Consider the following 144,179-nt stretch of genomic DNA (forward strand, 5'->3'; position numbering starts at 1 on the left):
TGTCTCACAGGGTAAAAACCATTTGTGAGCACATCCCCTAAAGCATATAGCTCATGTAAAATAATGTTGATTACTTTGTGTTTATCTGTTTTCCTGTTCTGCATACATAAAAGTAAATTGCCACCCTTAGAAATATTTCATCGATATTGGTGTGTTGTGAAAGGTTCCAGTGTGAAAGGTTACAATGATAATTTATTACCTATATCCAGGGTGGTGTATGTGTGGATGCATATTATGAAGTCATCCCTGGAGATTTTCTGATGTGACAATCCATCTATCATGTGCAACTGTAATCCTTTGAAATCACATTGGATTTACAGCATAATAAACCTTTGTTAAGGATTAGCTCTATGCTGTTCTTATTGTAAAATCCTTATTCTACTAAAACATGTCAAAAGAATGTAACAGATTTTGTAGGGTTAATAACAGTGCCATCACAATGGCCCTGTAATGAAGTAAAAGGTCATTTTCTTTATAAAATATACATTTTTGTGTCCAGTTTACCCCATTGTTGAGGCAGTCAGATATCATATATATTCTATTGTTCCAGTGCTCATAAACATTCTAGTAATTGAACTGAGTAGAAGCAATTGTTTATCCAGTGATTCCTTGAGATCTTCTGTGATCTTTTTTATCTAAGCCATCTAACCTCTATTCCTGTGCTATGACCTTCCCCAGTTCCTTCTAAACCAAATGCCCTATTACAAGGAACGACATTCGGATGATTTCGGCTGTTACGGCCGATAATCGTCCCGTGTAATAGAAGGCAATGATCAGCCGACATGAACGGTGTTGGCTGATCGTTGCAGTCATTTGTCTTTCAACATGTTGAAAGACAAACTACTCATACAGCAACGATTAGGAGTGGCGGCAGCAGCAGACTGCTGCTATATGCTATGGCCTGCCCGGAAGATCTAGCGATCACCCGGGCAGGACCCCTGCAGCTCCCTGCGCCTCCCTCCTGTACTCACAGACCTGCCAGGAGGAGTTATCTATTTGGTAGTCCTGGGTAACCCATTTGAGCAAATTCACTATACATTTAGCTTTTGTTTGGCTTGAAATTATTTTTTTCTTTAAAAGAGTAGTAAATACTGTACATAATGGGCCCTTTACTGTACATAAAATTACTGTGTACAGCAATTTCCCAGATATATACACACAATGGTCCCAAAACCAGCCTGTTAAAGTGTAGATAGTGATATATTTGGTCATTTTCATATGTAAAATGAAATGTCTTTAATGGGGATGTTGTCACTAGATTCATTTAGTAGTAAAGCCTCAGGCTTTTGGCCTCCCAAGGGTTTTTCCAGATATAAACATTTTTTATATGGTGCTGGGGTCGCTATACTCATCTACCTAGATCTCCCACAGCTACTCCCTGTAACATGCAGTTTCTTTATATCTTATACGTTTGAATAGAGACTACTGTAGGCTACTCTCTATTCAACTCAGAAATTTGTCTGTGGCAACTTAAATGTTTGTTGTGGGTCAGATCACTAGGACCCCCTACCTGTCCCATTGTCATTGCATATGAAGAAGATATGACATTTATTCTGCAATAGAAAATACATATATGCTTTATGGCCATTTATATTGAGATAGATAGATAGTCTAACTAATGTTAGTGTTTATCCTCTTTCCCATTTAAAGCTTTCTTCAAAATCTCTGGATTTTTTTTTTTTTTTTTTGTACCTACATTATTAGTTTGGAATTTTAGAATTAAGCTGCTATTTGTGTGTTAATGACTATCTGGTTAGTTTTGCTGATGTGAACCTCTGCAGAGCTGAAAGCTTATCCACCAGGGCACTGTGGAATATTATTTTCCAAAGAACAGTCATTGCACTACTTTGTGAAATGACAGCTGGAACACCTTAAAAGGAAGGTTCTTGAATCCATAGTGAAGCCGGGGAAAGTGGCAGCCTGTACGGACCTGACCTTTATTTGCAATCATAGCTGAGATTTACAGTTTATTACTGATAGCTTTTATAAAGAGCCATTCAGTTCAGAGGTGAGAGGTTTGTCATCTGGAAATGCAATTAACTTTCGTTTATCCCAATCCTTGCAATCTTAGTGTGAGAGAAGCTCTTCACAGAGCTGGGTCTCCAGTTGCGTTAGCTACATTTGATATCCCCTCAATTAATAAGTAATTCATGCATGGAGTTGCTGATGTTTGGCGTGGGTAGTGAATAACGAAAATATAATATGAAACTAATGTATAAATCACATACCATGACCAATACTACCTTGCAGTAAAACACAGCTGTTGCAGTTATATTTTTTAACCAGAAGGTAGAGCTGGTGTTCAGTTACTAGTCATTGAACTTTGTAGGCTTTTCTAAGGTAGAATGGAGACAGGTAATGTATACAGACAGCGGCAGCCGATTAAGTGATTAAGGGAAAGGGGACGTGTCCCCAGTGGTAGACATCTCCCCTAGTATTCCCCATTGTACCCCCATGGTAGACATCCACCATGGTAGACATCTTGCCTAGTGTCCTGCATGGTAGACATCTCCCCTAGTGTCCCCCATGGTAGACATCTCTAGTGTCCCTCACGGTAGGCATCTCCCCTAGTGCTCCCCATCGTAGACATCTCCCATAGTGCCCCCCCCCCCATGGTAGGCATCTCACCTCCTATTCCCTCATACATAGTGTCCCCCAAAATGACATTTGCTTCCGTGGAACTGAGCTGCAATACCACAGACAGACTGAGGACAAGCACAGTGCTGTTTTTGAGAGAAAATGCTAGTTTATTAAATCCTGGAAATCCCTTCAAATAGAATCTGTCAGTCGCATGCCATATACAGAACAGCAGTGAGGTGTTAGGGTAATATATCTAAGGGTCCTATTACACGGGGCAATTATACATCCAATCAGGCTGATTTGGGCAGATATCGCCCTGTGCAATCAAGACAATGATCAGCCGAGAACCCGATCATCAGTTGATTTTTGTCTTTCAGCAGGTTTAAAAAACATTGGCTGCCGACCACGCATCACTCTGTGTAATAGGTATGCACGGTCAGCGGCCGATGAAAGTGCAAAGACAATAATAAAGCAATACTTAATCTCTCCAAGCTCTCTAATGTCCTTTCATCCTCTCCTGGCTCCCCACAGCCACCGCTGAAGCTTCTGAAGCTGTCTCTTCAGTGACAGGCTGCTCAGCCGATCACTGGCTGCAGCACTGTCCCATCTCGGCCAGTGATTGGCTAAACAGCTTGTCACTTCAGAGACGCCTCTTGTCACTTCAGAGATGGGAGAAGCGGGCAGGATGGAAGGAAGCTGGGGAGCGTAGAGAGGTAAAGTATTGCTTTATTATTTTCTAGATATGCAGCAAGGGCTGCCCAGACACTTGCTGTGTGCTCGTGGAGCCATGTAAAAGGGCTTAGTAATCTAGCGCCAATCGAGCAGATTGGCGCTCATTTACAGAGGATATCGAGACGTGTAAGAGGACCTTCACTGTAAACTTTTAAAATCATACTTTTTGCAGCTTGCTGAAGTGTCTCAGTGACAGCAGCAGAACCGGCCACTATGTCAATTAAATAAGGCAAATAAAGGTTGGGGATGGTGGAAAAAGCCACCACTTTTATGCCACTTTAGATGGTAATGAAAGAACTATTTAAATAAAAAAAATTTAAATTAAAAATTATCAGCCGCGCTACAGGCCACTTATATCTCCCAAGCACCTATCTGCCTGGATTTGCATCTCCATATGGAGCTGACATATTTTCTTTAAAGCGTTACTCTTCTCTTTAAGGCTGGGTTCACACTACGTATATTTCAGTCAGTATTGTGGTCCTCATTAAAAACACAGAAAGGATCTGTTCACACAATGGTGAAATTGAGTGGATGGCCGCCATTTAATGGCAAATATTTGCTGTTATTTCAAAACAACGGCTGTTATATTGAAATAATGGCAGTTATTTACTGTTATATGGCGGCCATCCACTCAATTTCAACATTGTGTGAACAGATCCTTTCTGTGTTTTTAATCCACTCCCGATTTTGGTTGCAATATGAGGACCACAATACTGACTGAAATATACGTAGTGTGAACCCAGCCTAAGGGTGCGTTCACACGTACAGGATCTGCAGCAGATTTGATGGCGCAGATTTGAATCTGCAGCAGAACTGCAGCAGATTTGATGGCCTTAAGGGTGTGCTCACACCTAGAGGATCCGCAGCGGATTTTCATGCTGCGAGTTTGCAGCAAAATCAGCTGCGGATCCTGTACTGTGAATGGGTCCCATATACGCAGCGGATCCGCTGCGTGCATGGGACCCCGCCCCTTTAAACCCTGTGCTGCCACAGCTTACAGCCCGGCCCCCTTACACCCCCACACCGCCCGCATGCCCGATCGCCGGCCCCCCGCTTGCCCGATTACAGCCCCGAGCATACATCACCTGATGCTCCCACAGCCACGGCCCGAGCAGGTGATGTATGCTCGGGGCCGGGGCTGCGATTGGGCGTGCAGGACGGCCGGGGCGATGATCAGGCGTGTAGGGGGGGGGGGGGGCGGGGCGGCGATCGGGCGTGCGGGGGTTTAAGGGGGCCGGGGCTGTAAGCTGTGGGTGGCCGGTGGCAGCGCAGGGATTAAAGGGGCCGGGTCCCATGCAGGCAGCGGATCCGCTGCGTATATGGGACCCATTGAGCTTTACAGTACAGGATCCGCAGCTGATTTCGCTGCAAACTCTCAGTATCAAAATCCGCTGCAGATCCGGTAGGTGGGAAGGCGCCCTAAGGGAGAACTCTTTCCGTCTCACTTTATTACAGTCTAGAGCGAAAGAGACAGATGTTCAGCTGGCCGTTGAGTGGAGCATACTGCTGTGTACTCCCCCTTTAGAGGCTTTCCCTCTAAATCAGAGCAGGTCTCAGGAGTGAGACCAGATGCAATCAGTATCTTTTGTGATGTCAAAAGTTACTACAAATGACATTAATGCTTTAAGGGTAAGTTCACACATACTTAATCCATTGCAGATTTCACAATGTGGATTTGATGCTGCTAGTTTAATCAGTATAAATAAATGCTGCAACCTGGGGTTACTAGGTGGTGGTAGCAGTGGGCTAGGTGTTGGTGTGTACCGAGTAAGCACTCGTCACAGTGACCAGGAGTGGTATGCCCACCCTGAGTGTGCTAACACTGGCTTTGTAAAGGTAGAACAAAGTGTGTAGGTGCAGGGGCAGGTGCAAAATGACCTCAGAGCCCAGGACTTAAACAGCAACGGTTTACTTAGAAAAATCTTCACTGCAATACAATAGATACACTCTTGAACATAAGGTGCAATAGCTAGGCACAACAGTAGAATAGTCCTTTAACCTGATGGACAAGACAGAGTAAGTAACTTGGGTGCTTGAGGGGTCTGTAGTAAGTGTTACTTTTTTAAGGAGCTGTCTTGGGGCCTTGTCTCATAGTGCAAATCTCTCCCAGGGCAATTTGTACTGTAAATTAAATCCTTTTGGGATGGATTGTCGTGACTAGGTGTAGGAATGGTTTCCCCAGGCGTAGACAAGGTATCCCAGGTGACAGTTACCCCACCTGTCGATGTAGCACTTTATACGCTATTTCTCAGACAACCCAAAAAAAACAAATCTTCTCCCTCAAAACTTCTAATACTAGAAGAACACACCCACCAGGATCTAACAAGCTTACATAGAGGGGACCGGGACTAACCTCCTATTGGTGGGGAAAGTAAGGGAAGGATTAGGTGTCAGTGTCTGATAGGTGGTGTAGTGTGAGTCACCCAAACTACTGATCAGGAAACACAGAACTACTGGTCAGGAAACACAGAACATATAACACAGTTAACCCCATTTATACACTTCAGTTGTGGAGGAGAGAAGGGGTTTAATGAGGCACTAAGTGGTGAAAGTGCAAACAGCAGCCTAGAGTGTGACACTTAAGTACCTTGTGACAGGTGGCATAGAAATGTAGTGGCACTAGAGGCCATGGACTAAAGGAGGGCTACACAGGGGACAAGGACTAAACAAAGGACTACACAGGGGACCATGGACTAAAGAGGTACCTACACAGGGGTACATTACTATATGAGGGATGCCCAGAGGGCACCATCTTCTAAAGAGGGACACACAGAGGGCTATCTACTATATGGGGGGTGTACAGAGGGCCTAATGCTAAAGGGGCTTACACAGGGGAGCATCTATAATAAGGGCTGCAGTGAAGGCCATCTGCTATAGGGGAACTGACAAAGAGGGCCATCTACTATATAGGAAATGCACACAGGGCGCACTAGTGCAAGCAAGCTCATCGGTTTAGAGTCCTGCGCTAATGTGCATTGTTGGGGGTGGTGGCAGGTTGGGTGGACAGCTTGGGGCCAGGGTACATTTAACCTGTGACTACTATTTATGAACCAGTGCTGTGTATTCACCACCCAGTCAAAAATTATTGATGACGATTATATTCGTAAGTGTACAATAGGGACCCCTTAAGTTACAATATTTATTGGTTCCAGGATGATGATGATTGCATGTAAAAAATATAGTATCTTGAGACTAAAACTCTATGTAAATCTGGCAATTGGTTCTGAAGCCCCCATAATGTCTGTATATTACTTTCTATGTAGAGAACAGGAGAGTTTTCAGGATCCTGTACAGATGACACAGGGTCCCAGAAAAATAAAATGGAGACACCGTCACCTGGTGCCCAAGAGAGCAACTCATCCTGGCTAAGGTAAAGAGCAGCACTGGACATGTAGCATCCCACTGTACTATAGAGAGATGCCAATGGACTGTCAATAGGAACATGCACTTAACTAATACTGAGGTTTTACCAGTGAAGTTACCACTTACCACATGTCCCCCCCGATCCTGACTCTGTAGCATTGCATGTTGAGTCTGGTCTCAGTTTACGATGGTCCCCGGGCCGCATTAACAGCTGCTGCTGCCCTAGGCACTAAGCCTGGAGCCTATCTTGGGGAGCATGGTTTCTGCCACATGCATTTCTCTACATGTAGAAACCTTGTCTGAATCAAGTTTTTCATGGCTTTTTAACTGCTTAAAACATAAACAAATTTCCACATTGAATCAGTAATTAGAGCAGACTGCATATTTCTCACCACAGCATTGGTCGGTAATAGTTTCAGGCGTCACATTTACCACCGCCACGGGAGGTGGGATACTAGAAAAAAAAAGTTTCCCTACCCCTGCTCCCTGGAGCTGTCCCAGGCACCAGACCACGGGTGCCTAGTGGTAAATACGGCCTTGGATGATCCAAAAAGAACCATTGTATATTAAAAATATTGTAACCTTAGTCCATTGTAAGTTAAAGGACCACTGGGCTTTGTTTAGATGTAAATGGAAGAAATTGAGTCACTGGCAATATTCAGACTATACATCCAATTACAAACCAGAAAGTGGAAACCCTAATTTAAGAAAATTCTCCACCTACATTTTGCTTAGTAAAATGTACAGTAATAAAGGTTTAGATGGGAAGTTCATTGCTTTTGCTACCAAATTACATTCACTCTTGCCTTATGTTACCAGTTAATCTAGCTTTTGTCTGGGTCATTTTATAGCAGAATGGATGCTAGGGATCCACCGACCTACCACCGTAGCCTTTTTATATGGTCTTGTAAAGATGAGCAACCTTAGCAACCACTTTATTTCAGATTACATAGGTCTTCAACTCTAGGCAAAATTGGCACTGAACTAAGGGCAGAGAATGATGCCTGGCAATACTCAAATTACTGCTGTATTAATCATATATTTGTAAATTAATGCTAGGTGGAGAACTTTCTGAAGAACTAAACAGGCTCTGCTGTAAGTGTTACATAAGCCTTTCCATTAAAATAAGCTCTATTTTTCTTCCTGGGTTGTTCAGTAAAATTTATATACAGGACTGCAGAGGGACTAGGTTTATTGGTGTTAGTTTGGGAGCCTGGAAGACACAGAGCGGTGTTGCTGATTAGATAGAACAGTAAGGATAAGGTCAAAGTCTTGGGAATATGTAATGACTAATTATCCCTGGAGATGTAATACGGGGCTTTAAATGTTACAAAAGTACACGAAAAAAATGTTTTCTTTAGCACAGTCCTCACAGTACTCAGTATGATTCTTTTGTCTCTACTTGCAGACGGGATGGTTAAACATGCGTTTTGTACAAATTACACTTTATTATAGCTTACAGAATCAAAAGGCTACATTCTCTTTCCCAGCTTTATCCTCTGCTGCATGAAACTCCGAGAGGGGAAAAAAAGAAAGAAAAAGAAGTTTTTTGTCTCCCCATTCAACAATGGAACAATAAATTAATGAAGTAATTCACAAACTGAAAGAAATAAAGCTCAGGACTGATTTAGTTAACCACTTGGATTAAACACTGTTTTCTATTGTAATATAAGAAGTGAGCTGTACAGTCAATGGAGGACTAATATGTAATAAGCTAATACAAAGGGAAAGCGCAGATAGTGAACAATGTAATGAGATATAGCAATGACCTGGCATGCTGTATACCAGGTGTTTCTGCCTACTTTTATTATACGAAATATTTAATTCAAGATCAGTTTTTTTTCTCCCTAGAATAATTCAAAACACTATGGATTTTCAAGGTTATGTCTGCCAAGAGAGAGAATCCATTTTGTCAGCTCAAAATCTAACAGTAAGTGATTGACTGCACAAACCTACAAAAGCAGTGGTGTGGCAGAGTGTAGAGCAATTTCAATCATACCTCTAACCTCAGGGGGGCCCACTGGACCCATGACTATTTAGGAAAACAGCAGTATTACAAGTGGGCAGCTGTCATATTATTAGTATTGCGCTATATCGTAATTAAGCCAGACAATTGTGTCGCTATACAAATGAGACATAATAGCGGTATATGGTAATTTTAATAGATAGTCAGGGTATAACTGTAGCAGGGTATAACTATAACAAGTGCACATTTTGTTAAAGGGATATCCCTTGAATGATTTTCCTTCCAATAATAATTAAATGCTGTAAGTAGCTATTTTTTTCAGGTACCTTTTTCCCTCATTTTTTTGCAGCCATGTCTCCCTTAAATCCAAAGGGGTAATAATTCTCCTTGAAGACTGCGTCATTAAGACATATGAAGACATAGAGGCCATTTATGCCCCAGCAGAAATTCTGGGAATATATGTAAATTGGCACCTTTGTAAGGTAGCGTTCCCCTCAGTCTTTTACTCTATAACATGACTGGAGATATACATTATGCCAAGTCGGAAATCTCTCCAGAGGGTGTTGCCCCTCCTTGGTGCAGAGCAGGGTCATGGTTGGCTGTTGAGAGAAAGCTACTTTGAAAAGGTGGTGTGAGAAAGCTACTTTATATGTCCTTCTTGTAATCTGTGCTGCTGGTGGACGGCTATGGACTGAAGAAGTCTTGTTCTATCTTTGGCAGCCAACTATATAATCCCTTCTTACTTCCCCTGCAGAAACAGTCCTCTTAGCTATACTGCCATTCTACTGCAGAGCCTCTGATCCTTCCTTGGTGGACAGGACTGAGAACCATTTCTACTGCCTGATCTTTGACTGGCTGCAGTGATAATGACTGAGCAGATGTAACCACCAGCATTCAGTACACTAGGTGGAAAATACATGTCCTACTTCTTCTGGCTGTCTTCTTTAATAATATGCAAATGGGAAACTTTGTTATTTTCATGAACTATACCAAGTTCTTTTTACTCCAAAACAAAACAGCGCCTGTTGTTCATAGAGGGGAGGGCATCCATGTGGCTTAGCCAGGCCACCTAGGACAGATGAAGTATGCTACCATAGCCCTTTATCTAAAAACATCAAAGCTGAGGTTGAATACACCCTACCCTAGCATCTAAATCTCCCCGGGTGCCCTTATGCTAGGGCTGTCTCATACAATCACACCTTTTATACCGAAGTTGAGGGGACCTTCTTTTTGTTATTTGCACTTTGTCCAATAGAGCCTTGAACGCGTTGCTTGCATTGCTTTACCAGGTGTGTGTGTGTGTGTGTGTGTGTGTGTGTGTATGTATATATATATATATATATATATAAGCATTAGTGATTATTGCTACATTAACCATTTTAACAGCTTTTGTAGTGAATGTGTTCTGATGTATATCCAATTAAATTTGACCTGTTCTTGGCTTTTTCATATTTTTTTCCATCTCCAGCCATCTTTCTATGGGACCGTAATATGAATCCAGAGTCATGGTTTTGGGAATGCAAAGTAACCATACCTTACATGCGTGTGCTTCTTGGTAGAGTTTGTGGATGAAAAATTTCTAACACTATTTCACTTGAGGGGCTAAATCGATTGATGGAACTTCATTAATAGAGGAAGAGTTATCCTGGGGAAAACCAATTCTGGACCAAAAAGGAGTCTAATATATATATAACTGTGGATATATTATCTTTTATTCTTGTTATGCCTGGATGCCCCTGTGGTCTTCTGTACAATAAGGCCCCAACCACATAAGCAGTTATTGTCTAAGTTACCATTCCTTGGCCATGGCCTTTACCTTCCTAAACCTGGACTCAATTATAAGTTTTAACAGTATTCAAGGACACAACACTACCATTCTTTAACTTATTCCACATTTATGATTTAGCTACTTCTATATACCCTACTATCCAATGTTAGTTCATATGGAAGCAAAGCTTTACATGACAGAAGATTTTGCATAACTTAGTAGCAATGTACGCCAACTAGGTTATTATGTAAAAGAAAAGAGGAAGTTTGACAATTTTTTTTTTGTTCCAACCACAATAACATTTTGCAGGTTATTATTACGGTAGAAAATCCCTTTGTTTTCTGTTTTTTTTTTTCATGCCAGCAGCTATTATGAGTAGTATTTTTATTCCCGTTTTACAAAAGAACTTTCTGTCCTACTACCACTCCCCTGCAATAAAGACGGCTTTGACACCGTCTGACAGGACCCTCAAATTTTTTTTCTCTTTCATTCTTTGCATGCATGGTTCTTTTGACTTTTCTTTAAGAAATCTGTTGACTTCATTGAAAAGTGACAGGGCAATATTTAACCTGAATAGAGGCATGTTGACTCCTCTTATTAAAAGTGACAGTTAAGGACATCTCTCTCGTCATTCCTTCTGATACAAGCAGACAACTCTTTCAGTACTTTCTGGTATACAAAATCAAAAACAAAAAGTATTTGAAGGGGAGATGAGTACCTTATAAACAATGTATGAATGGCATTCATAAGTTTAATCTAGCAAAGAAACCTTTTTTACCCATTAAAATAAAATTAAAGCCCTTCCAAATGAGTTTGATAGTAAAAGACAGGTTGCCAATGTTCCGACAGACTTGACACGCCTTTCTCGCTCTTTACATCCTACGTAATTTTCCAAGCAGTTGCCTGGCTTCCTCTCTAATGTGGCATCTATAAGTGCATGGCTACATCTTTTACAGAGATATAAACAAAGAACCTACAGTTTGTTCTGCATTTTACTTAACCCTTTTGCAAATTTTTCACTTTTTGACTGTGAAAATTGTCATTTGAAATTCCGAAGTTCTGCGTACTAACATACGCTGTACAATCACTTTTTAAACATGGTGACACATCCTTTTAGCTGTCTGGTTGCTTATTTGGTTGAGAAGAAACTCTCTTATATACTTATATTCATACCAAGTGCCTTTTTGATTCAATACACAAAAATGAGTGTAAGCTATAAAGATCAGGCAGATACATGTTGTGTTTAATAAAGAAAAGAAAAATCTAAAAGGTTTATTGAACAAGGAATTTAATGTGCCGTATTTAGGATTAGGAATGAGTTTATCAACCCTAACTTGAGGGCAGTTGGCATTGGCCTTCCAGGTTTTATTACTGCCACCTTCTGGATTGATACTGTTAATTAATAGGTTGAGGAATTTATCGATAATTGTATTGGAACCATACATTCCCTTGTCTAATAGATTACTTAAAAACTATTATGATGATAAAATGTCATCAAATTTGTCATAAAGTCACTCCCTTGTAAATATGTTTATTGAACATAACAAAATAACCACATTTGTTAGCCCTTTTGAATTTTACTCAAAGGGATTAATTGTAAGGAGTTAGATATAGGAAAACAGTACCCTGCCACTGATTATGACTATAGATGAGCAAACCTTGAGGCATAGGCTGTATGCATGTTTACCAGGGCTCCCTTGGGATGCATCGAACTTCTTCAGCCACTGGTAATCAAGGTGGCTTGAGTTTCACTTATCTCTAATTATGAAATAAACATACACTAAACGTCCATAATATTGAAACCACCTGCCTAATATTGTGTAAGGCTATAGAAAAAAAAACGGTTGAAAAAACAAATGCAAAAATGGATGCAATTGTGTGCAATTAGTTTAGATCCATTTTTCCATTGACTTCCATAAAAAAAGGGATCAAAAAACATGGTTGACCATGCTTTTGGGTACGTTAAAAGTAACCATTTATAAATGTATGTGTTAAATGAAAAAAACACAACACAGGGACGGAATCGTGCTTCCTTGTGAAAATGTGAATGAATTTGATCTTGTTGAGACCCACAAATGGTCTCATTTGGGACCAGAAATCCTGCATGGATATCTGGGGACTTTTGGGTTGCACAACCACTTGTGAGTAACAACACAACCCTGTTCACTTTCATTCGTGACCTATGTTGCTGTAAAAATTGCTGCGTAGCCCTAGCCTAATTCTATTACTTTTCATAACTATGGGCACCTCCATGGGAACCTGTGTACAAGAGATGTCAGACAGTTTCAGACAGACTGCTAAATCTGACCCATTGGCTTTAAAGAATTGTATCCCTTAGTAATTTTCCTGGATTTCCATTCTTTCACAAAGGCACCATCACAATCCATGATCATGGTAGATAAAGAGAGTAATATTTGGTATATTGTTATATTTAGCCAACATCACTGGTAACCATATGTTTCTTTTCTGTTTTATTGTTTTGTTATTAAGTAATTAACATTAATGCCTGTAATGGTATATAAAGTATATTCCAAAAGACCCTCTTCAATAAAGAATCTTATTCAAGGTGAAACAATATTGTTTTCCCCGCTCTGGTTAGTGGCTACAGATAACACTTCAATCTCTGTCTGTCTCCTATTTGTAGAGGAATCAGGAATGCAGCATTATTTAGCTAACAACACTCTTGAATTCTTGTGACCTTGGTGAGAAATAAAATAACCTTGTTTAGTTAAAAATACTCTTCAAATTTGAGGAGATACTGAAGAAAACTAAACAAACCATTGATTGTTGGGGATCCAGCACAGAGTTTTCCCAAAGCTGCAAATGACACTTCACTCGTCTGCCTTCACTCTTTTCCCACACATAATAACCTCTTCTCTACAGTTATCACTACATAAAGATCATCTGAGTACTCTCAGCAAGTTTTTTTTTTTACTTGCTTGTGAGAATTTTCAACAGCAGCAATTTGTTCCATATCAGTATCCTTTAGCAGAACATAAGTCTTTGGTTGCAGAAATTCAGAGTTACTGCTTCATATTAAGGCCGTGGAAGTGTATTTGTTAAATCATAAAACAAATGGACAGGGTTTGGGGCATTTTCTTAAGGGTAGGTGACTCTACAAGAGTGGATTATATATTTTATTATATATTTTATTTTATTGAGAGTGGTTTTAACCCAAAATATGTTATACAATTTATTAATTCTATAGCTTAATATACAGATCAATTAAACAAGTATCATTAATATTATTATATCATTAATAAGTCAATTATATTCTGTTTTACTGCATGTGTGCCCAGTCTGATGCCCAGTTGGCATGTTATTTATATATTTCTAGTGGTGAAAATGGAGGACTAGCACGACATAGATTTTCAAGAAAAGATTAATGTAATAGGGCCTTTAAACAGGCATGTCTGGAGTTGTAACAGGTCGTGATTAACACTGATCTACTAATGCAATCATTAATTAAAAAGAACAACTTGTGCAACACTGTTGACTTTAAACATCCACAATTTACATCCTTGTAGAGTTTAAAACTCTGTTGAGATCTTCCTTGTACCCAGTGATATTACCTAATATTCCCAACGCATTTTTCCATAATTTCTATACTGTTAGCAGATGAGGAATACTGAATATTCTTCATGTTCTTCCATTTCTTATCTCAAATGTATTCTTCATTGATCATGGTATTGGCCCAAATACACAATTCAACAAGTGTTGAATGTTGGAACAACTTTGCGTTTCTTACCACCAACCACAGATGCAATTGTGGATGTGTCATTCAGATCCCTTGGGCTTTGAATGATAGGTTATTATTGCTTTAAGCCCCATGTTTCATGAGAATTGGCAAGGACATAATGACTTCCATTAAGGCAAGGAAGAACTACAATTCTGGCCTTGTTTGTTTTCATCGCTGTTATTAATAATAAATGCATTTTGCACATAGCTGAAATAGTGCAAATAAATGTAAATGTGCAAATGCATAACTTCAATAGACCTTTGTTTAATTAAATGTAATGTAATAAACTCTAATGGTCCAGGAAATATGATAATTTGGCATCACATTGGCTATAAGAATGCTGGATTATCAGAATATTAGTGCATAAATGCCACCTGTAATGCATGTATAATTCATCTGGTTAAAACAAGGAAAAAAATCATATTTTCTATTGCTTAGTCTGAACTAATGAAAAAGAATATGATAACATTTTTAAGCGCTCATATTATACAATGTTATCTGTATAGGACAATCACTTTTCACAGGCTGCTAAGACCCTAAGTAATCAGCGATTATTAGAAGGTAAAATAAAGCAAAAGACATAGGAAAAAGTCTCTGGAATAGTGTTGGCTCACCTGTTTAATTCTGGAACCATATTCATGTAGAGGGGGGTGCACAAATCCTGGGTAGCCAGCTTGCATGTAATAGTAGTCCAAAAGCATTAGAGAGTTCCCTTTAGAAACCATGGACTATACTTGCATGGGAAAGTCAGGTCCCCCAGGGAGTGAGAAGCCAGGTCCCCCAGGGAGAGAGAAGCCCTTTGCTCATCTCTTCACTCTGGGTAATAGATCAGGCTGATTAAGTTTCTAAATAGAAGATTTCAATAGATGATCTCTAAATCAGACAATCCCTGTAATTTTATTGATTCTCCATTTTAATGCAGTATTTTTTTGCACTAAAGCAGGCAAACATTTATTAGTATGGGTATACTGTAAATTTGATCAGCCATATGTTTTTTCAGGTTTAATATTTGTTACAGAAGTCATTGCCGCCTACGCCTTAACTGAACTAGCCTTGACCAACAAGAAAACAGAACAGAGACAATTTAATCAGTTTTTGCTTCACACCTTGCCAGATGCTGGAATTCCATTACCTCTGTGTAACACTTCACATATACCATGTCTTTCGACAACCCCTACCCCCCCCCCCCCCCACTAAGATTTGATATTTCTGTAATTTAACCCAGATTGCATTTAAATTCTATACTTTAATCTCCTTTAGAGTATAATTGAAAGTAGATTTATTTGAAGAGGGAAGATTATTTTGACTGTATTATAAAATATGTACTTTTCTGTTTTTATATAATTACAGACTAGATATCATACACAATTTGGTTTGTACAATGTGTTCCTTTGTAGTTTTGCTTTCCAAAATTACTTATGCATTTGTGTCCATCTAACCCTAAGAGAGAAGGAAATGGGGAAATGAGAAGGAATATGGTAATGGAGAAGCGGTCAAGCTAGAATCGGACAACGTGTTTGCCTGAGATTAGATAGTAAGCCCCTCAGTGGGCAGTGACATGTACTGTCCATGAACATGATGATCTTTATAAAGAAACAATGAATTTGGTGGTAATGTACAAAGATTGGTGATGAATTAGTATGTTTACCAACAACAGACTGTTACTGAGAAACAAATTTTGCTCAAAATAAATGCTAAGATTTTTGTAAACCTCACTTTGTAATTAACTGATTTATATTCCTGAAGTTTTAAATATATAATATACAGGACCATTTATCCTTATGATCGTTATTTGTTTCTTTTTATACAGTCTTTTTTTTTTTTTTTTTTTACTCTGTAGTTACCTGGGGGCAGATCAGGAGCAAAATGAAAAATTATTGTTTTATTGAAAGAGTAGTAGATACTTAGAAGAAACATCCAGCAGATGTAGTTGGTAAATCCACTGTAAAAGAATTTAAACCTGCCTCTGAATCTCTGATTCAAAAGCACTTCCCAGTGCTAAGAAATAGATGATATAACAGCAGCATCAGCATCAGCAAGTGTATTCATTCCAGTACCCTGTGTGTACAAGTGACTTATAGTGTCCCTGTTTAACACCACTAAGGGCATGTTGTACATATTGTTCCAGTAGCCCACTAAGAGCACCCGATATATACTGTTTCAGTAGCCCAGTAAAAGGCATGTGATACATTTTGTTCCAGTAGCCCAGAAAAAGGCACGTCATACTTACTGTTCCAGTAAGGTTCGTACAGCATTACGTGTGATACGCACGAATAACATGACGCTCTGCGGATGCACATTGGAATCATGTATGTAACACTGCGCAAGAAATACGAACAAAATGTGTGAACATTGCCATAAATGTTCGTAAAGCGTTTACAAATATTTTTCCTTCGCAACTGCCATGTCCCCCTTCTCTGTGGTGATTGTGTCCATAAGATGGCCGACATGGAGGAACATGGGACCATTGCCTGCCCCCAGTGTTCTCACATGGTTTATACAAGGCTCAGTGATGGACACAGAGGGAGGGGCATGGTCACATGCTCCCCCATGTCAGACATCTTATGGACAGAATCACCATAAAGCAGGGCAGTTGGCAGCACAGCCTGAAGTAGGGGAGCCACAGTTGAGCTCTATGAGGTGCACAGGGGGCTGCTGTCAGTAAGTGCAGTGAGCACACTGCGGAGGTCAACCCAAAAATGCTATATTTCCGATACAGGATTTTATCAGGAAAAGACAGCTGTTTATTGATAATGGCGGCCGTAAATCATAGGCATTATTTGCGTTTGTCATTATCAATAGACAAATGTTTTTTTCCAATAAAATCCCCCAGTGGGAACATAACCTAAATATGATGTCACAAGAGGGAAAGCATTAAGTGTTTTTTCCATTACCCAAAAATGTCCTTGTGTATTTGGTGTTGCTTGAAATTCATTATTATCATGATGATGATCTTTCAAATTAACACAACAAGGTAATAGGTCAACTAAGATCCAAACTCCAAGATCCTAGGGAAATAGAAAAGAGCCAATGGCTCCACCAGAGAATCCACCAAAGGACCCATGAGATTCATTGGAGTGCATCCCCACATGCTGCTAGGGTATTTTATTAGGTGACCTAGCAAACGACTATAAGTCACTACTATCCATAAGCATCAAACACAATATATACAACCTATAGAAGTATAAAAATGCTGGACAACAAAATCTCCATTTAACAATGAATACTTTATTATTACATATCAAAAATTATATTTAAAAACCATTAAAAAAGGGAAGCAAAGAAATATACATAACATATATCAAATGGTATACAAGGCATGAATAAGTAGATGTTAAATAAACTATATACTGAGTAAACAGTGGTATGTCAATTGACTCCCAGAGGAAAGTGTACTAGTGCAAGTAAACAAGAGACTAAAAAAGTGCTAAAGTAACCTCTATATATTGCTGCAAGTGCAGTTACAAGTGCAAAGTCACATGTGCTAAAGTAAGCTGTAAGTTAAACTGATAAAGTAACAATAATCAATAATACTTAAACCTCGGGGTCCACACTGTATGCTGCCACGTATTGCCACTCACCCGACACAGCGTTTCGCTGTATGAGCTTTATCAAGGGTCTGAGCTTTATCAAGACCCTTGATAAAGCTCATACAGCGAAACGCTGCGTCGGGTGAGTGGCAATACTTGGCAGCATACAGTGTGGACCCCGAGGTTTAAGTATTATTGATTATTGTTACTTTATCAGTTTAACTTACAGCTTACTTTAGCACATGTGACTTTGCACTTGTAACTGCACTTGCAGCAATATATAGAGGTTACTTTAGCACTTTTTTAGTCTCTTGTTTACTTGCACTAGTACACTTTCCTCTGGGAGTCAATTGACATACCACTGTTTACTCAGTATATAGTGTATTTAACATCTACTTATTCCTGCCTTGTATACCATTTGATATATGTTATGTATATTTCTTTGCTTCCCTTTTTTAATGTTTTTAAATATAATTTTTGATATGTAATAATAAAGTATTCATTGTTAAATGGAGATTTTGTTGTCCAGCATTTTTATACTTCTATAGGTTGTATATAGGGTATTTTATTTTTAACTTTTTAGTGGCCTCTGTAACATTAATAATGGGGTTTGTAAGTTGGCAATACCCTCCTTCCACCATTAAAGTTGAGGTGCCTCCCTCAAGCCCCTACAGTCCAGTGAGATAAATAATAGTATATAATGGACTGAACAGTTTAAAAATTATACAGTATTTATAGTTTATTTTCATCAAAAGACCATAATTGCATCTTCGACACTAACCATTCCTCCTAAATAATGATCATTTTAGGCAGTCTAAGGTGTTGAGCTTTGTTGTTGCAATCTAAAGAAGCAGCAACGATACCTTGATAACAAATTTAGCTGGATAACATACAGAAAAAGCTACATTCCTTATTACTAATGGAAGATGAAACTGATTCTTTAAAGTGAAGTGACAGCAAGAAAAGTGGAAATGTAAGATTTAGATTTATCAGAAGGCCATTATTTTGAGCACTTACGTTTACATGAACTGAAGATAAGTGCTAAGCCTTTGTACCTTTGATAAATCAAGACCTATACAGCACTGGCTGGTGCTCAGAAATCGCAGCTAAATGATAAAGACGTCAAGTCATCATTTGTTTTGGTTTTCTGAGGCCTACAGACAGCAAACACATGTTACTTGTTCTACACCAAGATCCTGTACGCCTATATCCTGAAATCTGCTTCGTGACTATCATGGGAAAGAGAGGAATTAGATGAAAGCAGCAGCATTTGAAATGGCTGCCCTAGCTTGTCACTTGAAGAGGTCTGCACAGGTCATTGTCTGTAATCAAGTCTTGTAACATATTAGCCGTATATTTCGGCCGCAGTGTTCACCATGCTTTTCTTCTCAGTCTAGCTTTAGCTATGCTGCTGTACAGAAAGGAAAAAAAAGAACCTAAATCTGTTTCCTGAGAGTATCTGGAGTCTATGCAACATGGTTAATAAATTAATTCTCCACATGTGCACGGCACTTCCCACCAGAATGTTCTTTCTATTTCGCTATATTATTTTACAAATTGTGTTTGATATATTTTAAATATTTTCTTTGATGTTTTATAAATTTCCTTTTGATTCTGCCATAAAACAGCAGCATTTCAATTTCACTCCTTTTTTTTTCCATACAGTAAAGGTTTGTATTTTGCAAAATCTGGTTACCAGCTGTAGACATGGGGACATTTGCAGAGAAACTGGAAAGAGTGGTTTTGTAAAAAAAAAAAAAAAACTTACAATGTTTAGTGGAAATAAAATCTTGAGTCTTTCTTTCTGAGAACGGCAAGGCATCACTTTGGTCATAATTGTACAGCCGTGTAAGACACATGTTGTGTCATGTTTTCTAAGGGCCAATAGGCTGTGGTGAATAAAGTTTTAGATGTACAGTACAGTACAATGTACTGCAAGAAGCTGCTTCCTTACCTTTAATGCCCTACTGTAGGGAGAATAGTTTGCTAACCCCTTACTGACTGCTGTCATTGATGTACGGTCATTGATGCTTTCCTCCTCACCTTCTTAGAGTCATGACACTTTTATTTTTCCACCTACAGGGCTGGTTGGGGTGTTGTTTTTTGCCCCATCATCTTTAGTTTTGATCGCTTTTTAATTGTTTTCTGAATATAATCTGCAATCCTAGTGTTTTCAATTACATTGTTCATCATGCGGGAAAAGACTTGTTATATTTTAATAGATCAGACAATTCTGCACGCTACAAAATATAATATGAAATTTATGAAAATTAAAATGTTAAACTTTTATTGGGGGTTCATTTTAAAGGGTTTGTTTAATATTTTTTTAAAAACTTTTTTTCTACAGTTACATGCAGTTATTGGATTGCATATACTAATTAATGCTTTGCCATAGCATAGTATTGATCACTACTATTGTCCATCTTCTCATCGAGCCTGCCTGAGGGCAGGGGAAAGTGATCCGGACCCCTGCAGCATAGCTGTCAGTGACAGGTGCTTTTCTTGTCACTGACTTCCTTAAACGCCTTGATCGCAATGCATCGCAGCGTTTAAGGGTTTAATGACCGGCAGCAGCTTGACTGCGGCTGCCTGTTATTACCTCCGGAGCAGGCGACACTGATGTGTGCAGGACAGCTCACATACAGTAGATGCGGTCCCGCACACATTAAAAGCCCCTTCACTGCAGGAACGTATAACAATTGTGGATGTGAAGGGGTTAATAGACCTTTTTAAGATTACATTTATAAATATATATATAATTAAAAAATGTCATTCTATTAATTTGTTAATTGTAATTGCTATTAAATCAGCTTAATAGGAAAACATTATATGATATAATAAATTAAATTAAAACCAATATTATTTTCTGGGCTGAGATCAGATTTTCTGATCCTTCCCACCACTTGGCTATTGTTTTCATGTTTCCTTCATTTTTGGTCAAATCTTGCAGCTTGTGGCTATGTTCACACTGTGTATGAGTCCGGCCGAATTTCGTACGCCGCCGTACATGTGCGACAAACTACGGGCGTGGGAAAAAAAGACATGCGGCCAGATGCGTACGAACCGCGAACATACGCCCGTAGTACACTTATGCTTCCCTAGCTTGTTTCGAAGCGATCTGAGGCAGGTCATTTACTTGGAAATCTTCGCCCAGCCCTGTAAACCACACAGAACCTTTTGGATCGAAAAATCAAGTTCAATTTTGCTGAAATAAGTACTCTGTACGGGACCGCATAGAAATCCACAGCCGTGAGTTTCAACATTTCCGTCCTCAAACAATGGTCTTGTTCATTTTTCACGGCACCGCATACAATCCGGCCGTAAGCCATACGTAGTACGTAGTGTGCACTGTGCAGCCGTATATCGTATGCTTTCCAGCGTACGCATTAACCTCAACACTACGGCCGGAAACATACGTAGTGTGAACATAGCCTGAATGTTTATACTCTCCATTTAAATTTGTGACTTTTGATTATTTTTATCTTTTGGTCTCTTTTCCATATTACCAGACCATCAGGATTACATCTTGTGCACTAAGGCCTGTTCAGTGTAGCTGCTAGGGCAGTAGATAACTGAAAGGGATTTGGGCAACACCCTTCCATAAAAGAAGAAAATTAGAATTTTGTTGAAGTGATAATTAAAATGATGCTTTTGTTATCTGTTATACATCATTTAACTCTGGGCTATGAACTGAAGGGGTCCCTCCTTATAGACCACTTAGGGTGTGTGCAAATACAGTATGGTGCATTAGCTGCTAATTTGTGGTGTGGAATCCCGCCTGTCTCAGTGCCACACAGTGTCTCTATTGAATGCCCTGCGCGCCTCTGCTTCCGCTGCTCTCTGATCAAAGAATTGACATGTCAGTTCTTTGAGCGGAGAACGGCGGAGAAGTGCGAGCCCTCCCATTGACACACTGAGGAAGGCGGGATTTTGCCGCTTTTACTTTATGTGAACTGGACATTACTCTAACTTTACCTGTAGACATTGTCTAGGAAGGGATTTACAGCAGTTGGGCCACATCTCCCTGCTGGGGATGGGGCCCAACTGCCATGAAGCCCCGCCTAGGTGACGCTGTCCACTGATGAAATAAAGCAACCTTAGAGCAGAAAGACAACACAGAAAAGTTTTACATGGTATATATGCAATGCAGCATCTAAGCTTGTGGGTGGAAAGGAGGACTGCACATAGAGTAAGGGGGGGGGGGGGGATGACAGTATCACTTTAAGGTTTTTGAAGCCCTATACCCTAATGTAGTTTAGAAATTAGCTATAATGGGTCAAACCTGCAGGTAATCTGTAATTCAGTGTAAAATCTGTGTATTTGCTTTTGGATTTACAGCTGCATCTGAACTTGCCCTAAAAATCTCCGCATTACATGGCCCAAGCCATGCTGTAAATCAGCATTATCTCCTAGATCCGGGCTCGTGAACAGAGTCTATTACATGGCTTGACTATTATCACTAGATTGCAAACCTTTGCTTTAATCAGCCATAAGCCGCATATCCCCTATCTTACAAACCTTTGTTCGTTGGCTGATCGAAGGCCCCTTTACATGGGGCAATATCTGCCTTTATCAGTCCATGTAATAGGGCCTTAAATGAGGTGTCTGGGCTATGTTCCCATTACAGGATTTTAACACAAATTGATGGCTCCCTATTGCTAATGACTGATGCAAATCATGTTCATGAGCATTATTTGGGCCGTCATTATGAAAAGACTGCTGCCTTTTGCTTTTAAATGATGTCCTGTTTCTGTAGTGGGAACATAACCCTAAGAATATCTAAGAGTGGAAATACTGTTCATTGTAAAATAAGATAAATATATTTTATACTAATCTACTAGAAAATTTAAAGCACTTTCAATGCTTTCACCCAACTAATATTACAACATCGTCTTTGTTCCTGTTAGGTCAGATAAGTCTAGTCAGCTGTCATTTTTATTTTTTTTAAGCCCATATACCTAAAACTTACAAGTAAGTAGTAGGGAGGAAATAAATAAAGACTGGAATTAGAGTTATCACCCCCAGTGAAGACACCTGGATCTGCAACCACAGGCAAAGGATCAAAAGAACTCTGCAAGCTTAGCAAGATATTCCGACCGAGAACGATAAATTGAAAAAGGGACCTTTCAGGCATACGGACCTCATGAAATCTTAACCAGAATTCTATAAAATCACCTCAATTAAAACATCCTCTCCTTTGCAGCGCTGCACATAAATTTTGTAGCAGCCGGGGATTTATACACAGCTGCTATTCTCTTTTAATCATATTTCACCTAGTGAAATGGCTACAGAATCCCAGTTGCTGTCATAAAACTCTAGTGTTCCACTGAAGCATATTCTACACTCCAACAGATGGAATCGTTACTAGGTACAGCACACGTTCAGCAAGCGTGCACCTTTATGGAGGAGTTTTCATGCATGTCAGTCTCTTTCCAATCCACATAGAGAAAGTCAAGGATGAGGCAGAGAAGATTAAAAATATTTTTACCACATAGTCCTTTTAATTTTTTTTACCTTAAGAACATGTTACTGACAGCCAACATCACAGCCATCTTGTGAGGTAGAACAATATTAATGAGAATGCAGCCAGTTAAGTTAAAGCAGAACATAAGATCATTGAGTAAGACTTTCAGCCGAAACAATGTGTACCCAAATTTCTTGGGAACATATGTTGACATTACAAAAAGGATACCCTCATAATGTTATACAGCTAGTATAGAGTTTAAACTCAAAATGAATGCCATGTCTCCACACTATAGGGGACATTTATCATGACTGGCATAAGAGTACGGTAGTCTTAAATAAAGCCCTGTCCCCTTTCCCCAGCTGGTTTTAGAGGATTTCACCTCTTCGTAAAGCCAGTCGGCCCTGTGCCAGGCGCCGACATTGCGCAAAGATCTACACCTGCTCTGGAGCAGGTGTAGATTTTTGCCTGGTTTACATCTGTAAACCTTTATAAATTAGATGTAGGATCAGGCCAGAGGCTAGATGTATATAGAGAAAGTGTAAATATACTGTATAATAGATAGATACTATATCTATATATAGCCCAGTCAGACCACTATTTTTAGAGCAGAGTGGTGGTCTGTAACCTAGACAATGAGCTGTCAACAATCAGAGGTAAAGAGCAGCATCTCAGAAGATGGAGGCAAGCTTACTAAATGAAAATATGTGCAAAAATACTTGACTTGACAAGCCACACAATGTTCACACAAGTTCACACAATGTTAATTTTCAATTTTCACACAAGTTCACACAATGTTAATTTTCAATAAATAACGCTGCAACACCGTTATTTATTGAAAATTAAAATAACATTGTGTCCTATAGAATCCCTGACTCAATGTATACACTCTGTATATACTCTGGCCGAGATTCCTTGTGGCCGCAGGAAAAACTGACTGCAGACAATGTAAAATGCGGCTCCGACTGCACTTTACATTGTCTGCTATGGTTATTTGAAATGCAGCACACCCGAAGTGAAGTTTGTCCGACTGGTACTGCCTGTCGGTGTGAAACGCCCGTGTCACAGAATGGCACCTGTCATACAGGGTACAGGTGAAGTTTTTTGACCCACAACCATGTTGTTCTCATCTCTATTTTGTGCAAGATACAATTTCTAGTCTGTTCAAGATATAGGCTGATTTCCCAATATGGAAAACATAACAGTGTCCACATCTTAAAAAACAATTCATCAATACATAGATATGTACTCATACATATTATAAGAAGGTCAGTGAAACAAAATGTTATGTCAGTTTTATTCTAGCAATACCATTCCATTAAGAAAACAGCATCTCTTTACAGTAACTCTCTGGGCTGCTGTACCATAATTGTCCTTCTTGTAAGTGAATGCTAATGACACACTCCAATTAGTAATAGATAATTCAATGCTATTGATAGCTAAATCAGCATTACTATGCTGCTGTCCATTAATGGAAGGTAATGGGTTAATTACCGGCGGTACACTATTTTATTCTTTGTGTGATATGACAGCTTATTAAAGGACAATCTCCTTTGCCAGTCTTCAGAGGTAGTGACGGTATATTACATACTCTGTTCCTTGGTCATAAATAAGATAATCACTAATCACACAAAATTCCAAAGACCAATACTTTTAAAATGAATGCCCACCTTTGAACAGCATTTTGAGGATGTATTCTTGAATTCAGTATTGTGCCATTCCTCAGTTATTCCTCCTGTAAATATACGAATAAGGCCTATTCTACATGGAGACATGTTGTGACACAATACTTAATCAGTAGCTACAAAATTTCCTGTGTAGCCCAGGCCTGAGTGACATCTTGGTGTTACCAATCCTCTCATCAGTAAGATGTGTCCCCATGCAGTCTTTACATGTAGAAAAAAGGGAAAACGTGCAGGGCACTCACCAAAAAACTTGACTTTTATTTAATCCATGTTAAAAAAAAACCTTTCCAAAGGATAAGGACGGCAGGGACACCAGCAACATGTGGCAGTGTGACAGCTGTTTCGCGTATGTCGGGAGAAGCGCACTGATGTACGCAAAACAGTTGTCATGCTGCAGCGTGGTGCTGGCGTCCCTTCCCTCCTTATGCTTTGGAAAGATTTTTTTAACATGGATTAAATAAAAGTCAAGTTTTACAGTGAGTGCCCTGCACGTTTTCTCTTTTTTCTACATATACAATATTTTGTACTTTTTGTAGATTTTTTTTTTACAATTATTGGACTGATCTCTATAGGCAGTAGTGGCAATAACTGTCTCTATCACATTGTCCCCATGCAGTCTGGTACTGGCTGCAGAACTGAACACTGTCAGCTTGTAAGAGGAATGATAACACCCAATTTTTCACAGATTTCCGGGAGGAATACCAGGGAAACAGTACAATAAAGAGTTCTAGTGTAAATTAAGAAAATTATCATAGCTGACAGTTTATTTCTGATCATGAATAATCATGCTACTATAAAAATCACCAGTAAATGTCAATGTCGCTCATAGTGACATTTACAACTACACAGCCTGGTTAGAACAGAGTGTGGGCTATATAATACAGTTGGCACCCATAAGTGGCGATGCAGGCAGTTTGTGGGAACTGCCCACTATTACAACACTCCTCTGGGAAATTTTTTCGGCCCTTTGCACACAGTCATAGAAAACAGTCCGTATGCTATCTGAAATTGTGGATAATTCTACAATATCGTTGGTGCCTGTGCGAGTGTATGTTTTTTTTAATATCTTTTTAAACAATTAAGAACATTCATATTTTGTATATATGTATTTTGTATGTGTACAGTACAGTATGCCGTTTCTAGGACCATGCGGGACAGGGCCTGGCCCCTGCATGCCTGGGGCATTATTATATGGGGGACAATGCAGGGGGACATTATTACTATATGGGGACAATGAAGGGGAAATATTAATATATGGGGACATTATTACTATATGGGGGACAATGCAGGGCCAGTGGGACATTATTAGTATATGGGGGACAATGCAGGGGGACATTATTATAAGTATATGGGCGAAAATGCAGGGGGCATTATTACTATATGGGGGACAATGCACAGGGAATTATTACTATATGGGGGACAATGCAGAGCCAGGGGGACATTATTAGTATACGGGGGATAATGAAGGGGGACATTATGAGTATATGGGGGACAATGCAGGGGGTATTATTATTATATAGAAGACAATGCAGGGGGAAATTATTACTATATGGAGGACAATGCAAGGGTCATTATTACTATATGGGGGACAATGAAGGGGAAATTATTACTATATGGGAGACAATGCAGGGTCAGTGGGACATTATTAGTATATGGTGGACAATGCAGGGGGACATTATTACTATATGTGGGGCAATGCAGGGGGACATTATTAGTACATGTGGGGCAATGCAGGGGGACATTATTATAAGTGTATGGGGGACAATGCAGGGGGCATTTTTACTATACGGGAGACAATGCAAGGGACATTATTACTATATGGGGGACAATGCAGGGGACATTACTATATGGGGGACAGCAGGGGGCATTATTACTATATGGGGGCACAGCAGGGGATCCTTCATACAGGGGGCAACCCAGATACCTACTCACTTTACTGCACCAAACAGCAGAATTGCTACAGTTTGGGACCCTATGGGGGGGAAAAGGGAAGGAAGTTGCTGGAAGTGCGGAAGCCTAAGATGTTTGTCTGGCAGGTTCTGAAGACACGAATTGTAGCTGCAAGAAATCATCATGGAGGTCTGGGCCAAATTGAGAGGAAAAGGAAAGTGACCCCTCAGATCAAAGAAGACGTCACTGAACAATGTTTTTGTATTCAGTAGAACAATATTTGGTAGGGGTGCAACACAGCTCTATGCCAGAATACACACACAGTTTCTTCCTAGTAACCCGAATCCTGATAAAAGTTGGCGCTTTTATTGAGATTCGCCCTGTTGCCAAAATGCCCTAGAAACCGCCCTGCATGTCATTATATGGTCCAGGCTCTTACACATCTTTGTGCAATGTTCATACCAATTAATCTGTAGTTTTGTGGTCAACAGAAGGCTGTAGAAATTCATTAATTAGTAAGTATTATTCATATTTATATAGTCACAATGGTTATTCCTATGTGGAAACTGAATGGGACTAAATTGGACTTTTGCATAGTGGATTTTATTAAGTATTTACCTATTGTATACTGTTAGAGGTCATAGTGTGGCAGTATTATATGGGACTTGCATATTGATATCACTAGTAAAATTTGCCTTAGTATAGTGCAGTTGGTTCATATCAGTTTGGAGGTAATATTTAAAGGGGTTGGCCACTTTATAGTAAAATTTTTCAGTATACAGTATTAGTGTCTACACTGTATATACTGACAACAGCCTACTGTCTAACCCATAGAGCTAAAATCAGTCTCTCCTCCTTCAGGCTGTGCTGCCCTGCTGTGTGGTGAGTCTGTCCATGGGATGGTCAACATGGAGGAGCATGTGACCATACCACGCCCCCCAGTGTCCACCACTGAGCCTTTGTATGCCTATGGAGGACACTGGGGGCGCGGCATTGTCACATGATCCTCCATGATGGCCATCTTAAGGACAGACTCACCACAGAGCAGGGCAGCACAGCCTAGAGGAGGAGAGTCTGATTTTAGCTCTATAAGGTATACAGGGAGCTGCTGTCAGTAAGTAATGTGAATACATTTATATATACTACACACAAAACAATTTTACTATAAAGTAACAAGCCCCTTTAATCACTGCACTGGCATAATGTGCTGGTCTGGTAAGGAGGTATTGTTTAATAACTGCGCATAGAAATATTTACTATGGTTGTAGTACATTATTTATGCACTTGGGGCCTCATTTTTAATTTTGCTTAGGGCCACACTTTAACACTGTCCCTGCACTGTACACAGTTGTATAGTCATCACCATTTAGTTGTATAGTCATCACCATTTAGTCCTTGTCAAAGTCTCTTCCTCACCAATTATTGTTGCTGCAAAACATCAGCTTCAACGACTGATTGTACACATATTGCCAGTCAGTGGATTTAATGTTATGGGTGAATGCTATATAAGAAGCATTGTATGTTTATATATATATATATAAATGTGTGTGTGTGTGTATATGTATATTTGACAAGCTATCAAATAGACATGAGATAAATATGGAGACGAGCAGCCTGTAATGACCTATGTGCAGTTGGATTGCATATGTCTGTTATATGAGTCAAGATGCAATGTGCCAATTGTGAATAGTCTGTAGGACATCTCAGGCCTTATTATAGTGAAAATCGATAATGCTTTCTGTAAATTGCTCCTCCCAGAGGAGCTGAACAAATGCTGAAGAGAAAGATGACTGGCCCTGAAAAATCTGGACCATTGCAATTAGGAAACAGCTTGATTTTAGCACAACACTGCAGAATGAAATGCCATGTACTGTAGCCATTTTTTTTTAAATGAGCCAAAGTCTGAGGATAAAATCCTCACTTTTCTAAGAATGGAAGACTGAACAAAAGTTTCTAGGGTATTTGAGAATGGTTGAAAAGAGATGATTGCTTAATGAAAGGAGAAGTGATTTCTATGTAATTGTTTATGACAACTGTCAGCTCCCTCCATTAAGGCAGCATTAAGACCGAAAGGCAGTGTGCGTCGCGGCCACCAAAAATCTCACAATTATCTGCAAAAAAAAAAGCATTGTACCCAAGGTTTAATTAACTGGAAGAATTCTGATTAAAAGAAAAAGAACAATTTGTTAGACCCACTAATCGCTTTTTTTTTTGTCTGAAAATATATTTTAATTGCACCTAAAAATCCCATCTAGAAATTCTTGAGCTTGATGTAAAAACTAATTGATATGAGATGCATGTGCCGAGTGTTCTGCCAGTAATTAAAAGAGAAACAGTTAAAAAATACTGTGCAAAAAAAAGTGTATTATTCAGTGAGAGGCTGACCGTGCACAACGTGTCCGATCAGTCATGGCAAGGAAGTGATTGACCATCAAGCATTTGCCTTCGGCTCAGTAGGGAAGTTGTACGGTTTTAAGTAATGCTTACTCTTCAGCAACTAGAAAGCCTTCTTAACAGGGCTGTGAATTGGTTTTCATGCTTGCATTGACAGATTGGGAAAGCAGTTTGTTCTACCAAATTTAACAATGATATATCATTATCACAACTTTGGGGGAAATCTATAAAATCAATACGTTTTGCAGGCTGAACAGGATTTGTATGGCTGGCTTGCTGAGCCGGTGTCAAAGCATAAGCATATGGATTGAGTCACAGCCTGAGATCAATGGAATTTGTGGACAGTGAGCTCAATAACAAACCCCTCTGAAAAGAAATAGATGTAAAAAGCAAATTTACTAGAGGATAAAAAGCTCCTCTTTTCCATGAGGCTGTAAAGTGCTGCTTGGCTGCCGCTGGCCGCCTCTCTGAACGCTCCTGCCTGGATAGACTATGTGCTCGCAATGCAGAAAGCCTTAGTGGCAGCTATTTACCAGGACCATGCTTGTGCATTTGGGCACTCCAATTTGTGATGCTTGTACTAGGAAACTAGCCAAAATGGTAAAGAGGAAGGGGGGGGGGGGGGGGGGGGAGAGATAGAACCCTTTATATTGTAAACTGAATAAAGAATAAAACCAGTCAATGTGTCTGCTGGGGAAAGACCATGGTGGCTTTATTTACTTTGTACTGGCAGAACCTGCTAATGGAGAAAAATAAAGAGGCATAATTAAATAGTTTGATGAATTTGCAGCCCTTTTGTTTGGCTGAAGCAGGGAATGCGTGTTCCTTGGGGCCTCACAAAAAGCTTGGCTGGTAGTGAGTTAAATCTAAGAAATCAGTTCTTTGAAGGCATTTTTATACTTCATTATCCCAGCATGTAAAATGACTTGTACTAAATGACTGAGGATTTTTTTCCCTTCTTTTTTTTTTCTGCACCCTCCTTCTTTTCTTTTCCATATCCTAAACAAAGAAGAGCACCAGGCAGCTGGTAGCTAATTCTTTTTGGCATCCTGGAGCTTGTATTACTAAGCCAGGTGGCTTCTTGTCAGCGCATGCACAGGGACAGCCAATGGTAGACGCTTGGAAAGCATCACTTCCAGAAATGGGATTTGTATAGGTGCGGTTATTCTTCTTGTAGAAATAGCTGATGATCTGTGAAATCATTTTACTCAACATATAAATGCACCTATAGTAAGAAATCCCAATCAATTGTACTGTTTCTTTTATTTTATGGATGATAGACAGTAGGTATTTGTGGGAGGATCCTACTGTAGTCTGTTTCATTCAATAATAAATATGTCTAGAAGGCTGTGAGCCATCTAAAATTAAGAACAGGTTCTTAAACATGTATATTTTCAGATAGTATTATCTCATTTAGTTTATCATTTCTATCCAAAAAATCCTGGAATCCCTCAGTTGGGTCATGTGATCTTATGGTGAGCCATAAAAAATTTGTGACAACTGGTGTAGTGGATCCACTGACCTGCCACTAGTGGTGGAGTAAGCCACACTAGGGAGTGAAGTCCTATGGGGCCGCTGGTCCTCACCAGAGGCCACCGAAAGGTAGGTTGAATTTGTTGCGACAGACGACCCCCAGGTCTCTACCCCTGGCTTAGCTTGCTAGCGGTGGTGGATGAGCTGCAGCTGGAGACACGTAAGCAAGACAGCAGGCAGGAATCTCAGGCAGAAGTCAAGGGCAGGAAAGCTGGAACCACAAGCTCAGGGTTAGCATGGAGGCTCCAAAAGGTGAAGTCAGGGCAGGAACAGGCATTTATAGGCAAGTGCAGTAGTGCAACAACCAATCAAGGTTGTACTGCCCATTTAAATTTCACTGAGCTGGCTTGAGTAGGAGCGTGGAGCGATGATCCACCCTGCGGGGTCAAAGAGGGGGCAGTGCTGGGCCCCAGCGTGTTGGCTCCGGCATCTGCATTATCAGAGGAGACAAGGGAGCGGGAGACACAGCCATAACAAAATGCATGTCTTTCTGTAGTTTTATGGATCTGCAATCCATTACACAAAAAACAGGAAATATACTACTGTGAATTGCACTTGTGGTACTGTGGTACTGTTAACCAATAGAAGTCTATGGAATCCGGATGTTACATCTGTAACATCTGCAAAAAATATGGATCACCTTAATTTAACTATTGCCCTCCCAATTTCTGGGGATCGAGAAAAAACACGGATTGTGGGTGCACTTCGGATTCTATATATATTTTTTTTTTTGGATTGTGGACGATCTAAGAGACATAGCATGCAGACATAGTATATGATCCTAATAAATTACTGAACATGTGAATCAGGCCTTACTGATTATTAGTGATGAGCGAATACTGTTAGATCGAATAGATATTCGATCAGATAGTGAGATATTCGAATATTCGATATTCATACGAATATCCTGCGAATATTCGATAAATATTCGATAAGCGTTCAAATCCCCCAGCTTCCGGTTTCACCCTCCAAATCCTCAAATAGATGTTTTTCACTAATCGAATACTTGTTCCCATAGACTTTAATGGGATCGAAATCTCACTATTCGCTCATCACTACTGATTATGATTATGCAGCTTCTGTCACACAGTTATCTCTTACTGTATATGTATGTATAGAGATGTACTGGCTCTAGCTACCCATGTGATGCTGTGCAAGTGCATCATGGAATTGCTTGCAGATTTAAAAGGAAGAGTATGTTTGCAATCTAAAAGTCAAGATGTTGGCTAATCAGAGGTCAAATTAACTTAGATGAAGTAATACATTTGTATTGATACAGCAGAGCTCAGGTGAAACCGATGACGCAGCAGGAATAGTGGTGGTAATACAGGCAAAAATAAAAATCACTGGAGTGATTCTTTAAAGGGGAACTATCAGCAGTTTTCACCAATCTAAACTGCTGATATGTCCCTACTGCACAGGATACGCAGTGTTCCTAACGGATGCCCTAGTACTCCTAATGTTTTACCGGACCATGGAGCAAACTACTAACTGCGCCAAAAAGGTGCAGAGGAGGAAGGTAAGACACGTGCCTTCCTCCTCTGTGTCTCCTGTGCAGTAAGGACATATCAGTAGGATAGATTTGTCTAACCTGCTGATAGTTCCCCTTTAAGTAAGAGCACTTATGTACCAGCCACATACACTTAGGATACAGTTCCTTTAAATGATACACAGACTATTAAAATATTAAAATAATCCACTGTCATTTACTAGACAGATTTATTACAGTAGATTACACCCAGACATTGATGGATATGGAATATGATTTTCATTGTGTATATAAATGACCAGTCTGACCTTCATTGCAACAGAACCACGTTCAATTCTCAAATACGTTGCTGAAAAAAAGCAGGAAAAGAATAAATGCAGCAGACTTTGCTAGATGTAGTGACTTTCTAGCAACATAAGCTAAGGACTACCCTATTGTTATGCTTTGCCCTGGATGCTGCATCTCCACCTCACAGTTTTTATGGCATTATGATAACTTTACATGAAACATTTTCCTGAAAACTACAGTATTAGTAATAAGTTCTTATGCATCTGTAAAGAAAATGAAAGAAACCCCAGTAAGTGCATCCAACCAGCAGTTACTCCTTAGCCGGTCGTCTGCAAGCCTGCTTAAGTTATGCATCCTTTAATAAAAGTCCCAGGTGTAGGGGCAATTATACCATGCATTAAGAATAACTAATCTGGCTTCTCTACAAGGAAGAAGCCGATCAGAGCCTTCCCTCGGGGGAATGATCTCTACACTCTGTCTCTATCTCATTGCAGAACAATTGAGAAATACAAGTGACTCTCCTTATTGATCAGCATGACTTCAGAGAGTTCTATGTTAACCTCTGCCATTTAAAGTAGGCAGGAAACACCAGAATGACCGGTAATAAGTTGTTTGAGGCTGTATGAAACTGATTCCTTTTTTTTTTGCAAAGATATTTTGCTATTGTGTTGAGATATTTTAGCATAAACATGACAGAAGTAGAAGTTCTATGGGGTCTTGAAGAAAAATCTTCACTACTGTTATCTGCTTATGTAGCAACATGTGCTGCACCTGTAAGTTAACCCATTGGTCACCACATTCATAGGAAAGTTGGGAGGCTTTCTGACTGTGCCCCTACCTTTGTAGCTATCATAAAGGGAGGCCTGGCCTCTGTGGCTTATGTTGGTTTCTTTTGTCTTCATTTGTTAGAGGTAAAGATGGGCATAATTTACAATTACAGGTTTTTGGCCCATTGTCACCTTTTTTTTCAAAAGGACCCAAAATCCACTGGCTGCACTTGGTGATGGATCTGTTTAAACTTTTACATGCATCACTAAATAGTAGTGTTTAAAGGGGTCTTGTACTTTTATAGTAAAATGTCCCAGTGTACAGTATTAGTAAATGTACTCAAAGCACTTACTGACAGCAGCTCCCTGTGTACCTCATAGAGCTAAAATCAGACTCCCCTTCACCAGGCTGGGCTGCCCAGCTCTGTGCTATTTCTGTTTGTAAGGTGACCGACATGGAGCAAAATATGATGCCCATCCCTGTTTATGCCAATGGAGGACACTGAAGGCAGGGCACAGTCAAATGCTCCTCTATGCTTGTCCAACTTATGGACACCTTATGAAAAGGGAAAAACTAGTTTTTCCCTTGTGGGGAAAGCTTTACTAGTTAGCTCAACCTAGACAAAGGTCTAGGACTTGTACTACCACACAGGGCGGTCTCAGAGACTGTGAAGGCAGATGAGTATGAGGATTCTCTCACCCAGTATCTTCAACACACACCCCAGCAGAATACTGTTTACTAATTAGAAAAGAGGTCCTATCTGGTCCCGACACTACCATTGCAAACAAGTTCCTTTTAGTACAAGAGTCTGTCTATAAAGTATTGTGATATTTTTGCACCTGTGAGCAGTATTTTGTATTGCACTGAAGTTGTCTCAAGTAAAGCTATGCTATTGTTTAAGTCTGGTCTCTGTCATCAGGACGCACCTGCACCTCACACCAATTCTACCAAGGTCTGGTGCCCGTGTGTCCAGGGGTCGGTACTACCACTCCTGGCAACTGTGACAAGTTGCACCCAAAACACCAGAGCCCACTAGCTGGTACAACACCAGCATTTAGCGCCCCAGGCCTCGGCACACACACAGATAGATAGATAGATACATACATACATACACACTGGCTCACAGACACACATACATACATACATACATACATACTCACTGACAAACACACACACAGATAGATAGATAGATAGATACATACATTGACAATACAGTACTAACATACACTTAGACACTCATAAATACATACTGTTGTTACATACTGTAACTTTGAAGTTATGTAAATCAGATCCTTCATCATTCTCCTGACGGAACATCTATATGATATAGGAGGCATACAGTGGTATAGTAGAGCCTCATAACCTTCTATAGGTTCAACAGGTGTTAGTTGTATGAAATCTTAATATGCATACCATTAAGGCTGTCTTCATACGTAGCAAGCGCATAGCAAATTTCACATAGCTAGCTTACAGTGGATTTCACGCTGCAAGTTTTCCATTAAAGTCCGCTGCAATACTCTTGCTTTTTATAACCGAAGGCCCTGCAAGAATCTACAGCGAGAATTTTGAGTCTTGTTTAACTAATTAGTTAACTAATTCGTTAAACAAGGCAGGCACTACACTCTTGCAGCGGAATGAAAATCTACTGCAAGAATGCAGGGCCATAGACTTAATAGAACCATTTATTGCAGCGCGTTTCACTATGAAACTTGCAAACTTGCAGTGTGAACACACTCTCAGGTTTTCTTCTAGCTCAGTTCTATGTTCCCTGTTGTTTTACTTCTAGGCATCAACATTTTAGTGCTCATTTTGGTATGTGTAGAAAAGTAGCATATTGAAGTGTACAAATAAAAGGGGAGATTTATCAAACATGGTGTAAAGTGAAACTGGCCCCTAGCAACCAATCAGATTCCTTTCATTTTCCAAAAAGTCTGTGAGGAATGAGAGGTGGAATCTGATTGGTTGCCGGGGGCAACTGAGCCAGTTTTACTTTACACCATGTTTGATAAACCTCCCCAAAAAGGTATAATCCAAACCAACACATGTACAAATGTGTGACCATAATAATAACAACAAAAAACATATATTTTGAAATATAGATATCATATCCTAATTCATCCTATAAATATATAGTCCAAATGTACTTTTCCTGCTCTGTTTACATCGTATATGGCACATATATTGTTCTTTCCCCAAATTCAATGGCTGCATGTTTCTTGGCATAAATATGTCTCATATACCCAAGAGAGTTTGTCTGACATTTGGAGAGAAACCCTTTTCTCTCATCTGCTTTCGGTAAGGATAAGACCCATTAACCAAACATCACAGATCTTTAACTGGGATCAATTACTCAGGATTAATTACCGTAGTTAGCTGCGATTTCAATGAAATTAACGAGGCCTAAATTGATTTTAGCAGACATTTCACTTTGTCACAACAAAGAACACATCAGCTGTCTATTTAACCTGAACTTGTGCCAACATGCATGAATGGAGTCTATGGTAGGAGACTGAAGGTGGCATACTAACACAATGCGCAAATGCAAATCTGCTGTATCCTCTATCAGCCAACCTGCTGTACTCAGTCTGGTAAACCTTTAACTGAACCATTGAGACTTTTGTCCTTCATTGAAAAGTATGCCAATGACAGTATAATACTCTCACTGAATATATATAATTTCACAGATTGAGTATTAAAACATAACCTTTGATATTTATATATGAAACAATGTTTGTATACAAAAAAATTCTTCATGGGATGTCATATAAAGCACCATTAGCATCAATCAAATTTTGATAGGGCAATGTTGTATATATGGTACCTTCAACGTGTACGTAGTCCTCTGACTAATGTAATAATGTTTCATATTTTTTCATCTAAATATTAAAAAGTTATGTTTTACTATGTTTAATGTTCATTTAGCCTACAGTGTCTGTCATGTTTTTTTTTGGGGGGGTGCATAATAATATCCAGAAGAATATCCTTTTGTACATTAGTGAATAAATCTACAAGTGGTGGTTGTATTCCTCTTAGCCTTTGTCTCTTCTTAGATTTCTTTTAGTGTGGGTGTTCTCAGTTTTTATCAATATATAAATATTTTTATTATGACTAGAAGGTGAGCATAGTGATTTCATTTGTCTTGAATTTAAGGGATTAAAGGTACTTTTTTAATCATTGTTTTACTGCTCTAATTTATGTTAACCCCTTAAGGACCAGGCTAATTTTCATTTTTGCGTTTTCGTTTTTTGCTCCTTGTGTATATAAGGCCATAGCAGTTGCATTTTTACACGTACCGAACCACATAAGCCCTTATTTTTTGCGTCACTAATTGTACTTTGCAATAACAGGCTGAATTTTTGCATAAAATATGCTGCGAAACCAGGAAAAAATTATATGCGCGGTGAAATTGAAAAAAAACAAAACACGCAATTCTTTTTCTTTGGGAGGGCTTTGTTTTTACGCCGTGTGTCCTATGGAAAAACTGTCATGTTATATACAGTATGTTCCTCAAGTCGGTACAATTAAAGCGATATGCAACTTTTATAACTTTTATAATAATTGATGGCTCGTAAAAAATTAAAACCTTTTACAGAAAATAAAGGTTCCTTAAAATCGCTCTATTCCCATGCTTATAGCGCTTTTATCCTTTCATCTATGGGGCTGTAAGTTGTGTTATTTTTTGCGCCATGGTCTGTTCTTTCTATCGGTACCTTGACTGTGAATATGCGACTTTTTGATCGCTTTTTATCACAATTTTTCTGGATTTGATGCGACCAAAAATGCGCAATTTAGCACTTTGTAATCTTTTGCGCTTACGCCGTTTAACGTGAGGGGTCATGAATTAAATTAAATAATATTTCGGGCGATTATGCACGCAGCGATACCAAACATGTTTGTTTGTTTATTTATTTTTATTTTTAAAATGGGAAAAGAGGGGTGATTTGGAATGGGGAGGGGATTTTTTTATTAATAAAAACACTTTATTTTGTTTTCACATACAGTAATGAAGCCCCCTGGGGGGCTTAAATATACACAGCACTGATCTCCCATCAGTACCGCTAGACTCGGGGTCATCTGGGGACAGGCACCCATGGCGTACCGGTACATTCTTGGTTGCCTAGGGGTTAAAGAGGATGTACCATCAGGTACATCCTCTTTAATATGACCCTTGGATAGAATGGCGCCGTCACGGGGAAGCTGGTCCATTTTTTTGAACTGCGCTGTTCTATCCACAGATACTGGGCTGGGGCTGAAGCACTGGAGGCGGGCTGGCCCGCCCCCAGTGGGAGTAAACCCCCGCGCCTCTATGACGTGGCTCCATTGATTCTAAAGGAGCCGTGTCAGAGGGGAGGGAATTCCCTCCCACTGCTGGCCCGCCTCCAGTGCTTCAGCCCCAGCCCAGTACCTGTGGATAGAACAGCGCCGTACACGGGAACCGGGCCGCAGTTCAAAAAACGGACCGCAGCACTGGCTTCCCCGTGGTGGCGCCGTTCTATCTGTGGGTCATATTAAAGAGGCTATACCGGATCCTCTTTAACCTCTTAAGGACATAGGACGTACCGGTACGTCCTATGTCCTCACTTGCACTTCAAAGCGGGGCCGCGCGGCGGCCCCGCTTTGAAGTGCCGCGATCCCGGGTGCCGCGTGTAGCCCGGGACCGCCGCTATTAGCGGGCACGGTCTGATCGCCGTGCCCGCTAATTAGCTAATCGGAGGCAGCTGTCAAAGTTGACAGCTGCCTCCGATTACCGGAGGCAACGTTTCCCTGGTGTCTAGTGGGGGAGATCGCTCCTCCGGGACCTTGTCCCGGAGGAGCGATCTCCGTTACTGATGCCGGCCGGGGACGCGTCCAAGATGGCGCCGTCCTCGGCTCGGCACTCGTTTGTATTCGGCTGCAGCAGCCGAAAGCAAACGAGTGCCGATCTCATGGATCTCTGCAGCATATCTATGCTGCAGAGATCTCAATGAGAGATCCAAGTGTATATACTAGAAGTCCCCCAGGGGGGCTTCTAGTATATGTGTAAAAAAAAAAAAAAAAAGTGTTGTTAATAGTAAAAAGCCCCCTCCCCTAATAAAAGTCTGAATCACCCCCCTTTTCCCAGGTTTTAAATAAAAGTAAACAAATAAATAAATAAATAAACATGTTTGCTATCGCCGCATGCGTAATCGCCCGAACTATTAATTAATCACATTCCTGATCTCGTACGGTAAACGGCGTCAGCGCAAAAAAATCCCAAAGTGCAAAATTGCGCATTTTTGGTCGCATCAAATCCAGAAAAAATGTAATAAAAAGCGATCAAAAAGACGTATATGGGCAATCAAGGTACCGATAGAAAGATCACATCATGGCGCAAAAAATGACACCTTACACAGCCCCATAGACCAAAGGATAAAAGTGCTATAACCCTGGGAATGGAGCGATTTTAAGGAACGTATATTGGTTAACAACGGTTTGAATTTTTTACAGGCCATCAGATACAATATAAGTTATACATGTTATATATCGTTTTAATCGTAACGACTTGAGGAACATGCATAACAAGTCAGTTTTACCCCAGGGTGAATGGCGTAAAAACACATTTCCCCCAAATAAAAGAAATGCATTTTTTTTTTTCAATTTCACCACACTTCGAATTTTTTTCTGGTTTCGCAGTGTACTTTATGCAAAAATTCAGCCTGTAATTGCAAAGTACAATTAGTGACGCAAAAAATAAGGGGTCATGTGGGTTTCTAGGTGGAAAAATGCAAGTGCTATGACCTTTTAAACACAAGGAGGAAAAACCGAAAACGTAAAAACGAAAATGGGCCATGTCCTTAAAGGGTTAAATTCTGATTTTATTTAGCTTCATTGTTGGCTTTTTTTCGTGTATTCATTTTTGCCAGGTAAGGGAACGCCGCCCAGTTGTCTGCAGCCACTTAGGGCTGTTGTGGCGAGTAGGTAAGGCCAGCTGGGGCGGGTCTCAGTTCTAGGGCTGCACTCGTCTTGTTTTCCCAGATTCCCTACCTGACAATACCCTACTGCAAGTCAAACCCTTAGTAAATTAACTGCTTGTATTTAATAGGAGGATGGGGGACACTACGAAGATTGAAGGAAAATGGCTAGAAAAGAGAAAATACAACAAGCCGACTATATAGGGAAGCTATCATGGTTCCAGGTACACCTTTTTTCTTATTTTATCTCCATAGTTCTTTACAACACAGAGATACAAACTTTTTGTAAATATGTAAATGAGTCTCAAAAGCCTGTGAGGTGTTCCCCAGCATGACAAGAGCCCATATAAGCCCAGCCCATCTGCTCTTGTTCACCACCTCTGTACACACTCGCATCTGCCTTCCCAATTTGACTACCAGATAAAGAGGACATGGGCTACATTTGCATGGGCTTTTGCTATGCTGGGGAACTCCACTTGGCTTTCCCATGTTTTCCATGTAGACTATCTTTAAGGGTATATTCACACGGGCGGGCTCGCAGCGAGATTCTCGCTGCGAGCCCGGCAGGTCCTGGCAGTTCCCATAAACTACATACTTGCTGCGGTCTAAACGACCGCAGCGAGTATGTAATTATACCGCCCTTAACCCCTTCTGCTCCCGCCGGCTCCCCCGCTGTAAGCAGCATACATTACCTGTCCTTGCTGCACGGGTCCGGCGTCCTGCTCTCCCGTCCGGCCAATTAGTGTGTTGCCCAGCCGCAGCCACTGATTGGCCGGGCGGGAGAGCAGGATGCCGGACCCGTGCAGCAAGGACAGGTAATGTATGCTGCTTACAGCGGGGGAGCCGGCGGGAGTAGAAGGGGTTAAGCGCGGTATAATTACATACTCGCTGCGGTCGTTTAGACCGCAGCAAGTATGTAGTGTGTGGGAACTGCCAGGACCTGCCGGGCTCGCAGCGAGAATCTCGCTGCGAGCCCGCCCGTGTGAATATACCCTAAGGCCACAATAAGGTTTGCCACAAGATTTCTTAGCGATGGGATTGGTTTTCCTATAGACTCAGTTTTCCTAACTGGCACTGCAACCCAGGCCTAGCTATCTAGGCTTCAGTTCTATTTATTCATGCCACTGTAGACCTGAAGGACAAAAAATTTATTGGCCCACCAAAAATAAAGATTGGCCTCAAAACAGGAACAACAGTTAGCCATATTGTTCTGATTTTCTCCCCTCCAGCCAGGCCAAGTGGACCTCTAGAGCTGACGGTAGACTGTAAAGTTACAATCAATTGCAAGTGCACATGGTCCAAATTCTGACTGTATCATGCTTTCTATCTTTCTATCTATTTAACTGTATAACAATCTCCTATTTATATATGTATTTATTACATGGGTGTCTAGGATTAGATAAAACACATTTACTTAAAAAAAAAAAAAAAAAAAATAGAAACAGCACTACACCTGTCTCCAGGTTGTGTGGTATTACATTTTAGCTCCATTTACATCAATGATAGTGAGCTACAAAACCAGAGCAGGAGAGATGTGGCATTTTTAATGAAATTGTTGAATACTATAATGTAGAATGGGAAAGAAACATAATATTCACCTACATATGAAAATATAAAACCTTTGTCTCTAATGGTCTCTAAAATCTCCAAATGTATTCTTTTGTGCTCCTTTTACATATATATTTATATTTAAGGTCCCTGAACCATTGTCATGGTTGTATTGTGAATACTAATTGGCTCCTGTATAAAAGTGGTATTCAGAATGATATTTCTCCTTATTTATCCTAAGGAACAAAATTATGACGGGCAATTTTTTAGAATTATGTAGGAGGGTAAAAGGTCCCATGCAGCATTAGAAGGAAAGGCATTTATAATTACATTGTAATTTAGGCCAGTGATTTATGATTTACACAGGGAGAGACAAATGTGGTTCGGCCGAGAGATCTAGGAAGAAGTTTAGTGAGATACAGCTTAATGAAATAATAAGAAGAAAAATGGATTGCATTACCTTGCAGCTACTTTCTACCCTCACTGAATGTTCTTTTTAACCCAATGGTGCAAAATGTGGAGGGAGGAGGCACAATATCACTTATGTATGAAATTTCTTATAATAATGCAGTTTTTTTTTTTGTTTTTTAAAGCTAGGTGTTATAATAAATCTTAATACCATTATCTGTATGACAATATCATGCTTGATGCTGAACAAATTGAAGACAGAAAGGGGCAGCCAAAATTTGTTAAAGCCTAAATGCTGTATACTTGATTAGAAAATGTATTATTGCACAGAGCTTAATGGTTTTTATCTAGGTGAAGGGAGTACCCCCTGTCTTTTGAAGGGATTTTACCTGGAAATTTTTTACACTATATTTTCTATGGGACATTTATATACTTAAATAAGTTAATCATATGTCTCTTCAAAGGTCTTTTCTCAAGACTAGCAAGTTTAATTCTTTTAATCTTTTCTAATAACTAAGATGCTCAAGCCAGTGCCCAAAAGTGACCAGTATACTCCATATTCAGGCACACAAAAAGCTTTTTAAAGCAATAATATTTCCCTGCCCCGCATGTCTATATTGCTGTTTTATTGCATGACAATATCCTCCTGGCCTTAGGGTCCTTTTACACTGATAGATTTCTCTGCCTTTACACTGCACGAGACATTGAGTGGCTGGGCTGCACAAATGATTCTTGTATCATTTATGCAGCCATGGAAACTGACAACATGGATATACATATACACTCACCGGCCACTTTATTAGGTACACCAGGCTAGTAACGGGTTGGACCCCCTTTTGCCTTCAGAACTGCCTCAATTCTTCGTGGCATAGATTCAACAAGGTGCTGGAAGCATTCCTCAGAGATTTTGGTCCATATTGACATGATGGCATCACACAGTTGCCGCAGATTTGTCGGCTGCACATCCATGATGCGAATCTCCCGTTCCACCACATCCCAAAGATGCTCTATTGGATTGAGATCTGGTGACTGTGGAGGCCATTTGAGTACAGTGAACTCATTGTCATGTTCAAGCAGAAATCGAGACTCATCAGACCAGGCAACATTTTTCCAATCTTCTACTGTCCAATTTCGATGAGCTTGTGCAAGATGTAGCCTCAGTTTCCTGTTCTTAGCTGAAAGGAGTGGCACCCGGTGTGGTCTTCTGCTGCTGTAGCCCATCTGCCTCAAAGTTCGACGTACTGTGCGTTCAGAGATGGTCTTCCGCCTACCTTGGTTGTAACGGTTGGCTATTTGAGTCACTGTTGCCTTTCTATCAGCTCGAACCAGTCTGCCCATTCTCCTCTGACCTCTGGCATCAACAAGGCATTTCCGCCCACAGAACTGCCGCTCACTGGATGTTTTTTTTTTTTTCGGACCATTCTCTGTAAACCCTAGAGATGGTTGTGCGTGAAAATCCCAGTAGATCAGCAGTTTCTGAAATACTCAGACCAGCCCTTCTGGAACCAACAACCATGCCACGTTCAAAGGCACTCAAATCACCTTTCTTCCCCATACTGATGCTCGGTTTGAACTGCAGGAGATTGTCTTGACCATGTCTACATGCCTAAATGCACTGAGTTGCCGCCATGTGATTGGCTGATTAGAAATTAAGTAGTAACGTGCAGTTGGACAGGTGTACCTAATAAAGTGGCCGGTGAGTGTATATGTGCTTTTAGTTTCCAGATTACACAGCCGTATGTATTTACCTAGAGGGCTGCTGTTATCTGGCATCCTATTCTCCTGCTCTCCAGCCGCTGTGTCTTCAGGCCCTGCTTGTTACTCATTCTGGAATGGTCTAAAGACAGCAGCTGGACGGAGGAGCCAGAGAGCAGAATGCTCAGATACTATTTAAATGGCGTTTGAGACAGCAACTGTATTACTTCCCATTGTAACAGTGTCCCCACTGTGTCCCCATGTAGTAGACAAGCCCCCTCTGTGCGCCATATAAGTAGTTTTTCCAAATATGTGCCAGTCTGTGCCCCCATATAGTATAGGAGATCTTCTTTGTGCCTCCATCTAGGTAGAGTGTAGTAGTAGAGGTATAGTGGACAAAGGGTGTAGTAGTGGAGATATAGAGGATAAGGGGTGTAGCAGTGGAGGAAAAAGGATAAGGGGTGTAGTACTACAGGTTTACATGAGGGGTGTTATAGTACAGGTATAGATAAGTGTTGTAGTAGTAGCGGTACAGGTGAGGGTTGTGGTAGTAGTACAGGTATAGATGAGGGATATAGTAGTACAGGTATAGATGGGTGTTGTAGTAGTAGTAGTACAGGTATAGATGAATGTTGCGGCAGTAGTACTACTTATACAGATGAGCGGTGTAGTACTGCAGATATAGATCAGTGTTGTAGTAGTAGGGGCAGCACAGGTACAGATAAGGGGTGTAGTAGTAAAAGTATAGTAGCTGATGTGGGCGTGGTGCTGGTTCCTCCCCCTGCTCTCCGTTGATATCCTCTGAGACTGCGTCGCTCTCCTGCTCCCTCCCCCGATCTAGTTCTGGTGATTGTACTGGGGGGCTCTTTAGGGCCTGGTTGCTGCTGAAGATCTCCACTGCTGTGTACTAGTGGCAGGGAAAGAGGACAGTGCTGGATCCAGAAGGGGACACTCTCCCTCCCCAGGCTCTGCTAGCTTCAGCTCTGGCAGCTGGAGGTCACCACTAGCTGTGCCTCCCACCTGCCTGCATTGGGGATTACTGTGGCCCTGCACCTCATGAACATTCTTCTCAACTGCCTGCCCCTCCCTGGCCAAGCTGAGGCTTGTGGCCATATTCTGGGGGAGGTCGTGCTGCAACACGGACTCTCCCACTGGATCGCAAGTTATTCCTGGCAGGGCAGACTATACAATGATTTTACAACGAAATTTACAATTTCAACACCCCCCCCCCCCCCCCCCCAAAAAAAAAAAATAAATAAATAAATAAATAAATAAAAGGGTTTTTAAATTCTGGGCAAATTAATCAAATTAATTCGATTAATTAACATTGTTGACAAAGAATATTGGCGTAGAATTGTGACAAAGAATGGTCACACAGAATATTGGCTTATAGTACAGGCTTAGAATGTTGACATGTGATGTAGGATAAATATATGCATAATGAGGGACATTTATTAAGATCGGCGTACTCATACACTGGTCTTAAATTAGTCCCTGTCCCCATTCTCCCTGCTGGATTTACTAAGAGGTGCACGCCTCTCACAGAAATCTGGCCCAGAAATCCACACGTGCTCCGGAGAAGGTGTAAATTTCTGCCACGATTTACACCTGCTAGCAAGTGTAAATGATAGTAGATCAAACACTGAAGGATGCAACACCTTCTTCCCGCCTTGTTACATCCCCCTGCCCATCCATCAAGCAAGCAGAGGTTGCAGATGGCTATTGCGCTTTTTGGATACTTTGATGCCAGCCTGGTCCGGTTTGGTGAGACTTGCACCCACACTGTATACTGTTCTACTGTGCTGCTGAGAGACTGTGTTTTGGTTGCAGATGGCATACACCAAAGAGAAGGTAAGAATCTGCTCCTTCTCTATGGTGCAAACCACTGGGCACAACAATAAGTGTCTCCCAGAATATTGACATAAAATGTAGGATTAGAATTTTTACATAGAAAGTTAGCAGAGAATGTTGGCAAAGAATGATAGCATAGAACATCGGCATATATTGTTGGCAAAAATGTTGACCTAGAATATTGATATTTAGGCTTAGAATTACGTAAAATGATGGCATACAATGTTGTCATACAATTTTGGCAAAGATTGTTGGCATATAATGATGGTTTAGAATGTTTGCATACAGTGTTGCAATAGAATGTTAACATAGAATTTTGGCATTTAGGCCCAGATTTATAAAACTCTGTAAAATCTAACCTGGTTTAAACTGCCCATAGCAATCAATCACAGCTCAAGTTTTATATTACCAGAGTAGAGATCTGAGCTATAATTGGTTACTGTGGGCAGTTCATACCAGATTATATTTCATATAGTTTAATTAAACTGGGCCATGCATAGAATGTTGTAATTTTGGCATAGAATTGTGGTAAAGGATAGTGACATAATATGTTGGCACAGAATGTTGACAGAATGTTGGCATATTGAAGGTTTAGAATGTTGGAATACAATGTATACCTAGAATGTTAGCAGAGAATGTCAGCATATAATGTTGGAATAGAATATGGACGTAGAGTGTTGACTTACAAAGTTGCCATATAATTAAAGTTTAGAATGTTGACATGTGATGTTTGCATACATGTATACATAGAATGTGGGCGTAGAATGTTGACAAAATGTTAGCATAGAATGTGAGCTTAGAATGCTGGAATAGAATGTATGCATAGAATGTTAGCATAAAATGTTGACATTGAATGTAGGCAGGGCCGGTTTTAGACAAACTGTGGCCCTGGGCAAAACTAAAGTGGGGCTCCCATAATGTATATGTACTGTATGTAAACAATATGCTATACCATCCGACAACAAAATATTATCTTTATGTAGTGATTTAAACCTTTAAGGACCCATGACGTACCTGTTCGCCAGTGGGTCCAGTGGCACTATGAAATGAGCTCAGAAGCAGAGCTCACTTTATATCACGTAGGGACTGGCTGCTATATGTGATCACGCGGTGACCCGCCAGTAACCGCTGCAGCTGCGCTCCTGTCACTGTCTGATCGGGACACCCTGGGGGTTCCGATAGTTTTATCTGACTGCTAGAGGTCCCTTACCTTCCTCCCGGCAGTCAGATCGGGGATCATTGTATAGAATCTGCCACAGGCAGCCTCTATGCAATGATTGCAGATTACACTGATGAATGCTATGCTATGGCCACAGGCAGGATCTATGCAATGATCGCAGATTACACTGTTCAATGCTTTGCTATGGCATAGCAATGATCAGTGTATATAATGAAATGTACAAATGTCCCCAGGGGGCTATAAAAAATGTCCAGCTGGCACCTACGTCACATTTCTTCTGACTCCCATTCGTTGTCCAGGGCTTTTGAACACTGTCCTATGCAATAAATCAGTGTTTCCAATGCCTCACTATAAGAGCCCTCTCATAGGGATGCATTAAAGAATCCAACTCACAGCCTCCTTAGATGCGGGTCAGCCAGTTTAGTGATTGTATGCACCCAACCTCCTAACACAATAACCCATAACTAAACCCACCCCTACCATGTAATGTATATATGGATAAACCCACACCACCATGTACTGTATATATGGATAAACCCACCTTCACCATGTACTGTATATATGGATAAACCCACCCCCACCATGTACTGCATATATGGATAAACCCACCCCCACCATGTACTGCATATATGGATAAACCCACCCCTACCATGTACTGCATATATGGATAAACCCACCCCCACCATGTACTATGTATATGGATAAACCCACCCCCACCATGTACTGCATATATGGATAAACCCACCCCCACAATGTACTGTATATATGGATAAACCCACCCCCACCATGTACTATGTATATGGATAAACCCACCCCCACCATGTACTGTATATATGGATAAACCCACCCCCACCATGTATTGTATATATGGATAAACTCACCCCCACCATGGACTGCATATATGGATAAGCCCACCTCAACATGTACTGCATATATGGATAAACCCATCCCCACCATGTACTGCATATATGAATAAGCCCACCCCACCATGTAATGTATATAATGGATAAACTCACCCCTACCATGTACTGTATATATGGATAAACCCACCCCCACCATGGACTGCATATATGGATAAACCCACCCCCACCATGTACTGTATATATGGATAAGCCCACTCCACCATGTACTGTATATAATGGATAAACCCAACCCACCATGTACTGTATATATGGATAAACCCACCCCACCATGTACTTTATATATGGATAACCCACCCCCACCATGTACTGTATATATGGATAAACCTATCCCCACCATGTACTGCATATATGAATAAGCCCACCCCACCATGTAATGTATATAATGGATAAACCCACCCCTACCATGTACTGTATATATGGATAAACCCACCCCCACCATATACTGTATATATGGATAAGCCCACTCCACCATGTACTGTATATAATGGATAAACACACCCCACCATGTACTGTATATATGGATAAACCCACCCCCACCATGTACTGTATATATGGATAAACCCACCCCCACCATGTACTGTATATATGGATAAACCCACCCCCACCATGTACTGTATATATGGATAAACCCACCCCCACCATGTACTGTATATATGGATAAACCCACTCCCACCATGTACTGTATATATGGATAAACCCACTCCCACCATGTACTGTATATATGGATAAACCCACCCCTACCATGTACTGTATATATGGATAAACCCACCCCCACCATGTACTGTATATATGGATAAATAGCCAGATATATAAATACAATAGATAGTAAAGTAGCATGACTCCCAGTTTGTGGGCTGGTGCCAGCAGATCACCCACGGGTTCGGGATATCTATATTGCAAATAGTCCGCAGCATTCCAAATTCAATGAAGTAAAAGTGTAAATTTATTTAATTGAACTTGCAAACAACAAACAATGGTTAGGTGCGGCATACAACACAACATTTCGATGGAAAAAATTCACGCTTTAACTTCACTGAATTTGGAATGCTAAGGAGTATTTGCAATATAGATAAATAGATTATAATCATAGAGAGAAAGAGAGAGATAAATTGTCAGTCAGATAGACAGATATGCTCTTACATATATATATAAAAACAGTAAAACATACATTACACATCACACATACATAGAACAATACAGATAGATAACACCACACATACATTACACATCACACATACATAGAACAATACAGATAACATCACACATACATTACACATCACACATACATAGAACAATACAAATAACATCACACATACATTACACATCACACATACATAGAACAATACAGATAGATTGCACCACACATACATTACACATCACACATACATTACACATCACACATATATAGAACAATCCAAATAACATCACACATGCATAGAATAATACAGCTAAAATTAGGAGTGGATGGAAACCAGGGTCCACTGATCCCAAATTTAGATATATGCATGCTAATTTTGGGTATGTTGCACAATATTTTGCTAATCTTTCTGAAAAAGTTGCACGAAGCAGGCTCCAAAAATAGACTAGCTGTTCACCAATTAATAAATATTGCACTTTCAATACACTAATCTACTATTCACACTGCAGCAACAGACTATACAGAAAAGTACTCTGATGATGAATACCCTCCCCCCTACCACCACCAACAACAACAACACACACATACATCTTGTGTGGAGTTAGTATTTGACAATTTTGGAACAAATAAGGAAAAATTGGCCTTAACTCCCCAGCGACTAATGTAGTCCTATGCATATTGTATATAATGTCACATAAATTGTAACACTTAGGGCCCTATTACACAGGACGATTATCATGCGAAAAGTCGTTATATCATTTGAATTTAAACAAAAATTGTCCTGTGTAATTGCAGGCAACGATCGAGAAATCGTTCATGTGTCGCTGATCATTAAATTAGATCTGACCCTTAAATCATTGGTAATCGTTCGCTAGTAGTTCGCTATAATTCCACATTTGTTCGCTGGAGTTCTGCATTTGTTCACTAATCGTTCAGTGTAATTGCATATTGTTCATTCTTTAGCTGGGGTCAGGTGAAATGAATGATTGTAGTAACAATCGTAACTAACAACTATTGTTCTGTGTAATATGATTTCAGGTTAACGATAAACAATCTAATTTATCATTAATTGTTAAAAATCACTTTGTCTAATAGAACCCTTACTGTGTGACAATATGGAATGATGATTGTCCAGATATAGCAGTTAGTTTCCAATTACATTTTTTATCTCCTTTTTTCTATGTTGTGGTCTAGCATGACAGTATAGTCCCTGTCTATTCCATAATGTTTTTTTTTTCTTTTCTGGAACTGTCTCCAACTCATCCCACCACCCTAGCCACATGAATCCTTTCTACCCATAAACCTTTTCTTTTACTATCATCAAAAGAGTTTGCGTGCTGTGATGCATAGAGTAATCACTGCTCTTATCTCTATTGTATGAGATGCATGCTGATGCCAAGCAGGTGATGTAAAGAAAGAAATAGAATATATTTTCTTATGGCTGTTAGTCACTGCATTTCTGCATAAAGTCACCATAGGGTGAAGGAATCACATTGGGGATTACTTCGCAATGACAAGTGCTTCCTCTTACACACATAGGGGGAGTGAATCAATATGGCAAAAGATGTAATGATTTTCATAAATGACCTTTAACCCGGAAGTAGATTTGAGCAAACCATGAACATGCTCGGGTTCTTTGGAACCCAGGCTTGCCGCATTTGATTACTGGTGGCTGGATAAGTTGGAATCAAATGCCGCAAGCTCTGGAATTTATAAATGTGCTCAAGGTCATGTTATATACAAAAAAATCCTATATCCCTTGTTATTATGATTCTCATGGTTCTCACTGTCCAGATTTCTGGGGTTGGGGTCAGCACATGGAATTACCTGCTCAACAAATCAGTGGCTGCATCAGTGTCCTAATGGGCTCAGCCTTCTGCTGACTCTGGAAGCCATGTGTAACAGGCCCGGAGCTCCATGACAATGGCAGTGGCAGGGGGCCACAAATTAAAAAAAAGTAGGTTTTTTTTCTATTTAACAGGATAGGCTAGGTTCACACTTGATTTTGCTGTCCTTTTAATATACTGTATACATTTAAAGGAAAAAAACTGATGCTAAATCAGATGGTAAAACTGGATGTTGTTTTATGCCATACTGCAGAATCCATTTTCATTTGACTTACATTAGTAAAAAAAAAAAAAAAAAAAAACAGATCAGTTTACTTTCTTTCTTTTTTTTTTAACATATACAAAGTTGTACTTGACAACATTTTTCTCTACGTTAAAATTAAACATACTTAAAACGGATACAGCGAAATAGATGCAAAAACACAAATACCCCTTTAACCCCTTAAGGACAGAGCCTGAAATGGCCTTAATGACAGAGACAAATTTTATGAATATGACCAGTGTCACTTTATTCATTAATAACTTCAGGATGCTTTTACCTATCCGGCTGATTCTGAGATTGTTTTCTCGTGACATATTGTACTTTACATTTCTGGTAAATTGGAGTAAATACTCATAACGAATCTTTATGAAAAAAACCCAAATAACGTGAAAAAATGCATTTTTCCAACTTTGAAACTTTTTTGCTTATACAGAAAGTGGTTATACCACATAAATTATATATTAAATAGCATTAGCAACATGCCTACTTTATATTGGCGGCATTTATTAAACGATCTTTCATTTTTTTTTAGACAATAGGAAGCTTAAAACATTAGCAGCAAATTTCCTAATTTTCAGTAAAATTTCAAAATCAGATATTTTTAGGGACCTGTTCAGGTTTATAAGCTGGGTTCACACACTGTATACTTCAGGCAGTATTTGGTCCTCAAGTCAGGTCCTCATAGCAACCAAAACCAGGAGTGGATTGAAAACACAGAAAGGCTCTGTTCACACAATGTTGAAATTGAGTGGATGGCCATCATATAACGGTAAATAACTGCCATTATTTCAATATAACAGCCGTTGTTTTAAAATAACAGCAAAAATTTGCCATTAAATGACGGCCATCCACTCAATTACAACATTATGTGAACATAGCCTTTCTGTGTTTTCAATCCACTCCTGGTTTTGGTTGCTATACAGCCTCACAAATACAGCCTCAAATATACATAGTGTGAACCCAGTTAAAGTGTATTTGAGGGGCCTGTATGTTAGAAAGCCCCACAAAGCACCCCATTTCAGAAACTGCACCCCCCATACTCTGCAAAAGCACATCCAGAAAGTTTTTTAACCCTTTAGGGGAGCCACAGAAATAAAAGCCAAGTGTGTAAGAAATTTGAAAATTTTAATTTTCTGTGCAGAGATTTTATTGTAATCCAATATTTTTCATAATTATAAACCTATTACCAGAGAAATGCACCTCAATAATTATTGCCCCATTTCTGCAGTTTATAGAAATACCCCATATGTGGCCCTATTGCGCTATTTGACACAAGCACAAGCCTCAGTTATAAGGGAGCACCTAGTGAATTTCAATGGCTCCGTTATATTTGGTAATTTCTGACCGTACCACTTCAGGTTGGCAGAGGCTCTGGGGTGCCAAAACCTGAAAAACACCCCTAAAGGGACACCATTTAGAAAACTACACCCCTCAAGGAATGTAACAAGGGGTGCGGTGAGCATCTGGACCCCACAGGTGCTTCACACATTTTCCGAACAATATGGCGTGAAAAAATAAAAATTTATTTTTTACACTAAAACGTTGTTCTAGCCTTCAATTTTTCATTTTCTTAAAGGGATAAGAGGAAAAAAAAGACACAAAATGTGTAGCGCAGTTTCTCCTGAGTACGGAAATACCCCTCATGTGGCGATAAAGCGCCAAGGGGGCGTAGGACGAGCCTCCAAAGGGAAGAAGCGCTAATTGGCTTTTGGAAGCTGAATTTCACTGGAAAGGATTTCAAGGGCCATGTCGCATTTACAGAGCCCTCGTGCTGCAAAGACACTGGAAACCCCCCACAAGTGACCCCATTCTGGAAACTACACCCCTCAAGGAATCTAACAAGGGGTGCAATGAGCATATGGGCCCCACTGGTGACGGGCACAAATGTGGAACAATGTGACGTGAAAGAGAATATTTTCATTTTTTCACTTTTATGGCACAAATGTGCCCGTCATCAAGGGGTGAATATCCTCACTGCACCCCTTGTTAGATTCCTTGAGGGGTGTAGTTTCCAGAATGGGGTCACTTGTGGGGGGTTTCCAGTGTTTTGGCAGCACGAGGGCTCTGTAAATGCGACATGGCGTTCATCATCCATTCTAGCCAAATCCAACCTCCAAAATCCAAATCGCGCTCCTCCCCTTCAGAGGCTTGCCCTGCGCCCACATGGCGCTTTATGTCCACATGTGGAGTATTTACGGAAATTGCTCTACACATTTTGTTTTTTTTCCCTCTTTTAACCCCTTGTGAAAATGATAAATTCAAGGCTAAACCAGCATTATAGTGTAAAAAATTTAATATTTCATTTTCATGCCACATTGTTCCACATTTGTGCCCGTCACCAGTGGGGTCTATATGCTCACTACACCCCTTGTTACATTCCTTGAGGGGTGTAGTTTCCATAATGGGGTCACTTGTGGGGGGTTTCAACTGTCTTGGCAACACAGGGGCCTTTTGAATGCAACATGGCCCCTCGAAATCCATTCCATCCAAATCCAGCCTTCAAAAACCAAATGGCGCTCCTTCCCTTCGGAGGCTTACCCTGCACCCGCATGGCACTTTATGTCCACATGTGGGGTATTTCCATACTCAGGGAAAATTGCGCTCCACATTTAGTGTTTTTTTTTTTTATCTTTTAGCCCCTTGTGAAAATGAAAAAATCAAGACAATCAATGATTTAGAGTAAAAATTTTACAAAAATTACACTAAATGTTGGTCTAGCCATGATTTTTTCCATTTCCACAAGGGGTTAAAAAAGAAAATGAACACAAAACGTGTAGGGTAGTTTCCCCTGAGTACGAAAATACCCCACATGTGGGCATAATGTGCCATATGGGCACAGGGCAAGCCACCAAAGGGACAGAGCGCCATTTAGAGGCTGGAATGGAGGATGGAGGGCATGTCGCAATTACAAAGCTCCTGTGCTGCCAGGACAGTAGTAACCCCCAACAAGTGACACCATTCTGAAAACTACACCCCATAAGAAATCTAACAGGGGGTGCAGTGAGCATATGGACCCCACTGGTGACGGGCACTTACGTAGAACATGTGCCGAGAAAATAAAAAATACAATTTTTTTCATTTTCACGTCCCAAATGTGGCCGTCACCAGGGGGCCATATCCCCGCTGCTCCCCTTGTTAGATTCCTTATGGGGTGTAGTTTCCAGAATGGGGTCAGTTGTGGGGGGTTTCTACTGTCCTGGCCGCACAGAGGCTTTGTAATTGCATCATGGCATCCTTTAATGGGAATGGCGGCCATACCTATGTAGCTGGGGAAAAGGGAAAATTCTAATTTATTTGGGGGTATTAGGCCAATTATTAGTTTATAAGGTTGAAAATGACAGGTGTCCATCAAATTCAACCTGTGTTGATCCAAAGGAAGGCAAAAAACCCTCGTAAGGCAGACAACAGTAGCCTCATCACAGGGAAAAAATTCCTTCCCGACTCTATAATGGCGATCAGAATAATCCCTGGATCAACGTGACCCCTGAAATAGGAATATGGGACGGAATTTAGAAAATGTGGAACTCCAATGACGTGTGGTACGCCTTTAAGCGATCCAGTATGCAGAGGCCGGGGTTATCAGGACAGGTGTCACACTGGAAAATGGCGTCCTTCCTGATCCCCCTGTTACCCCACACTCTGCACTTCTTCTGGGGTCTCCTGTTTTCCAGTGTGGGGGACGTCACCTGGAAAATGTTGCCCTGGTGCGATACGGGGTCCTTTATATCCAGAAGCGCTGGGTCCGCTCCATGGCTGCTAAATATTAGGGCGCTATTACTACTTCTGATATGTTCGGATCGTGCCGCAAGCTACAGTAGCTCGGGCAGTGAGGGACCAGAAGAGGGGGTGCTGGTATAAAAGTTATCCCCGTCCGGGTGGTAACCTTTATCCAGCAGTGGGAAGATCAGTTCCCGGACGATCTTCCCACTAACTCCGAGGATGGGGGGGGGGGGGGCATCTGGGGGCTGGATTCGGGTGTCCCTTCCATCATACACTCTAAGGGTACGTGCACACTGCGGAATCGCGACAGATAACCCTTCGTGCATTCCACAGCTGGCACCCACCGGCGGACTGATGCAGGCGTGCGTCTCTGTCCGTGTCATAGACTCCATTCTATGCACGGGCGGATTCCGCTTTCCGTCCAACGTATTAATTCTTTGGATGAACGATGGAATCCGCCCGTGCATAACATGGAGTCTATGACATAGTGGGAGACGCGCGCCCGCCTCAGTCCGCCGGTGGGTGCCAGCTGCGGAATGCACAAAGGGTTATCCTTCGCCATTCCGCAGTGTGCATGTACCCTAAATCTGTAAGTGTACCCTGAGGTACTCTCACAGAGTTTGTAGAATTTCACACCATACCGTGATCTCTTATTGGGACGGTACTGGCGGAAAAGACGTGTCTGGGGGGCAGCGTACACTACGCTACCCCCAGACACGTCACTGGATGATGAGGATGAGGATGAATGGAGGAAAGAAGGATCCCCCCATTCATCCCCACTGGCTGTTTCGGTGTCGGAGGCAATAATAACGTATGCGTCCGACGCTGAAAACACCCTGGGGGCCATCTTTATACGGGGATTGGTATATGGGGTATGTAGTGGTGTAGTGTCAAACTTTATTCAATGTAGTGTAGTGTGGTGTAATGTAGTGTTTTTTACATGTTTTTTTACAGTAAGTATAAAAAAAAAAAACTACGCCAACAAAGGAGTTGCTGATAAATGCTGCACTTATGTGCGGCACTTATCAGCAGACCGTGGCAGTAGAATATAGAAAAAAAACACCGTACGCCAAAAAGGAGGAGTTGCTGATTAGCAGCGCACTTTCGTGCGATGCTGATCAACACTCAGCGGCGATAGGGTGCGGAAAATAGAAGAAAAAAAAATTTGGAAAAAAAAAAAAAACTTTTTCTACATTCTGAACATTCCTGTAGCTGCTGATAAGTGTATTACACATATCAGCCGCTAGAGGGCAGCAGAGCGCAAAATCCGGAAAAAGACGAGGCTGGATCTGAAAAAAGCCGATGGGGACCGCTGGAAATAGCCGAAGACCCGATGGAAAGACGGAGGACGCCGCGAACCCGGAAGACGCCGATCAGGACCCCGGGACAGGTGAGTAATGTACAAATACCTGCTCTGGACCCCTCAGCTAGGTAGCTGAGCAGGTATTTACTATTTTTGTGGACTCTGATCGCCGTGCCACCACCATTTTTTTCCGGGTCATCGGGTCACTGATGACCCGGAAAGGTTCCGATCGCCGCTATTGGCTGATCTCAATTGATCAGCCAATAGCTGCGATCGTAAGCACAGGGGGTGTTAACCACCCCCCGTGCCGAGAAGCTAAGATGGCCTGCTATGATTTATAGCAGGCCATCTTCCCCGATCGCTGTGTGCGAACACACAGCGATCAGGGAAACATCGGGCGTAAATTTACGCCCTGATGCGTTAAGTACCAGGGCGCGATGGCGTAAATTTACGCCCAATGTCGTTAAGGGGTTAAGGGGGGACTACTTACATCTGAATTGGAAGAAAATGCTACAATCATAGCTATAACATTATTGCTGGGATCCAGAAGAAAAAGATTATATATGGAAATAATTGGTTATATAGATTAGTAGGAAATATTCATACATGATAAACATTGTGACTGGGGAGAGGGTGATGCAGCTCTCTACATCAATGGCTAACTTAGGATGATGACTGTTTTATTGTATAGCACTTTATGACTTGTTATCATAAGAAGGGTCCTGCAGAAATACTGGGATAAGCACATTCCTTTAAGAATCAGATTTTATCATGGTTCTTTCTGATTCAGTGCTCCAGCTCCTCAGAATCCCTCTAAAATCTAAGCCTTTGCCAAGGTTCTAATCTAAAGAGAATCTTCTATAAATAATAAACACAAAGATTTTCCTATTACTTATGTTAACACTCAAATAGGTCAGGTACATTGTTTTAAATGTCATCTCAACAATAAGATGCATTCCCCAGGTACATCCTCTGATGTGAGCGTGCTGATTTTCTGGACATGCTGTTACAAAGAAAAGCAAGCTGTATGTTTTTACCACTTGCAAGATTAATACATAGACTTCATCCTAGTGTTGTTTATTGCAAATCTGCTCGGCCCTCATGTCGCATCTCACAGTGAAACTTAACTAATTTGTGTTGACATTATTAAAAGAAAAAAATACACTGAAGCGCAAATTCTGACCTTCACCTGTCATTGTCTTATATCCTGTACGTATTACACCTAACATTTTAAGTGTCTGGCCAAAGGCAAGATGCAATGTTTGTGCGCTCTCCTGATTCTGCCTTTTCTTAAGAGTTATCCTCTATCTATATGTCTCACGAACCATGAAGGATGAAGAATGAATTGCCCTACATATTAGGATCTGACTAAATAAGCATATATGAGTCACAAAACCATTTTTTTGCAGAATAGTAAATATATGTATTATTAGAACTACCCATAGGGATATTGGGGTAAATTGCATTAACTGGTAGCCATGTTATACCCTCACGGAATGTTATTTTTTATCTAACTAGTGCAAAATTGTATGTTAAATTCTTTATAGAAACACTGTTGTTCTAGTAAACTAAGTAGTGGTATATAGTAAATTGATTTAAAGTGGACCTATCAGCAGCTAAATAAGGGTATATTTAAGCTAATAGCTAGACAGGACTTTTCATCAGGATTCTGGATATAGCAATTTTTTTTTTTTATCTCCATAGTGCTTTCTAGTCCTGATTTTACAGGCTTTTTTGTTAATGTGTAAATGACTCTCAAATGCCTAGAGGATGTTTCTTAGGCAGGCTAACCCTATGCTCTTGCTGTGCAATCTCCTGTTATTTGCATTCTCTGTGTTTGCTTGGATATCCTTCCCACCCCCTGCACTCGGTTGACAGCTATCATGGATGCTTAAAGGAGAAATCCCATGACCAAAGTTTACTTATCATTATGCCCCGTAGAGCTGCTCCTGGGTCCAGCTGTCAGCTGCCTGAAGTACTTCCAGCTGCAGCGTCACTTAGCTGAGCGATTGGCCACTCAGCTAATCATTGACTGGAGTGTGACATTGCAGCTGGAAAAGTAGGGTACATGACCTATCCAGATTCCAGCCGAAAATGAAAGCCTGCGGACATCAGCAGTACCCTGGAGCGGTGCTACAGGGGCACAGGGATGGGTTAGTATGCATTTAAATGAAGAAGAAATGGGCTGGCTAACTCTGGGCTTTTACTGTGCTGAGAAACGTCCCCTAGACACTTTAGCCTCATTTACATATTGACAAAAATGGCTACATCTTGACTTCTCAGGGTTGGCCATAGTTATGGAATTAAAAAAAAAGTATGCCCAGAATACAGATAAGAAGCCCATGAGATTATTGTTACCCCTGTTTAGCTGTTAACAGGTCTATTTAATGTATAGAAATTTTGTGTTTGATGTTGATCAAGTTGAACATTTTAAGTGAATATGTTAGTTGCAATTCATGTTCCAAATGGTTAATGCTGTTATTGCAATTTGTATGCAGAGGACAGGAATGAACAGTTGACTATCAATATGTAATATGTCCCGGCCCTACCCACAATTCACAGTCCATGACTGTGATGCACCTTGCAATAAACTACACAATCCACCATGTGGTTGTCAGGAACCGGACAGCAGGACAAGACAAGACAGTGAGCCCTAAGCTCAGCCCCTCCCATTGTCCTCTACCTACTTGCCACAATCCGCCCTAAGATGGCGGCGAGCAACTTGGCGGCGGTCCCTGCACTGGCTAGGTGGAACACAAATACAAGACAGACAAAACACAATGAAGAATAGTAAACAGTCCGGGTCACAACAATCGGGCAGCAAAAGTACAAAATCACAATCCTATAAACGTAGTCAAAGTCCAGGCAATATAGTCAAGGGCAGGCGGCAAGCAAGGGAGGTCAAGGAATAAGGCAAAGATCAGGGATAGCAAATACACAGAAGATACAAGCGGGCAGAGACTAAGTCAATAACCAGCAATTGAGATTGTTGTACAGATTGAGGATTGTTATATAGGAGGCCAGGGCTCTGGTCCAGAATGTAATTGGACCATCCCCGGATCTCCAAGCACAGACACCTGAGAACAAGACAGATCCACTGGCAGGATGACCTGTCAGTCACATCAGAACCAGAACACAGATTAACCATGACATGGCCAGACAGAACTCAGCAGGTGAAGTCAGGTGTGTCTCCCAACCCAGGTGAGCAATAAACCAGAGTTCACACACAGCAAAACAAAACACAGAAACAGGATACAAGAAAATCAGTGCCTTCTCGGCCGAACAGCACGAGCTGAGGGGCGCATAATGCTCCGCAGAGATACCATCCTGACAGTGGTGGTGGTCAATAATTGGTATGATTCAGATACCATGACAAGTCCACAAGAGGGACAAAATATGCAGCACTCACCAATGTGAATAAACAAAGATCTTTTATTCCATTCATAAGGTCTTAAGAGCTGACCCTGTTCCATAGAATAACCCTAAATCAACCCTAAGTAACCACCAAAAATTCCCCAAAAATTTAATTTTTGTGTACTTTTATTGTGATGTCCAAATATCTCATAAAAAAAACTTACAAAGACACTTAAACCAAGGTGGAGGGTTTAAGGTGGAAGAACAGAATATTTTATAAATAAAAAATTGAGTGCACAGGGAAAACAATGTACACAGCTGTTGTGGCTGCGTCTACCCCCCCCCCCCCTCTTAACTTCCGGTGCAGCTGGCATTGCATCCTGAAACTCTGGGCGTACTCGTCCCTGTTTTAGTAAAATTTGAAGAGACAATGCCCTTATAATTAGTCCCTGTCTGTCATCCCCTAATAAATTCCAGCCTCTTCCTGCGAGAGGAAGGAAGAGGCAAAACGAGGGGTGAGGTGGATTAGTCGGGCACCAGAGTTATGGATAGGCTGGAAAAGAACAAGGTGTTAGGTGGAAATCCTATGGCAGCAGTTAGGGTCCCTTTGGGTCTCATAGGCACCCTATATGCTACCATCATGTATTCTGCTCATGTGTGCCTCCATACCACAGATCTGTACAACACAACCTGGGTTGGATGTAATGGACATATGCAGTTGTATTTATGCACTTTGATGCTTCCTCCGGACCTCCCTTTCGGTTCTGTAACTTTGGAAGATGGTAATAGCACAGCAGACAAAAACAACATTTGACAGTGCACCAAAGAATGATATTACGGACCTTTTTTCAACCACTAAACTTTATAATACGGTCTTGTGTGTGACACTTTTTATAGTCATTTCTTGATAGTTGAATAGTTCACCATAATTGTAGAAAATACTTGAAGTACTTGAATTGCAGCAGGAATTATTATATTACCATTTAGTACTCAGTGCTCTGCAGAGACATACCTCAACATTTCATTTCACTTCATAAAAATTATATGACTGCTAAATATTCTCCAATTGAACTTTCTGAATGGACTAAGTTTCTATGCTATCAGATCGAACCACTTACAGAATAAAGTACCACTGTACTGTACCACTTACAGAATAAAGAGAGAGACCTGTGTCAAGTGTGCAGAACAAAAAGACGCAGTTCTATACTTTTCATATATCACAGTATTGCTGAGACTGTCATTTAATGAACATGACAAGTGGGGAGCATGCCCATAGTCTCCTGGTCATGGACGTCTCATTTCTGTGCTAAAAAAATAAAAATAATAATAAAGAGTATTTGATATTTTTAGAAGATATATTGAAATTTATTTTAAGGTGGATATCCCCTTTAATAAAGAAGGGGATATTTCAAAGCTCCCGTTATACAGTATGTGTGATCCACTTGCTAAAAAAAATTAACTAGTGTGTGTCCAACCCTAATAAGCAAACAGCATGCTGAACCTTTACCTAAATTAGCTATAATGTGCAAAGGCCTATCCTAGTGTTCCTCTAGGATATTCAACTACTTATCAGGGGTCTCACTATAATGAATGTGTGACGCTCAGGTTATATTCACAGATTAGTGTGATGTCAGCTAGAAGAGAAATACTCACAGGACCAATTTGGAGGAATAATTTAAAAGGTTATCTATTAGTCAGATTAACAATTAACGATGGTGGGAAGGTCATTATGGTAGGTGCACATTGATAAGTCTTAGGATTTCCAATGATAAACCAATGAAAAGGGAACACTTTGATATTCATAACATCATTATATGTGAGATAGTGAAAGATAGCATTTTTAATGATCATAGGCAAGTAAGGGACTAGGGACTATTTCCAGCCCTGCCTTTATTAAGAGAATATGAGCTACTGCAATATTAATCATCCAAGAGAACAAAATGGCTGCCTCCTCAGAGACCAATGCAGTCATGTTACCATGGAAATGTGTCAATTCATTAAAAAAATTATTTGATGTTCATTTGTTTAACTGAAAGAAGTTGACCCCAACTAAACAATATATATATATATAGCAGGGATGGGAAACTTTGGGCCTTCAGTTTCTGCACAACTACAATCCCCATCATTCCGGCAAAGCTTTAGCTTTATCTGTCCAGACATGATGGGAATTGTAGTTTTGCAGAAACTGGAGGCCAAAAGGGTCTCCATCCCTGCTATATACCCTCTCTCTTTCACATACTGTAAATTCAGCTAATACCTTAAAGTGTCGCGGTCATGATTACTTTCAAAAACTAAATCAACAGTAGATGTGAAATAAAGCAAGTTTGCAATTTACATTCATAATTGTTTTGTTGTTATCATCCTGGTAAGCTATACTTACCAAAAATCCAGGTCCAGTCTCCTGAAGACTGATTTTTCTGACTGAAAAAAAACAAACAAACAGACTAAACACAAGAATTCCGGCCAGTACAGAGAGTCACGGCTCAATGTGTCCATCAGTCACATGACTGGCTTCTCTCTGTGAGCACTTAGATGGCCTGTGATACACAGAACTCTCTGTTTTCTGACTGTTTCCTGTATTTTGAGGAAAAAAAACTGTCAGACAACAGGAAGTGCCGTGTTTGCCATGATAATTTAAAAAAATAATCAATGTAAATTGCAAACTTGCTTCATATCACATCTACTGTTGATTTAGATTTTGAAAGTTAGAACGACAGTGACACTTTAAAGTATGGCTATGTTCACACAACTTAAAAAATGGCAATTTAACTGACTGCAATGGCAATGCATTGAAGTCAATGGGAAGACGGACGCCCAATGCATTGAATAATGGAGGTTTTTACTGCGGACGTCAAAATAATAAACGTGATCATTATTTTCGGACATCTTTTACAAACCTCTTTTTATTAGTTGTTCACACACAGTTTTTCTTTTTTCACTGTTCATTCTCTGTTTGTACTGTTAAATTCAATGGACTTTTCAATAAAGCCACACCCAAAGGCCAATTAGTAACCCCAAACTAGAATAATGTACAAACACCAGTCATTGCACTAAGGGGAGGCCAGGCTGCTAAATGCCGTCCGTTATTTTAGACTGAAAATGACGGACATCATTTTAAATGGAGCTGAAAAAACGTTGTGTGAACATGGCCTATACATGACAAATTAAAACAAAAAACAAAAAAAACAGCAGTTATATAGTTAATGCTTGCATTTTGTATGCCACCTGGTTTGATTTTAATTGTGTGGCTCCAGCTGCAGTTTAGTGCCTCATTGTTCTGCTTATTGTTCTAAACATCACTCTGAGCTCATGAACGGGCCTTTTTATTTTATCAGTTAGTTTATCTGCAGCAGGCTGCTGGCCAATCATGGTTCATCATTACTGGGACAGCTGACATCACTTCTCTTTTTTTGATGTTACTAAAGACCAAATGGCCTTAGCGATGGAACCCCCACTGCAGTTTTCAAGTGATTGACACCAAGTGGTTGAACTTGTAGCATTATATTTTATATAGAAAACAGACAAAAAATAAATAAATGAAGGAAATTGCAACAATGTAGTATATCCCCTCCCCTGCTGATTTGAAGGCAAAATACATTTTAAAATATTCTCTTGGAGCCTCCTGCATTACTGTCACAAAGCTTACCAGAGAGTTCTTCACCTTTAACCCTTACCAGAGTGTGTGGACTGTGGAAAATGGTGTTCAGTCAGGGGGCAGAGTTCTTACAGCATCGTATTAAAGCACAAAGCCAGGTTGAACACCTTTGTACATATGAGGAACCAATAGGACCTAATTGCTGAGTCCCATATAAGTGGGAGAAAGCCCCTTCAAAAACCCGTAACAGCAGGTGATAGGCGGTGTTGGTGGGGGTAGCTCTTATTTCTGCCTTTTGTTCCGGTTTCCATGACCGGATATCTCTCTAACACAATTCTTGAAATCTTTTATGGTATGTATTGTGTTCAAGATTTCTCTTAAAAGGAATCTCCAACACAAATGTTAAGAGCCAAGCATCATAGCGCCATGGTACTGTGGCATACCATGCATACAAAAAGTGTACTGAAAAATACCAATCAAACAGAAGCCAAAAGGACACTTTTTTTGGTATCTATCTGGTGAGTAGAGCCCTATGGATATATGTCAAACAGAGCTTTTATGATGTGATAGAGCCAAGGCTCTTCCTGAAAATACATGCACAAATTGAAAAATGGGTGTTGCTATCACTCTTGATAATGGGGCATGTCTCTGCCCACTCCTATTAGTACTCACATTGTCAAATGGGCAAGGACACACGCTATTTACAAGGAGGATGATAATATCCAGGTATGAATGTATCCATATATCTCTAGAAGGAATAATAAAGGCACATTGCAGAGTTCTAAGAAAAGATGCTGCAGAATTATATGATCAGGATGTGATTACAGTGGTACCTCGGTTCTCGAACATAATCTGTTCTGGAAGGCTGTTCCAGAACCGAGCTGTAAGTTCCCATAGGGAACAATGTAAATCTGATTAATTGATTTTTACATTCCATGGGTCAGGTGCAGAACACCCGGCACACAGAGCGTAAAAACGCGCCATGTTCCCCGCAACAGTGAGAGGCAGGAGCAAGCGTCAGAGTTCCCCTCATTATAATGGGATTCTCTCACTGGGGGAACGCACTATTAAGAAGCCGGCCGCACTGCTACCTGTCAGCACTGGGGGGATGAAGAGAGACAGGTCAGTGCAGGGAGCAACCGGCTCCTTGACAGTGCGTTCCCCCCAGTGAGAGGCAGGAGCGGGCGGCTGTTTAAACTTGCCGCCCTGCTCCTGCTCCTTTTGGCTGTGGGGGACACCCTGTAAAGAAGTGGGGAATCCCATCATAATGAGGAGCAGGGCGGTAAGTTTAAACAGCCGCCCGCTCCTGCCTCTTACTGTTGCGAGGAACAGGAATCCCCACTTCTGTTCTCCAACACCTCTGACTGTCAGCTAAACATCAGTTCAGCTGACAGTTATACCGCTGATTACCGCTGAACAGCTAAACTTTATACCTGTGACATCTCAGTAACGGGCTCAATATGAAGGAATCATCAAAGATCAACACCTGTAGTTAAAACAGCCCCTGGACTAAGCTCTATACTGTAGGTCTACCTGCAGTTCAGTGAAAAACTACCAATAAAACAGAATGGGGTAACAAGAACTATGCCAATTGGCCAACTTAATCTACATCTGGTACTATATTTGACCATAGTTTAGGATGATTCTGTATGGTGACATGGTTGATAGATAGATAGATGTAATGACAATGAAGCATGTAAAGCTACATATTTTTTTTGCATTGAAGTATTAAGTATTTACAGTGCCCTACAGGGTATTGCAATGTCTTGCTTAACATGACACTGTTAGCAGTTTTCATACCTTATATTATATCATATGTCATGGTGCTTGTTCCAGTAAAAAGTGATCTTTTATTGTATTATCTGCTGATTGTGCTAACTGGGCGGGGCTTCGCGGGCGCAGCGCCACTTAGCCCCATGACGTCAACAGTGCATAGGCCAGTGTCACTTTAAGCATCCTATAATAATTTGGGCCACAGTGTGACATTATTATAACAATTTTTATAACTGTAAATAAAAATAAATATATATTATCCAATACACATATGCACACACATGTGTGTGTGTGTGTGTGTGTGTGTGTGTGTGTATATATATATATATATATATATATATATATATATATATATATATATATATAATATGGTGTGAATGTGAAAATAAACCCCTCAGCTCTGAGTCCATTACCCTTATACTTCAAATGTCACCTACTGAAGGGTTGACGATTTGAAAATTGAGTTACATTTTTCTTCATTTATATCTAACAAATCAACAGAACACGCATTATATACATCTGCACTTGTGGTCGCATGAGGAGGAAAGTTGACAATGTGTGAAAACCTCTGTAATATATAAAAGTGACAGAACCACGAATCCCCCTGTCACAAGCCGCAAAATGTTTGCATTGGCCAAGTAGCTGCAATGTAATCTTGAGTCTGTGACTGGTATTGTTTTCTGCCTGACGGGGAAGACGCTATGACTATGCACCGTCCTGCTTGGAAGGGAAATGTTCTCTGATGAGGCTCTAATCAGACTGGCTTTTTTTGTGATGCAGGATGGGTGATTAAAGGGGGTGAAATCTGGACTGTCAGGGGAGGAGAAAAAAAGGAGTTAAAATGAAAAATGGAGGACCCTGCTGGGCTTTGGAGTATGTCTGCTGCAGCTTTTAGCAAATCATAGTCTCAGCAGTAGGTTTAGCACAGAAAAAAATATATAAAACCCCTCTGCCTTAAAAATATATGTATTTATGTATGAAGGAAAGGATTGTCAACAGCTCCCCTCTGCTGGCCTCCCTTAAAATGTCTGTTTTTTCTTCCTTCCTCACCTGCCTTCCCTCTAACGTTTCTTTATTATTGTCTTTCTTTATATCTGACCTCCATTATATTACATTTTTTTTGTCTTCCTTGTCAGGCTCTTTCTGCCATATCCCATTTATTTTATTCCTTACCATCTCCCCCCCCCCCTCCAGAAATTAGTGATTGCGCCCGTGTGCAGAAAATGAGTGTATAAAATTGTGATAAAATGTTCCCATGAAATTGCTTTTGAATTTTCGCCTTCAATTGCAGTGAAATGAAATTGTTCGCTTTTTTTTTCCAGAGCTGTTTTGTTTTTGACCCCTTTTTGTGAAATCTCAAAGGAAACAAACATATTCCCATCTTTTATAGTAATCAAATTTATCTGGCATCTCTCAGCCTCTTGAATTACTTATGCTACAGTTGGTCAGCTCTGGGAAGATTTTAGACGTTATTAATTTATTGTTGAAAAGTGAGGGGTTTTGACACAAGGTCCCAACTTCATCCTTGGAGAGAGGGGGGAGAAAGGTACATATTCTACCATTATTTTTATATGTGTTCGATAGGAAAATTATATACAGTTGTAGTTTTTAAAGGCGATGTAGATATGTAAAACAACAATGGTGAATTTTTTTTTTTTTACAGTAAACAACAAAATACCAACTATCTTGGTAAAACAAATATTTACTAGACAGACCTGGTGAATCATGGGAAAGCACTAGACTCCATATAGGTTATAAATGTGAACATAAGCCAATCAGCAAGTATCCAAGCCCCACACAACTACAGGTAGCCACGCGTGCACTATTGACCTGAAATAGTCCATTTTGGTCATTTGTAATGACTGATAGGATATGCTACATTGCTATAGAAAATCATTAAGAGGATGTGTGCATTATCTAAACTTATGAAACACAGGGCAATGTCTGGGGTCTCATTGCTGTATCGGCAGCTATATTGATTAACGTGTAAATATGCAGAGCAAACAGCGTATTTATTAGAGCTGAGATGTTTGGGTTGTGTTTACACGATGGCAGGATCAATTCATACTGCAGCAGAACTAGATGGGCAAAGGAATTGAAAGAATGCACAGCATATATTATTACAGGTAATGAATTTGAGGAAATTCTTAAAAAATTATCAAGGGCACAGAAGAAAAAAGAAGGGTTCAAAATATAGGTTCTGATGACAATAGAAAAATGTAAAAACTACAAAATTAAAATTAAATAAGGACTTTGTAGAGATAACATTGAGTTTCTGTTTGTTTTGTTTGGCACCTACACCAATAATTCTGCTCAGAACCCCTAATAAAAGGGCATATCCTTGGCCTTTTCAGTTGTACCGAAACATTTCGGATCCTTACACAAGTTAGGAAATAGGGTTGTATTGGTCATGGATAGCCTTCAGGACTTTTCCTAAAGGTTGTTTATTTCGGAAAAAAAAAGTCAGGGAATTATTGAACCTGTCCTATTTTCATCTGTAATTCCATCACAAATGCCCCCATTTGTGGGGGTGTGAAACTCTGGATACTTTTCTGACGCATCCAGAAAGTGTCTGAAATTCCATCTGCTACAATACATTTTTTTCCTGATCAGGAAATCCTGATGGTTTCCGGAAAGTAAATATTGATTACTGCCAGTAAAAACTGATATAGACAGATGCAGGGAGCCTAACTGTGGGTTTCCTTACGGATTTTGCCACATAAGTTTCCCATAATTTCCCTGTCAGGAATGTGACTTTGCGCTCCTCGGTCCGTGCTGGGCGACCGAGGAAGCGCTGAGCCTCTGGTTGTTTTTTGTTTGCAGTTCTGTCTGAATGCCGTTCTAGTTTCCCAGCCACACCCGCATTGCCTGTTACACTCTGGCAGTGCGGGATTTACTCCTTCTAAAGACCTGTCCAGCTGAGCTGGGTGCTGGGATCAGGGCTGATCCAATCAGTTGCTGGACCCAGTCCCTGATTACAGGTGAAAAGCAGCAGACTCTTCATTTCCCTGCTGGCTATTGAGAGTTACTCCGCTAAGCGCTTCATCTCTCCTGGTTCTGTTACTTCTGTTGCCTGACCTATTGCTTGATCTCCCAACCTTGCTTTGTCTGCTGCCTGCCCTGACCTCCTTGCCTGTCCCCGACTCTTCTTCTGCCTTACGTTTTGTACCTCGCTGACTGCCGTTGCCAACACGGATCGAAGACTCTTCATTATTGTGTTTGTTTTGTCTGTCTTGTTTTGTGTATCACCTGGTGTAAGACAGGGACTGACACCGTGGTTGTCCGCGGCCGTTTAGGGCCGTTGAGGCAAGTAGGTAGGGACAGAAGGTGTCTTCTAGTGGTTAGGGCTCACTGTCTTGTCCTGTTCCCTACCTACGTCCGGCGCTTTTTGTGACATTCCCGTAATAAGTTTATATTGGTAATTTGTATAACTTTCGGGGGGCAATACAATACTTAAATAAAAATTATAGCCTGACTTCTCCTTTAAAGTAGCCAGTTTTCACATTACTGACATAATTAACACAACTTCCTGCAAGCTGGTACAACATAGTGCATGAGAAAAAGCAGCCATCATATACACTAAGGGACGAGCAGATAGAAAATAAATCTAGAGGGATGAGAACTAGACAATATTAGTAAATCTGGGCCATTGTTGTAATAATTTAAGAAGTAGTATTAGTTTTGGCTGCCTGCCATGTTCAGATATACTCATTGTGGAGAATGGGTGATATGATGATATACAACAAAAAGACTTTATGATGATATACAACAAAAACAGAAGGGCCAACGAACCTAAGAAAGTAAAATAGGGCCAATAAAGTAAAATTAGTGTCCATATGGTCAGGGAATATGTGGGCATTTAAATAAGAGTGAGTTACAATAGACCCCTTTTTCTACTAAGCCTTGGCATTGTTTACTAAGATTACAATAGGTCCCCAATTCTAGTGGGCACAGTATTTAATGTAAGCATAGTATAGGATCTTGTGCAAAAGTAAAACATAATTCTACAATTAAATAATAACTGTTGCATTGTGCAATTATTAGGGTTTTACATAGTATTTCATTGTCAACATGTGTAGGATTATGTGTAAGAGTTTGTGTATGTGTATATTTTCGAAATGATTGCTGCAGATATCTTAGAGCATGTATACATGTTCTGTATATTGCAAAAATTACAAAGAATTCAAAATGCATTGACTTTGATTTTACCCAGAGTGTCGCTGTGAAAAAACAGCTTGCGGAGGAGCCCTTGCCTTATGCGTTGCACTGGGATTAGTGATCTTAGCTCTAGATGGTGTTAGATGGGTATGTTACCTCCAGCAGCAAACATTTATCCTTTCACTACAAATGCTAGAGTGGAATTTTATGGAAATTCTTGAAATAAGTATTCTCATAACTAAGGGCTTAAATATGCTGACATTGTAGTCATGTCTGATGTCTGTATATGTACCCGCTCAGCACAGTGTGATCGGATCAGAGCTCAGACAAGGGATAACTATGGAAGCGTGTTCCAGCTGTTATTAAGCATGTCTGGATGGTGAGATCATGCATTCACTTGTGAAATGCACTTTGTGGGCATGTCACTTTGGAGTTCTGATTTAATATTAGGGGGGATACTGAACAAAGTCTTAAAGGTGCATTTTGGGCATTGCTTTTATAGTCTCTCCCATGTAAGATGGACCTTTAATAAATCATTTATAGTAGTGTTGTCTTGAGGCTTCACCATGTACTTCATATTTAATGGACAGAATCTTTTGTATTATATTGTTTTTCTTCGCCTTTCTTGAATCGCCCTCAGTCATTCCACTTCAACTCCCTTATGAATTTGTAATAACTTTAATGAATTGATAATTTGAAATAATTGTACCAGATAAGTCAGGTGCACTTTGAAAGGGGCATTAAGATGATGCCTAAACCAGAAGGCACCCACTGTATAATTGTATATCCCCAAACTACACACCGGGGTACACTGCTTCTACTATCCAGGTATAATTATTACCTTCTGATTGAGTCAATCAGCAATTTGACAGCAATTTTTAGTTGACTTATCAATGTTGTAATTGAAGTAAATAGTTTATAAAAATGTTTGTGTTTTAAAGTGTACCTGCCATCAAGTGTGTTAAAACAATACATGCAGTTTGCTTTGGCAGTGGCTGGGATCCTTCCTAGACCTCTTTTTATTTTTTAATCTTTTGCGATTATCTCCATTCGTCTGCTCACCTTATCTGTGGCTCTCCTAAACTCTGTGGGGGTGTACAGGAAGTGATGTCATCTGCCTTCACAGCTGCCTAGTAAGGGCAGGAGTGCAGTAAGTAAAGCTCCATAGTAACTGCAGCACACATGCTACAGATTATATATCACTCCCATATCATTTTATAAGCAAATAACTGTATATATTACCTGTATAGCACATTACCAAACTCATCCTTCATGATCCAAACTTGTCTCTATTTAAACTTGAGTACCTGGGATGTGAACTCAGAACTCAAGGCCCTATTCCACGGAACGTTATGGGTGATAATCGTCCCGTGGAATTGACCGCAACGATCAGCCGACTGATACAGCAACGACTGATACAGCAACGATCTGCTGTTGTTGCTCCATAGAATAGGAGCACCGGCAGCAGACGCTGCTGTATCCTATGGGCTGCCCGGACGATCAGCGATCACCCGGGCAGCCCCCCTCCAGCTCCCCGCGGCCCTCCCCGGACTCACCCGCTGGCTGCTGCCGTGTGTAATAGCGCTCGTTTGCTCCTGTCAGTCAGCTTGTGGAATAGGGCCTTCAGCGCTGCAGGGCTACATACAGAGCAGCCATGCTACTGATAAGCAGCACACATGCCACACAGATACTCATCCCAGACCATTTCTGGGATGAGGTCACTTCCTGTTTTATCTCTTTTTTTTTTTCTTTAAAGAGAAAAAAGACATGAAGAAAGCATGGACTGCAGTAGACACTTGGTGGTCACAGGTCTAAGGTTGGTTTTAACATAAAAAAACTAAATATTAAACATGTATATTACAAAGTTACGTGCAATCACAACCACTATTGATTTATTTAAAAGAAAAAAATTGTGACAGTGCCTCTTTAACCCTTTGAGGAACAGGCCCAAAATGACCCAGTGGACCGCGCAAATTATGATCTTTGAGCTCTAGCGCTTTCAGTTTTCTATCTACAGGGCCATGTAAGGGCTTGTTTTTTTACATGAATAGTTGTACTTTGTAATGGCGTTTTTCATTCTACCATAACATGTATGACAGAACCCCAAAATTATTATTTATGAAGATATATGTAAGTGAAATTGTAAAAAAGAATGCAATATGGTAACGTTTGGGGGGTTCCTGTGTCTACGTAATGCACTATATGGTAAAAGCCACATGATACTATTATTCTATAGGTCAGTCCGAACACAACCATATGCAGGTTTACACAGATTCTCTAATGTTATATATTTTTTGTTAATGAAATCCTTTTTTTTGGCAATTAATTATTAATAAAATAGGCCTATTGTGACGCTTATAATGGTTTTATTTTTTCACCAATGGGGCTGTATGGAGTGTCATTTTTTCTGCCATGATCTCTAGTTTTTATTAATACCATATTTGTGAAGATCGGACGTTTTGATCACTTCTTATAAATTTTTTAAAAAATAAAATGTCACATAAAATCGGTAATCCGCACACTTTTTCCCCTCTTTTCATGTACGCCGTTCACCATTCGCAATGACGTTTGTTATATTTTAATAGATCGGACAATTACGCACGCTACGGTATATTATATGTTTATTTATTTTTATATGTTTTATTTATATAATGGGAAAGGAGGGTGATTAAAACTTTTATTGGGGGAGGGGCTTTGGGGTAGTGTATTGGTGTTTTTAACTTTTTCTTACACATTTTAAGTCCCTTTGGGGGACTTGTACATACATTACTTTCATTGTTCACACTGATCATTGCTATGCCATAGGCATAGCATTGATCAGTGTTATCGGCGCTCTGCTCATTGAGCCTGCCTGTGCAATCAGTGAGCAGATCGGCGGTCCGTTTTAACGATCAGGACCCCGCAGTCACACTGCGGGGGTCCCGATCTGTAAGTGACAGGGGACTCCCCCTGTTACTTAAACTTAAACGCTGCGGTCGCGCCGTGATCGTGGCGTTTAAGGAGTTAATGACCCGCTGCAGCGCGATCGCTGCAGCCTGTCATTAACTGTGAGGTGCCGGCTGCTCACTGCAGCCAGCCCCCACTGCCTATGAAGCGTGCTCCGCTCCGGAGCATGCTTCATAGCTCAGGACACAGACTTCCAGGACGTACCGATACGTCCTAGGTCGTCTAGGGGTTTAATTGCAAGGGTTTTTTTTTTTGCCTATAATAATATCTAGAGCAATATTTTCAATGACTTCTACAAATATAAAATAGCTACTGCACTCTGGAATATCTTGAATATCATTGGCAGAGGCAGCTTTCAGTCTGTTTAGTATGTTCTCTAGTGTACTTTAAGTAAGTCTAGACCATAAAATAGTGTGAGTTTGTCAAATACAGACTGAATGTTTAGGGAACATGAATGGGCTGCTGGTGATGCCTTGTATCTGAGGTACCTACTCTTCTAACTGTAGTGTTCATATTGGTAAAGATTTGCTTGAATCTGATGCTGGACAGGATGTATAGGGAGGTTCCACACTACTCATGCGAGGAGATACTGTTTATCCCGGCATCTTCAGAGGGTCATCTGATGTTCCAATTTGAGGCACATTATTGGCAGTATTTTTGTTTTTATAATGAATTGGTGCAGAAGTTTACCCCTGATGTCACTAGAGGGCCGTCTGCTCCTCTGAAACTAGGCACATCATTGGCAGCTACTTTTGTTCACACGATGACGTGGTGTGGCAGTTGTCTGCTATATTGTAGCCATATATGCAATGTGATGCAACACTGGATAATTAGTAAGTACAAGGTTATCCCCAATAAAAGGAAGTCATGACCACATGGCAGGTTGATGGCAATACCTCCTGAAAAGGTCGCTTTGATGATGAAACATGTTAAAGGTACTATAAATTTGGGTTTTAAATTGCATATACAGTATTGTCGCTCTAGCGTGTCTATGATTGAACAGTGAACATAATTGACCGTCCTTCTTAGGCAGTAAATGTGAAATGAAAAGAGTGGGATGGTAGCTGTGATTTTACCATTTTGTTTTCTGCCTCCTAATACTCTTTTAACGGAATCAATAAAAGTTATGTTTTAGTCAGGTACCAAAGGGGGCCTTTATTCCCTCTTGCTCTTTGCCCTAAGTATTTCTACCTGGTCTCTTCAGGGGCACAGAAAAGTGGGACTGCCACAAAAACTGTAAGTATTCCCTATTGATTTCCAAGTGCTAATCTTATCCTGTTAGAGCAGTTGTGATGTCCTTGCAGTAAGCTGAAAAAAAAATTCAGTTGTGATATCCCAGTCGCATACCTGACTGAAACTCCCTTGTCATGTCATATGGGTTTGTAGGGGGTGGCTCAGGAATATTTTTTTTAAATAAATAAATAATAAAAAAAAACCGCATAGGGTCCCCCCTATTTTTATAACCAGCCGGGTTAAAAACCAAACGACAGCAGCCTGGTAACACCAGGGTGGGAAGAGCCATTGGTTTAGGCCCTCCCCAGCCTAAATCTTACCAGCCTGCTGCCGCCCAGTCCAGGAGCGCCAATTTTGACGCTCCGGGACCACTGGCACCCGGCTCTTCCCAGTACCCCTGGTGGCATTGGGTACTGGGGTAATAATAGGGGGTTAGTGTTAGCCATTTTAGACCGGCTAACACTAGGCCCCAACTTAGTAATGGATTCCGTCTATTAGACGGTTTCCACTACTAAGTCTATAAAGTAAAGAAATAAAGACAAGACACAAGTAAAAAAATTTATTTATTCAAATAAAAACACCCCCACACCCCTCATTGACCATTTTATTAAAAAAAAAAAACATTAAAAAAACGCTGGTCATCGACGTAGTCCACGGAATCCGACGTAATCCACAGGATACCGATATCTGAAAAACAAAAAGGGAGAAACACACAAAAAACACACAAACAGGAGCACAACAGCCATCATTGTGAGCGGTGTTGTGCACCTTACAGTATGCAGCATCTTTACAGATCGCTGCTTACAGTCTGGCCCCCAAGAGGTTAAGGGGGGTTGTATTGCATCCCCCTTAACCCCTTGGGGGCCAGACTTATGTCAGACTGCACCCATCCCAGCAAGGAAGGGGTTAAGTGACCCCCCTTCCTTGCTGGGAGGGGTGCAGTGCTGGGGAGGGGGTGGGGAGAGCTCTATACTCACCCCGATGTGTCCTCTTCGCTGGTCGGCAGCACAATGAAGTCACTGTACTGTGGACCGGCTCATTATATGTGCGCTCAGCCGATCAGCCAATCAGCTGAGCGCACATATAATTCTAAATGTTTCTTTTAATAATGCTATTGTGATAACATAATTAGAAGAAACATTTGATGTTTTCATTAAAGTAAAGTGATGATTAGTACAGAAAGCTCTATTGCCGGCAATATGAATTAACGGCTTATGGAGCTTCCTGTACTAATTAATATTTAATTAATAAAACACATTTTCGATGAAATAAATTCAGTTTCGTTGTTCAATAATTTAATTCTAACAAATCCATCATTGTGCAATTAAATATACTGTCAAAAAATCAATATATATATAAATATACATTTATTTATATATCTATTCATTTTAACAGTATATTTAATTGCAAAATGATGGATTCGTTAGAATTAAATTATTGACCAACGAAAGGGACTTTATTACAAAGAAAATGTGTTTTATTAATTTAATATATTAACTATTAGAGGCATCGGCATTCGGCATCATTGCCGGCTATTTTTGAAGTACTCCGTACGGACCGCCTGTCAATCCTCGGCCGCATGTCCAGCCGCAAACAATGGTCTTGTTCATTTTTTAAGGGTCCGTTTACGATCGGGCCGTAGATTCATACATAGTGTGCACTGTGCAGCCGTATATCCTATACTTTCCAGCGTACGCATGAACCACCAAAAATACCGCCGCACAATTACAGCCGCAAATACAGCCGCACAGTTACATAGTCTGAACCTGGCCTAGAAGTGTGTGATGGCAAGTGCCGGCAATGGGAGTGGCAATCAGCGTGGGGTGTTGCTTGAGGAAGGGAGAATGCTGTCCTCAGCCTATATACCTGTGACACTGGTATTTACGATGTGATCAAAACAATTTAGGTTGTGGGCATAGGCAGAAACACTTCTGAGAAGAGGTGCCAGGCAGTATGGAGAGTTGTCTTTGGGTATTGTGACTGTTTTTCCTACTGTTCTGCCTGCCCTTGCATCTAGGACATTGCAGGAACCCTGCCTGTTCCAGGAACAGGGGGCGCGGACTTTAGGTCCGCAGAATTTTTGATTTTGCGCACGGAAAAATGATAAGGAAACGCCGGACTTAATAAATGTCCCCCACAGTGTTGTTCTTGAGTTCCAACTAAAGTTTCCTTTGTATGACTTGTTTAGGCTGATCCTATAAGTTTACCGGATACTCAGAGAAATTCACCAGCAATGTCACAGGAGCGTACAGAAGCTTTCACTGCAGCTCCTATTTGCACTTACGTTGACACTAGTGATGAGCGAGTACTAAAATGCTCGGGTGCTCGTTACTCGAAATGAATATCTCCCGATACTCGTGTGCTCGTTTCGAGTAACGAACCCCATTGACGTCAATGGGAGACTCCAGCATTTTTGCAGGGGACTCAGATTCGGTAGAGGGAAAGTCGTGTGAAAACCTGTCAACCTCAGAATTGATGGAAACACAACGGAAATGGACAGGAAACAGCAGGGGCAGCATGTATGCATGCCTCTGAGGCTGCCTAATGGCACCATTATGCCTAATTCTGTGCAACAGCCTGGTTAAAACAGAGGTAGGCATATGGACCACCCAAAAACTTAGCCTGACACAGCATGGCAGTGAGAACACAGGGAACCATTAAAACAGAGGTAGCATATCATGAACCAGCCAAAAATTCAGCCTGACACAGCATGGCGGGGAGGACAGAGTGAACAAGGTAGAAGCGGTAGCCAGACAGCCTTCCAAAAATTATACCAGTGAGCACACAGTGGCAGTGAGCACACAGAGAACCATTAAAAGTGAGTGAGGAAGCAAGTGAGCCTTCCAAAAATTATACCAGACACAGCATAGCAGTGAACACACAGAGAACAGTTAAGAAAAATTAAGAAAAAAGTACAATATATCTATAGATGGTGTCTTAGTAAGAGGTGGTGTGGTACATCATAGTGCTCCTCCGCAGACGTAGTGTGACATCAGAGCATGGCAGTGAGGACACAGAGAAGCATTACAAGTGAGTGAGGAAGCAATTGAGCCTCCCAATATCTAGGCCAGACATTGCATGGCGGAAGAAGACTTGGCTGTTGGCTGAGAATTGAAGGAAGAGGGAGAAGAGGAGGAGGAGGGGAGATAACAAGAATCTTCATGTTGAGCTGCATTCCCCGGGTGGACAGTTGAATTCAGGTGAAATCCAGGCTTTGTTCATTTTTATAAACGTCAGCCTGTCAGCACTGTCAGTTGACAGACTGGTGCGCTTATCAGTGATGATGGCACCAGCTGCACTGAAGACATGCTCTGACAACACGCAAGCGGCAGGGCAGCCCAGCACCTCAAAGGCGTAAAGCGCCAGTTCGGGCCACCTTTCCAGCTTTGCAACCCAGTAGTTGTATGTAGAGTAAACGGGAAGGACGTTGGTATGGTCAGCAAGGTACTCCCTCACCATCTTCCTAAAGGCTTCCCCCCTACTCTGTCTAGACTGGGGACGGTTGACATAGTCTTGCTGGGGTGCCATGAAACTGTCAAAAGACCTTGGAGAGTGTTCTCCTGCCCCTTGACAAGCTGCCTGCTCCACCCCTCCTCTCCCCCGCTCTTTGGCCCACAGAACTACTTCCTCTGGCGCTAGTGGTGTCAGATGGGAAGTACATTTTCAGCTTCTGCACCAGGGCCTGTTGATATTGATTCACTCTCATACTGCGTTCCTCGGCAGGAACGACAGTGGAAAAGTTCGGTTTGTACCGAGGGTCCAGGAGGGTGAACACCCAGTAATCTGTGTTGTCCAAAACCAGTAGTCAACATGGATGCCAGTTAAGGCCCAGCAACAGGGAGGCAAGGGCAGGCACACCAGTAGTCAACATGGATGCCGGTTAAGGCCCAGCAGTAGCCAACAAGGAGGCAAGGGCAGGCATAGCAGTAGTCAACATGGATGCCAGTTAAGGCCCAGCAACAAGGAGGCAAGGGCAGGCACACCAGTAGTCAACATGGATGCCAGTTAAGGCCCAGCAACAAGAAGGCAAGGGCAGGCACACCAGTAGTCAACATGGATGCCAGTTAAGGCCCAGCAGTAGCCAACAAGTAGCCTTCTACCCCAGCACCCTTTCGATTTTCAATTTGACTGTAGCAGTTGGGGTAACATTCCCTTCATAATGTAACTACTCACTTCTACCCCCACCACCCTTTCGATTTTCAATTTGACTGCAGCAGTTGGGGTAACATTCCCTGCATAATGTGACTCACCACCTCTCCCCCCACCGCTGTTTTGATTTTTAATTTGACTTTTATCCTTGAGGATCTGGCAATAGTCTAATGCAAAGGGATCATCACTTGAGGGGTAGTGTACTACAAATCCCAGCAATACAGTGTAGTACCCACTAGTTTAGGGGGGCTGTACAGTACAATGTGGTAGTGGCTGGACCTAGATGCTCACTCTGTGATACCCCCTTACGATGAGCAGTGAAGTTTTATGCAGGTGTACTACAAATCCCAGCAATACAGTGTAGTACCCACTAGTTTAGGGGGGGGGGCTGTACGGTACAATGTGGTAGTGGCTGGACCTAGATACACACTCTGTGATACCCCCTTACAATGAGCAGTAAAGTTTTATGCAGGTGTACTACAAATCCCAGCAATACAGTGTAGTACCCACGAGTTTAGGGGGGGCTGAACGGTACAATGTGGTAGTGGCTGGACCTAGAGGGTATCACACTCTGTGATACCCTCTTACAATGAGCAGTGAAGTTCTATGCAGGTGTACTACAAATCCCAGCAATCCAATGTAGTACAGCAGCACCACTAGCCCCAAAATCAAAAAAGAGTACACTGAAATTGTGGTAGCAGCACTGCAACTCCCAGCCAGCAGTCTTTAGTAATACTATTAAAAAACGCTTTTAAGCCCTGAAAAGGGCTGTTTGTTTGTATTGCTAGTATTCCCTGCCTACTGGAACGCTAAATCCTACACTGACGCTCTCCCTGAGAAGCTGCAGCTCTGTCCCTAATCTCTCACAGCATGCGTCTGAAGCGAGTACTGCCGGCTGCGCGTTTTATTTCGCAGGGTCATCTGATCTGGCCAACCAATCGCTGCTATCTACATGTATGGGTCCGACGTGATCGCAGGATGTACCAAAGAGTCTCCTGCACGTTTATTGGCTGAGAAATAGCGCCCAAATTTACAGGAAACGGATGATGAGATTTTCTCGAGTATCGCGAGATGCTCGTCCGAGTAACGAGTACCATCGAGTAACCTAATACTCGATCGAGTACCAAGCTCGGACAAATATGCTCGCTCATCACTAGTTGACACCCATTGGTAGGTAACTTTACATACACAAAGCATACTTTTGTCCTACTTTCAACCCTTAGAGGACCTGGCCAATTTCAATTTTTGGGTTTTCGTTTTTTTCCTCCTTGTGCTTAAAAGGCCATAGCACTTGCATTTTTTCACCTAGAAACCCACATGAGCCCTTATTTTTTGCGCCACCAATTGTACTTTGCAATGACAGGCTGAATTTTTTCATAAAGTACACTGCGAAACCAGAAAAAAATTCAAAGTGTGGTGAAATTGAAAAAAAAAACGCATTTCTTTTATGTGTTTTTTTTTTTCGTTTTTACGCTGTTCGCCTTGGGGTAAAACTGACTTGTCGTTACGATTACAACGATATGTAACATGTATAACTTTCATTGTATCTGATGGCCTGTAAAAAATTCAAACCATTGTTAACAAATATATGTTCCTAAAATCGCTCCATTCCCAGGCTTATAGCGCTTTTATCCTTTGGTCTATGGGGCTGTGTGAGGTGTCATTTTTTGTGCCATGAAGTGTTCTTTCTATGGATACCTTGATTGCGACTTTTTGATCGCTTTTTATTACAATTTTTCTGGATTTGATGCAACCAAAAATGCGCAATTTTGCCCTTTGGGATTTTTTTGCGCTTTCACCATTTACCGTGCGAGATCGGGAATGTGATAAATTAATAGTTCGGGCGATTACGCACATGGCGATACCAAACATGTTTGTGGGGGTGATTCTGACTTTTATTAGGGGAGGGGGCTTTTTATAAATTTTTATTAATAATGACACTTTTATTTTTATTTTTACACTTATACTAGAAGCCTCCCTGGGGGACTTCTAGTATAAGTCTACTGATCTCTCATTGAGATCTATGCTGCATAGGTATGCAGCATAAATCGGTGAGATAGGCACATCGATTGCTTTCGGCTGCTGCAGAAGCAATCGAGTGCCGAGTCGGGATCAGTGCCATTACGGCGCTGGTCCCGAACGGGGTAAGATGTGTGGATCGCTCCTCCGGGACAACATCCTGGAGGAGCGATCAACCCCACTAGACACTAGGGAATAGGCTGCATCAAGTAATCGGATGCAGCTGTCAACTTTGATTACTGTATTAGCGGGCACGGCGATCGGACCGTGCCCGCTAATAGCCGTGGTCCTGGGCTATGAGGGGCACCCGGGACCGAGGCGGTCCAGAGCGCGGCCGCCGCGCGGCCCCACACTGAACGCATGAAGGTGGCCCTGGACGTACGGGTACGTCCAGGGTCGCCTAGGGGGTAATTTTTATGAGCACATAGCAAGATAAGATGATATTTTGTATGATGCAGGTTGTACAATCTTGGGTTTTGCAGATTTGGCTGCCACTTCTATCTCACCTGCCAGTAAACAGCCTTTTATAGGAGCTGATTAATGTACAGAGGCATTGCTAGAAACGTGAAAGTGACAGCGATCTTCTGAGGACCGGGAAAATGTCTGTTTAGAACGGCCTTTAAAATTAAACATTGTCGGGCACACATCTTCCTGTGTAAACAGGTCCAGATACAGCCAACGTCCGGAGGACTTGAGATGCCGGATGACAACCAGCGTGGTTAGTATAGACTGCTTTTGATCTGGAAACTGAATTCATATCTGTTTTGTCACTTTTCAGGGCTGCACAAATGATACAGTGATTGTTCATGAAGCCTGGGCACTCGATTTCTTGCACTATGTAAAGGCACTGCAAATAAGCTCCGATCTCGCTGATCAGCGTTTGTTTGCTTCCCCTGCAGCGGAGAAATCTGTTCATCTAAAAGGACTCTAACTCTCTAAGGGTAGCTTCACACACACCGTATCGCAGTGAATTTTCTGCTGTGATACGCAGCAGATTTGATGTAAATAACTAAACACAGCATCAAATCTGCACCATATCGGTCATATGTGTTAGCACCCTAATAGTGAATGTCAACCGTCAATTTTGAAAAATACAAGTACAATTTCTTGTTGGGCTTCCAGTTTTTAAACCATTTGATAGTAGACAAAGGAAAGCACAAAATATCAGTATTACCTTTCTAGCTAACAGCACATTTCATTATACCCCTTAAAAGCTTTTATTGAATTAATTTATTACTCTATTTTATCCTTGAAACTCGGGGAGTGTTTTCTTGCCTATTTTTCTACCCCCCTGTCTTCTGCAGTCATAGTTTGTCCTAAATCCTTTCTCATGGGAATACACTGTAACAATAGGTAAATGATCAATTTACATGCTGAATCTATACACCGACATCCAAAGCTTTTATTGCTAGGGTAGAAATCAAATCATTGTCACCCAGAGTGCTAATTATGTCTGATTAATGTGTGATATCTGCAGAGTGTGTCATACTGATGTACCTCGAATTATAGGAAACCAGTGGAGAACCAGTTACATCTTCAATGCAAATAAGAATTAATGTTTTTAGCTGTCAATATCTTTATTACTAAGGTTTTTTTTTTTTCCTATTTGTCTTGCCATACAAGTATTGAGAAAATATGATAAATCAGTTAAAGATCAGTATAGAGAGTTTGACCATATTTGGTCCTTATATGTAATAAGAGATGAATGGGCTGTAAAGTATTCATTACTACATCTTAGATAAATGTAAAAAATAAAAATACAACATTGGGCTGTAGAAATAATAAGTACAATTATGTGCTTAAAGGGGAAGTCTGGGCAAAATAATTTTAAGATATGTTATTGCCCAACAAAAGTTATGAAAATTACTAATAGACACTTATTATGGGAATTGCACCTATAGTGCATTTTTCCTGCAATTACTACAGCATGACCTGTTCAGGTCTCTGTAAAGTTGGTGATGTTACGTCACATAAACTGCCGACTCCTGCTGCTCCTGTCTGTCCCACCGCTGCAGCTGTCGGCAGTTTATGTGAAGTGACACCACCGAGTTTACAAAGACCTGGACACGCCATGATGTAGTAAAAGCAAAATAAGTGTCTATTGGTAATTTTCATAACTTTTGTTGGGCAATAACATATCTTAAAATTATTTTGCCCAGACTTCCCCTTTAATAATAAAACACTGGGTAAAGCTTCTTCTGAAAAGGCCCTAGGGGTATTGGTGGACAGTTAACTCAACTTTAGTGATCAGTGCCAGGCAGCGGCTGCCAAGGCTAATAAAATAATGGGATGCATCAAAAGAGGCCGAGATCGTAAAGATGAGAACATAGTTTTGCCTCTTAATAAATCACTGGTCAGACCACATATAGAATACTGTGTACAGTTTTGGGCACCGGTATATAGGAAGGACATGGCTAAATTGAAGCGGATACAGAGGAGGACGGCCAAGGTCATTAAAGCGGCACCATCAACAGGTTCTGCCCAGAGAACCTGCTGATATGCCCTAGAAGCTGCTTACCTTAGCAGCAGATCACCATTCCTGATGTTGTCCTCCTCCCCCGCATTCCTCTGGGATCTCCTAATTGCCTCTATGCAAATAAGGTGCTTAGGAGCATTTGGGGTGTCTCCCTCCTGCTCAGAGCACCACTGTGTGCCGCCCAGCCTGACCCCCAATGTGCCACCCAGCCCGCCCACTTCACGGACCCCGGTATCGGCCACTATGCATATTCATATATGCATAGTGGACTCGTCACAGCGCAAGTGCAGAGAAGATGTCCTGTCGGACGTGGGCATCTACCTGCACATGCACGAATCGGTCGGCTGTCTGTGACGCTGGAAGAAGAATCCTCCTCTGCAGCCAAGCTGTTTTCATCGCCGAGGTCACTGACATCAGTAAGAATACATTTATGTTCGTTGTGTCAGTGTGTCCCTGTTGAGAGATTGTTTATGGTGTGAATGATGGGAGTGGATGAGGGGAGTGTGGATGATGGGAGTGTGTGTGCATGTAGTGTATTTTGGGAATGTGCATGCAGTGTATGATGGGAGTGTGGATGATGGGAGTCTGCATGCAGTGTGTGATGGGAGTGTGGATGCATGCAGTGTATGATGGGAGTGTGGATGCATGGAGTGGATAAGGGGAGTGTGGATGCATGGAGTGGATGATAGGAGTGTGGATACATGTGTGGTGTCCCACTGTGGGCGTTGCTATTCTTTACACCCCTCGTAAAAGTCTGTACTTATCTGTGATTTCACTATAGCTGTTGCGTTACTAAAAATGTCCACTAGATGTCGCTATACTGTGTAACTAAGGTTTAAAAGCTGCACAGCTGAAGTACACTAAAGGTTTTTTGTTTGTGTATGTACCAGATTCTGTTGTCCAGTAGGATTTCACCTTTCTTTTGCCCAATTCTCTCTTTTCTATTCTGTTTCTCTTTTGCACTCTTTGCACCCAACCACAGCACAGCACACTTGTTGGTTAGGAAGTTAATTCCTTGGGTGAGTGGGAGTCTTAGCTGAGCTTTGGTGGAGAAAGGACGCTACTGAGATAGCTCTTCTCAGTGGTTCTACCTACAACTTAGTTCTTAGTACCCCACATGGGAAGGACGCAGAATACCCAGGTCTCGTAACCCTTTTTCTTGAAGCATCAGACATGCTGTATGATGCACTGCTAAGCCCTTCAGGAGAGGACTAGCCTACAGCTAACCTCAACCCAGGAATAAGAGTCAGTACAGTGCAGGACAGTTTCCACAGAAAAGCCAAAGAGCTAGGAACTGATCCGGATAGAGCAAAGTTACGTAAAGTCGATGATTGCCATCTCGCAACTTGGGTGTACTTAGGAAATTCTAACCATTCAACCCAGGTGACAGGGTCTGGGGTCTGTGTCACCCATCAGTACGGTTCAGCCAAAGCTAGTGGGCAGAAAGTGGTGTGAAGACTATAGGAATGGTCAAGCCGCAGGCACAGGTTGTTTCTTGTTCTTGTTCTTGTTGTTCTTCTTCTAAGCACTCTAACCTCCCGGTATTCTTCTAAGCACTCTAACCTCCCGGCAGAGCACATTACTAGTTGGGTTTAAACTCTCACGGCATTCTCCTCTCTCTACTACCTCAGTACAACCTTATTAACTCTACTACATCCTACTCAGCCCTTATTCTACAGATCTGGTGGTTCTATGTATGTGTATTCATTGGAACTGTATCAAGTGAACCTGAAGATTCGTTGTATTCCCTGCTGCACATTTACAAGTAGTAAACCAAGTCAACGTTATTACTGGGTCTGTGATTACTGGCTACCACCTGCACAGCACTACACCATAACCTTGGGGCCTTTCCCCTATCTGTGGGTGGCGGGTCCTACCAATACTTGGGAGGGTTACTATACCACTCTGATCACCTGTGACATAATCTCAAGGGACCCTGCAGCAACCCGAGAGGACACCAACCACAGGGGAAAAGGGTACAACCGGTCTTATACTCAAAAAGCAGTCGTGCCATAACACCTGTGTGCCCACCAGGCACTGGTGTCACATGACAAAACCCTTTAGGCATGGGTCTCCAAACTGCGGCCCTCCAGCTGTTGCTAAACTACATTTCCCATCATGCCTGGACAGCCAAATCCAAAGCTTTAGCTGTCCAGGCATGATGGGAGTTGTAGTTTCGCAACAGCTGGAGGGCCGCAGTTTGGAGACCCATGCCTTAAAGTCTGGCTGTGCCTCGGCCATCCGCTACAAGGAGTGGTGTCACACTTCCATCTAGCCGTTTCTTGAGAAAGGCCCCTTTATTTATTCGTGAGGGCCAAAACGCAAACTTAGTGTTATATTGAGCGGTGATCTGTGGCACTTATTGAGGCTATGCATACCGCCTGTTACATTTAAGTCCATCTGCTCTATTCCATTCAGAGGGGACTCTATTGGCAGGCTGGGCTTCTCTTGGCCCTATCCACACTGGAATAACATATACACATATGCCCTTCTGTTTGATTCACACAGGCAGGCACCCAGCTTTCCTAGGTGCTGATAAGTAACAGTGTGATGGTTACATTTCTTCTGCAGGCTGAGTCAGGAGGGGCTGTAGGGTGTCTGTTGGGTTATGTGATATGATATTCTGGGCTGATCTTATTGGCCTCATTGGGGTGAGGAGGTGGGGAGTGGGATGTCTTAGCAGCAGTGGGTGTTACTGAGGGGGCTATCTTGCATACAAAGAATTCTGGTCTAAGTAGTTTTAGACCTCACAGGCAAACACAATATGAAAGAGGAAGTGAAGAGAACGTGGATGGTAGGGAATAACTCACAGTATTTTTGCTTAGTATTTTGGTCAGTATTTGCAGCAAAAATCAGGTGTGGAACCAACATAAAAAAATTGAGTGGATGGCTGCCATTTAATGGCAAATAACGGCTGTTTTAAAATATAAGCAATTATTTCTTATTAAATGACAGCCATCCATTTAATTTTAATAGTGTGTGAACATAGCCTTTCTGTGTTTTCAATCCACTGCTGGTTTTGGCTGCAAAATACTGAGCAAAAATACTGCGTGGGAACATAATAAATCTGAAATAATTTTGCTTGATAACTGTACCCTTTCTGTCTGTCTGTCTTTCTGTCTTTCTTTCTCTCTCTCTCTTTGGCTCTTTGCCTCTCTCATCTCCATGTATGGAAAATCCAGAAGAGCTGTGTTTTCTTATATAGCAAACAGGCATGAAATAAGTGGCTGACATATGCCACCGCAGGTCATTCAAGTAAGGCAGCATGTCAGAATTCAAACTGGGCCATCCATCACCAACAGACCAGGAATCAGCCTGAGCAAGACAGCGAGAGCCCAATCTAATGGCTGACCTTCCAAGTACTGGGATTGCTGACAGGAGGAGACAGAGATTGGAAAAATATTTCATGCATTGCACCCGAGCTACAATGGAGCTCTGAAGGATTTGCAGATAAATTTATTTTCCTGAAGAAAAAAAAAAATACAGGACCCATGTGTGACCCAGTTTACCCTTTCAGGTCAGAAAACAAGTGGAGTAACATAGCACGAGCCGGCTGAGGAATTTCTGAATTGTAGAATGCAGTCTGCAGCAAGTCTACAGCCAACAGCTTTTTCTAATAGACTGAAGGGAGCACAAATCTAAAGAGGATTTCAATTACACACACAAGTGAGAAAAAGAAATGTTTCTGGCTTGGAGAAAGTAAACATGACATGATACATTGCTGTCAGCATCGCCCCAACAACAGATGACTAAACCCTCAGCTCGCCATATTTTAATATATTAATCAATGTAGCTGGAATAATCTAATTTTAATTGTCAGCAGCACATGAGCAAGATGACGAAGTGTTATAATGGAAGACACATACCAAATGTGCCCTGCCCCATAACTGGAAAGGTATGCTCAAATCAGACTCCTGTCTCTGGTCCAATGATCATCAGTGCTATATGTTCTGTTACACAAAGCCAGACATCCCCTGGTTGTTGTTGAAGAGCAATTACCATAATCTTGTACGCAAGCAGAACTAATACAAAACATTTCTTGCAATTATTCAATACATTTTAATTATGCTTTAGAATAGACTACAAACCAGGGTCTCTTAAGATGCCAGAGAAAGACTGTTGCCATCTGCTGTACACTAGTGGCAGTACAACATCATGCAGCACTGCAAATAGTATGCTTTAATTACAGATGAGCAAAGACAATCTGGCAAATCAAGATTCGCTGTGAATTTGCACTGTCAATTCCCGCCGATTTGTTAAGGAAATTTGCAAAAAAACAAAATGGCGACCGCACATGCTGTCTGGAGCTGCAGGCCCCTCTGTGATGTCAGCACCTCCGCCATAACCTTCTATGCAAGGTGGTTCGTTAACAGAGGTGGCCAGTTGGCTGTGTGTGGAGGAGAGAGCAGGATCACCGCAGGGAGAGATGATATAGGGACAAAGAGGAAAGGAATGGCGGAAATTGGATAATTGACTCAATGGTTGAAATTTGTTTTAAATTGTGATTTTCCGATTTTTGACACTTTTTAGGGTGCGTTCACACGTACAGGATCTGCAGCAGATTGGATGGCGCAGATTTAAAGTTGGAGATTCAACCAAAAATTATCGAAGCTCGTAAAACAAATTTCCGCCTGCTTTGCTCATCTCTAGTTTTAATGTTATAAAATGTTTTATGTGCATTAACTCCATTGACTCTAGGAATCCCTTTTGTTCTTTTATAACAAAAAAAAGAGTATTTACTGATTAGTAGAAATATGTAGCTTAATATTCACGATCAAAAATAACTTTTTTCAATATGAATGTCCTCAAGATATTTGTTTTACATTTGTGGCCGTGTATGATGTCCTGCTTAACCACATAAGGACATAGTGGATTTTGGCCTTAATAACTAGTCCAATTCTCATTTTTGTGTTTTTTCCTCCTCGCCTTCTAAGAGCTTTAATTTTCCAGCAGTAGAATGATCCATGGCACACTAACAATGTTAATTGCAAAAAATGTGTAATTATTCCATCACAGCAAAGGCTTTAATTTTCCATCTACAGCGCCATGTAAGGGCTTGTTTTTTCAGGAACAAGCACACTTTGTAATGTTGACATTTATTCTAATATTAAATGAATCACAAAACCCCAAAATAATATTTATGGGGTAAAACAAGGAAACAAATGCTATTTCTTTTTTGGGCGGAGGGGGTCCATGTCTACTGTGGGGAATAGCTCTGGTCGATCCTAGGTAGCAGTGCAGTAAGCAGGGACACAGACAGGGTAACGTCCAATTTAAGTGTTTTTATTTCACACTTAGCGTCAAAACACAAAGCAAACCTTAACAAAGGCTTAAACACAAATAAACCCTGCTCGGCTGAGCACTTACTAGCACATAACCAATCCCTAACTATACGTGGGACCAGCTATCCAGCCCACGGGTACAAATAACATGGTGTGGCCTATGCAATACCTTCAGTATTCCAGCAGACAGTTCTCCAGGTATGGCCACACTCAGCACTGCAGTGAGTTTCTTTTTAAGGCCCCAATGACCCCCAGCTGTGGGCTATGGAAGCCCAGGACCGAAGCTCTGGTGGAGTGAGCATCCCACTGCCAACCTCACTCACTCCAGAAAAAGCAGGTCCCAGTACGTATTTTTACAATCTGTCTATGTTAGCTATGGCCAACACAGACAACCAGGCTATCAATCCTGCTTTACCTGTGTCTGGGTTAACCCCTTGGTTACCAGAGACACACCCAGGGCTTACCAGACACAGTTTAACTACTTCAGTGGCAGATATCTGTGCTCCCAAACCATGCCTCTCTTACACTACACAATGAACTTTACTTTAAAACTGACAGGTTATCATTATTCTATAGCTCAGTCCAAATACTATTTTTAACTGTTTTTTTGCAAACAATTATGAGTAAAATTGTCTTATTGTGACACATTTATGATAGTTTTATATGATCTTGAGTTTTTATTGGTACCATCTTTGTGTAGATGAGAATTTTTGATTGCTTTTTACACAATTTTGTAACAAAAAATCAGCAAACAATTCAGCAAGCTATGATGCCAAATATGTTTATTTGGGGTTTTCTCATATTTTTAAACACCTTAAAAAACAGACTTACTATGATTTACACCTACTAGAAGTCATAAATCATAGTATAAATCTTTACCTGTTCAGGAGCAGACTGAGGCAGACTCTATGAGAAGATCGCTCTTCAGACTGCACAGAGGTAAGTATAAGGCCTAGAAACCGATCGGGACCCCAGCTCCTGTCATTTACACTATAACACTGGTATTATGGTGGGACATGTCACCAAGGTTGAGGCTATGTTCACACAACGTAGAACTACGGCCGTAGTTCTCGCCGCAGAACTACGGCCGTAGTTTTGTGGTGCGTAACAAAGCCTTATGTGCAATGGGATCCCGGCCAGAGCGTACACACATCGTATACGCTCCGGCCAGGATCCCGCACAGCGCCGGAAAAAACTGACAGGTCAATTTTCTGCGGCCGGAATTCAGTGAGCCCTGTCAGTTCACACAGTTCACACAGCTTTACTGTGGGCTATGGTAAGCTCTGATGCGGGCGCGCGCTGAGTTCTGCGGCCGGAAAGATCACCCGGCCGGTACTTAAGTACCGGCCTAGATGATCCGGTGAGAGACCGGCTGTTCCGTGACCCAGCCCGGCGTCATACTAAAAGAAGATGAGGGCCCCACTCAGGCAATCGGTCAGCGCACAGACAATCCATCAGGTTCAACCTAGGAAAACCCTACTGTGTTGATCCAGAGGAAGGCAAAATCCCCTATGAGACAGATGACAATTGCCCTGTCAGAGGGAGAAAATTCCTTCCCGACTCCAATGGCAATCAGTATAATTCCTGGATCAACGTATCACTGGAAATCTAATGCTCATAACTTGTAATATTGTATTTTTCAAGAAAAGCATCAATGCCTCCCTTGAACTTATTTAATGAATTGGCCACAACAACATCATGTGACAGAGAGTTCCATAGTCTCACTGCTCTTACAGTAAAGAATCCGCATCTGTGCTGTAGAGGATGCCCCCTTTTGTCATGATAATAGGTATAGGGCAGTCATGTCAAACTCTGGCCCGCGGGCCATTATTTTTGGGACACCAGGCAATTCAGAGTTTGAATTACATCTGGCCCACCATGGCTACTATATAAGAGACTATATGAGATTACTGGGGATGACTGGTTACTACTTTAAGACTATTGGGGGGGCTAGCTACTATTTGGGCACTATTGGGAAGGCTGGCTAATATGTGGGGCAATTCAGGTTGGGTTGGCTACTACATGGGGTAATATAGGGGGGTAGGCTATTACATGGGTTGGGGTATAATGATCTCATAGCAATTTATCATGTCCTTTATCACAGTGCTGGGAGACGCACACCACTGACAGTGTCAGGAACACCACATTCACGCTACAATAATTATCAAGGGTGGCCCGCGACTTTGTCCAATTTTTAAATTTTGGCCCACTGTGTATTTGAGTTTGACACCCCTGGTCTAGGGGTAAAAAGATCACTACAAAAAGATCTCTGTACTGTCCATTCATATATTTTTATATTGTAATCAGATTGCCCCGAAGACATTAGGGAACTTGGGAACTTTGCTTGGTGATGGGAACTGCAAAAGAAAGCAACTTTGCAAATACATTGCATTAGCAAAATTGCTTTCTTTTGGTCCCTTTCTCTTACTGTCATGTTGACAGCGGTTGGTCACCGGGCAGTATGGTTTTACCACGTCTCCCTCTAACATCCAATATGTCTCCAGGGCTGTGTCTCGTCCTCACTTTCCCCGTCCCAAACCCTATCATGCATGCCCTGTACCAGGAGGTGAGATTGGGAAATGATGGGGCCAAGTTAAAAAGGGGAGGGGGGATGGAACCCCTTTAATTATTGGTGTATTGCCTGGGTTTGGAGTGCTTATAGGTAACAGTGTTTTTAAAGGAATATTTCAGTTCTTTAAAAAATTAATGTAATGCTGTGGTGGTGGAAAAATAGAAAAACATGCTTACCTCCCCATGCTTACCATTGTGACTGGGCAGACAGGTTCCACTTGGAGCATATATTTTTAAAAGCGCCTGAATACTTCTTTAAGACATGGCCTATATAGCAGTTGAGAAGGTGTTAGGATAGTCTTAACAGGAGACGAGCAAAGGAAATCTGGCAAATCAAGATTCACTGCGAATCGCGCTGTCAATTCGCTTCGTTTTGCGAAGCAAATTCGCGCTGATTTGTTAAGGAACCTTGCAAAAAAAATTAAATAGCGGCCGCAGTTGCTGTCTGGAGCATCAATGGGTGGGAAAGAGGGATTAACCATAGTCCCTAGAGCCTGTCAAATCAGCTGCAGGCCCCTCTGTGATCTCAGATTCTCCCCCTCTCCTTTTATACAAGATGGTTTGTTAACGGAGGTGGCCAGTCGGCTGTGTGGGGAGGAGAGAGCAGTATCACAGCAGGCAGTTAGAGCAGAGCAGGGAGAGACTAACAGAGTGATTAAGGGACAGAGAGGAGAAGAGAGGATAGGGGGGCTGATTGTGGCTGATGTCACCACCTCCCTCTCTATATAAGGCAGTTCGTTAAGAGAGGTGGCCAGTCGGCTGTGAGTGGAGGAGAGAGCAGGAATGCAGCAGGCAAAGTAGAACAGGGAGAGACTAACAGCAATTTAGGGACATAGAGAAGAGGGGAGTAAAGAATAGGAGGGCTGACTGTGGGTGATGTCAGCACCTCCCCCTTACCCTCTATATAAGGTGGTTCGTTAATAGAGGTGGCCAGTCGGCTGTGTGTGGAGGAGAGAGGAGAGAGCAGGATCGCAGCAGGCAGTTAGAGCAGAGCAGGGAGAGACTAACAGAGTGATATAGGGATATAGAGGAAAGCAATGGCAGAAATTGGATTATTGACTGGCTGAAATTTGTTTTAAATCAGGAATTTCTAATTTTCGACGCTTAACAAGTCTTAACAAGTTTGACTGAAAATTTGTGAAGCTTGTGAAACAAATTTCTGGATCCTTCGCTCATCTCTAGTCTTAACCATTTAGACTCCAAATGTCTAATGTTTATTAGGTGTGAGGATGAAAATCACTGTACTGTGCTTCTTGATTTAATGATTTGCCATGAGCAACCCAAAGTTAAAGCTGGTTTTAGTGCCCCTCAGCATTTATCCAGCCACGCCCGCATTATTTAGCAGAGTACATGTAATTTAAAGCTATAATAATGTGAAAGTGTTAAAATATGTATATTATACTGAACCACCAGGGAAAAAATAAAGATATTACTATATTTGTATTCTAACTATTATTGTGGTTTGCAGCCAACCAACATGGATATGTCTCACTAATCTTCCTCTTCTGGAAAATGTTGTTAGTATTGATTGTAAAACATCTTTACGTGATTTTCATGATTTCTTTGCTTCTCTGAATGCCCTTGTGCTGCTGTAAATGTGTGTATATGAGACAAATTCAAGTTATGTGCTCTAAAAACAGGAAAATTAGTGAAAGGGATTCACTCTGTCTCATAAAAGCCCAATGGCCTCTTAATACTGTGAGATAATTGTCTTTCATAAATCCTGTTTGTTTTCCCTTCTTCTCCTTAAAATGCCCCATTTAATGTCATCAGATTTTGTTTGTCTTTATTCTGGAAATATTCGAGGATAGGATTTCATTCATTGCAGCAGCTGGGAGTGTGTGTGGTCTCAGCAATGTCTACTTTATACTCTATTTGGTGGTCATCTTTAGTTACTGACTATAGGAAATGTGCAATGATCCCTTCCTAGGGGTGGTGATTACAGTACCGCCATGCTTAGCCTGTAGGTGTAGGGACATAGCTTTGGGGTTGTTCATTTAGAAGTAAGAGCCAAGTCCTGGGGGGAGATTTATCAAAGGGTGTAAAATTTAGACTTGTGCAAACTACCCACAGCAACCAATCACAGCTCAGCTTTAGGCAGTGCTGAAAGGAAAGAGGAGCTGTGATTGGTTGCTGTGGGCAGTTTGCACCAGTCTAAATTTTACACCCTTTGATAAATCTCCCCCCTGGTGTTTGAGGGCTCCTCTACCACATAAAAGACACCAAATTCCACATGGTATGTGGATAAGCCTTTCAGAATTTGCATTGGGACTCTCAGAAGGCATAAGTAGACATAAGAACACAGCGGTAATATAAGCAGGTATCACTAGGGTCATCTCTGCTATCCCATGTTTACTGACTGGCAACTGTTCATTTTGCTATGATAGATCGGTACTTATCTTATTATTTTTTTTCTCCAAAAAATGGCTAGGGCTTGGGGTAGATCTTATTTTCATAAAAACACAGTATGCCCCTATACTGTAGCCCCACTTTATACGGTAATTAGCCACCATACTGTGTGTCCCACTGTTGTTAGGCTCCTTTATGGTAAGTTCCCCTGTTGTTAGGCCTCCATGCTGGATACCTCTCTCCCCCCTCCCCTCTGTAGTTGTTCCCTCACACTGTGTACATCCCCTCTCTGCAGTAAAGCCCCCCCCATACAGTATACAGCCTTCATCTGCAGGTAGTCCCTATACTTTATACCAGGGGTCCCCAAACTTTTCACACAGGGGGCCAGTTCACTTTCCCTAAGACCGTCGGAGGGCCAGACTATAAAAAAAAGAACAAACTATAATCAAATACCAATGCAAAATGCCCCCCCCCCCCCCAAAGTAAAAGCATAGGCGATAGGGGTAGATGTTTTGTTCTATCCCCTATTAGTAGTGTTCTGGGGTCACTTTCCTACACTGAGCCCCCACAGAACTCTATTCTGATCTCCCACAACGCCTCCAGTGTATAATGCACCTGGGACCCAACTACAACAGCTGCATGCACTACAACTCCCAGCATGTACTGACAGTCTGCAGCCCTCAGGATATGCTGGGAGTTGTAGCTCCTGCATCTGTTGTAGTTGGGTCCTAGTTTAAAAGTTTGCTAGTGTACTGTAGTGACCACGGGGCTGTGTCAGTACACTACCACAAACCATACTGACCCATTTAGACCCCAATGGTACACAGGCTCTGCACATTATAGAAGCGATTACAGTGCAGTTACTAAAGACTCACAGGTGACGTCTTCTCGAATTGAAGTCGCTCACTTTTAGCTTTCTTCTCCATCTGCTGCAACCATCATGAAAACTTCTCCGACCACAACTCGTCTGCAGGGGCAGCTGGGGTGACTGGGGAAGGGAGGCAGCTGGGGGTGGCAGAGGGAGTAGATGGGGTGCAGAAGGAGCAGCTGGGGTGACAGGCAGGGGGAGCCAATGGGGGCAGGGGGGCAGCTAGGGTTGTAGGGAGAAGATGGGGGCAGCTGAGGTGGCAGGGGAGAAGATAGGAGGAAGGGGGAGCAACTGGGGTGGCAGGGGCAGCAGCTGGGGTGGCAGGGAAAGTAGATGGGGGGCAGAAGGAGCAGATGGGGCATGGGGCAGCTAGGATTGCAGGGAGAAGATGGGGCAGCTGGGGTGGCAGGGGAGAAGCTGGGGTGGCAGGGGAGCAGCTGGGGTGGCAGGGGAGCAGCTGGGGGGGCAGGGAGAGAGGCTGGGGGAAAGAGGGAGCAGCCGGGGAGCATCCGGAGGGCAGAGGCAGGCTGAGCAGGTCCCCCCCAAAGCAGCTTCGGTCCGGGGTGAGCTTCTTCCGGCACAGACAGCATGCATCACAGTCCGGAAGCTCACGGCTGCAGCCCCGCGGTCCAGAACTTCTCTCCTGCTCAGAAGCGCATGTGATGTCATTGTTGAGCAGGAAAGAAGTTCGGGACTGCGGCGCTGCAGTCGTGAGCTTCCGGACTGTGATACATGCTGTCTGTGCCAGAAGAAGCTCACCTCGGACCCGATGCTTAACCCCGGCACCCAACCCCCCCCAGGTGCGGACCAGGCATCCGTGGTCGGGTGCCTATGGCGGCGAGGGTTAATAATAGTATTTGCCCTAGGCACCGGACCATGGGTGCCTAGTGGCAAATACGGCCCTGGCGGCGGGGGCACGATAAAAACGTTCAGGGGGCCGAATGCGGGACGTAGTTTGGGGACCCCTGCTTTATACCTTTTCTCTAGTTGGCCCACATATCCTCCGTCCCTCCATATTCAATGTACCTTGTTGTGCATCTTCTTACCCCACCTGCCTCCCCTGCAGCCTCTGTTGAGCAGGTGGGGGCGGAGCATAACAAATCTGGCACTAATTGGCTGATGCTTAGCCCCAGTGTCAGAGATCTGGTTTAGCTGAATTCAGCCTACTCCAAAAAACTACAAAATAAAGCTAGGTCATATTTTTGGGGTAGGTTTTAATTTTGGAGAAACATGATGGGTAGATAGACAGATAAGTGATTTAGAACATAACACTTCTACACTATTCTTATGTTTTGATTTCTTCTTAGGGCCATTCAGTGTGACTATTTTACAGATACCTTGAGACTCAATGGTGTAAAAGGAATACAGTAACCTTGTAAATTGGCACACTAAATCTATAATTTTATAATCCACAGCCTTATTTAAATTCAGGTCTCTCTCCATATTAGTCTTTCCACTCCTTCTACAAGGCTATTCCATTTGTGTTAAAAAAAAAAACTATTCCTCAAAAAGATATTATTGCTAGCTTGTCCATCTCTAAATTAGAACAATATGAGTGAGCTGAAAGAGACTGCATTATTTAGTGTCACAGCCATAGTTGGCCGAGAAACCCGGTCTTAGCTTGATTTTTTGTGCTTGCAGATAATCTCTTCTGTAAAACACACAGATTGTACTGATCACAGTATAGTTTAAAATTACCTCCGCACATCATGGGTATATGTCTATGTCTAGGGTTTACCACAGACATACATGGGCCCTTGGGCAATAAAGTCACAGTGAACCCCCTTATGCCTCAGCTTTCATTTACCAAGTATGCTTCAGTGTTCATCAATAATGGACCCAGTGACATTTCTGTGCGTTCTTTTCAGTGATGTTTTTTATATGTTTTTTTTTATTTGTAATAATGGTGGTATAGTTATACTGTTAAAAAAAATTAACCATGCAGAAATATGTCCTAACATAAGAGAGGTAGCAGTATGCTGCAAGAATTGTGAGTTAATCCTTTCACTGACTAGAAATTTGGGTGCTGTACATCAGATGGCTGGAAGAGTTTTGCTTGGATTCCCAAATTGGATTGGTGTTTGGATTCCCAAATTAATAGCTATAATAACCATACTTTTTCCTCTCCATTATTATACAGTACAGTAGTTGTATTGGGACACTTAGTATAGGACTAATTGATCACTAAGACCCCATGCACATGTTGTGTTTTTGATGCATCTGTTTTGGGGCTACAATCTGTTCTGCAAATAGAAGTCAATCGGCAATGTGCAAATATGGATTACATACAAACATTATCAGTAGAGATAAGCGAATACGATTTGATCGAGATGGTATTCGATCGAATATTGCGGTATTCAAAAGATTCTAATTCAATCGAGTCAAGTAGTGAGGCAAATACATGGGAAAAATTCGAAAGCCCTCCCATCGCAGTTGGCACTTTTTTTTAATCCAATGACCATGCAGGGAGGCTGTGAGGGACCCTGGGAGTACACACGCAGCGCGAAAACAGCGTCTACCCTCATTGGATGGCTGAACCACATGACCTCGAATCTTAAATACTTGGCTCCCGCCTCTTGACCACAGATGCGCTTTCAACCTAGCCAGGGAAAGATCTTGGAGCAGGGAGAGAGAGGTTTTAGTAGCGTTTTGGTTAGGCAGGATTACTACAGAACCCAAAAGTCCTTTTCAGGGCTAAGATCAAGCGAAAAAAGTCATCTCTGAATCAAAAGCACTTCTCAGTGCTAAGAAATAGATAATATAACAGCAGCAGCATCAGCAGGTGTATTCATTCCAGTACCCTGTGTGTACAAGTGACTTATAGTGTCCCTGTTTAACACCACTAAGGGCACGTTATACATATTGTTCCAGTAGCCCACTAAGGGCAGCTGATATATACTGTTCCAGTAGCCCAGTAAAAGGCACGTCATACATACTGTTCCAGTAACGTTTGTACAACATGACACGTGATACGCACAAATAACATGACGCTCTACGGATGCACATTGGAATCATGTATGTAACGCTGCACAAGAAATACGAACGAAATGTGTTAACATTGCCATAAACGTTCGTAAAGCGTTCGCAAATATTTTCCCTTCGCAACTGCAGAGAGTGAATTATACTGGGATTTTGGGGTGTTGGGTGCACCCAGACATGTTCCCCCTAATGTCCCAGTGTCATTCTGGAGGTGTTGGCATCATTTCGGGAGGTTTCATGGGGGACTTGGTGACCTCCAAGTGGCCGAATTTGGATTTCCATAGACTATAGACTATAATGGGATCGAATATTCGTTCGAATAGTCGAATCTCAGTGCCTATTCGATTCTAATATTTCACTACCCGCTCATCTCTATTTATTAGGATGCAGTGCAAATTTTTTCTGGGACTGATTCGGTTTTGCGGTCTGCAGACACAAAAGATAGTATGCTGGAAGATAAGTAAGCCTTTATTTTATATTGACAAAACAAAGGGCGACAGCGCTCCATAGCGAAGATCAGAGGGATAACATATAAGAAGGGCTAGGGGGTGCAAGGCAACCCTCACCTGGTGAGGTTGTGCAAGTATGGAGGCACAACAAACATATAGATCCTGGACCGCAGCCACTCCCGATATCCAAAAGGAACAAACAGAAAAAATACCTCCAACACCAAAACACACGGATTGTGGGGCGCAGGTCCAATTTGAAGTCAGAAAATGATAAGAATAAAATGTAAATTTATTAACAAGACCCAACGCGTTTCGGAACCGCACCGGTTCCTTTCTCAAGAGTCATAATGCTATACTGACAAAGAAGCACAATATAACACAAAAAGCAAACAGCACGGACCAATGACACCTAAGGGGAGGGGTAGAGAACCTCCCCTTCAGTTATAATATACACCTGTAGTCACAAAAGTATAAAATAAGAAACATACAAGTAAATAATAGATCACAAATGTTAAGATATCTAGTAACATGACCATGTACCCTATAGATAAAAAGGATGAATAAAAATATACTGTTTTTAAAAAATATATATATGCTATATATCAAAAATAATTAAACCTTAGTATTTTCTATTGTCTCATTTAAGCCGTCCGGTGACAGAGAGCAGAGTTTAAAAATCCAATAAGATTCCCTGTTAATAAGTTGTCTATATCTGTTGGGAACATCTTCTGCTATATTTTCCAAAATGGGAAGTCTCAGACTGCTGGGATCAGAATTACATTTAAGAAAATAATGTCTAGAGACACTATGTAATAAAAAAGAATTTCTAATGTTAGCTCGATGCTTATTCATGCGGCACCGCACCGGCCCACATATTGTAAACGACATGGGCATTCTAAAAGATAAATAACATATTGTGAAGCACAGGAGTAGCTATCATGGACATAAAATATTTCATTAGTTACAAAAGAGGTAAAAATTGGTACCGGAACCTCCGTTATCCAATTGCAGCATAAGCACCTCGCTACATTACAGCGTACGGTGCCCACAGACCTAATTTTATTCTTATTATTTTTGTTACTATTACTCGTATCTATAGTAGTTTTACGAAGTTTACTAGGCGCTAGGTGGCTGCGTAGAGTTTTAGTTCGACGAAAAATGACAGTGGGTTGTTTGGGAAGAAGCGATTTTAAAATGGGGTCACTTAAAATAATTCCCCAATGTTTTGTTAGGACCTTTTTGATTTCTTGTGTACCACAATTATATTCAGTAATCATAGAGGTACCAAATTTATTGTGATTTTCAGAAGAATTAAGGTGTTTTTGCTTATTAGTCATCTTCTCTAAAATTTTCTTTTGTGTGGTGCTTCTATTTTTACTATAAGCACTAGATAGTAACCGTTTGGGATAGCCTTTATTGGTAAAGCGGTTATATAAGATTTTAGATTGTTCGTGATAGTCCGTATCCAAAGTACAATTTTTTCTAATACGCTGGTACTGTCCGTATGGCACATTTTTTAACCAATTTGGAAGATGACAACTATTGTAATCCAAGAAGCTGTTAACATCTACCTTTTAAAAAAAAGTAGATGTAATAATATTATTAGAATAGAATAGGTATCTTTCCTAATTAAAAGATCTAAAAACTCTAAACTAGTATCACCATAATTAAGGGTAAATTTGATGCCCCATTCATTCTGATTTAAAAGGTGCACAAATAAAAACGCATCATCCTTGGTCCCCGTCCACACCATGAACAGATCATCGATAAAACGACGATAAAAAAAACACAAAATTATTGTACATATCAGATAAATGGGGCTGTGTGAGGCAGAGCTTCTTATATGTTTCTTATTTTATACTATTGTGACTACAGGTGTATATTATAACTGAAGGGGAGGTTCTCTACCCCTCCCCTTAGGTGTCATTGGTCCGTGCTGTTTGCTTTTTGTGTTATATTGTGCTTCTTTGTCAGTATAGCATTATGACTCTTGAGAAAGGAACCGGTGCGGTTCCGAAACGCGTTGGGTCTTGTTAATAAATTTACATTTTATTCTTATCATTTTCTGACTTCAAATTGGACCTGCGCCCCACAATCCGTGTGTTTTGGTGTTGGAGGTATTTTTTCTGTTTATTTTATATTAACTTTTCTTAAGTCATCACTTTGTTCAATATGTAAATTATTCGTCTTTGGTGCAATTAGGGTTGGACCACAGTCCTCAGTGCACCGCTCCACCCTGCTGGCCTGCTGCGCTTCATAAATATTTATCAGGCACTATAAGCACCAAAGTGACGTCACTGCAGAGCATCACTTCAGTATTTATGAGAAGGGATGGGCAGATTGATGCACTGAGAGCAGGAGTCCCACTCACAGTGCACCAAACCACTTAATTTGCATAATGTATAAAGTGAAGATTTATCGAAAACAGCACTGAGGGTGAAGGTAAAAAAATAGCCTGCTGTTAGTTTCCCTTTTAATGGAAAACAAAAGGCAACTGTCCTATTATATATTTATGGTGTTAACCAATTAGTATAAATAACATTTTCAGTGTTTTGTATAGCTTTTTACAGTTATGGGACTGCGAAGTATGTGTGTTATATATAGTTAGATTGTTGTAATGTTTGGTTTGTTTGTTTGTTTGCTTGCTTTTTTAATATAAAGTGGATTAAACCCTTTTTTGTTTTTTTGCAAGTGTTTTATTGATATTTAGTTTAGCAACATTATAATAAAAAAAGTTTTAAACATTTTCTACCTATAATATACTGGTATATAGAGATATATAGATATGTTGTGCCTGTGAAGAAGAAAATAAATCAAGTTTTTATTTAGAAAAATCCTCTCATAGACAACATTGTAACCTGTGGTCACTGTTATTAAAAATAAAAATTAAAAAATAACAATATATAGAGCCATTCCCAGAACACTCTCAGGTATTTTTATTTACATGGGGCAGATATGCTGCAGATTTTTTGTCCAGGTTCTGAAAAGAATTAAAAAAGGAAAAAAAAAAAAAAAAAAAACCTCAAACATCATAGTAGACTTTGACATGACATCACTATCACTATTAGGCTATGTTCACACAACGTTTTTTGAACTCCGTTTGAAAAACCTCAAAATAACGGACGTTATTTAGTTGCCTAGCCTTCCCTTGACGCAATGACGGCTGCTGGTACATTGTTCTAGTTTGGGGTTACTAATTGGCCTTTGGGTGTGGCTTAATTGAAAAGTACATTGAATTTAATAGTAAAAACGGAGAAAGAAGAGTGGAAAAAGAAAACGGTGTGTGAACAACTAATAAAAAACGTCCGCTGTTTGCATAAGACATCCAAAAAAATTAATGATCATGTTCATTATTTTGACATCTGCGGTAAAAACGTCCGTTATTCAATGCATTGTGTGCATTGGACATCCGTCTTCCCATTGACATTGCATTGCCATTGCAGTCAGTTTACGGCAAAAACGGACTTTATTTTAAATATCAAAATCAGCCGCCTTTTCTTTATTTTTGACGTTGTATGAACATAGCCTTAAAGTGTTACTGTCAACATTTTTTTTTTTTTTTTTTGCAGAAATCAATACTCCAGGCGATTTTAAGAAACTTTGTATTTGAGTTTATTAGGCAAATATGCCATTATTTGCATTTGAAAAGACTTTTCCCAGGCCCCCCTCCTTTCTCTTCTGTCATCTACTGCTCAGAATCAGGAAATCTCGACTGTTTTACATCAGTCGAATCCTGTCTGTGCTATGGAGAGGGGGGGGGGGGGGGAGGGGGGAGATTAGTCCTCAGCAGAGAGTAAAGGATTACACAGCAGGGAGCAACTGAAAGCCCCTATTCAGAGGTCAGAGAGGTCAGTGCTGACATCAGAGAAGAGAGCCTGGTGATGTAGCTGTAAATTAACTTTGTTTTCCTGTTTTGGTGCCTCATTTCCCTCCACCCCTCCCCTCATCATAGAGAACAATGAAGACAGGGGACAGAGCTTCAAACTGCTTTTTCATGATAAAAATGCATTTTTCGGCTAATAAACACAATTACAAAGTTTCTTAAAATAGCATGTACTATTGATTTCTGCAAAAAATTTTTAACGACAGCGACACTTTAAAGTCAATGGGGAAAAAAAACAGCAACAAGTCCATAACGTGTTTTAAACACACAGCCATACTCTAAGCATAGACATGCTGTGAATGTAAAAATCCTCACCACAGGTCAATTACTGCACAGATTCTGCACTTATTTTTCTACATTGCATGGATATGATTTGTTGGATTCTTATTCACTTTGCTGGTACATGAATACACTGTATCCACCCTGTGTGATTAAAATTCTCACAGTGCCTGAATTTCCCTCCCTCCAGCAATTCCTAGAACATTTTACTGGTGGGGGGAATGTAGAAACTACCCTTATCAAGTTAGGCTATATGGACATGGGAAAGTGTACAGTTGTATAAGCTAGAACTATTTCAATAAAGGCACTCTGCAGAGTATCATCACACTGCAAACAGTATAAGGCTATGTTCACACAATGTAAGCTCAGTAGTAATCACGGCCGTTGTTGCAACGGCCATGATTAGTACAAAACTTACGTTGTGCTGAAGGAATCCCGTCCGGAGGGTAAACTCATAGTATACACTCCGGACAGGATCCCTAGCAGCACTGCGAGAAACTGACACATCAGTTTTCTGTGGCCGCTATTCACAGAAAACCCTGTCAGTTGACACAATGGAGCATGCGGCTCCGGCCACACGCTCCATTGTGAGCAGTGGGGAATTTGGATGCAGGCGCTCACGGATGCGCCGCATTCGAATTCAGCAGCGCTAAAGACCGACGGGGTCATGGAACAGCCGGTCTCATACAAAGTGTGAACATAGCCTAAGCAAGTACACAACTATTCAGATACAGTCACATACTGAATACATACTCCTCACATTCAGTGACAGACTTTCCTCTGAGTGGAGTGGTTTCTTTTTTTTTTGTCACTGACACATCTATGACCTCATTACTTCTGCAGCCTATCCTCATTCTTTATACAACATAAATTCAGACCCCAGACAAGACCTCCTATTAATATAGATGCTCCCGCACAGGCAATATCATTCTCTGCCTAACTGCACTTGCCTACTTTGGCAGCAACATTGTCTCTTCTTCACCATTACTGTGTCACTGACAGCAGCATTCTTCCCCTTCTCATACTTTTAGTAGTATTGTGATACTTCCCCCACTGCCAGCAGCATTCCTCCACCTAACCACCCCTTCCTTACTGGGATCAGCTTTTTTTCCCCTTCTCTCCTTCTAGCAATAGCCTTCTACCCATCCCATCAAATCGCAGCAACATTCTCACCACCTCTGGTAACTGCATTTCCTAATCCTTCCCCCCATAGGCAGCATTCTACCTCTTTCCAAACCCCCTCCTTTGACATGAGCAGTGGTATAGCCACCACGGTTGCATCTGTCGCCACTGCAACCTGACCCACCAGCGAGGGGGGACCCACGGCCCCCCTCCTTACCTCAGCACTGAGGCAACCTATCCCCTACGCCCGCCACCGCCCCATTGATCGATTGCTCTTGTGACCACAGGCAGTGTTTTGCTTGCAGTCACAAGAGTCAGTGTTGGACAGGCCCCCAGCTGATGCAGGCTCCCTGGGGGTGTCCCTGGGATTACCAAGCAGCACACGCACCAGGGAGCTGTGATGTTCCGGGGCTGTTACTTCCGGGTCAGAGAGCTTGTCTCTCCCTGCGCCAGAAGTAACAGCCCCAGCGCACACTGAGCTCCCTGGTGCGGTTTGTGCAGTTTGTAGAGAGATGAGGATGGTGCCAGAGTGAGGAGCCTTATATGTTTGTCTGGCAGATTCTGTAGATTTGTGGCTCGGAGAAGTTCTCATAATGGCCCAGGGATGATGGAGAAGAAAATGAAAAGGAAACAGCTCTGATAACAGAAGACGTCCCCTGTGAGTCACTGGATATAACTGCACTGTAATGTATATGGAGTAGAGAACCAGTGTAGAGCTGGGTCAGCCTCTTTATGACTAGATGAGATTATAGTGATCTATGTACAGTATATCCTATTCAGTAGCAGCGGTGGTGTTAGTCAGTATGTGGTGGTATTATTTGTTGGTTGTTATCTGGTACTGTGTTTTATTGGTCTTAGTATACTGGATTTGGTCAGTAAAAATATGGTGGTGATGGTAGTGGTGTTGTGGAAATATTTGCCCTTAGTGGTAATATTGGTCAATATACAGGATTTGGTCTGTAACAGTATGACCGTAATATATATGTGATATTTACTTCCTATATACTGGCATTATTGGTAATATCGGTCTTGATATATCTATCTATCTATCTATCTATCCTATCTATCTATCTATCTATCTATCTATCTATCGCATTGATTGGAAGGGGGGAAAGAAGGGCGGGCCCAAGTTGAACTATTTCACCAGGGCCCAAGGGACATTAGCTACGCCCCTGGACATGAGCATTTCCCCCTTGCCCATCCTTCCCCAACTGGAAGCATTATTGTAACCCTTACTACCTCTCCATCACTGACAGCACCATTGTCACATTTTATGCCCACTCCACTAACAGCAGAAATATTCTCCTTAATACCCTTTCTCATAATGGCAGGTACATTTCCACTCACATTACACCTCTCTCCATTCACCCAGTGTAGCAGCGCTCCTATAGCTTCATAGTGGCCATAGCTCAGTTTATAATCAGTTTATAATCTTTTCACAAAGACAAAGTAATAAATGATGAAATTTTGTCTGCCTCAAGCAACCACAAGGGGGAGCACAGGAACTTTTTGCACATAGATATAGTATAGAGTTCATTAGAAACTGTACGTGTCCTCTAAAGCTTTCCAGCAGTATCCTCTGCTATCACTGACAGAAGCACCAGAAGGTAACACCAATAGATACAGCACACAGGATCTTCACAATAGATGCTCACAAATCAGCCCCCTCCCCATCCTGTGATTAGGGTCTGGGCCAGATCACAGTTTCTATATCCATGGGGCTTGCAGTAAAGCATATCACTAAGTTCTGTTAAGAACGGATCAGGCAATGTCTGCCCCCATAGTAATGAAGTAAATTGTATACGGTGTTATATTGATAGATATGTGGGTTTTTTTTTAAATATCCTATTGTATATAATGATATGGTTAAGGTACCTTCATATGCAGATCTGTTAGCAATTTACAACACAATTAGCAATTTTAGAGATGAGTGAACCGGTTTCGGGTTCGAGTCGATCAGAACCCGAACGTTCGGTATTTGATTAGCGGTGGCTGCTGAACTTGGATAAAGCTCTAAGGTTGTCTGGAAAACATGGATACAGCCAATGACTATATCCATGTTTTACACATAGCCTTAGGGCTTTATCCAACTTCAGCAGCCACCGCTAATCAAATGCTGAACGCTCGGGTTCGGATCGACTCGAGCATGCTCGAGGTTCGCTCATCTCTAGCAATAATACATTGTTTACAGAGTTTTGACAGTTATGCTGATTTAACAATGTGCACCACCTGAAAGTGTTTGTGTTGAAAATCTTCCCAGTGTATCAGTAAAAATTTTTTAAAAATCTCATTGGCTGTATTCAGCAAGAGGATTTGTAGCTCAAACCCTCTGCATTTCTGTCTCACGTGAATATACCCTTACTTTTTTTTCCTCTACTATCCTTCCATTGTCAGCAAAAGTAATATGTTCTTATAATGTGCCTTTACAACCTTCTCCTCTTTGGTTGCAGTTCACTTCCGGTTTAGATAACTTGGAGAACTCTCCAGTTCTGCTTTAATCTAAACTCTAGTCCTTTATTTCTATTCTGAAATATGATGAGCTTTATACCCTTAGCTTTACTCCTTACTTAAATCGTGCAATCTACACCAGATTCCCTACCGTTAACTGCTATTAATCCTATTACACATATATGCAACTCTGTGTACTAACCCGCCACCTAGCAGGGGGTCAGGACAGAATACTGCTAATAGGAACCCAAAGGATTTTACCATCACTGATTACTAGTAACATCCCTAAAAGTTAATCCTTCCAGCCTTCTTGGGTATATATATATATATATATATATATATATATATATATATATATATATATATATATATATATATATACACACATGTCTTTAAGGCCAATAGTTGATTACTCAATACATGTCAAAATGCAGTTTTTTAAACTAATGACCTTCTCTTGAACTAAACTGTATTGAAAATTATTACATTGTGTAATATTTTGATTTCTTAGGTGAACAAAAAGATTCAAATATTTAAAATAATGGGCGTTAAGTTAACCACGTCATATTTATACTACGTGCACATATGTATTTAAAAAATTAAGCTATCATTATGAAACCACAATCTTAAGTATCCACAAATGTGTAGCTTTAAAGATTCGGCAGGGCTCTTCTATTCCGCACATGACCACATACAGGATTCTGCTAACCTATCCAAACCTAAGAGAAAGAAGAAGATCACATCATAGCCAGAAGTTCATAGGTGTCCATTATAGCTGTATTTATTTAATCCACAATCATCATACAATGCAACATTTCGGTCAATCGCTATGATGATGGTGGATTTATTAAATACAGCTAAAAAAAGACATCTGTGAACTCCTGGCTATGTCGTGATCTTCTTGTTTCTATTATATATCCACAAGGTGTTTAATTGTTGTTTCCTTACGCAGCATTTCCCGAATGATACTTGATGGTGTGAAAAAGCAAAGAGAGTGGCAAGAGATGTTTTTATTCCTTGTGTCTATTGTATCGACCTGCAAATTATTGTACAACTACAACGTGTTTCTATTTAAGCTAACCCTCCTTGCCTGAGCCAGGCTGTGCAGGCAGAGAGATGTCATTCTGACCAGAGACTTCATACTGCGACCTACTCCTAAATTGGATCATGCTCTTCCCATACCGCAGTGATAGATGTGCGCCTTTGATGACACGTGAAGGCAGTTGGCTATTTATTTTTTTGCTGCAGTGGGGGTTGGAATGAGAACAAAGAGGAGTCTGGCTGGTTATTGTTTAGTAAATTTCTGAGCCTATTTGATGGAGGCTATACAAATTTAGCTTCCATTTTCTATTTAGTATAGAGGCATCTCATTTTTTATTTTTATGTTGTAGCTACTATGTATGTGTAAATAGATTTTTAGATACATATAAACATTTTTTAACAGTTTATGTTGAATTTTTTATTTTCATTTTTTTAATTATGTAAGAAAAATAATCATCACATTTCTTTTCATTTCATATTTTTATTTTAGGAAAAATAACAATCAACTGTTCAAATAATGAATACTTATAAAGTATAAGATAAAACACCTACATTGCCATTGAAGGGCACAAGACAATTGACTAAACAAGTATGACATCTAAATGTAAGAAGCTTATGTCTTGCATCAAAAGAATACACTGTATACAATTTTGCATCATTTAATTTACATAAAATATTCAGCAACTCAGATAAATACATTATGGCATGTCATAGTTTGAAAGTTGCATGCAGAGAGACAGCCATTTATAGAAAGATGGTACAGAGAAAAGCAGTGACACTGGCGAAGAAATAAAGGAGGAAAAATAAATATTAAAAAAAATGTTTTTGCGTTATTTTTACATTAATAGTTGGAGATTCCAGAACAAAGACACATTCACATAATAGAGGCTCCAGAAAAATGATACAAAGTAAAGCATAATGGTCAAAATACTCAAATTAAAAAAAAATTCTGACAACTCTTATTTGATCTTTTTTTTATACTCAATTGCTCTACTATTAATCAACCATTGGCTTTAGGGCCCTTACATACAGTCAACAGGCTGCTTGTAGCACTTAATGCTGTTGTGCCTTAGGGTCAGCAGACATGTCATAGCATTACTCAAGAAATCCTTAAATCAATGATCCTTTTTCATAGATCTCGTAACTTGTAATATTATTACCCTGAAAAAGGCACCTAGGCCGAAACATTCTTCTCCACATGTAGAGTATACCTCTTTTTAAAGTTCCCACAATGTTTTTTTTTACGTGAAAATGTTCGTCTTAATAAAAAAAGGACGTTAATGATCGTAATCATTAAAGATGACTGTTTTTCATGTAAAAAAGATGTTGTGGGAACATAACCGTGGATACAGATAATGGGGGAATCTCTGGTGGACGTTTGACAAGTGACCAGTTTTCTCTGAGGTAGCCACTATCTTAGACAGCTAAAACTGTAGTTATGTATTTATTATTTTTTAGACTTCTAGGGTGCGTTCAGACCTACCGGATCCGCAGCTGATTTTCATGCTGTGAGTTTGCAGCGAAACCAGCTGCGGATCCTGTACTGTGAAGCTCAATGGGCCCCATTGAGGGCGGTGCAGGGTTTTAAGGGGGCCGGGGATGTAAGCTGCGGGCGGCCGCCGGCAGCGCAGGGGTTAAAGGGGCCGGGTCCCATGCAGGCAGCAGTACCGCTGCGTGTATGGGACCCACTGAGATTCACAGTACAGGATACTGCGAGTTTGCAGCGAAATCAGCTGCGGATCCGGTAGGTGTGAACACACCCCTAAGAAGGTTTTCTTTCTTCTGATAATTGTACTTAAAAAAATTATACATGTTTATATGTATCATCTCCACAAAAATTACTCATACAGCTCAGATTATAGAAAAATAAAAGTGTTATGGAAAAAAATAAAAATTTCCAGCTTTAAACTACTTTTTTTTAATGCATTTTCCCAATACAGCCAGTCAGATCTCTAGATTAGAACCTGGTTTCACAACTTTTTTTTTTTTATGTGAAGATTATAAATTGAAAAAGTGTTTGAAAAATGCTTGTTCCCGATACTTGTCCTGTGTAAAAGGGCCAGTCATCAGCCAATGATCAAGAATATGTTTGTTCTTCAACTGATCAGATCGAATCTGATCAGATGTTTATGAAGGCCTAAAAACCATCATAAGGAATTGCGTACAAGCAATTCATTGATGATTTGTGAGGTCCAGCCTGAATCATAGTTGAGCCATGTAAAGACTTAGTAAATGAGCACCAATCAACAAAGTTATATGCTTGGCGGCCTGTATAAAAGGGCAACAAGTTTATCTTAGTCCCACATTAGACAGAATTCTACCACAAGAGGTTATATTTTGATTTTTCATCTTCTGAAGTCAAAGAACATGGATAACCACAACATTTATTAATAGCAGTATGAACTCTATAGTACTGTAGATTAGACAATGCAATGCTGAATATCTTTTTTAGGGTAGCTTCACACACACCATATCGCAGCGGATTTTCTGCTGTGAATCCGCAGCAGATCCGCAGCTGGTTTGATCTAAATAACTGAACACAGCATCAAATCTGCACCATCAGGCACCCTTAGGGTAAATTCTCACGGGTGGATCCGCCGGGAGTCTCACGCACGAAATCGGCATCTAATCCGCAATACATGTATTATTCTTATTATTATTAATACGTGTATTGCGGATAAGCTGCGGATTTTGTGTGTGAGACTCCCGGCGGATCCGCCCGTGTGAATTTACCATTACAGTCAAAAAATATATATACACAGTAACCTATAAATAGCAACAGGAGAACTACCTAACAGCCATATAACCTAATCCGCACTGTAAGATGGACAATATTACAGCATGGTAGCCAAATTTGGGCTCATTGCTAAAATATGCAACCCTACAAAAAATGCCAGGCCACATCAGCTGACTGCCTTTGAAGTCTGTGCCGCTCCACCCCAGGTGCCTGGAAAAGCTGGTTCTAGTCCTCGGAGGAGTCTCCCAGGACTGGATGCAGTTTTTCCAGGCACCCAGTGTGGAGCAGCACAGAATGGCAAGCAGATTGCCGAGTTAACAAAGCAATTCACTTAGCTTGTACTGCAAATTCGCTCATCTCTAATAGTACTAACCTTACCTCCAGCAGTGTATACAAGTCCTTATCTGGCCCCCACCCTCATGTGCATTTTGTCAGAAAGCCTTTGTCAAGGGGGAACTATATAGACATTGTTCACTATAACCTTCTTTATCTAACAGTACCTTGATTGGTTGGTGAGGGGAAACTTCATTATAAAGTGATTTATCCCACCTATGGAAAAATTTAAATAGGTAACACACTGGAATGCCACATTTATCCATAGCAGTTTTCCCCTTCATATGCCATCTATGTAGGAGTCATTATGCTATGTCCCTCAAACTTAATGTGAACTATCATGTTTGTTAGGCCCCGTTCCCACTGAGCAAAGCTAGCGGAATTCCGCGACGGAATTGTCCGCCGCGGAATGCCGTTAGCCTCCCGCTCATAATGGGACTCTATGGGAGGCGCGCGCTGCTTCTCTATACGCGCTGAAGAATGAACATGTTCATTCTTCAGCGCGGACAGGGCAGGAGCGCGCGCCTCCCATAGAGTCCCATTATGAGCGGGAGGCTAACGGCATTCCGCGGCGGACAATTCCGTCGCGGAATTCCGCTAGCTTTGCTCAGTGGGAACGGGGCCTTAGCAAAGAACCAGGTATAAGTAACAAAAACTTCTTGCTCCTTGTACAACCAGTGAGATCTCAGAGTTCTTGGCAACCCATGGTGGGTCGGAGGACAGACGGGTTGCCATATCAGCAGTCATACTTTTTTCCACTTATCTGAAGTGTGTTTTATGGTTTCTTTACCTACACAAGTTGTCTAAACCTTAGAGATGTATTCTCTATGCCCCAATTATCTCCATTTTAAAAGAAATTACCTTAAATTATTTCTGACAAATGTAGTTGTCTGCCAATATGTCACTACAACATCAATACTTTCTCTGTCTGAAGTGGGGGCTAACCCTTTGGGAGTCTTGTCTGTCACTAGTGAAACCAGGCAGGGATCACAAGTTTATAACTTACACTTACCGACAGGAAGAAATATGTTTCTGCTTGTCAGTCTGCCATGTTTTTACATTATATTATTTATTTCTAGACAGTAAGTGAACTGCTCAAAGTGATGTAAAGAAGGAGCTCAAATATCTACTAACACAGAAACCCACTCAAAGTTGGACACACAAGGTAAGGATTTATTGGCTTTATTTTATTGCTGAATACGAACGCACATACGTGTGGGCAAATTGTAGATGTGATTTACAGAAGTTATAGTAACATTAGTGGCACAACAAACATGCCCAATTTATATGGTAAAGAGAACTTTTTTTAAAGTATCAGATTTTTAGGTATATATAGGCATCTGAGCCTTATGGATGTAATATGAACATTTAAAAAACAGCTTTTCCAAAGTAGACCCTGTTCTGAATTTAATATTCAATATGCTCAGGATTGAGACCAGTGGGTGGATTTGCTATTAAAAGTGTGTTAGAACTGTGCAATGTGCAATTTGCCTCAAAAACTGGTTTCTATATGTATTATATGTAAGTATTTGTGTTCATGGCACCTTCTTACAGGTAAAGTCTGGTAAAATCAAAAACTACAGTATAGGCAGTGGTGGGGGGAAAATAATAAAGTATACTTACCCATCCTCGTGCCCCTGTAGCGCGGTATCAATAGCTGCCTGAACACCATCGGAACTCATAATTTCCTAGCTTTCTGCACCAAGTACCCGACCCAGCTGATGGATTGCCCACTCAGCCAGTCAGTGAGTGTAGAGGTTTCCAGCCCTAGTCATTGGCTGAGCAGGCAATCCATCTGCCGGGTCACAACACTGCAGGAGGGTGAGCTTGAGGAGGCCAGCAGGCAGGGGTCTAGGAGTGGTAATGCGGCACTGTCAAGGGACAGGGATGAGTAAATAAACACTCTTTATTATGTTAAGTAAGCAATCTTATAGGTGGTCTAAAAAACCTATTCAAGACAATATTCTAATCTGTTTCTATTTTCTAACTGTAATTTTAACCTTTGTTTGTTCTTATGGGACATCCATCTTCCCTGAGCTGTTTTTAACAGCATTTAGTAAGCTTTTCAGCAAGCCTCATAGACATAGAGGACAATAGACGGAACTTGTCCCATTGAGATAAATGTAAAACATTTCTTAGCATAATCTGTGATTGTTCCATGTGGAGCTGCTGTTGTCTAAAGATGGCCATAGACCTTTTATAGCTGTTGGTCAAATGGTTGTCGGACAGTAATTATCTCTCCCATCTACACTGCAGCCAGAATGCTCTAGTGGCAGCTTAATTTTAGATTTAGTAGTAAAAATAAAAACTGCAAAATTTCAGGATTATTTTATAATATATAATATATAACAGTAACATGGAAAACTCTTAGGTTTAAGATAAAAATTTGATTTAAGGGTGGCTTCACATGTACCAAATTTGCAGCGGGTTTCACGCTGCCAGTTTGCAGCGAAATCTGCTGCAAATCCTGGTAATGTGAAGATCTATGGGGTTAAATATCCACAGCTGAATTTTCATTCTGCTGAGGATATGTAACCTGGCCCCTTTAACCCCCCGCAACCTGGAACATACATTACCCAGCTCCCCTCAGTCCCCATCAGCCATTCAGTGCATGGCAGCACTGATTGGCTGTTGGGGACCGACGGGAGCCAGGAACCTCACACACAGCCACAGCGCCGAGCAGGTAATGTATGCTCTGGGCCAGAGGCTGCGGCCGTTGGGGGGTTAAAGGGGCTGGGTTACATATCCGTAGCAGAATTAAAATTCTGCTGCAGATATTTAACCCCATAGAACTTCACACTAATAGGATTCGCAGCGGATTTTGCTGCAAAATCGTAGTCTGAAATCCGTTGGGAATCCGGTAAAGCTACACTAAAGGTTTTGGCATGATTAACAGGGTTTGGATGAAAGTGAAACATTACCGAGCAAACTCTGTGACCTTTTGAAAGGGCTATTGCACAGGGAGTTGCTATTGTCTTCTACTGATGCTATGTATCTACTGCTGTCTCCTGATTTTGTAGTGCTGTACAGATCACTTTACAGAAGCCTCCTCTTATCATCACAAACACAACAGGAAGTATCAGCTTAGTTTTAAACTCAGTGGTAAGAATGAAAACTGCAAGATTTTAGTATTATTTTATAATATGAATATAAAAATGGAAAATTATACAAACACCAAAAATTCTTCAAAAAATATGTTTAATATAAAAACATTACTTAAAAACTGAGTTTCGCTGGATAAGCGCCACATTTTTTCTGCTACACCACATGTACAGTATCATTACAAACATTGGAGGATATTTTACTGGTGTACTTGTACACCAATCTTAAATCAAACCTTGTCCCAATTACCCTGCTGCATTTAGGCAGGGGTCACTCTGTGACACTGTTTGCGCTCGCCCTCCTCCGCACCTGCTGTATTTTTGAGACAACTGCTTGCCTCCTCCAGAATGGTTGACAGCCAGAGGAGGCCAGAGGAGGCCTGAACCGGTCGGAAGCGAGGTGGGTGCAGAGAGTGTCACAGACCCGCCTCTATGATACTGTTAGCCTGGGATAAAGAATGGTTTTTAGCAACACACAGGATCGCACAGCAGTGCTAAAGGTATATAAAGTATGCATTGATTTTGTGATTGGCAACGGGGAACTGGCAGCATGGGTATATGCCTTTAAACAATAGGTTATTTTCTTATAACACATTCCCTTTCATATGCTGTTTGGTAGTCTACAGAGTTTGACCTTCGATTTTGACCCTTGGCCAGTAAACTGGATATCTTGGATCTGAGCTGGCCTATGTTTTGCATTGTTGTTGTTATTAGGAATTTATGCTACAATAAGATATAAGGGCGTTGATATCACATCATCTTATACATGTGCGCTTAGCCCATTTTGGTAACATTACAGCAACTGGTAGTCAAATTGATTGTCATATGTTTGAAATACAGAGTCAGATTTTCAGCAACAGAAATCTCTCAGCAGTGCCAAAGTGGGGTTTAATCTCCGTGCCATTTGGTTTGGCAATCCATGGTGGTCCAAGGACATAAACCTCACCATCACATGAATATATGAACAATGTTTTTGTGACCAAACTTACAAGTGTAGGTGTTCACACAGTGTTAGATGGGGTCTTTGGGACCATCAGAGGAAATGTTTTTGAGGCTCCAACCTCCATCTATACAAAACATGTATAACAATGTGCATATTCACTATTAACTGCATCTTACTCTTAATTGCTTTCATTACACACACAAAACAACTCCCAATGGCGTTGGCACCTGCTTCCCATTTATGTGTCAGAGCCTTGGCCCACTTCTTCTGGTCTTCTTGCCATAATGTAAGAATTCAGATGTATTTTTATGTATACAGACTGGTCGTGGTTGATTTCGCAATGAGACGCTACTTTAAATACAGTGTCAATAGTATGTAGTAAAAATAAAGATAATAGTATGTAGGAAAATAAAGATCCATAGTAGTATTGTAAGCCTGCAATGTTTTTGTCTTGGTTGTGACAATTGAACCTTCCCAAATGTGCCCGGTTAGTTATGAGCTTGTAAGCCTGTAATATCTCTGTATGCTTTCTGCAGCGTTCATAGACCTCTAGTTTCTAATTTTGCTAAAATATCCCTTAGTGAGAAAAAAAAAAGCAGTTTTAGGAAAAAAGGCTTGAGAAATGTGTAATAAATGGTTTGGGTGTGGGGAGTCAGCTAGACATCTAATCTCTTGCCTTAGCCCAAGATGGAGGGTGTTTTTTTACGATTCATACAGAAAATGGCTGATTGCTTTGCTCAGCCGCCTTTAACTATCTGCAGTTCCGTGCCCAGCGTCTATGAGAATTCGTCAGGCAGAAGCGACAGAAGATGTGACCTTTCTCTTTCAGTCACGTGTTGAGTTGAGAGCGAGAGAGGGAACAAAATTAACATGATATGCCAGCACAGGAGACCTTGATGTATGTAGCTCCTTACCTTGTTAGTGATTATATGATGTACCTCAGAAATATCAAAATCTCTCCAGGAAGCGAGCACACTACCTGTTTAAATGGCAAGCAATAACTCGATTCCTGACAGTGTACATGAATGTTAACAGCTTCAGTGCCGGTTGGCATCTGTCATTTCCTTATCCAAGGAGTCTACCACCATGTATAGTTCCAATTATATAATGGGACATCAGTGGATTTTTTGAAGATAACTAAGTCCACCTAGGTGTATAGTCATAGACAACATTAGTAGGTGCCATTAGCAATATGTCCTATATATTAGGCCCAATAATTCTATATATTTAGAATTAACCATTGGCAATATAGAATTCACTTTTAGAATATAGAAGACACTTTTGATGGCCTATTACCTTTGGCAACCTCAGCAACTTTTCAAGTTTGCACTAACACTAAAAATGGAGAATTATTTTGTGGCCTAATTTTTGACTCTTAAAAATGTGGAATTGTAAAGACTAAGCAAAGAGCAGGCAGTTTTAGGGGATGGAAGGTATATTTCAGAATGGCAACCTATTTTATGTATTGAATTATTTCTTTAAAATTGAGTAAAGCACAAATACTTTAAGTGTATTAAAAACACAAAACATACTAATACAATATAATATAAACATTGAATATTGTGTATGTGTTTATTACTAAATGCATGTAATCTATATATTTTTTTTACTAAAAAATAATTAGTATTGCAGAGTCTAGATAGATAGTAGATATGATATATATATTTACTGCTTTTACAATTGTTTTATAGATTATGGAATTAACCTTTTACAATACCGGAGGCTTCCAAATAAGTGATGCTTCAGTGATATTTTCTGGCTTCCTGCTCGGATAATCTAGGGTGGTAACGTGTAAAGATTGAATGACATACCTCTTCTTCCTCACAACCGCATTTTGTACATGTTAGTATTTTTTAAAGATTCTGCCTGGAGCTGCATTTAGCGGTGACAGGAAGAATTCTGTGTGACACTTTTGCAGTAATGTGCCGGAGCAGAAAATCTCTTGTGTTAAAGAAGATTGATGAGTGCTATGTAAATATTTGTATTTGTCTCAATTTAATTGCACCCCTTCAAATTACATGCACAGATATTTCATGCAAAGCATTAATTAATTGACTGATTAAAATGACAATGCTTTTTGGGGCTTCTGTGTCTTTTTTTATATTTCTAACAACTATTGTCTGTCATTCTGTATGTAAAAGTATACAATCAAAGTTAAAAGAAAATATTTTATATCCTGTAGTTTTTTTTTTCTTTACTCCATGCTACAAAAACTATTAAAAAGAAAAGATTTTTATTACTTAAGCATTTGACTAAGCAGATTAAATGAATCTCATAATTCCTTTTGATAGGAAAATAGAAATTACATTTATTTTAATGAAAGAAAATGCTAAAAATATTGAGCCGATTCCCCCCACCTTGCGAAAATCTTTTAATTTGAATGTCTGATTGTCGTAATCTTACTCTCCATGGTCTGAGCCGGTTAGTCTCCATGTTTGTAAAATATCCGTGTAATACATTGATTAACAAGTAAGCCGCAGCAGGAACTGTCCCAGCTGTCAGGCTGACAGTCCAAGCCTTGATTCAGCTATTTCACTGTGGACTGCTATCAGTGTATCATATGGGAATGATACTATAGAACTGAACTGACCCGCTGCATGAGCGATTGAGTGTCTGAAAGAGGTAGCACAGTGACACCTCTATGCTGCAAGGCCATCAGATATCCCTTATTAAAGTAAAGGGGAGGAGGAACAGGATTTTAGGTAGGTACAACTGGAGGGTGAGTGACCACTCATTCTTATTTGCATGTGGGAGGATGATGTTTGGGGCAAATATATAATCTAAATATTTTTTTATGATGAAATATAATTTTCACACAACTGAGTGAATTTATAAATGACAATATAACATATGATCACAGAATTTATTTATATTAATAATTTAACTAATTAATATAATATAAAGAGTTATAAATATATAATAAATTACCAACAATTATTAATATAAAACCTGTTGAATTTACTGTGCCAGTTACTGAATTATTCACAGGAATTTCCTTTATTATAAGGATGATGACATTCACATGACACTGACATGAAAAAAATCAACTTCAATATGAAGATATCAAAATATTTATAATTGTGTAATTTGGAATAATGTGAGTATGCTTTATGTATATACCTTTTGGTATTATAATAGGGATAGCTTTGCACTGCAGTGTAAAACCTAGTACAAAGTACATCCTTTAATGGGATACTGCTATGATTAATCTGGACTAAAGTAATCATTTATCCTACATGATCATAGAGATAAATGTTACAAGCATCAACTATTCAGCCAGCCGCAATTTCTGTTCCCCTTCTAGCCCTTTGTACCCCCATAAAAGAAAATTTACAAATACTATTCCTTACAAGCAGTAGTTTAAAAGACTAAAGCTAAATGTTTGATTTAAGATATAGAACTTTTTTTTTTTCTTACCTTGATGTTAGGCATTTCTGGGAGTAATGTTAGAAATAATATTTAATTTATATGATGAAATATATATGCTAAAAAACCTAACATTAGGAAATAATAATAATAATTAGAATGTTATGTTTATAGATATATTAATACATGATTGGATAATAAGTTATATGTGGTAATACCATTTAAGTCTGAATTTATCTATTATTATTTTTCAATCAGTAATTTGAATATTGATATAAATATTAAGATTATAATTACTATCAACAATTAATAATAGTAATAAAAACAATTGCCTGGAAACTCATTATACTTTCACTTTAATTAAGCCATCAGTATTTGTCATATAGTCCTTACTCTTAAAGTGGCCTATATTGTCTGTGAAATCCAATCATTCATGGCGATGCTTATATAGATAGATAGTTAGGTAAATAGATATGTAAGTTATGCTACAGAACAAGTAATAGTATTTCTTTTATTATACATATTATAAAATCATTCTCAATACGTAATAACAGTAATTAAAATGAGTAATGGTACAAAGAATTGTTGGATTGTTTGTGTGGCCCTTTGATGCCCTGAGTTCTTGGCCATATATCCCCTTTTAGACGGAGATGTGTGGCCAATCAGTTTCTCGATCAATGTTTATTCTTCTGAAATACAGTTTTGGCAATGAGCCTCATGCCAATCTCTGCTTACATCTCCCCACATCCCATTCTACAGTTCTCTGTCATGCTGGTCAGCCCCCTCCCTGACTCACCACCCACTATGTTAATCCCCTCCTACAAAGTCTGTGTTGGCATTAGGTCCGTTGTGTGTACTGTGCTCTTGCTTAATGTGATAGTATGGCACAGAGACACACACCTATACAGAAGTGGGTGGTGCAGCAGAGAGGAAGTAACACCCAGACCAGTGATGCCAAAATAAATATTACAACACAAAATGGCACCACAGAACGGGCAGCTGGACAAGACAAGGATATTTCTAGGAAAACTAAACTTCTGGTGGGTCTCTATTCTAAGGCTGCGTTTACACTACGTATATTTCAGTCAGTATATTTCAGTCAGTATTGCTACCAAAACCAGGAGTGAATTAAAAACACAGAAAGGATCTGTTCACAAAATGTTGAAATTGAGTGGATGGCCGCCATATAACAGTAAATAACTGCCATTATTTCAATACAACAGCCGTTGTTCTAAAATAACAGCAAATATTTGCCATTAAATGGCGGCCATCCACTCAATTTTAACATTGTGTGAACAGATTCTTTCTGTGTTTTTAATCCACTCCTGGTTTTGGTTGCAATACTGACTGAAATATACTGACTGAAATATACATATACTGACTGACTGAAATATACGTAGTGTGAACGCAGCCTAAAAACTATGTTTGGCCGGAGTGCCCCTTAAACTCATTCCCTCATCAGCCACTTTTTGTTTTTGCACTTTTGTTTTGTCCTCCTCGTGATTAAAAGGCCATAGTGCTTGAATTATTTCACCTACAGACCCATATGAACTGTGATTTTTTTTTTGCAACACCAATTGTACTTTGCAATAACATACTTTTTTTAGTGCAGTGAAAAAAAAGCTTTTTTTCTTATTTTGGGTGTTTTGTGTTTATGCCGTTCACCCTTTGGTAAAACTGACATTTCATCTATGTTCTGCAAGTCAGTTAGATTACAACAAGATGTAACTTTTATATAGTTATGTATAACTTTTATTTTATTTGATTGCTTTTAAAAAATGAAAATCTTTTTGAAAACATGAAAAATGTTTAAAATTGCTCTATTACCATTCTTATAATACTTTTATTTTTTGGTCTATGGGGCTGTGTGAGGTGTCATCTTGCTTGCATATATGTGACTTTTTGGATTTAACATGACCAAAAATCAGCGATTTTTCACTTTGGTGGTTTATTTTATTTGCACTGTTTAACATGCAAGATGGGGCAATAACAAATATGTCTATTTATTTATTTAGTTTTATTTATAAAATGAGAAAAGGGGGGTGATTTAAACCTTCATTATGAGATGGGATTTTTTATTTATTAAAAACCTTTTTTTTTCTACATTAACTTGAAGTCCCAAAGGGGGACTTCTATTATCCCTCCACTGCTCTCTACAGTATGTACAGTGTACTGCATTGATCTCTGAGATCGGTGCTTAATTACAATGGGCTGCTGGAGCCCATAGTAATCAAATTCTGAGCCGGGCTCAACGTCTTTGCTGAGCTGAGTCCCATCAGGAAACAGGGATCGAAGGGGAGGGGGGGGGGATCCCTCCACTATATCCCAAGTGAATTTAAATAAATAATTAGCCAGCATGATGAACGGGCTGTGCTGGCTAATAGCTGCAGTCCCTGGCTACTGATAGCTCGTGTCGAGCCCTCTTTGTATACCTGGATGTCAAAATGGGTTAAGTGGTTAGGTCCCCATACACATTATTCTTTTGGTGGTATAAGGTGTATGGGGCTCCCCTGACAGTCCTTAAACAGATGATGTCGATGGAGATAGGGTTCCAACGTCATTGAAAATCACTGCTCTACCCCTTTGTTCTTGCAGAGATAAGCCTTTACAGCCGCAGCGGTCTGGCAGTGACTTAACCCTCCACTCCCTACAAAGAACACAGGAATGATTGGTCTATGAGCTTAGAATAGATAAATGAATGCGAGTCTCCATCACCTTTTAGAGGTCCTCACTATTTATGAGGGTTGATGATGAGTTTCCTCTGAGGGATTTTTTTCTTTTCTCCAAAATAAAAGGGCCATCCAAGATGCTTACACTTGTAGAGGGGCTTTTAGACCTTTTTTTTTTTTTTTTTAAGTTCTTTTGCCCCCCCCCCCCCCCCCCCCCCCCCCTTCCAAGAAGACTGCAAAGTAAGTGGTCACTTTCTATTTACAGAAGAGCTTCTCAAAATCCTGTGTGCAGCATGGCATTACCATAAAGGTATCACCTCTACTATGCATTTTAAGATATTAAAAATAAAAAGGTACATTAGTTGAGTGTTTTTGTCTTAATTTAAAGAGGTTTGTAAGGTGACATCTTTGACCCTATCCTGTGCTGCATTGTAATTGTGCAGAAGGCAAGTAGTTTTAATGACCTCCACACGTTTATGGCACAGTTATGGCAAAAGCACAAAGACGGCTATAACACAAAAAGGTACCAATGAAAACCACAGTTTATCCCACTGGAAAAAAAATTATAGCCCTTATACAGCTCCACCAACAGGAAAAAAAAAGTTATGCCTTTTAAATGATAGAAATATAGTTAAATTATTTCAAACAACTTCCCTCCATTTGATGGAGCCAATGTGATTCCTTACATGTTTGTAAATCACTTCATTTACCAAAGATAACCCAAGAAACAAAACAAAAAGTTGTAATGTCTTCAGGGCTGTGAAGTCGGTAGGCCGCAGCTCCGACTCCAACTCCAGCCATAGTGATATAGAGGTCAGACATAGATATATAGAGGGGTCAGCCATAGTGATATAGAGGGGTCAGACATAGGCCGAGATTTATTAGCTTTCTGTCAGTGTCTGCGCTCCATAATCATTGCGGCCCGACATGGACTACCTGCTCAGCCAGTCAGTGATTGCAGCTGTGACCCACTTCACTCACTGATTGGTTAAGCGAGCCTTTCTTAGTCGGGTCTTGATATCACAGGATGCAGACATAGCACACACACAGCCTGCTGCAGCCATAGCACGCGCGCACACACACACACACACACACACACACACACACACACTGCCTGCTGCAGACATAGTACACACATACATGCACACAGCTTGCTGCAGCCATTGCACACACACACACACACACACACACAAAGCCTGCAGCAGCCATAGCATACACACACAGCCTGCTATAGCACGCGCACGCACACACACATACACACACAGCCTGCTGCAGCCATAGCTCACACACATACACATGGCCTTTTGCAGCCATAAAATATACACACACAGCCTGCTGCAGTTATAGCACACTAAAGAAAAACATACAATTTTCTCCTAGATAAAAAAAACAATACAAAAACACCACATTGACTGCAGTAGTTTACTGCTACACTACTTATGGCTTCTTCTCCTCCTCCTCCTCCTTCTTTATCTTTAGGATATCTTCATTGTACACTGCTGCTCATATACAATCATCCAGAAAAAGAACAGCACAGATCTCCCCCCCCCCCCCCACCACCACCACACACACACACACAATGCACTCTTCCAGCTCAGAAACAAACTGCCAAATAGTGACCAACAACATCTCCCCTCATAAATGGAGGTAGGGTCCTAAGATTGATAAAGTCCCAGAGAGGCCATCAAGCTGTGCATGTGCAGCAGTCCCAGAATGGCTTTCAAGCTGTGCATGTGCAGCAGTACCTTAAGGGCTGTCAAGCTGTGAGCATGCAGCATTCCTATTGAGCCTGCCACGCTCTCCTGCACCATTGCCTTCCACTCCACCCCTGGCCTATCATACATTGTTTGAACAGAGAAATGAGCAGGAGTGGGATGTCAGGAAACATGTATAGCACCAGACCCAGGTGAAGCGTGTCCTGAACGGCTAAAGGGAACCATGCAGGAGTTCAACAAACGTAAAGGGTATGGATTTGTGGAAGACCTAGTACTATATTTAGCGTACCCTGTTTGTTGCCAGAAGCTCTGTGAAAAGGGACTGCCTGCCAGGCTTTATGCATAATCTAGAGGAATACACCCCTATGCAAAGGTTAAGGGGACAGTGGCCTGCTGTCATAACCCAGCCGGGAGTGTTGCCATCTCCATCCTCTACATCCACAGGGGCCCAACTGTGAGAGGATGACCATAAATCATATTGGCCATAGGTTGAGGTATTTTCTTGGCCGTGCATGAGCATTATGCCAAGTAAGGACAATTAGAGAGCCTCATGTGGATTGCCCCCTTTGGGCAATTATTATTTGATATGTATGTCCAATGGGGCAAAGGTTTTAAATTATGCCATGTTGGCTACATGTAATGTTTAAGAAAAGTGTCTGGTCATTACTAGCGATGAGCGAACATCCCGATGTCTGGTTCAGATCCCTAACATGAACATAAAAAAAATCGTGAATGGTTTGTGTGCGCCGAACATTCACAAACAAATAATGAACATACAGTAGAAGTGTACATTTCGTTCTATGCACATGCATACAGATTGTCAGGTGCAAAGTGTAAATTACGCATTTGCATACGCATTTCATTGGCGTACACATTTCAGTACAGTTTGCGTACAGTTATGAACATCGCTCACCACTAGCCACTATTTTTATGAGGGGGTATATTTGTTGGGATTTAGTGTGTTAAAAACACGCTATTAACCCCTTAGCGACCCATGACATATCTGATACATCATGGTGCCGCGGGGGGTGTTCAGAGCGGGGTCCCCCCGGGACCCCGCTCTGAACGGCGCTGATCCCGGCTGACATGTGCAGCCGGGCAGTGCCTCTATTAGCCAGCGCGGGTCACGTTGCCGCAACGGCTAATTAAGCCTCTAAGTGCAGCTGTCAAACCTGACAGCTGCACTTAGAGGCTTTGATCCACATGTCCCTGTGTCTAGTGGGTCGGATCTCCCCCCCCCGCGATGCGATCGCGGGGGGGGGGGAGATCCGTTCTTCTGCCCGTGCCGGGCCTCAGCGTCGGAAGGACGCTGATCCCTGCTCGGCAATAGATTGCTATGGCCTGCAGCAGGCCATAGCAATCTATGACCGATCTGATCGATCTTTTCTGTGTATATACACAGCATTGATCTCTATGAGAGATCATTGCTGTTTAGATACAAGTCCCCCAGGGGGACTTCTAGTTACAGTAAAAATAAAGGTAAAAATGTTTTTTTATTCATAAAAAATCCCCTCCCCCATTAAAAGTCCAAATCACCCCCCTTTTCCCATTTTATAAATATAAATAAATAAACAAATAAATAAACATATTTAGTATCACCGCGCCACACTCCTGATCTCGCACGGTAAACGGCGTAAGCGCCAAAAAATTCCAAAGTTGCGCATTTTTGGTCGCATCAAATCCAGAAAAAAATGTAATAAAAAGTGATTAAAAAGTCGCATATGCACAACTAAGGTACCGATAGAAAGTACATGTCATGGCGCAAAAAAAGACACCTCACACAGCCCCATAGACCAAAGGATAAAAGCGTTATAAGCCTGGGAATAGAGCGATTTTAAGGAACATATATTTGTTAACAAGGGTTTGAGTTTTTTATAGGCCATCAGATGCAATAAAAGTTATACATGTTACATATCGTTGTAATCGTAACGACTTGCGGAACATGCATAACAAGTCAATTTTACCATAGGGCGAACGGCGTAAATGCAAAACTCCCCGAAATCTAAATAAATTCCTTTTTTTTTTTCGATTTGACAGCGCAAATGATTTTTTTTCCAATTTCGCAGCATATGTTATGGGAAAATAATGCCTGTCATTGCAAAGTGCAATTGGTTTCGCAAAAAATAAGGGTTCATGTGGGTCTCTAGGTGAAAGAATGCAAGCGCTATGGCCTTTTAAACATAAAGTGGAAAAAGTAAAAGTGCAAAAACGAAAATTGGCTTTGACCTTAAGGAGTTAAAGTGATTGTTACTGCTGTCTTTTATAAACTATGATCTTTTGTGTCTATTTTATGCAGAGGTTCTAATAGACACTACTTGCTATGTGCTTGAGGACGTATATCTACAAAAAAGGGACTTCTTATTCTAAGAACTCTATATAGATTTACAGTGCCAAAACTATTATGTTATATTGTCACCATTACGGCAGTCACCAGACTCTTTTTTTGCTTATAAGAAAACCTTAATATGGATACTGTGTCAATTGACTCAGTAAAGGGGTACTCTAGCTCTAACTCTAATTCTATCTCTAACTTTGATTGCAAGTGCCTTATCAAGGACCTTGAGTGTTTTCCATTGGCAAAGACATCCCACTTTATGACTTACATTTGCATTTATTGTGATATTTATGCCTATTGCACTAACGTCACTGTTGAATGATAATACCTTGTCTCCCTGTTGGACTTCTACTGCACCAACACAAAAAATGTCCCTATGATCCCCTGACAGGTGATTCACTAAGTTAACTTCACCCAGGAGAGCTGTGGAGAGTGGTGGATCACTGGCGTACAATGGCTCATTGTATGTCAGTGATCCACTAACGTCCACAGCTTACCTGGGTAAAGTTAAAGTGTACCTGTCGTTATGAGTTTAAAAATCTAAATCTACAGTAGAATTTACATTATTTTTTTTTTTGTAGTTATCATGCGAAAGAAGGCACTTCCTATGTTTAGACTCTATTTTTTTTCTTTTTAAAGAATCTGGAAACACAGGACTTCCTGTTTTTAATGTCATCTGCGCACTCGCAGAGAGAGCAGTCATGTGATTGATGTATTGAGCTGTGACTTGCTGTACAGCTCAGACCTAATTTGTTTAGTCTCTTTTTTTTCAACCAGCACAAGCCTAAGGAGATTTGTGGACAGGATGTACGGGTGCACAGGACAGGAAAAAAAAACATTTTATAGCTACACAGCTTACACTTCTACCCTCCCACCTTTCCTCCATCTGTCTCTGATACCTAATCAATCTTCTATAACCCTCTCTAACCCTGCCTTCTAAGGGCCCTATTACACCAAAAGATGTCTGACAGATTATCTGACAGATTTTTTCAGCCAAGGTCAGGAACGGACTATAAACAGAGAACAGGTCGTAAAGATAAGACTGAGATTTCTCCTTTTTTTTTCTCAAATCCATTCCTGGCTTTGGGTATGTTCACACTGAGTAAAATATGTGTAATTCCGTGGCTGACCTCTCCACCGCTGAATCACACCTGCCTCAGTGTGTCATATCTCAATGGGAGAGCATGCGTTCCTCCACAGCCGCCGCTCTCCGCTCAAAGAAGTGACACGTCATTTCTTCGAGCTAAGGGCGGCAGCAGCAAAGGAGCATAAGCCCTCTCATTCACTCACAGCGGGACACTGATGACGGCGGGATTCCGCAGCGGAAAGCTCGGCCATGAAATTCCGCCGTAATTGCTCAGTGTGAACATACCCTTAGGCTGGAAAAAATCTGTAAGATAATCTATTAGACATCTTTTGGTGTAAGAGGGCCTTAACCCTGCCTCTACATATGTCTCTAGCTAACATAAATGTATGTGTTCAGTTAATTGCACAGGAGCTGACCTGGGGGGGGGGGGGTGCATTGCAGTTCATTGCTCGGCTGCAAAGGATTATGGATAACCCCTTGCACCCGTACCTTTGCTGTGCGGAGACCATTTTAGGTAAACTTCAGTATGAACGCTTGAAAAATAATCAAATAATCAAATCTTTAGCAAATTTCCAAACTAATCTCAGTTTGGGAACGTTGGTTCTCTCAGCTCTATATATTGTACCCCGAGTCTTTGGCTATGTTCACACTTCATTTTTTCCTCTCCATTTTTGAAAAGAAAAAATGACATCCATTGTAGGGATGGTCCCAACCTGCCAGGTTCGGGTTCGTTCGAACCCGAACTCTCAGCAATGATTCCAGCTGTCTTCCACCTGCGTGGAGATGGTGGATACAGCAGGAGGACCGCCTAGAAAACTGGGATACAGCCATAGCCATAGGCTGTATCCCAGTTTTCCAGGCGGTCCTCCCTCTGTATCCACCCGCTGCACGGAGCGGCCAGACAGCGGGAATCTGATGCCGAGCATTCGGGTTCATACGAACCCGAACCTCGGCAGGTTCGGACCATCCTTAATCCATTGTTTTGAGCTCAAAATTACATCTGTCATTTCGCTGTTTGGCCAACCGTCAGTACAATGATGGCTGTTGTCACATTATTCTAGGTCAGGTGGACTAATTGGCCTTTGGATGTGTCTTTAATTGAAAAGTCCATTGAATTTAATAGCAAAAACGTTGAAAGGATGGTGCAAAAAGAAAAACTGTGTCAGGGACGGGAAGGCAGGGATATGACAAGATGGAACCCACCCACTGTCCATAACTACTTGCCTCAATCGGCCCTAGGCATTAGGGGACAACCACGAAGACGTTCCCTATACTGAGTACGTGTAACACAGAACAAGACAGAAGGACAAACACAATATCGGATAGTGAACAAGCCAAGTCAGAACCAAACGTGCAACGCAGTACAAAATCAGCAAACAATCAGTTAGTTAAAGTGATACTGTCACCCCCTTTGTGCATTCTGACATCTTTACACAGGTGTAAAGGGTAAATTTTGCGTTTTTCATACCTTATTTCATATCATACGTCATGGTGTTTATTCAAGTAAAAAGTGTCCTTTTATCAACTGCAGATTGTGTTAAGTGGGCGTGGCCTTGCGGGATTAGCGCCACTTAGCCCTGCCCACAACGGCACCGTTGGCCCCCTTGACGCCCATTGGTTGGCCGACGTAAAGGGGGTGGGGTCTAGACCTTTCGGCCAGCCTGTTCTAATGGCCGACCAGGGGGCAGGGCCAATGGTGGTGTTGTGGGTGGGGCTAAGTGGCGAGACCACGCCCACTTAACACAATCTGCAGTTGATAAAAGATGACATTTTACTTGAACAAGCACCATGACGTATGATATAAAATAAGGTACGAAAACTGCTAAATTTACCCTTTACACCTGTGTAGAAATGTCAGAATGCAAAAAGGAGGTGACAGTGTCACTTTAAAGGTCAGGCGAGAGGTCAGATAACAAGTTGAGCGAGGCAAAGGGATTAGGAATGGGGACTGCAGGAATAGACAGGGGGGCCTGGGATCAGGGAATACACCTTAATAGCCAGCGATCAGGAACTGAACCTGACTGTGCTCAGCTGAGCATTACTTTGCTCAGCTGAGCGGCCTCACATCACTGGAGCTCCGTGATGTCACGCTCCCCCGGCCAGGAACGCAGCGCTGCGCTCCAGCCGGAACAGGCAATGCTGGAGCGCGGTCAGGTAAGTTGCTGACACTGTGTCTGTGAACAACTAAAAAACAATGTCCACTGTCACTGTTTGCAAATACGTCAGAAAATAATTGACATGATCATTATTTTGACATCTGTACAGACAACATCTGTCATTTTATACATTTTCTGCATTGCATGTCCATTCCTATTCCATTGCATTGCATTGAAGTCAATTAAATCGCTACAATAGCGGATGTCATTTTAAATAGAAAAGGCAGATGTCTTTTATCCTTTTTTGACGTTGTGTTAACATAGTCTCTGTCTGCCCATTTCCTGTAAGAGACTGTACCAACAAGGCAATGGTTGCTCTTTACTCCTGAGGATCGATAATCACAGACCTTACATAAATTTTAATAAAGGAAAAGGAAATCCACAGCTTCCAAATAAAAAGTACAAAAACTTTATTTCTTTGTCCATAAAAAATACAACATGATTAAAATAACACTCCAATGGGGACTAGGGGAGATAATCTCGAAACGCGTCGGAGTGTTTTTTAATCATGTTGTATTTTTTATGGACAAAGAAATAAAGTTTTTGTAATACTTATTTGGAAGCTGTGGATTTCCTTTTCCTTCACTGATTGATCAACTGGAGTGCGGCTCAGCTTTCCACGTGCTTCAATTATACCTGGAAAACCACAGAATTGTTGGGCTTTAAACACGCACGGTGAGCTGACTGTTTTTATTTCTATGTATATACCTCTTACATAAATATAATGGTTAATCATCAATATTAGACATGAGCAAACCTCGAGCATGCTCGAGTCGATCCGAACCCGAACTTTCGGCATTTGATTAGCAATGGCTGCTGAACTTGGATAAAGCTCTAAGGCTATCTGGAAAACATGGATATAGTCATTGGCTGTATCCATGTTTTCCAGACAACCTTAGAGCTTTATCCAATTTCAGCAGCCCCCGCTAATCAAATACCGAACGTTCGGGTTCGGATCGACTCGAACCCGAACCCGGTTCGCTCATCTCTAATCAATAGACTTTGTTGCAATATAAAGTATGCCCCCACAGAGACAGTTTTTTTCCCCCTAAAAGAGTGGAAGTGTTTTGCATTGGCAGTCTCGGATATTGCAGCTTCAATTCACTTTCATAAGACTTAGGGTCCTTTTACGATATGGGGCCTTGTTTGGATGAAAATGAGTGCAATCAGCTAGATCGGCACTCGCTTGCAGTCCCTTTGCAAGGCAAGACAAAGCGCACTGCTGGCCCGCATGAACGATCGTTGTTTGTGCTTCCATTAACATTTATTGTTATTACCCACATATCTCTTGTTTACATAGAGTTGTGCAGCCGATAATGATAAATGTTACCACCACACAAAAGATCCAATCATCTGTGATGGAGTCTTTTTGGCATTTTGGCATTTTACAGGGACCGATTATTGACTGAATGAGCATTCCTAACCAAATACCAAACAATGTCTATGAACAAGAGTATCAGTATAATGTCTTTGATTATAAAAAAAAAAAAATGAATAAAACTGGAAAAATATTTAATTGATAAAACTTTTTTTTTCTTTTGCTGCCTTTTATTCTGCTAAAATATAAAAATAGAATTCTGTCTAAATTTATTAGCATAGAAGGTAGGCAGAAGACATTTGTTTTATATTGTATTCATGTTATCTCACTAATGATGGCAATGCAGCAAACAGCTTTTGATGGGACCATGTGGTAAATTTATCTTACAAAATACAATGCAGCCCTTTGTGTCAATTAGTTTCTAATTTGCGGCTGATTACATTTTATCTGTTTTTTAGACATGATTGATTGGCTGTGGCAATCCAAGAACAAATGTTGACAAATCTGCATAACAGGCAAATCACACAAAATCAATGTAAATGCCTTATAAATCTGTGTCTTGTGGAATATGATGCATCTCGAAAAAAAAGAATGGCTAATTAATAGTTAATTGACTTTCGTGCATTATTAACTGGTTCATTGATTATTGGATAGAGCATTAGAATCAAGATACACATAAACTCAAATGTTCAAGTCACAAATGAATCTCTAGTTCCATTTAGTGATTTTTTGTGTATATTTTTTTTTTTTTTTTTAAATTAAGAAAGTGTTCAGATTTTTAGCCATTTATTTTAAATAATCGGTAGAGATAATTTATGGGGATAAATAGATAATCACTGCCTCTAAAGTTATATTAATAAAAGCAAAAAAAAATCATTCTGCATATATATTTTTATTTTTATATATATATATATATATATATATATATATATATATATATATATATATATATAGCTTGTGTTTGGTACGGTATTTTCCAGTACTTTGTTCAGTTCAACCCATAGCCTTGACCTCACATTAGGTTTAAGTGTCTAGTTGTGTTTTTTTTCTTGCTGTATTTTCTCAATATCATATGTAGATTTGTGTCTTAGATTTAAGATTTTCATTATTCTTTACTGAATTTCTTTATAGAATACAAAAGAATGCACCAACATTTACATTGGAATATAAGCTGCCATCCCTCCCCCTTATGTAGGAAAAGAATAAGACAAAAACAACAAAGATATATGTCCTTTGCATCATTATGTTTAATGGAGTGCATCTTTACTTGTGCCATTTGATGACTGAAATTCATGAAATGCATTTAGAAATGTGTATGTGCCTGAGGTCCTGCTCATTTCCTCCATAGTTGCTTTAGGACCTTACAGCTCTTTTTATCTCAGTGAGCCTACAATAAGGTTAAAAAAAATTATATTGGAACATTTATTTAGGAAGAGTTTTAAAGTAATCGTGACAATCAAGGGAAAAATATATATATATATTTATACGCACACACTATATATATATATATATATATATATATATATATATATATATATACACTCACCAGCCACTTTATTAGGTACACCATGCTAGTAACGGGTTGGACCCCCTTTTGCCTTCAGAACTGCCTCAATTCTTCGTGGCACAGATACAACAAGGTGCTGGAAGCATTCCTCAGAGATTTTGGTCCATGTTGACATGATGGCATCACACAGTTGCCGCAGATTTGTCGGCTGCACATCCATGATGCGAATCTCCCATTCCACCACATCCCAAAGATGCTCTATTGGATTGAGATCTGGTGACTGTGGAGGCCATTTGAGTACAGTGAACTCATTGTCATGTTCAAGCAGAAATCGAGACTCATCAGACCAGGCAATGTTTTTCCAATCTTCTACTGTCCAATTTCGATGAGCTTGTGCAAATTGTAGCCTCAGTTTCCTGTTCTTAGCTGAAAGGAGTGGCACCCGGTGTGGTCTTCTGCTGCTGTAGCCCATCTGCCTCAAAGTTGGACGTACTGTGCGTTCAGAGATGCTCTTCTGCCTACCTTAGTTGTAACGGTTGGCTATTTGAGTCACTGTTGCCTTTCTATCAGTTCGAACCAGTCTGCCCATTCTCCTCTGACCGCTGGCAACAACAAGGCATTTCCGCCCACAGAACTGCCGCTCACTGGATGTTTTTTCTTTTTCGGACCATTCTCTGTAAACTCTAGAGATGGTTGTGCGTGAAAATCCCAGTAGATCAGCAGTTTCTGAAATACTCAGACCAGCCCTTCTGGCACCAACAACCATTCCACGTTCAAAGGCACTCAAATCACCTTTCTTCCCCATACTGATGCTCGGTTTGAACTGCAGGAGATTGTCTTGACCATGTCTACATGCCTAAATGCACTGAGTTGCCGCCATGTGATTGGCTGATTAGAAATTAAGTGGTAACGTGCAGTTGGACAGGTGTACCTAATAAAGTGGCCGGTGAGTGTATATATACTGTATATATATATATATATATATATATATATATATATATCTTCACACACAGTCTGTTAAAGAATTGCAATTATGATAATGGATGTGGAAGCCTCTTTTTCTTGTATACTACGAGAACATCGACATCAAAGAAGACAAACCCAAGCAAGGGATTCACCTTTATCATGTCCAGGGTAGACAGCCACTTGTAGACTGTGGCTCCTGCTCTAGCACACCCAGGGCATCCACATGTTACATGTTTACTTGTTCATTTCAATGGATGCCATGTCTAGGTAGCAAAACCAAATACATCACTGTTGGTAGGAAAGTTGATTGGTCTCTCAACCCCAAATACATATGTCACTGCCAGAGAACAAATGATCAAGTATGTGGAAATACAAATGATTGGTCCTCCTTTTCCCTAACATATGCCATTGAAGAAGATTCACTACAACCTCACGTACTTTAGATAGTCTGCTGTTACTAATGAAATCTCTGGGATCTGTCAGAATTCATCTAATAGGTATAAGCATCTTAAGGCTATGCTCCCACACAGTATTTTGGTCAGTATTTTGCAACCAAAACCAGGAGTGGACTAAAACCACAGGAAGGCTATGTTCACACATTGTTGAAATTGAGGGGATGACCATCTTTTAATGGCAAATAATTGCTGTTATTTTAACACAATGGACGTTGTTTTGAAGTAACGGACAGCCATCCACTAAATTTCAAAGTAGGGACTATCTATAATTATAAAATAAATGTATATAGATATACATAGTTATTCTGTATTATTCTAAAGGTGTACAAACAAATTAAATATTAATATCTATCTATCTAATGTCCACAATAGAGCGCACTCCCAGTTTCAGTGCTGGAGTGCCTAGCAACGGAGATTGGATTAAATCTCCAACTAAATAAATCCAAGAATTTTGCGGCACATCCGTATAGTGAAAAATGTTGTGGTATTTATTGGTACATCAAAAAGCAAGTGCAACGTTTCAGTCGAGATGAGACTGAAACGTTGCACTTGCTTTTTGATGTACCAATAAATACCACTTTTTTCACTATACGGATGTGCCGCAAAATTCTTGGATTTATCTATCTATATCTGTATCCCTGTGTTAGATTAATTCTTTCCTGATACCTAATCCACCGCTCTACCATCTCAGTGTTCATTGTCTCCATTGACTTTTGTATCCATTTTAAGAGAGTACCAACATTCTGAGGGCATCCTTATCTGTTTTTGCAATGATTTAATTCTTGTTCCCTAACAATATGCCAGTAATTAGGAAATAATATCCTTTTAGGTCTTTTGTTCAAGGGCATTTGTACTGGCTTACCAAGAATGTCACAAAGTCAAGTGGTTTCTTATATCTTGAATACATAAGAAAAGGATCAAGACGTCATGTGAGTGCTATAAATGTAGGTTAACCATTAATAATATATCATTTATTTGACATATGATACAAAACTACTTTTTTATATCTACTTTCCGTAAAACCAAATATCCTTGTACCTTTGCACCCTCATCATTAAGGCCTTAAAGAATATGTATGTATGAGATGGATACTATCACACAAAGGTCTCAGCCACTGACCTCAATGATCCAATGATCTCCTGGCATAGTCCATTTCATGTAAAAGATACAGACTCCATTTCAGACTTAATGCTGTCACCCGATAAGGTCCAACTTAAAGGACATGGCCTCTCTTCCGGAAGATGAGAACATTAGTAAAAACAACAACCATCAAAATATGAGCTGCTTGTAACATAAACAGACATAAATGACACAAATGAAATCAACATGAAGGTTTTGTTTCTGTTTCCATGATCTTCCATTTTGGCAGAGTTTTTTCATCCCTTCTGTATCAAACATGTCATAGTGCTTGTTCTAGAGTCCTGTTATATTCCACTCTACAAATATATATAATTTTAGGTTTCACAATGCATGTTATGGAAAAGACATTTAAAAAGTACCATTTGTTATTAAAAAACAAATCCTCATATGTCTTTCTTGATAAAAATAAATAAACTAAATAATTTAAGAGTTCTGCCTCTTGGAACATGAAGGGGAAACAACTAAAATGCAGAAATCAACATTTTCCTTGTCATTAAAGGGTAAAATTTAGGATTTTGGGTCTATCATGTCTTAACATGTATCACAAATTTCACATCACTATCACATTTCACTATCATTACCACTTCTTTAAAGCCCATTCAGCTATTTACCTTTAAAGTAAATCTATACCTCCCTGGGACCAGGTCAGCATGTTGCTTCTGACGGGTTCTTTATTTGGGTGTCCACAGGTATTTGGTTGGCCCAAGTCCCCCCAAGTACCCCAGTCCCACACTGGGGCCTGCACAGACTACAGTGCAGTCCTTTAGTGGGCCCTGGCATCTGTGCTGCGCTGTAGGTCCCTCCCAAGAAGCCAGGACACAGGTACCAGATACCCGGGTGTACATATGTGTGTGCCTTTAAGGCAGAAAGGTGGAGAAATTAATAGGTTGTGGGGGCCAAACACATTTTTTGCACAAGGACCATCTACTTCCCCTGTGTTGGGAACTGTCACACAAGGTAGCCTAGAGCAAAGGAGGCTGGTCTTACCAGTGCATCTGCACAGCTTTGGGCCGCAGTGGCGCATTTGCTGGATTGTGTCTGCATGGGGGGGGGGCCTAGGGGGAGGTTTTAAACAAGGAGGGAGGGGAGGGATACCCGAGAGGTGGCACCAGCCTAGATCACAGATGCACGAGGCTTTGCCTCTTTGACACACACTGCCAGAATAAAAGATGTCTCTCCCTAAATCCTTCTTTGCTAAACTCTCTTCCATTTTATCCCAATTTGTTTGGGCTAATAAAAAACCCAGAATAGCTCATCATGTTATAATCAGAAAGAAGAAAGTTGGAGGCCTATCTCTCCCCGATTGTAAACTTTATTACATATCCACTATATTAACAAGAGTCCTTGACTCTTTCCATCATAGAGAATCGAAGCTATGGGTTCAAGTAGAAACCTCTATCTCCATAGTAGATCCTTCTGCGATCTTATGGCTCCCCATCTCAGCCCTGAAAAACATGTCATGTCCTTCCTTTGCTTTGGTGAACCAATCTATACTCTCCTTAAGGAAAAACTTCTTACGTAGGGCCCATCTATATGCATCCGGAGGTCCCCTCACCCCTTATTCTCCAATCCGAATTTCCCCCAGGCAATATCTCTTCCATCCTTCTTGGGCATTCCATGTACTAATAATCTCACTTTTCATGATCTCATGGATGGTAAACAACTCAAATCTATCACAAATATGCCTTTCCCAAATCTTCAAGCGTTACAAGACCAATCTCTAATTAATTCTCAATACCTACAACTTAAATTTTTTTTCCAAAGTAATTATTCCAAGCTGCATTTACAACGTGATGCTCTGCCCTTTGAGTCTCTATGCCTCTCCCCTTCACCTGTCAAGAAATCAGTCTCTACTATCTACTCCCTTTTACTAGATGCCTTTTCTGACTTACCTCTCCCCTATGTTACTAGCTGGGAAAGGGAACTTTAGATTTCTCTCCCTCAGGAAGAATGGCACAAAGCTTTCCATCTCTGCTATAAAACATCGGTTTTAAGCAAGGCGCAGGAGACCAATTTTAAGATCTTGTCCCGTTGGTATAGGGTTCCCTCTGTTCTCTCGAAAATGTTCCCATCAACTCCTGACATCTGTTGGAGATGTGGGAATACGGGTGGCACAATGTTACATATTTTGTTCTCCTGCCCCTTGCTTCAGCCTTTTTGGATAGAGATTGTTTCTCTATCTCCAACACCCCGACTCAATTGTTATTCTTAATTATTCCAGGTTCTCTGAAACTACTCTCACACTCTCTAGTATGTTTTATACTTTTAGCTGCCCACACTGTTATTCCCCGCCAATGCAAAAAAGACACTTTTCCCTCCTTATCGTAATGGGTTATGGAAGTTAAAAATTCTATGTAGAATGGAGGAATTATTAGCAGACTCCTTATCCTATTCAAAACGCCATATCTCCTGTTGGAGGCCTTGGTTGGACTTTAGAGACAGCGATACTTACCGTAACCTACTTGCTTAATATGTTTAGTCTTACTTTTCCCGGATTCCTCAATAACTATAGACTTGCTTTCATACATACTGAAAGCATACATTCTAATGTCTGGTAGGAGACTCATCCCTTCCCTTTATATATACATGTGTGTATATGTAAATGAGTGTTCTTTTGCCTCTAAGCACCGAATTGTCTCATTGGACGACTTCCCTTCCCACCCTTCTCCCTCTCCATATTATGAAAACAACAGCATCAGCAGGCAAGAGCTCCACTGGACAGGCTTGAATTGAATGTGCCTTTCAAACAGTATCATCATCAGTGTGTGGGGGGGGGGAGGGGGAGGGGGTGTCACAGGGGGGGCGATTCACTTTCAAGTGGACTGGACCAGGTCTTCTCAAACTTCTTGGGGGGACCTAACCCATCATATCAAAGCAATGCCTGGGCCTCTCAAGACAGACCAAGAGAATGTTTGAGCCTCTTTTTCTTTGATAGATGTCCATGCCAAAATTAAAAATATTATTTAGTCCGCCTTTCATTTCCCTCCTAAAATCTGTACAGCATTACAAGCATCCGTATCACAAGCAGCGTGGATGGTAAGTATACACTGCTTGTGATCTGGAAACCAACAGCAGAGTTATATACATATCTGTGCTGTCAGTTTCCTTTTATCATTATAGGCCACAATTATCCCTGTTTACCCAGGAAGATTTGTGGCCGACAACAATACATTTTAAAGCCTGCTCTAAAGACCCGATCAGCTGTTTGCCCACTGCTCGGCTGATAGCTGCCACTTTTACATAGGTCGATTATGGGCTGCAGGAGCGTTTCTAGCAATAGCAAGCGATAATCAGCTTGTGTAAAAGGCCCTTTACTTATGCCCCAAAGAATATGTAGATTGGCAGCTGTATATACAAAATAGTAAGACTTTTTTAAAATCAAGATTACTTTAAAAGATTCGTGGGATTTTCATTGAAATGGAGCAATAAAATGGTTGCAAACTATTTTAAATTTTTTAAATTATAAATTTTGTAGTTTTGTATAATATTTTATGTGAAATCTTATCTTGGTTACACTCCAATAGCAATCAGCATTCTATACTTTTAAACTGTAGTATTCAAGCTTTGGCAAGTCTCAGGCACCAAGTAGGCAATGAACATAGACATTTGTCACGGGGCCTAACTTTTAATATTGATTTTAACAAAAGTCTAAGAAAGTTCATATTAGGAGGTCACTAAAAAGTTATAGCAGCTGTTGCACTGGTCCAACTGTGTACAGTATTTTGTCCATCCCTGATTGTCACAGTACACTGTGTTCTCTCAGCTCTTCTCTTTGTCTGCAGTTGTCTAGAGACATAGAATCTTTCTTGGTTATATATTGAGAAGTAAATATTTGAGCTCTTTCTTTGGTTTCCAGGATTGGAACCCAGAGTGACCCTGCATTCATTAGTGCTTGATGTCATTGCTCTGAATTTGCTCAAATGAAAATATTGTTTTTACAACCTGATAGAGGTGGATTGATTTGGGCCCCATTTATTTTCCTTATCTGATTAAATTATATGTACCAAAGGCACTGTGATGGAAATAAGATTGGTTTTCTAGTAAATTAAATTGGAGATATCAGCAAACAGTCATTTGGTTCCATTGATTTGTAGAAAAAAAAAATATATATATATATATATATATTTTCTTTGGTGCTTAATAAAACTGGGATACAGCTACCAATGTCTAATGAGATATAAGTAAGGTTTACAATTACAAACTACAATTGATCAATGCACCACTCATATGATAAGTTATTTTAACATCAATGGGCACACATCTAAATTACATGGTGTGGCAAGCATTAGTGTAACAATCTACTCAGCGGCACTTAAAGTGTACCTGTCAGCAAAAATACTTTTGACATGCCATAGAGATATGTTAAAAGTTTTTAACAGTTCGGACCAGTACCAATCAATAAAATGAGTGGGCATAGGTGTGTGCTGCTGTCAGGGCTGTATTTGCCATTAGGCTCTCAAGGTCCTGTGCCTAAGGCAGCAGTGTAGATGGGAGCAGCACAGTAAGAAAAAATAGGTAAATACTCTTGATGTAGCTGCTGCCACTATGCTGTAGCCTGGAGACAAAACATGACTGAGGGGCAGATAAGCTAACCATGACCCAACCACCACCCACCAAACCCCCTTCTAAATAATACACACAGACTTTTGGTGGTAAGGCCACAGCGGGCGTTTATTTCCAAAGCACTGTATAAATATAATAAATAACTTTATATAACAAGTGCAAACATATTTGCAAAACAAATAACATCCCTGATCTGGAAAGGTACATGGAGGCACCGCTACACCCATCTCCATTGCACAATCCTAAGGTCACCAGCTTACCCCCAGCCGCTGTCACCTAACCCAGGGGCACCACGTGTTGGCTCCATCCTCCCCCTATGACCATTGGCCACAGGAATAACTCAGCGAAGCTGGGTACCACTCCAACTTCCAACCACTATATCTTTAACTTTGGAGGGATTATTGCCACTAACTTTAACTAAATTTAACTTTTTCCTGAGGTCCAACTGCTCAAAGGGTGCCTCCAAATCCCCCTCTCATCTTTGCTGCTGTGACAACAATACAAAACTTAAATAGGCGAGGGTGGGCAGGCAACTTTTCACCTTCTCTGCTCCGCTGTGATTGACTGGCCCCTTGCTGGCCTCCCCCTTAAATCACTTCCGCCGGCTACCCCCCTTGCTTTATCTTCCTTTGTACAAGGATCAGAACTGAAGCAAAATGTACCTGCAGCCACAGCCACTCACTAGTTTATGGATTTATGAAGGATTTCACCACATTCTGACTATAGGTGGAGATACATGGTGAATCTGCAAGAAAATCCATACATAACTCATGCGGCTTTTGTTGTATATTTGTGACAGATCTGCATAAAAAAATTCCAGGTTTGTGGAGTCGAACAAAAGGGGTGTATGTGGGCAGCAAAGGCTATAAATACGACCGTGGCTGCTGTGCCTGTCTCTCCCCACCCTGTGTCTATGAGACCTGGACAGTTCCCTAACAACTGTATTGCTGTGGCCCCTACAATCGGTAGATCATTGGGAGTGCTAAGAGTTAGACTACAACTGATCAGATATTTAGGGGGATTGGCCACCATTAAAGGGGAACTATTAGCAGGTTAGACAAATCTAGCATGCTGATAGCCCCTTATTGCACACAGGGCACCAAGAAGGAAGGCTCTTACCTTCCTCCTCTGTGCCATTTCTTTGATGTTAGCAGTGTAATCTTCAATCTGGAGCACCATTAGGATCACTGCCCCACCCTCATCATCGTGCCATGGGGGCAGGACAGTGCTCCGGATTACATAACAGCACAGGAACGGCACTGAGGAGGAAGGTAAGAGACATACCCTGCTCCTTGGCACCCTGTGTGCAATAGGGGGCTATCAGCATGTTAGATTTGTCTAACCTGCTGATAGTTCCCTTTTAATATTGTTGTTATCAAAGCACTGCAGTGTATATAATTACAGATCACTTACTAATACAGGGAGCCTTCTCTAATATATAACCGCCATCAGTTACAGTATATGCCAAAGAACAATATGAGTGAATAAGAACCATCTCTGGCCTAAGGCCTGATTTTAGCCTCATTTTACCACTGCTATGTAAAAGTGTTACTGTTAACTAGCTGATGGCCTACTCATACTTTTAGTAGTGGCTGGAAAAGCAGCTCAGTTCCATACACTTAAGTGGGTCTCTAATACCAGGCATAGGCACTACTAAAATATGGTGCTGTGCCTAATACACGACTGTAGCACTGTGGCCCCTACAATCAGTTGGTAAGTGGGAGTGCTGAGGGTCCGTTTACACAGAAAGATTTATCTGACAGATTTTGGAAGCCAAAGTCAGGAATGGATTTGGAAAGAGGATAGATCCCAGTCTTTCCTTTATGACCTGATCCCTGTTTATAGTCTGTTCCTGGTTTTGGTTTCAAAGATCTGTCAGATAACTCTGTCTGTGTAAACGCACCATGAGAGTTCTCACTCATGTGAGATTTAAGGGAATTGGACACCTTTAATATAATTACTTTCATAGCACTTTGGTATATATAACAAATCACATGCTAATACAGAGAGCCATCTCTAATGATGCAGCTATGTCCCCTTCTGGTGCCTGTCCTTGTATGCAGCTGGACAGCATATCCGTCCAAACTGGCTGCTTATGGAGGAGCACATGACAAAACTTACTACTACCAGTGGTGGATTAAATGTAGCCTAGATCCTGGACTGCACACCCCCAAACCCAAACCTCCAACCCCCCCCCCACACACACACACACACACCAATGCACAGGCACACATCAGTGTATCCTCTGTGCATTCTCCATAAAGTAGATGGCCCCCTGTGTAGATCCCCCAATAGTAGGTGGTTTTCTATACAGCTCCTATAATAGATGGCTCCCGGGGTAGTCCTTCTTTAATAGATGGCCCCTATGTAGTCGCTTTTAGTAGATTATGCCATCTTTGCATTCCCCATGTAGTAAATGGCCCCTTGTGTAGTCTCTCTTAAGTAGATGGCCCTTTGTGTAGTGCCCCTTTAGTAGATGGCACCCTCTCTGCATCCCCCATATAGTAGATGGCCCCCTGTGAAATCACTCTTTATTAGATTGCCCCCTTTGTAGTCCCCCTTTAGTAGATGGCCCTCTGTGTAGTCCCCCTTTAGTAGATGGCCCCCTGTGTAACCCTCCTTTAGTATATGGTGCCCTCTGTGCTTCCCCCATATAGAAGATGGCCCCCTTTGAAGTCCCCCTTTAGTAGATGGTCCCCTTTGAAGTCCCCCTTTAGTAGATGGCCTCTGTGTAACCCTCCTTTAGTAGATGGCCCTCTCTGTTCATGCCCTATAAAATAGTTTGCCTCCTGTGTAGTCCCCCCTTTAGTACATGGTCCCCACAGCAACAACGGGGGAGCATGTAGGAGGTGAATTTTTTAGTGCACTCACTGGCCGTGCAGCTGCACATTACTCTGGGGCCCACTGGAGGATCATTTGGTGGGCCCCCTGTGTAATGTGCAGCTGTGGTGAGATCAAATGTTGGTGGTTCGGACAGCTGTGGGCCCCCGGGCGGCCACTTGAACCACCAACATTATAATCCACCATCTTACTGATCAATTATATACACAGCAGTATTTAAAAAAAAGTAATGGTAACATTGGCCTACCCCTTTAACAGCAAATCTAAAGAAACGGTCATCGAGCAGGAGAACTCTAAGCCTCGGCTAAGTCATGGCTTGTAATACCCCAAAATGTGCCAGCATGATTTTATGCTTTTTAAAAAAAGATGTTTGAATAAAGCAATTTTTTTAATGGATCTTGGAACTGTGGGCTGCTTACACATTGTGATTGGATTCCCCGGGAGTACGGCCCAAGTCCAAGAGTCTACTAGTGCTCCTTTAACCTGGGAAACCATCTACACTTTTGGGAAATTGTTCACATGGTGAGCGGACACTCTTATTTTGTTGCTTCTTTATGCTGAAGCTACCATAGACCAGCTTAAACCCACAGCGTCCACGTGAGCAAAGTTTGATGTGAATGAATATGGATTATCTGCCTGATTTTTCTTTTCCTAATACAATAATGTGAGGTGACTCAGTATTACACAGAGGGAGTATGTCATCACCTGCACATCCCCTATTACATGAGAGCTGTGCAGCCAATGAGCAAGAATTTTCTTAACTTGCTAAAACAGTGTGATCAGTCAATGAATAAGCTTTTACCCATCTGTCAGCTGATTGCTGGGCCAATTACAATGGGCAATATTGGCCTATTCAGTCAATAATCATCCCATGTAATAGGGCCCTAAGGGAAGCCCATAAGGTCCCTCTTCCTCAAATGAGTAGACTAGTACCTTAAAGCATGTATGATGGTTTGCCCTGTACAAAGCTTGTTTTGGCGCCCGGTAGCTTCAGGTTATGCCTTTATTAAAGATCTAGTGTGATGTTTGAGTCATGCAATTAGCAAAAGTATTGTTGCCCATCACCATCAAGTAGCCAGAAAATAGTGATGGTAGACTCAGTGGCTTTGGCCATAGAAACCAATTAGACTTCAGTATTCAATTTTAATTTTTAAGTTTAAAAATGTAAGAAAACCTCTAAATGGCTGCCATTTTTCTAATGCCAGTGCACTAGCTGTTATACATAGCCCCAATTAATACCTGCATATTTTGGTTATTTTTCACCTGTACTAAGGTAAAAGCAGATCAGAAATCATAGTATTCTCCATTACCACTCATAAAGGGCACAGGGGTCAGCAATCACTGAAATGGACTTTCAGTCTGGCGTATGGTTCCACACATACATATACTTTTCAGAATGAGCGGTATTCACAGGCGTGTGACAATCAAACACTAACGATCACATTCTTCAAATGTCTAAGTTACATGCCTGTTATTTGGAAGTTAAAGTGCTTTACAAGTATCTTCCCATAAACCTTTACAGCTCACTAAGCTAAATAACAGGGTTTACAGGGACATATACACAAATTGAAAAACACTGTTATATAGCTACTGCCTGCCGTTTCCTTTCCAATACTCACGTGCCTAGGATGGTAAAGGAATCAAATTCTGAATCCTTCAGCTCTCAGTCACATTAACCACATGCAATCAGACAAAACAATACCAGTTGTAGCCATTACAATCAAGTAAGTCCAGTAATCGAAGTCAAATGGATTTAAATGGATTCTACTTTAGCTTTCCAGCTAGTGAAACGTTGTTTTTATTAATTAAATTTTTAATTATTACTTTTTTTTTTTCCTCGCAGCAAATTTTACCTGTTTGGTGGCCTATGTTTGGGAAGAATAGGAATATTTTCATTAAAATTCTACCCTTGTAGAAAATAGTCTGAGGATGCAGATATGGTCATCTCATGAGCCTTAATTCTTAAATCTTATCTCCTTCAATAGTGGCCATGGAACAGCTGTGCTCAAGTCTCTCATAATAGCTGAGGAGCTGGAAGCGGCTTCAGAAATAGCTTTTTTTTCCCTGTGAATACAATGAAGGGACGCTTGTACGAGCCCTGCAGTAAATTTAGATAGTAATTAAATATCCTCAGCAATTCACTGAAAGGTTAGGTAATACTGAAAACCATGTAGACTTCTTTCAGGTTATACCTCTTCACAAGGGGGTTCTCAAAATATCTTAATCAGTTTTGGTATTGGCCACTCCAATACACAGCTTGCTACCACATTTGTCAATATTAAATGCAGAGTGTAGATTGTGACAGGCACAGCGTTACAATATAGCTTCTCTGTAGGTCTGCCATCGCAGAAATACTGCCTGCAATATACACCTCAATCACTATCAGTTCCATCCGAAATCTCAATAGTCCATTACCATTGTTTCACTATGTAGAATGTAAAGTAATATATTCCTTTTTTTACAACTGTGTACTGATAATAAAATTAAACAATAGTTTTTTGTCTTTGTTATTTATCTTTTTTTTGTGTGTAGATGAAAAATTCAAACTACAAAATCTAGTGCATTTTAGCCACTGTACAATACTAGTTAGTGAAAGGACGTTCATGACGTTTAAAAAACACAAAAGGTGCTCACTTTATCTATTTAAAAAGACATCCGTTTTAGGTGTTGAAGGCATTGAAGTCAATGGAATGACACACGTTCAGTGCACAGTGTTTTAAATAATGGACGTTGTCTGATCATAACAATTATTTTGGGACGTCTTATAGAAACAGCAGACAATATTTTCTAGTAGTTCACACACAGTTTTTCTTTTTTCACCGTCCTTTCACAGTTTTTACTATTAAATTCAATTGACTTTTCTATTAAAGACACACCCAAATGCCGATTAGTCCAATTAGGCTAGAATAATGTACAAACAACCGCTGATGGGTGGCCAAACCACAAAATAATTTTTTCTTTTCAAAAATGTAAAGGAAAAAATGTCGTGTGAACATAGCCGAAGGAAAACTCTGGTTACTCCATACCTTTGTACAGATGACCGCTAGGCAGGATAACAATAATAATGCATCTTTTCCAGCAGCCATCATAAAATCTTCCTACGTCCAGATGTTTGAAAGTTATCAGACATATAACCTGTATTAATTAAAATATAACCCTATGTTTGGGGAGCAATACATAGTAAAGAAGGCTATCGGAGCATTCATAAACTATAACAAAAACCATAATACACAACAAAAACACCCCCACACTCCAGGATAGGCTAGATAAGGAATACATATGAAGTCTTACTGAGTCCTCGTATAGTTAAATATGGCTCTGATTTCATATGAAACCATACGATAAATATGATGTAACAGACCATACCATATTACATTCCACACCAGATTATATAGCTTATTTCCACTAAAGCAGTGATGTATATATCACCATAACACTGTTCCACTATGTAGCACACAGTGATATGTAGCATGGAGTACCTATGGCACTGTGTGCCTTTGTACAAGCTCCAAATTAACAGCATCATGGGGGGCATTAGATCTGCGGTTGAGCCAGGATTAGTGGATTATTACACTAGATGACTAATGATATGAAAGTGAGTGTTAAATACCAAAGACTACAGTTCAAAGGGTTATCCAGGAATAGCAAAAGCACAGCTACTTCCTTTCAAAAACAGCACCACTCCTGTCCTCAGACTGTGTGTGGTATTACAATTCACCTCTATTCACTTCAATGGAAATGAGCTGCAAAACTACACCCAAACTGACAGCAGGAGTGGTGCTGTCTCTGCAAGAAAGCAGCCTTGTTTTTCTAAGCCTGGATAACCACTTTAAATTCATGCACCTAAATTGCTTATATAAAGGTTAATATCATTTAGCTAATTTTGTAAACACAATATATATTTCTGAGGATTAATTGTTGTTGTTTTTTTAGGGAAAACTGCAATATTATTACTACACTGTAGCTACAAACATTAGTCTTCAAAGCCTATCAAGCCCAATTGCATTGAATAAGGAAAGGAGGCTGCTTTCTTCTCCAACTGACCTGATGCATGGCAGCTGCCCCCACTAGGTCACAAGCAGGCAAATAAAAATAAATGCAGCAACACACAAAAAAAATAAATAATAATAATTGTCAGGCAGTAGAAGAGAGCAAAATAGTTGCCAAACTTGCTTGACACAGAGTCGCCATGAGCTTTCATGTTGCCATCTATAGAATACTGTGGGAGAAATGTGTTAGCTATTATTCTTTAAATATTATTAAACAAGGCAAATTGATTTGCTTAATGAGTTGTAATGGCCGCCAAATTGTGAAACATCTGGCAAACTGACAAAACACGAATCTGCTCATCTGTATAGACAATAAGGAAACTAATAACATATGAATTATAACAAGGTTAAAACGATTTGTTTAATATAAAAATTAACGATTGGCAAAAATTAATCAACCGTTACCAAAAATTAGAGGAAGCCAATAACTAACCCTGAGCCTTTATATATGTATGTGCTTCTTTTGTTTTCTTTAAGCTCATCCTGTAATTTAATACAAGCCTGCCTGTGTGTGTGTTTTCTTCACTTGTCTGTCTGCTCACAGTGGCATTTCTCTTCAATATCTCTGGCCGTGACACATCACTTGGTGACAAACGAACTTCATCCAGGAGGGTTTTTTTTCCCTGTGTCGTAGGGCAAAATAAAAGCTGCAGCTGATGAGAGGCAAATTTTTTTTTCTGTTATAAAATGAAGCAAACCCCCCTGGTTTTGTTAATTTCCTGACCCTATCCAGGTCAGAGCATTAATAATTGTGTATTATTTTCAAAGCTGTTTGTTAGTATTTGGATGGAATAAGCCTGAAGCACTAAAGAACCTAGCTTCTCATCTAATTCAAGAGAGGGCAATTGTTTCCTTTATATTGAGTGACCACTCACTGTGTGAACAGAGATCTATAGGCAGGGACCTGCTTTCTGAAGTATCTTTGGCAATTCTATATAAGAGCTGTTTAGCATTTAGTGTTATGCATATATATATATATATATATATATATATATATATATATATATATATATATATATTATATATTATGTGAATATATATGAGAATTTATGATAATCCTGCTATTCCCAGATACAAAGATACAATCATTAACTTTGCATATGTAATTGAAATGAATTTTCTTCTTTAAATATGATATATTTATTATATATATTTAATGCTTTTATTTTATTACACACACATTACCTCTTATATTTCTTTCTTTATTCCAAAACTGCATTTTTGTTTTGCAATAAAGCTACTTTCCTTGTTCATTTTTATTTTTTTTTTAATTTTCCCATGGAAGAAAAACATCCAGAAAAATGAGCTTATTCTCCATCCCAGTTCATAAAATATTTCACATTACATCACAGTGTGTCAGTGACCATAACAGGTCTGCATGATAATTTAAATAGACGGGAATTCAGAACTTCTTTTTTTCCTTTTAATAGAAGCTTGTCTTTTCCAGAAGTAAGTCTTTTTTTTTTTTTGACATGATATAAATGTTTTAATATAAACATGAAAATGGACGGTGCGGGGTAAAAAACCATTTTAATCTTAATTATTCATAAAAATCCTGCTCAAGTTCATTTTCACATATTGTCATTTGACCAGGAGAGATGCTTATTTTACATGAGAAAAGGTCTGCAGGAAAAAAGCATTATACATGTATATTTTACTCAAAACGAATTTTGCAAATCAGAATCAGGCATCTATTAGAAAAATGCATTATCTGGATAGGTGAGGTCAGAAAGGAAGGAAATGCACTTTTATGAGCATTTTAACTCTTTGCAACACACACAAAAATACAGGTATAAAAAATACATTCTAAAAGGGTGAGCTGCAGCTTTGCCTCTAATTCTATTGTGCTATCTCCTGCGGGACTGTGCTGGGTGCTCTTCTGCAGTCACTAGAACATCTTTCTTATTACACTGAGCTTGCAAACCACCCACACAAGACTCACACAGAGGTCACTAATAAATATTGAAGATTATACAGTTGTGCCACGGTGCAGGCACTAAATATGTTTATGAAAATGTGCTTTTCAATCAATTCACTACATATATATGGTCTTTCTCTGCTTTATTCCTTAAGATGTCATTTCAACATACAAAATACAAAATAAACCAAAATAGGTTTGAATTCACAACTAGTCAGATGAATAGAAAGAGATAATTATTTTAGAACTATCACATTAACATATATGTATGTATATTTGTAGCTCTAAATCAATTTATTGAACATATTAAAATATGACCTAGACATTATATACTATAAAATAACATATTCTAACACAAAATAAAGTAATGCAATTAAGTAGAATAATTTAGTATAAAATACAACACCTAGTGGCGATAGCCTTCTGCATTTCAGACACCTCCGAACAGAAAAGTAACATACATTGATTTTCCAAAATCAAGCTGCTGATTTATGGTAACTAATAATTGATTCACTTGTTCTAAATGATACATTATTTTAGAGGAACAGGTGGTTATATGCATTAAAAATAATACAGAAAAACTAAATTGTGTGTAAAGTACATAAATAAAGCTTTTATTTTTACCAACATTTTTAAATATAGAGTATGACATATTTTATTTTTATTATATTTGATAAATATATTTTAATAGAAGAGTGATATTTGAAAGGACAAAAGGAAGGAAGATAAAATCGTATTTCCATCAGTCTAATAAGAAAAAAAAAGAAAAATCAATGTTGCAGGAATAATGAACACAATAAATAAATATTCCTTCGAATGTGGTTGATCATTTTCTGGTTACTAGAGCTGCAAAGTGTTTGTAAGCATACAGACTCTGCTGCTTTTCATAGACGTCCTTGTACAAGGAACATTGGACAAAGCTACACAACATTAGCAGCTTCATCCGAAAGAAGCTTATTCCTTCAAACAATAAATTGAGACAATCAAATAATTTGACAGGAAACAAAGTTTT

At 40.6% G+C, this 144,179-nt stretch overlaps 1 long non-coding RNA gene across 2 annotated transcripts; it reads left to right on the forward strand.

The window, feature by feature from the left end:
* The first annotated feature begins 35,157 nt into the window (after positions 1–35,157).
* LOC138789746 (uncharacterized) lies at positions 35,158–113,039 on the forward strand. 2 transcript variants are annotated; one of them, XR_011362780.1, is made up of 5 exons: positions 35,158–35,212; positions 39,251–39,343; positions 69,631–69,690; positions 108,118–108,203; positions 112,774–113,039. It is a non-coding gene; the product is annotated as an uncharacterized lncRNA (long non-coding RNA). The 2 variants fall into 2 exon arrangements; XR_011362781.1 differs by lacking the exon at positions 69,631–69,690.
* Positions 113,040–144,179: the final 31,140 nt, after the last annotated feature.

This window comes from Dendropsophus ebraccatus, chromosome 4, assembly GCF_027789765.1.
Source record: "Dendropsophus ebraccatus isolate aDenEbr1 chromosome 4, aDenEbr1.pat, whole genome shotgun sequence".
Taxonomy (NCBI): Eukaryota; Metazoa; Chordata; class Amphibia; order Anura; family Hylidae; genus Dendropsophus; species Dendropsophus ebraccatus.